Genomic DNA, 127,500 nt, shown 5'->3' on the forward strand with positions numbered 1-127,500 from the left:
ACGCAGACACACCCACACAAAGAACACTTCTCAACACAAAACAGTTGCGGGGAGTTGTCCTTTTTACTTTGAGGACATGAATACACACACCCACCCACACACACACAAGAGCAGAGCAGTATGTACAATGTGGCTGAGGAGATGAAGAGTTGTGTAATGTAATGTTAGTGATGCCCAGAGCGGTGAGGCGCCATGACTAATGTACAGAACAATATGAGAGGTTCAAACAAGGACAAATGATTACAGAGCAATATGGCGATTATATAGTACAGTACTAACATTTGTTTCACCATAATGCTTATGATTGTGTTGTTGTTATTGTTGTGGAGGGTTGGCATGGATTTTGATTCAAACAAACCAACGCAACTACGAAACTAGAGTAACAGTAACACCCCTCCCCCCCTTGGATGAATGGATCGGTCCAAAATATCCCCTCAAAAGCCTGAGTTGTTTGTTTTATGCTCTATCTATCTATATGATATGTAGCAGTGGGGCCTGGTGCCTAAGGCCTGATGCCATACAGTCGTAAAGACCCCTCTCTCCTTATCTGCATCACCACCACCACCAGCTTCCAGACCTCATCTTCATCATCCATCTCGTCCCATTACGCTTATCTGATAGGTGAGAGCATCATTCTATACCACAGATCCATCAGCAGATCCATTTTAAAGTCCCATCACTGTGTCCATCATGCTCTTCGTCTTTACTTACTGCTTTTCCCTTCCCCATCCTGGCATCAGTCAACACACACACACAGCCACACAAACGCACTTAAACAAAACACACACAATCTCTGTCTCCCTCTCCAGCTCAGCACAAGCAGTCCACTCCAGGTTGAAATCTCTCTGAACCATCATTATAGTCATTAGACAAGAATAAGCTCTGTATCACAGGAGTCCACCAGCATCCAGTTCAGCCCGGCACAATTAGCACACATCCGTTGGAGTAGAATTACCCTGTAAAATGAGAATGCGCTGGACAAAAGACACAGGAGAGTTGGAATTGAAAAAAAAAGGGGGCTAAGTGTGAGGGAAAAGGGGGAGAGAGGAGAAATAAGGGAGGACAGGGAGAGATTAAAATTGTTTGAATTGAGTCCACGCTCGGCCCATTCATTTGGTATTCTGCTCAAATCAGGGCTTTTGTTTGGCCTGGCGTAAAGTAGTGTCAATCATCTCGACCCGGTTTTGTAGAATGGGGAAATTTATTATGAATTTGCCCTTGCGAATAATGAGGACTACCCCCTGCCTGCTCTCCCTCTCCCTCCTCCCTCTCTACAAGCCACCTCTCCTCTCCACACACACCCATACACACACACCCGTTTGCCTCCACCCCCATATCAATGCTGCAGAATAGGCAATAGAGAGTGAAGTTAGCAATCTCAGGGCCACTCGCACTCTGGACCCACATCAAAGTGACAGAGACGTCCAATCAGATTTGTCTTACAGGCATTACATGATGAATATGGTGCGGCCGCAGCACAAAAGCGCCTTTGTGTCTCCTCCGAGCAGAGACTATTCACAGCCCGCCACAGCCAGCCAGAGTGGAAGTAAATGGCCAAAAGGGCCCGGGCCAGAAAAAAAAGCACCCAAACTTGTGCAGCACAATGGCCCATGCAAATCACTGCCCCTCTCTCCACCACCACCACCTCCTCCTCCTCCTCCTCCTCCCCTACCACACATCCCCACCTCTTCCATCCCTCCCTTCAGCCCCCCGAGCTTGGTTCCTCCTCTGCTTGGGTCGTCTGAAGTTTAGGTCCCATTCACGCAGAAACCGAGGTGTCAGTTAAAAGTGCTGAGCTGCACGCATTCAAACTCTTTCTTCTGCTCTTATGTGAAAAGAGAAAGACTTCTTTTTTCGAAAAACACGCGTCGAATGAGTGACTTTCTTGTCAGAAAGGAAGGGTGACTTGGCGGCTGTGGGCAAAAAGACGGCGACTTAGAAGAGGCAGAGGAGACGGAGGAGGAGGAGGAGGAGGAGAAGGAGGTTGCAGCATGTTGGAGAAGTCTCGTGTCAGTTTGTTGCAGTGACAGAAAAAGGTAGAATGAGATCTGATGGCCCAGAGAAAAGCGATCCAGATCTGTTTCTCTCTACACAAAACACCTCACTGCATTAATAAGTGGGCCACTGACTCAGTACTGCATCTTTAGCAGACGCAGGTGTGGAGAGCAAAAGGCTCAAAAATATAATGCCATAAAAAAACACACACACACACACCTTCTGGAAAAACTCCCACAGTGGGAATTGAAGAACTTAAGAGTAAAATCAGAATTTGAACCTCAAATAACTGACCTATGAATAATGAGTCCCCAGTGCTTCAGTCGATTAAACACACGTATTTAGTCGCTGTCCTCCTTTAATTTAGAGGAAGTTAGAAACACAGTCTGGTTTAAAAGTTGATGGCAATGCATCTTTGAGACTTAAAGGGTTTAATGAGGCTAAACGGAGGGTTTTGACCCAATAAATCTTATCTCCAACTTAATTTGGATCTACTGGAGAGTCACACTGGACACTTGGGTAAAATTCTGATTACCCACTAGTGAAAAAAGAAGATTTCTCTCTATACTGACATCCAACAGCTTCCACCACCCAGGATCTTAATCAATCACAGAGGGGAGAACAGGTTTGACTTTGGACGTACTTAGATATACACATACGTGTTTTGTCACTGACCTTCACAACAGACTTCACAGACTGTTCTTATAGCTCTGGGTTAGATGTAGACATTGATGAACTGTGTGTGTGCATGTGTGTCTGCGTGTGTGTGTGTGTGTGTGCGTACACTCCAATGGATGTGCAAATGAGTCTAGTCCCAAATCAGTTCAGCCTGCTCTCTGTCTGTGTGTAATAGAACCGTGTCTGTGCCTCTGATTAAACATTAACACCTCTGTAAGCACTGGTCAAGGTTGTGCAGCAGCGTAGCTTCATTTATCTCCATATATCCCTTTTACTTTTATCTCATCGCTCCTCTGGCAGAACCTGGAAACGCCATTTATCATTTCTGCATCTTCACAACTGGAATTTTGTCACTTGCAAGTTTATATATAATGAAATAATAAAAGTGCACCTGTTGCTCTGCAGGTGGATGTGGTTCTGACACTATGAGGACTTCCCTGTCTATGCACGTTCACAATTGACTTGAAATTCAGTTTTTCCATGTTGTCCAATATTCCAACGTGGTAATTATCTACGCCGACTATTTTTTCAGTCGTGTTAGTGTGTCTGTTTGTTCGTCTGTTTGACAGTTAGCAGGATATCTCAAAAGGTTCCAGGGAAGTTAAAATGTTCTGCACTGACACCGGTCGGCCTGATGGTGGCGCTGTTATAACCACTTTCACATTTTGTCATATAACTTTTGAACTATAAGTCACACCAACTAAATATTTGTTTCCTAGATTTCTTGGATCTATCCGGCCATACACATAACAAAATGTTCCACTTTTTCAAATTTTTTCCCCCCCAAAACATTCATCTTCACATTTTGATCTCATCACCTGTTTGATTTAACAAGCTGTCAAATTTAAATGGCAGCTGTTTATGTCTACTAAGAGGCACGACAGCGATCATTGTAACAGCCTGTCAAATTTCATCAGCGGGGGACAAACTTTGGAGAACTACTCGGCCTTGGCGGAGGTATGCGCGCGCGCTCTCTCTCTCTCTCTCTCTCTCTCTCCCTCTCTCTCAGTGATCGTGACCGTTATGGCTTCTTCTCTCATTACAAATATTCGGCGGTTAGACTATGAGCACGTAAATATTTTCTCCCCTCTGAAATGATTGATGCATGTTGGTATATAGACACAGACATAAACGTTTCAGCCTCGGGGGTCCAAACAGTAGGAGGCTTCAGTGTTGAACACAATGTTTCTGGCGCAGTTTCGTGCAAGATGACTTCAAACTCAACCGAGCACTTCTCTAGAGATAGATGAAACCCTGGCATGCAGTATCGATCCCCGCATGCATCTCTCTATATCTCAGCCCTTTATAATATATTCCGGGGGTCTCCATGGTTTGGGGAATACATTATGGGACGGGAGAAAAGGCGCACGCATGCATGAATGGGCTCCGTTTGATTGATTAGCCAGCGTTTGATTACACCAAAGTGAACATCGCCCCTGTGTATTGTCAGAGGGAAAAGGACCCAACGCCAAAATGACACGCATCTCCTTTCTCGCCCCGCTCCTCCCCTGGATCTTAATGGCCCGGAGGAAAATTGCATATCCATCTTATGAGGACAAGAGACAAGCACTTGTTTTCACTTGTGCCCTGGCCTCTGCCTGACACTGAAGGACATCACGAACCGCATTTCACGCATATAATAATGGGCCAGCGGGGTATTTTTCGCTTAACATTGGTTTGTCTTTTTGGAGTTTCAATGACGTAGGAGGTTGTATAAAGCAGCGGCATAATTAATGTCATTTATCACTTGTTCGATTTTGTCACGACCGACTGCGGGGCTCATATAGAAAACGCGAGCCAGGAGCCAATCAGAGTGCAGGGCTTTGTGACGGAGTACAGGCACGTGGCTTACACCTGCAGGTTGTTGTTGTTCTGTGTGTGTCTGTGTGTGTGTGTGTGTGTGTGTGTGTGTGTGTGTGTGTGTGTGTGTGTGTGTGTGTGTGCGCGCGCGTCATGGCACACTTTCAGATGCTCATACATCTTCCTGTTCATAACTTTAAAATGCACATACGTAAAGTTGTGTCTGATCACTTTAACCTGCAGACTCACACACACATACACATGTTGGAGCTGTTTTGATGCTATGTTATGACGTCTTTTATTATGTTATAAGCTTCAACCAAGCCTCTCTCGCGTCTCATTCCCCCTCCCCTCCCTCCCCCCTCTGGAGAGCACCAGGTGAAAGTGAGCTCTATCTCTCTCTATAGCACGCTGGATTCGGGCATCACTGTTTATTTACAATAGATTCTCCATAATTCGCATAATGAGGCGCAAAGGCCCGCACAATGGGGCTCACAATGGGGTGTGTGCTCCCCATTTTGCAGGAGATGGGCTTTTTGATTGGGCTGTGTGCGCCATGAAAAACACAGTTGGGGATACAACTAGTCTACAACCGCAGGTTTTATTTAGATTGATCTCAATCGGGCAATAAGAATTCTGACCCGTCTCATTGTCTAGCTGACTTTCCCCAGGCCGTATTTCAAAGTGTCTATACCCTTTTGAGAGGGTTTTGAATTGCACCCCTCCGCTCCCTCCCTTTACTCCCACTCCAGGCCTCTGGGCTATTGGATAAAGGCAGAGTATGCAAAAGAAACAATGCAGTGCATGAAACGTAATATTAATCTCTCCGTCCTGAATGTAGACAAAGCGCTGTTAGAAGCCGCGCGTCTGTAATGGTTAGAGAGCGACTGAGCTGCTCACCCAGCTGCGTCATTTCCCCCCGTGTGCACAAGCAAGTCGGGAAAAGGTCATTCAGGGGCTTTGAAAAGGAGAAGCTCCCTAGTTTGCTCAATTACCGCCGCCGACAGCCCCCACCTCTCCCCCCTCCCACACACACACACACTTGCCTCCTCATAAATACATCAGGGCAAGACTTCAGTGTGAAATATTACAAAACGGAACAACTCCCAAAGCATGTAATATAAATAGATTCATCTTTATTTATAAAAGTTGTTTTACACAAAATATATCTGTTAAAATCGAATATTTACATTTTTTAGGCTACGGGAAATTGAGAACAAGTGCATACATTAATAATAAAGGTCTCATTACCACCTAAAAAAAACATCTAGGATCAGTCACAGGTAGCCTCCATATTGCTGTGCAGTCTCACATACACACACACACACATGCCAAACTCGCTGCCTCACCGCCTGACTGACAGCTGTGTCTCTCACACTGTCAAGTCAACCGGCAGTGACTGTTCAGCAACATGTTGTTTGTTTGTTTGTTTGTTTGTTTAACTCGATGTACAAAAATATGTCTTCATGTCAAACCATTCATTCATAACACAATGTACTCAAATGGGGGAAACTGTACAAAGTCCCAAGTCTGTTTGACGCATCATCTTTGTTGTGTCTCCCCACAGACGAGGCAGCCGAGGAAGACAAACAGTCCTCAAACACGTCCGCGTGAATGACAGCACCGCCTAGACAGAGCCTGCTGTGTCGGATATTAATTGCACTTATTCAAACATAGCAACAACTGTTCTTTACTTCCATGCGTCAACTTGACAGCGAGTCTGATCCCCTTCTCCTTCTCCTTCTTCGGGGGAATCTATTCACGCAGTCCGCTCTACCACATACTATTGCTTTGCTCCAGGGAAGGAGGAGGCAACATATCACTTTAAGCACCCAGAGCCTGACTGGTCTGATGCTTTGTGTGTGTGTAAAGTCAATCTTTGTCAGCTTTTCTGGAAGAAGTCGTGCGCCTTTACGCACACGTGTCGCTGGGGTTTTTAAGCTCTGATGACGTCAGGCTCAGTACCTGTCGAACCAGGTTGTAAAGTCCAACAACTCCTGTTCCTCGGAGCTCAGTGGCTCGTATCCACCTTCATCTGAGGAGTAGGAGGAGTGAGGCGACTCCGGGTCTGCAGAGTAGCTGTTGGAAAGCGTTGGAGACGGAAGCCCGCACTGGAACGCAGCCGACACGGCGTCATGCTCGTCCAGGAGTTGCTGTAAGGCCCGGATGTACTCCACTGCTGACCTCAGGGTCTCCACTTTACTCATCTTCTTGTTAGCGGCGCCGTTGGGTACGTGCTGACGCAGCGTCTGGAAGCCCATGTTGACCTGTTTGACCCGGTTCCTCTCCCTCTCGTTCCGCCGGGCGACGGCAACGGGCTGCTGCTGCGGGATGGAGTACCCCAGGCCGTTGAAGCTCAGTCGCCGCTTGCAGCGCAGAAGCTCCGGTGAGCTGGAGCGCTGTCTCTTCAGCACCTTGCTCTTACTTTGGAAGCTGCCGGCGGGGGCGTTGGGGTGCAGGGCGGCGGGGACAGCGGCGCAGTCCTGGGCCGGGGCGTGCAGGCTGATTGGGGGGTGTCTCTCGGTAAGTCCAAACGCGTACGCGGTCTGCGTAGTGGTGATTGTTGTAGTTTCCATCTCGCCGACGCTTCTTCTCTTTCTGCTACAACTGCGGGAGGGATGGATGCAGAGGAGGAGCGAAGCCTCAAACGCGGGGGAGCAGAGGTAGGAGGAAGGAGAGCGAAAGTTGCTTGGCAGTGTACAGCTCTCGTGTCTTTCGCGTGGGGGACCGTGTGGCTCAACCGGGGTCCAAGTCTCTCTTGACTACGGCTGCTTTACTCCACGAGCCGATCTGACCCAAACTTTGGCAGCACTCCTCTTTTTCAACACGCGCCCCGGCACACACCCCACCCACCCTCCTTTCTGGAGACGCACGCTTCTCGCCGAGGCCCCGCCCCCGCTGTGTGATTCTTCTGCCCGCCGACTCCCCCGGGCCAGGCGCGTGGCTCCGGGAGCTCAATAAACAATCCCGAGCTTTCAGTGCGCCGGGAGCACGCGCTGGGCTCATTTACATTCCAATGTCTCTAACTTGAAGGCCCATTGGTCGATTCAAACGGCCTGCGACCATGCGAGAAGAAAGAAGGGGGAGAAAAAAAGACAAAGAGAGGAGAAGAAGAAAAGGGGAGAGAATGGAAAAGTGAATGGTTTGCTTCTTTGAAATGCCTTTTGAATTTGACAATGTACCCCTGGCAAGTCTTCAAATTATCAGTCTTTTCCCCCCTCGGCCATCTTTCTCTTCTAACTCTTTACAATCACAAATACCAAGGACGCTCTCTGCTGTATCCAGGCTACAGCTTTAGAGAGCCACATAAATGGCAAGCGTGTCTCTGAGCAGAATAATTGGCAATTATAAAGCACGCATAGAGCCTCAATGAATTCAAAGGTAAACATAATGTTTATGACACGCGGTATAAAGAACATTAGAGTGGTGCATAATGATCGTTCGAACGTCCTTCTGCAGGTTCCCTTACGTCGCCACCAAAGTCTTTACGCGCTTGCTGAAGTGAAGCTCTGTGCGTCATTCCAACACTTTAAATCCGTCGCGAGTGCAAAACTATTTCTATTCCTATGTTTATGGTCGTTACGGTAAAGGAGAGCGATGCTGTACAGAACCAGCCGCTCGTTTCAGCACCACGGCTGACTGGACAGCTGAGGGCAGGAGAGTAGCCACAGTCACGATCAACCTGTGGAGCTGGGTTTGATGACGTAAGCAGAACTATATTTGTTTTTGTTACGGCGTTTGTGTTATTTGGTGTTCAAAGCATCGCAAAAATAACTTCTATCGTCTCCTCTGCTCCGTTACCAGCAAACTGTGCACACTGAGACACTCTGCTTAGAAACGTAGCGGCCACAGAGTAAAGAACGGACACTTGTGACACCTGGTGGTCAAAACTAGTAATTACAGCTGGCAACTCAATCTTGCTCGTGTTTGTTCTGTAGAAGGGGATTCCCTGATAACTACGGGATTCCCTGATAACTACTGATAACTACTGATAACTACTACAAATATCACTCTCCCTGTTAAAACAACCATCTAGTTTTATATATTTACCACTTAATTACATATTTGTAATTGTATTGTATTCAATTCATGAGAAATAATTGTGTTTCAAGGGGTACAAATATCACATTGTTAGTATGAATAAATATTAAATTAATCATTCACTACAGAAATCAATTACAGATTGTATCTCACATAATAAATGAATTAATCTTTAGAAGAACAAACGTTAATGTTCTATGCAATCATGTCAAGTTAAATATGCAAACTGCTGACAACTCAGTCGTACAGACACTGTACACTTATAATGAGAAGACTTGGAAACTTTCTTGCCTGTGGCTTTACTGAATGACGACGCCCAGATGTGGCAACCCCCAGATTCTGAGATTTCCCCTGTGTTTCCCATCTCTGTCTGGCTCTCCTCCGTCACCAGCAGAGGGCGCCTTGTTTCATTGTTTTGCATAGGATACTTTCTTCTTGTAAAATACATTTTGCTTGTGGGACAAACCTAAATATACATACAGGACACACACACACACTTGCATGTCTTAAAATAGTGGGAAATTAAAGGCATTTCTAGTTCAGCACCAAGAAAGACGTTTTTCACTGACTTTTTATGACTATTACTATCAATGTGTAACTAAAACATTACAACACAGGTTAACCAGTCAATCAAATAATAAGTGTGTACGTGTAAAATACAGAGTGGCTTATTGTTCTCTGACACACAGAAATCTATGACAAAACTTAAACTTCATCACCAGTGAATCAGAGGGAGGTCGATAAGGTTTCTGATGTGAACTGGACACATCATCTCTACGCCTCCAACTATCTGAGCTACGCATCTACATCCTATTGGCTGATTTTCAAGGAGGGATCACACCCTCAAACAAACACACCCCACACACCCACACACACGCCAAAGTGCCAAAGTCTTATTTATAGGCATAGGTGTGTCTGGTGTTTTCAGGTAATCACGCCGACTTCTTTGAAACAGGCTGAATCTTCAACTTCTCCTTCAGTTCCACCAAACCTAATGTGCAGCATCTGGAGATGTGAGAGAGAAAATAGACCTGGTGTGTGTTTATATCTCTCTGTCTTGATCAAATTCATGCACAGTGGCATCAAAAAGGGTTTAAAAGCCAAATAATGAAACCAAAAATCCAAACCCTCACACACACACACACATCCACACATCACATCTATCCAAAGTGTGGAATTAGTTTGTATTCCTCTTTACTTTTTCGTGACTGTGACATTCGTGATATTGCTTCTATATTGTAAGTAAATATGGAAAAGAGAAGAAAGTGAAACGTTCAACATGATGAGGTTACATCTTTCCCCAGTGATAGTGAGGGGGCTTGCAGGGGCCACCTATGAAGACAAAGAGGTACTTCCAATGACCGGGAAAAAGGAAGTGAACTAGTCCCAAAGTGTATCGCTTCCTTCTTCCGCGGACATGTGCGGGGGGTTGTGGGTGGGTTATGAAGCAGTGGAAGTCTACTGCGTAAGCGTTATGAGCTCAGTCGCCATCAATCATGCATAAGGCGGTTGGATGAATAGAAGGCGGTCAGCGGACAGAAAGCAGCTTTACCCAAGAAACAAAGAGCACAAGCAGAGGAAAAGAGGAGTGGAGAGAAGAAGTGGATGCAAGATTGTGTACTTGGGGGGGGGGGAGAGTTAGATACCACACCAGACTGAGGAGACGAAGTCAATATATCATAAATTGTGCATTCCAGTGCAGTGAGGTCATGAAATGCAGATGGAGGAAAGAGGAAGTGAGGCCTTAGTTCAGACAGCACTGCGGTGGTGTTTTTGTGGTTACATACACTAGAATATGCAACAGAGACCAGAACATCCCCACTGCCACTGTTTGGTTATAAATATACTGTATAGAGACCACATGACAAAACCTTACACCTGCCGCATTCTCTGAAAATCCCCCTAAGATACTTGTGAATTTCACAACTCACGGCGACCTCTTTGATGGATTGATTTAGCAAATGTCACTGGGACTTTTCGGTTTCACAGGCGACTATTTTAGTGAACAAAAGCTCTCTGAAAGTCCATGAAGGTCTGAGCAGATGGAGCTGCTGCTGGTTTGTGTGGTATCAATAAAAGATGAATGATAACACACTGACTCAGCATCTACTCAAGGCCTACATCTATAGTAAATAGACCAATGTTGAATCACGCTCCTATCATTTTAGAAAGTAAATCTACACTATCGCCATATTTATTTTTCATCCCGAGGTTCTCTGCAAGTGTCAACAAGAGAATGTTGTGCAACATATCAAAATGCCCTCTTCAGCCCACACAACAGGAATGATGATTACTCACCGACCAGCATTGGTGAAGCAGAGAGTGTATATGAAGTCTGAGTCTGGTTCTCATATTGTTTTGCCTGTTGTGTGCCATTGTGTTGTTGTACTTAGGAATACTGTGTGTTATCCTTGTGTCATTGTTTCTGCCTTTAATATCTAAAGTAAAAAACATGTCTGCACTTTAAGGACATAATACACAAACAATTTACTGTGTGTTGTTGTTTGTTTAACATGTAAGATGATGCAATATGTGGTGATGCAATATACTAAACTAATCGATCTAACTACTTTCACTTTCTTTTTCCTCGACGAAGAATTTCCATGTTATTCAACCACTTTCTGAAAGAGTGCACCCGGTCAGTAAAAGGGTGCGTTTGATTTTTACACCAGAGCAGCTCGGTTGCTTGCTTCTGCACAGTGCAACGTAGGAAGCAATCGTGCTTGCTCACAAATCAAGCACACCCATTCTTGCTGTCGGAAACGCCATAATAACAGAAACTCTCCTCCCACTCCCCTAGAGAGAGGATGGTGATGTCACTGCTGCGCTGTCTATAAAAAAGGCGGAAGCATCAGCAGCAGTTGTGACAACACTGGATCACAGATCTAGAGAGCAATGCAAAGGTAGGCAGAGGCACATCTTCATCACCCTGGTCATCATTATCCTCATTATAAACCTGCATGTGTGTTTTTCCAATATGAGTATGTTACCTTGTTTACCATAACTTTAAACAGGTTTATAAGTTTGCTACTCTCTCTGGATCTAGTCTAGCAAGTCAAGGGTGTAGGTTTGAATAGTTTGGATTGCTTTCGTCTTTGTTTAAGGTTTTTAATCTTCCTCTCTGTGTCGATCCAGACCGCAGTTTGCCAGCTGGCTCATAGAGCAAGTGGAGACAGGCCAGTACACTGGACTGTGCTATACGAGCCAAAACAAGTTCAGAGTCCCCTGGAAGCACAATTCCCGAAAGGACTGTAATGATGAGGACAGCAGAATATTCAGGGTAAGTAATTTGATGTGTTTGATGATGTGTTACCGTGGTAAAGTCTTATATGGCACAGTTTGCTCAGTGTTATCGCCGCGGTGACAGCTTAAGTACGGTATAATAGTTAAAAGTGTTCATTAGAGGTTCCCGCATTCCATTCCTGCCTGTGGTTTTGTCAGCTGCTGAGAAAAGCTGGCACGTATTCATTCGGTATTTCATTAGTCAGACAAAAACGCTGACTGTACTTAAAGTGGCCACATGTTTATGGTTTGGTTATAAAATGTAGTTTATTGATCATCGGGAGCACACAGCAGCAATTGAAAACAATCGCAGGTAGAAATCTACATCCACATTGTTCAATAGTGCTCCTAACAGTAAAGGTAAACACAATCTGAGGCTGGACCGCAGCCACTGTGGCGTCGTCTCTCTCGCGTCCCCTGACAGTAGGGAAGTGCAACCACTCTCTTTAAGAACGCTTCGTTATGAATTGCAGTCACTTTCAAAAGCAGTGTTGTTAGTGTTGCAGCTGTTCCAGGTGGAGCCGAGTCTGACTACTTCATTACATCGTTTAAAGGGGTCTAAGCTATAGCCATGCATCATATTGTATGTGCTCATGTAATGGATTTATTTGCCATTGGATGCATGTAATGGAGTCAAATTTCCTCTATGGGATTAGAAGCTTTCACAAAATTGGAATAAAAGTACAACAAACTCAAATTTGCGCCATAATTTAGTAGATTAACTTCTTTTTTTAACCTCTGGGGACGTTTACTGTATCCAAGCATGTCTTTGTGTGGTTCACAGGCATGGGCAGAGGCAAGCGGGAAGATTCACGAGTTCCCCAACAACAAGGCCAGATGGAAGACCAACTTCCGCTGCGCCCTGAACAACCTGAAAGTGCGCTTCAAGATGATAAAGGACAATTCCAAGAACGACGATGACCCTCATAAAATCTACGAAATCATTAACACAGAGAGTAAGATGGAGCTGGGAACGCCTCTCTCTGTAGCAAAGCACCCCTTTGAGTTTAATAGATTAAACATTGTTCTATTCTCTCTCTTTCCCTTTAGATAATTGCGAAAATCTACAAACACAATATTCCCAGGACGACCATGACATGAGGATCGACTGTTCCCCTGTGGAATGCTTACCCTCAGGAAATGAGGTGCAGTACAGCCTGGAGCTCTCTTGACAGAATAACTGGTTTAACACTGAACTCTGCCTTTGAACTGCCTGCACTTTTTCCACACGTGTACAACTGTTTCATAACCACATGTTCATCCTTATGTCTGAAGCTTTCTTCAATAAGCTCTAAATGCCGCACTTTTTCTTCCAAACAGCACAATCTACCGGACCACTTCATGGCCTTGGATCTGGGCAACCAACCAGCAGGTATGATCAGAGATATAGAAGTGATAGAAGAAGAAAATCCATCCCGTCCAGTCATATGAAGTAATAGAGGGTTAACACACTCACCTCCATCTCTTTTAATTTCTTTAACAGAGGTACAACAGTGGGTGCCGAATTACGCTCAACCCTGTCTGGCTGCTCTTGACATCTACCCAGCTGCCCCAGGCCCTGAGAACCACACACACGCCATACCGCAGCAGCCAGCTTACGACGAAGGTATATACAGCTAAGTAACGCTAAGTCAGTGGATTTCATTTGTGGTGAATTGCTGAAACTGGAATCAGGAAGTAAAACAGCGTTTTGAAATTGCTGCACCATACTTGTTGATTTGAACGCACTGTAGATGAAGGGACGGGTCAACTGATGTCAACGTGTGTTTCCTCACAGCAAATCCCGAGCCGGTCCCCGCTGCGCCTCAACAGCTGTCTATCTACGACCTAGAGATCTCCATCCACTACAGGAAAATAGAAATGCTGAAGACCAGGATGCACACTCAACGTCTGCAGCTCCACTACCAGCAAGAGGCGCCCGAGCTCAATGCCCACAATCTCTGCTTCCCCGCCACAGAGGGGCTGCTGGACCACAAACAGGTGCCTGTGAATTTAGTTTCTAGCTGAGGAAAATAATAACACTGGGTAGGACACAATAGGACACTGAGGTGCGGTAATTTGAGCATTCAGGAGAGGAAGAGGACGAGAAAGGACTTCATAAAGCTTCTAAAACCCCAGGGAAGTGACAAAGACAGCTCAACATCAGGGAAACTTACAATGCTGAATTGCTTTTCTTTGGCTTTGCCGCGAATGCCGATAAAGGTCAACGTCCGCCCTGTCAACTGGTACGGAACTCCCCGACAGCAACAGCCAGCTACAACCGGGACAGCCATTGTTGTGCTACACCTGCTATGTTATCAAATTTCAGATGCTTGTGCTGATAGACTTCCTTTCTCCAAGTTCGCTTCCACCATCACCAGCTTCTTCTCCATTTCTGCCCAGAGCTCTTTGATGGTTCCGTTTGATGGCATCCTCTTCTTCTTTCTCTCTCCAATTTGTTTCTGAGCTCCACCTTGTCATGTCTTCATCTACCTCCACCTTTGACCACTTGGGTGGTTTGGATTTTCTGTAAGACCCAACCTGTGTAGATTTGTGTGAAACTGGATCCTTGCTGGTTCCATCCTCGTAGGAGCGGCTTCTCTCTGATGTTGCCCACTTCGTCCAAGCCTCCTGGCGTCCAAGTCCCACTGCTTTTACCCACCTTGTTCCTTCTTCCGTCTTTCTGATCCCCACCTGCATCACTTGTCTCTTGTAGTCTCTTGTAAGTAACCTTGTGATCCAAATTTCCTAAATGAATAAAAATGAATTACCTGCAGTTATAAAAGCTTATCCAAACACTCAAAGAGTTCAGTCAGGGTTGCCTACAGATTTGGATGAAACAGGTTTTAGTGTTAAAATTAAAGAATAAGCTTGACACACCTTCTTCAGTGTGTATCTGAGGGTGGATTGTTCCTGATACATGTATGTTGTGTCTCACCAGATCGATTACACCAAACGCCTCCTTGATAGCATCCAGAGAGGTCTGCTGCTGGAGGTACGAGAGAGTGGGATCTATGCCTGCAGGCAGGACAGGTGCCATGTGTATGCCAGTACCAGCGACCCCAGTGTGGCTCACCCAGAGCCCAGAAAGCTCCCACAGAACACCATGGTGGAGCTGCTTAGCTTTGATAAGTATGTGAATGGTAGGTGTGGATCCCTTGCTCGTTTACGCACTTCAACTGCTGAGACGCTTTTAAAATTTGCAGTAAATGCTTTGACTCGTGTCCGTTTCAGAACTTCGGCAGTTTAGAGAGAATAATGGCGGCTCTCCTGAGTACAGCATCAACATGTGCTTCGGGGAAAGGTTTCCAGATGGAAAACCTTTGGAGAAGAAACTTATCGTAGTCAAGGTACAAATTTAATCCTTCCGCTCTTTCACCTGTAAAAGTTTTGCATAGCTTTCATTTCCCTATCCTTCCTTACGTCTCCTCCTCTCTCCCTCTCTCCTCCAGGTCGTTCCACTGATCTGTCGACACTTTTACGAGATGGCCCAGTTGGAGGGGGCCTCGTCTCTTCACAGCGCCAGTGTCAGCCTGCAGATCTCACACAACAGCCTCTTTGATCTCATCTCCTCTGTTTTTGGTCCGCCCGCAGTTGAAGGTTCAGGTCAGGCTGTCGGAATCTTCTAGACCAGATTAGGGGCAAATTACATGATGGCAGGTGTTTGAGTCTCTCCTGCCAACTGAAATGAGAGGCCAAGGCTAGGAACATGCTGAGAATAAGTAGAAGGAGGAGCCTGTGCCTTGATAATTTGATTTATGTTTTTATATCTCAATATCTTCAGTTTTGCACTTATTTTTTTCCTATCACTTTAAGAAATGACTGACAATTTTCTTTATTGTCACTGCTATGTATGTTAATATGGATATGTTGACTGTTACACAATTTTAATCAGCAGAGGCCACCAGTCTGATTAGCTAAGAATCGTGTTTAGATGATTAAATGTTTGTGATATCTTTGTATATAACTATGTAATTTTATATTGTTGGCAACTGGACAAGTGTGGCCATTGCGAATCAAAAAGTTTGTTTTCCTCCTTGTACATTTGTCAGCTTCTAAACTGCAAATGGTTAAATGCATGATGAAATACGTGTCATAACCCTTGTGTCTTACAGCTACCGACTATAAAATATGTGGTTTCACTGCACTTTCCACTACTGAATATTATGCTGATTAGGTCAAATTGTTAACCATTAAAGTACTCCACTGCTTTTTGGTCGACTTGAAACACATTAGTTTTTAGGATTAGAAAATAAACACTTGAATCAATAGCAGTGATTGGCTGTGTGTGGTTCTTTAGCTACGTCATTACATATTGTCCAAAGTAGATCTGACATCAATTTGAGTTATAAGTGAAGGCGTTGTCATGGGGAATCCAGGAGATATACAGTATATTCAGTATATTATACCAGGTGTGGAAGAAATTGCAAAATGAATCCACACGGGTCCAGAAATCATGCAGACGTGAGTGAAGGCCAAATGACAAGGAAGCTACAACACAAAAAAACAAGATTGTTGATCTAGTTTGGGTGTAAATCTTTGCAGGTATCAATGGTTCAGTTTATTAGGATCCTGACCTGACCTGGCACCTGACCTGCCAGATAAGATAATGACAGCAGATCAGTCCACTTAACAGTATAAAGGTCCTGGAGCTGAGTCAATGTTAGAAACCTGCATGTAAACAAGCAAGTAGACACAGGCTTGACTATTAAACTCATACTGCTCTTCAAATGTAACCACTTCACATATATATTACGATCATTTGGCAGACGCTTTTATCCAAAGCGACCTACATTACATTACCACCTTTCGCAGAGGGGGGAACAATTGAGGGTTCGGTGCCTTGCTCAGGGGCTCCTCGGCAGGGGCTCGAACCGGCGACCCTCCGGTTCCCAAGCGGAAGCACTACCCACTGAGCCACTGCCTCCCCACATAATAGATAGAGAGACAGGAGTATCTATGAGTCTGAATATGACTTATGACTTATCAGGAGTATCAACAAGCCTATTTATGACTATTCAGGAGTATCTATGAGTCTGATTATGACTAGTCTGGAGTATCTATGATCCTGACTACAACTTCACAGAGGTTCAAACCTGGGAATCCCCACCAAACTGCCAGAAGTGAAGAAGCCTTTTGTATGAGAGGTGAAACATCTTCAAGTCTTACCAACAAGTCCAGTTGCACAAGATATACTGTCTTGACAAACGTGACAAAATGAGAAACCAGCAAATAAAATGGGACAAAACTGATTCATCATTAGCAATTTATTAGTTTGTGTTCCCTCCTAGAAACACCTCGCCTATTAGATCAAGTAAATGCAGAAAAGAACAGAACATAAAATACATTCTGACATACATGAGCACCTGTTTTTAAATCCAAAAAACGCACACAACAAAGTACAAGGCAAGTCCGTCCACAGCTACCAAGTCTCTACTGTAGACACGCAAATTAATATAGATGAAATGGAGAACAGGCAGAATGGAAGGTTTGGGTGATGAGCTGTTACACGATGACTATGCAGCCACATTCAGGTCATACTGTGATATTACAGACGCTAGCAGTCTGTGCTCCCGGCCATGTTATGATTCCTTTATTCCTTTATTAAACATGCACCATGGAAGTTTAAGGTAAGTGAAATGTATGTTAAGGACTATAAATTGATCTATCAAGTATCAAAATCTAGAAATGAAGCATGTTTTCAATCAACATGGGAATCAAGTCTCGCAGTCTCGTTCACTCCGTAATCACATCATCATCATCATCAAAAATGCCCCAGACAAAAATAAACGTCACTTTATCAAGAAAAGAGTGATTTAACTATTATTTATTTCTGCTTTTTTGGCACAAAAACAAAAGAAACCTCTTAGCTGTCTACATTGTAGCCATAAGCTAGGTGGGATTTTCCAAAAAATTTCTAGAAGCAAGATAAGAAAAAGTAGGTCCAAGGAGAAGCGTCTGTGGTTTACAGAGAAGAGTGATTACTCCTTTCAGATTTTAGAACTAAACACAACTGCAGTTGGCTGGAGAATAAATCAGTATGAACAAAAATTATAAATAAATAAAACTCGTATAGTCATCTGGATTCAGTAGTTTGATAAGGACGCGTGTTTATAGACTTTAATGTAATGCCGAGACCTCACCAATTAGACACAGATAGCAGAGTTGTGGAAGACAAACAGACAAACAGAGGCGTTTCCCAAAAGAAAACACAAACCAAACACTCTTTCATCCAACCGGAACAATACCTGTCAATCATGCACGCCGGACAACAGAGATGAAATGAACAAACAAGTCGATATATCAAATCTATATTTACAACCAAATCTAAAATTGTCGAATCTACCGATACATTTTTCTACAAAAAGAATTGCATAAGAGCTTATTTTCCTTTATGACAAACTCCCTCCGTACGCAAAAGGACCAGATCAAGCAGCGATCGCTCCACCGTTACAAAAACAACAAAGAGGCCGTAGAAAACTCAAAAAGCGTACATTGCATTCTCCCAGCCATTATCCCTGCGGAGAACGTTACCTGATTGATCACTCGATGGGATGGTCTACGAGATCTGCCTCTTTAAGGCACGACCTCTGGGTGTCCCATCGAGTTACTGAGCTAAATGCTACACGAAGGACCGGTTCTTGGCAGTGACAGTCCGGAAGCTCGACATCACCGGGGCGATCTTGTAGTGATAAAGGAGACGGCGGGGGTTTCCTCCCGCCTCAGAAATGACATTAGGGGTAGAAACTTGGATGTGATAGAAAATGTTCCACCTCAAAGCTAATAACTCCTCATAGTGGTGTTTGTGTGTGAGAGAATTGAAGAGATCGAGCCCCCAAACTGGGGAGAAGTGTAAAACAAAACCGAGTTGAGTGTTTTGTGACGGTGCGGCTCGCCCTTTGCCCCTGTGTCATTCACCTTCACGGGCTGTCCGATGCGTTTAAGGCCTCGTTCTGATCCTCCTGCTGCTCCCCCGGGTCCTCTGCTTTCTTGTGTTTCCTGGCGTGTTTGTACTTGTCCACGTACGCCTTGACCAGGTTGCCCACTTTCACCGGGTTGATCTCCCCGCTCTTACTGTGGCACACCTGACGACCACAAACTCAGGGTTAATGACACAGGAGATCTCATGGAAACTGGCCAACGACTAAACTTTCATGTATAACCCACCTTCTGGACGGCTTTGCGTACGATATCTTTGTATTCGTCCTTGTTGATGTCTCTCTTCTGGTAGAAAGGCTTTATAGCGATCTTCACCTCCTCGATGGCTCTCTCTTGCATGTGCAGCTTTTTCAAATACTACAGGAAGAAAAACATTGCACACGTTGACGGCGTTGGATCAAGATCAAGACATCTATTAGTTGGTTTCTGAGGTTTGAAAGCCACATTTACCATGTCCTTCCTCGACACGTCTCCTTCCTCTGCTTCAGTGCCCTGTGCTTGATCGGTGGTGGGCTTTCCCTCAGAGCTGGAGGAACCTGTGACGGCACCACCCTTCTTGCCGGGGTCTCCGGGGGCATCCTGTTCCAATTACAGCAGTTTGCATGCATCATATTTAAGAAATCATGTACAATAAATAACAAATAGGGGCAGCAGTTTTATTGAAATGATGTGAGGACTTGGGATAAGTGATTATAACAAGTCAGGAGAGCTGTTGTTATGTACACAGCATGGCCTCTACTTTCATTTCACGTGAAAGCCTTCCAGTATCAGTTCTACTTTCTATCACGTGTCTTTAACTTGGACCAGACGTCTCCCTGCTGTAGATGAACACTGCCACCTTCTGGTCCTCTTATGAACATGCCACACATGTAGACAGAGTCGCTCCGTCCTCACCTGACTGGACGCCTGGCTTGATAGAGAGATCCGGCGAGCTCCTTCCTGCTTCAGCTTGAGTTTATACAACGCCAGCTCTGCGTGAGGACGATTCAAACAAAGCATTAAGCTGAGAGACGAACGAGAACAAAAAGAGATCTTCACCCTTCAGCCCCGACAGAGCAGAGGTGCTTTAGCAGGGTGATAATCTGATCTCAGCAAGATGAAGGAAGGTTGTAGAATGTTTGAGGAGAAGAAGAACACTCACTGCTTGCAGATTTCTCGGGCTGCGGCCCCTCTGGCTCCTGTATGTTCCAGGTCACCCTCTTTACCAGAGGTTTGGTCTTGGTTCCTGCCGTGACCGCCGCCTGCTCGCCATCGTTCTTCACCTCCTCCGGTTCCTTCTCCTGTTTGACGGACACGCCGCTCCCCTCCGCCTCCGCCTGCTCCGACTTCACCAGGTCTAAGTTGTCCAGCATCACGTCGACGTTGAAGTCGTCGTCGGAATCCGGGGGCTGCTCGGCCTCCTGCTTCACGGGGACGAGCGGTGCCGCGGCGTCGGGCTGCTCTGCCAGGGTCTTTACGACTGCTGGCTGAGGCGGAGCGGGGGTCACCGGAAGGGTCTCTGCTGCCACCGGCGAGGATATGGAGGGAGCCGAAAACGAGGCGACATCAGGAGAGAAGTGATGGCACAGTGGTGGAGACATGGGCTCTGATTTAATTGTGATCTGGTGCGTCTCAGTTTTGATCGTTTCACAATCGTCTGATCTGATCGAGGTCAAGCGGTCTTTTTCTATTTCCTTTTTGACGATGGAACAGGGGGCTTCTTCCTCTTTCTTGATGGCTTTGACACTTGGAGAATCTTCAAACATATCAAAACAAGTTTTCTTCTCCTTCTTAATTTCTTTGAGCTCTGGCGGTTCTTTAACCCTTTCTGCTGTTAAGGTCTTGTTGTCTGCCGCCGTGTCTTTGCCTTCCTTTTTAACCTTAGAGACAGACGGGTAAGAAGGCTCTTCTTTTATTACGCGAGCAACAGTTTCCCCTTTGGAGCTTTTGGAGCTTTGACTGACATCTTTATCTTTCTTCTTCTCCTTTAACGGCTTTGGGTCTTTAGAGGACGAAACGCAAGCACCGGAAGCTTTCTGTGAACTCTTGGGTGCTCTTCCTTCTTTCCTCCTCTCTCTGGAGCTGGATCGAGATCTGTGTCTCTTTTTGTCTGCTGATCTAGAGTCCACCTTGTCTCTGGGGTGAGAGGAAGACGACTGTGGCTTTGCGTGTTCTTTCCTCCTCTCTCTGGATCGAGACCTAGAGCGAGATTTTGAGCGGGACCGACCACGTCTACGTTCCTTCGATACCGATCTGGATCTTGATGATGATTTTGAACGGGATTTGGAGCGAGATCGACCGTGACGCTTGTCCTTCGACGCGCGACCTCTATCAGAGTCTCTATCCCGTCCGTCGCTCCTCTCCTTGCTCCTCGGTTTAGGCTTCTTTCCCGGATGCTCTCTGCTTCCAGAGGCCGAGCCAGATCTGAAAAAAGACGAAAAGACAAAGCAAATCAAATCCTTGACTACAGGAAACACTTTGGACCGATATGCAGGTGTGACAGACATGATTACTGTTTACCTGGATCGCCTCCTGTCCTTCGATCGCGAGCGGGGCCGCCGCTTCTTCCTGCGTGATCTGTCAGAGGAGTCAGACCGGGAGCTGTCTGAGGTGGAGCTTCTCCTCCTTCTCCTCTCCCTCGACCGCTCAGACGTCCCATCTCTTTCCCTGTCTGCTCCTCTGCTGCTGCCCCCCTGGCCTGAGGCCTGCTGGTCCGCTTTCTTGCCTCTGCCCGTCTCTGAGCTGCTGGATTCAGAGAGAGGCTGCTTAGAGGGCCCGTCTCTTCTGGAGGCTGTTCTCCCGTGGCCTACGTCACGCGATGGGGACTTGGAGGGGGATTTTGATTCAACTTTGATAGCCATCTTGTGTTTGTGCTTTGTGGGACCTGAGGCAGACGTGGATGAATCAGTCTTACAGTTAGGAGGAGCACTGCTGGGAGTTACAGCACGGTGCCTGCTCTCCTCTTTTAGATCCTGTTTTTCAGTCTTTATCAGGCCAGGATGAGGAAGTCGTGTCAAAGAGTTTTCAACACAGTGATCGGGGATTTCCATTTCTTCTAACCCTGGCTCTTGCTTAATCTTAATGTCAGGTATTGTCTGTCTCCAGGCTTTAGTGTCGGCAAATCTTGAGTCTTTTTCACCCGAATCATTCTCTTCTGAGCATGTGGCCTCCTGTGATCCGTGCTGAGGACTGGCTCTGCTTCTGCCCTCATGTTTGACTTTAATCTCCTGTGTCTCATGCGCTGCCTGGTGGACTCTGCCCCGCTTGCTTTGCTCCTTCTTCCCTGGAGAAGAGATTTCAGGTGGGGCTCGTCTGACATCTGCATCTGGACTCTTGGTCTCTCGTTCTTCGTCTGAGCTGGTAGAGTCTGAAGCGGTGGGATCAAAGGGATCGTAAATCGTATTCCTTTCTTGTTCCTTACCGCCCGGCGTTCGCGCGGCCAGCAGCATCTGCTTGTCCTTGCGCATGCGCTTCTTCTTTGCTTCGTCTTCTTTTGCAGCGGGGTGCTCCTGCGTGCTGCTGCCAGTGGACGACGCGTTGCTCGGTCGCCTTGAATGCCACAAGTTCCCACTGGCGTTAATGCGAAAGCTCACAGCTGACGAAGAGGCCGAAGATACCGAGGGGAAACACGGCTGGCTGGCAGGGGAGCTAGTGGAAGAGGAAGAGGATGAGAATGAGTTGGCGAAGGTAGATGACGATGATGATGACGGACCCGCTCCGTCAGGCCGGGGCCTCTGCGTCTGACCGTTAGCTTTGCCTCGTTGCCGCTCCACGCTTCGCTGCCTGCTCCTGTCCCCGGCGAGACTGTTCATACCTGTCTCAGGTATACCGTAATTATTACTACTGTTAGCAGCACTGCTACTAATCCCCCTACTGCTTCTGCTACTCTGACCATTACTGCCATCTGGACTCGAACAGTCATTTGTGACATCGCCGGTCTCCCGTTTCTTTTTTGGTATCCTGGGAAGTGCCGACACGTCCACCCACATGGGCTTTGTGGGCACAGGTTTAGGCTGAGATAGTGATGAACTCTTTGAGTGCGAGTTATGGGTGGGGTGATGTCCAGGACCGGGCTTGGGCCTGTTTGGGAAAGGGGGCTGCAAATTCCGATGACCTCGAGTTGGTAAATCGGAACGGGGGACCGGCTGGGCGTGGCCGGTGGCGGAAGACCTGAAAGGAGACGAGCAAGGGGAACCCTGGCAGAGAGGTCTGCTCACTGAGCTACGAGATGGTCCTGGTAGGTCTTGGTCGAGGTGGAAAGGATCGGCTCCGGGGTTGGGCGACATCCCTGGGTTGACCTGGGCATCACCTGAGACGGAGCTGTGACTGCTACCAGGAATTAACGCAGGCTGCAAAGTCACTGTAAAAAAAGAGATGACAAGGGAGGTGTCAATCAAATCAAAACATACGACTTCTGCCATTTCATAGGGAAGAACAAGGCCGAGCTTTTAGAGAGCGGAAAACTTCACACACACTTACGTGGCTTTGTGGCCTTGAGGGTACCATCTCTGTTGATGACCACATCAGAACTGTCCATCATGAGCATGCTCTGCCCTGATAGGATGCTGCCCAGCAGGTCAGGCACAGGTGCCGTCTCCACAACGCCCCCTGTTGAAGGAATATCCAGACTCCTCCTGGTACAGCACAGACAAAGTGAACCAGTAAGTAAGCAATCCAGTTCTATAGCAAATATAGATACCATGTCAATCAAAAATGAGATGTTACCTAGAGATGCTTGCAGTGATTGGTCGAGCTACAGGTTGATGAGAGCGAAGGGCAGATCGAGAGATGCCTCTTCTCTTGGCCTCCAAAAGTGATGTAACCTGGACTTGCTGCTCCTCCGCCTCCTCCCTGCTCCAATAAAAGTCAACAACACTAAATAACAGTGTTCAGCAACAAACAAACTTTGATACACACATATGACCACCAGCTACACATTTCATAGATTTTCTTTTTTTTTAGATTTGACAGCTGGCAGCTCAAATGACAATAAATACAAAGAGGTCGTCATACCGATCCACAAATGGATCCAGGTCAAATGGATCTCCGTAGATAGAGAGGGACGCAGCACCTATGTCTGCGCGCATGTTGCTCAGTGTGTGTTCTGAGGGCCTGTACACTGTGGGGAGAGAGGAACCATTCTTGGGCTTCGCGATGCCAAGACTACTTGCAATGCGGCCTCGAGTGGTTGCTTGCTTTTTCGCCCCCTGGTGGAGAAATGCAGACATGATGCTTAGTTACTTGGAGGGGAAAAAGACTTATGCCTACGAGAAACATAAAAAGCTCAAGATTCACTCACAAATTTCTTTCTGGATTTCGTTTTCCTCCGTCTCCTCCTTTTGACTCCTGTACCCGCAGCTTTGCCTTTGCTACCTGCAGCAGATGTCCTTTTTCTGCGTCTCTCTGTTCAAATTAGAAGAGAGTTACCAGCTGCAGGCATCCAGCAAAAGAAAAGTAGAAGAAGAAGCTTGGGAGAACCCTGTTATGTGATTTCATTCCTCCTATGCTGGGGTTTGTTGTGTTTGCTTTGAGTACGTGTGTGCCTACTTACTGGTGTGTCGTCTGCGGGTCGATGGGGCACGAGGTGTAAGATCCCGAATATACACAGCCGTATTGAGCCCAGCCACCACGGCGTTAATAGTCTCATCCAGCCATGTTGACCGCATCAGGAAAGTAGGAGCCAGCTGGTAAGAGACAGTCTGCATCACTAAATACATTCAAAGACTTGGAGACCTCTTCAAAACAAATGCAGACATTCAAACGCCATTCAAACAAAGGAAATATATATTTAAAAAAAGAAAACACACCATCAACATGAATGCAATTAAAGAACACAAAGCTTGGTGCCCTTTCCTCCATCACTAACCCTCTTCACCTTTAATGAAAGCCTTCAGTCTTGCCGACCCCATTATAACATCTTCCACCTTCCAACATCTTTCAACCCCTTCACCACCCCCTGACCCCCCCCCCCACCCTCCTGCCCCACCCCTTAAAAGCACTATTCACTGTTTCTACCGTTTCCTGCTGACCCTCCCATAACGTGACATCATTCTTACTCTCAAGATAGTGTGATGTAGTGTCAATGATGTCATTAACTTTCCATCTCTGACTACTCCATACACCACTATAAATCACACACACACTGTCCACTTATAGTTGTAGGATAGGATTACCTTGTTAGAGAAAATGCACTTATGAGGAAGCCTATGTTGTTGTTTCAATAAACTTATGTGAGCTCATTGTTAGGTTTATATTACACTTACGCTTTGTTTTGTTTGTATAATAAGATTGCTGAAACTGTTGTACGGGGCTAAATCCCAAGATCCATTGGTTGGAGTCCAAGATCATTGAAAGACAGAAGAATTCTTAGTGTCATTCATACCAAGAGGTGTTCATAAAGAAAATGCCACCACAATCCACAACAAACCTGCCAATTCAATGTGTTATAGGTGTCAGTAGTAAAGCTAAAACGCACACAACAACGCACTCTGTGCTACATCAAAGCATTCCACTGCAGGATGAAGCTTGAGCTGGGTTAGTAAGTTAGAAAATGAGCCAATAAATAAGCGTCACGCTTCATGCCAAACCTGTGCAGTGCGTGCCTGCGTGATGCGGTGGCGGTTGACATTGGCGCGGACCCTCTCGCTCTGCTGGGTTCGGGCGATAGCGCGGGTGGGTCCTGCAGTGCGGGGCCGTGAGTGGCTGGCTACAGGACGGAAACTAGAGGAGTGGCTCTCTGACTCGCTGATGTCCTCAGCTGAACCCCCTACATTGGCAGATTGAAATGTATTAAAATTATGCTGCAAATTAATCTACAATGAAAACAAAATGTCACAGGCCTGCGCTGAGGCTACAGGTCTCCTCTACTGAGCTTTCTTCAAGCAGGAGTTTGTAGGGTTGAGCGCTCAGGGTCGTTAGGGAAAATACAATTCACCTTGTCAGATTGGCTGCTAAACTGAACAAGCTGGTGGCAGTTTCTTCCTCTCTGCCCTCACATCGTTTATCTGTCAGGTTGTCTGTCATCTCTACACAGTATTTGCTTTAGCTTCATGATTCTTTGTCATTTTAGTTTGATTAAAATCTACTTTCACTTACTTGACTGGCGGTTGTTGGCTTCACACTCGGGGCAGAACCATTCCTCTACAGGAACAGCATTCAGAGGCGGTGTGAGACACTCCATGTGATACCTATCAATCAGAAAGGGAATAGCAGCTATAGTAGTGACAAATACAAAACAGGTTTTGATAAGATCATAAACCAGAAAACAAATGGTCTTTTTTGGTGGTAAGTCAGCCTCACCCAGCATCACAGCCATCACAGAGCAGGAGTCGATCTTCGCGGTCGCTGCCCCCACACACCTCACAGTTGGTCTGCTCCAGGTCCAGATCTATAACTTCTTCCTGTACTTCCTTCACAGGCTTTTGCACTGTAATCTGAATGAAACAATCACCAGAAATCACTGCAACAAAACTACAGCTCCATACATACAAAGATACTGAATCAAAAATAATGTATATAACAAATTCTCCTTTACTTATAAAGGACAGAGCACACTTACCATTTTCTGCACTTTGCCTCCATAACATTTCCTAAGGTAAATGTTGTCGAAGGAAATACGATCTACGGGACACGAGTTTGCATTCTAAATAGTGAAGAAGAAAAAGTCTAGATCAGCCATGGTGAACGAGAACAGGGATGTTTATTCCTCGATTGTCTCTAGATCAATATATAAGGAGGTATCGGATCCTCCTTGGACTCTTACCAACTGAGTTACACCCACCTTGGACCAAGCCAGGATGCAGTCCAGACAGAAGTAGTGCTCGCAGCTTTCTGGTGTTGCCACGGGTTGGCTGCTGAAAGAGTTCAGACAGATGGGACACTTCTCTGCGTCTTCATCTGAGCTGAACCCTGCACCATCAGCGGAGGTTCCCCCTACGGCCCCCTCCTCAGCCTTATCTTCTTCTGATAAACAAGGGTAGGAATACACAATTTTAACATAAAATAAAAATTACAGTATGTAGAATAAAAAGGAGCTATATTTGAATACAAAGGTAAGATCATGTAGAAATCTAGGTTTATCAGCACATTGTGTAGTTTATATCACAACTTGTCCTCATACAGAGGTAGAGAGAATTAAGGTACAATTAAGGAAACTACAATATTTAAGTAAAGTAAGACGTAATTGTAATACAATAGAGTGTAAACGTTTGACCAAGGACAAAACTTAACTCAAAACATTCTCACCTTCCTCCTCCTGACTTCCTTCGTCGTCATCCTCCTCCTCTTCCTCATCGTCTTCATCTTCCTCTCCATTGAGACGATCCTCCTCGTCTTCCTCACCACTGTTGGAGTCCCCCTCCTCATTATCATCGGAGTCATCTACACAGAAATAACGTTGAAGTACATAGAAAATGTTGGTGCGTGTGTGTGTGTGTGTACAATATGTATATGTATAATATGATAAAGGTTTAAGGATGTTAAAGATGTTATTAGTCTACCTGAGATGGCCCAGGCTGCAGCCCTCTTCCCTTTGCTGAGAGATGTGTTTCGATTGATCAGCTCATCCTGGCTGTCATCTTCATCCATCGCTGACCATCAGAATATTGGAACTTTGCTCTACAATCAATTGAAGAAAATAGGAGAACGCGCTGTTTAGACTGCAAATGATAGAATAAGAAGGAAATATCTGACTTATTTCAATATATTGGGCAAAACTACTCACTGTTCAGATAGATAGGCGATGACAGAAAGGCTTTCCACTAACTTTATGGAACAATAACGTGAAGATCTGACAGCTTTCACTGCACAAATTAAGCCCAAATAAGAACAAATGAAAGGAGATATAAGACCTCAGTTTTTCAAAAAAGAACAATTTACAATATTTCCATTCCTCTCCTCACCCAAAGAAATTAGATAATATTGCCTAAAGCCACTAGCCAACTCACTCTCATTAGCTCAATGCTACAATTGTAAACAAAGAAGAAAGCCTGGCAACAGAGTCCTTCTTCTATTCCTCACATGACGCGTTTATACAACATAAAAGCAGATACATGAATACACTGACAAGTACGTAGGATTAGCATGTAATACTTTCAAATACTGCACAAATCTACGCTAGCAGGTTAGCATTAGCTCGTATCACTACCGTCGGTGGTAGCTCGACCGTTCGGAGCTAAATTTAGCTACGGTTAGCTTGCGTCAACTGCAAGACATGCACGCGATTTGTATTGATGTCATTCAAAGAGTGCATGACAAAAACCCAACTTAAAGCCTTTTAATGCGTACAACTGACTACAAAGTCCCGTTTCGGGCGGCTAATATAGCGTTTACACATACCCTATTGAGCTGTGTGAAGCATGTCTAGAGTAACACGAAGTCTCCACGATTGTTGAGTGACACCGCCGGCTGGTGGACGGAAAAGGCCGAAGGCTGCGCGGCCGCTGCCGAGTCCCTTAAAGAGACACGACAATTTAGGTGCATGGAAAAAAAGATATCACGTGTTCGTTCATTTCAAATATGATCGATACTAAATAGTCATTGTAAATTCATTATTAATCATTGATTATTTAATGAATATATTTTATCTTGATGCTGAGACATTTAAAATAGATTTTAATAATGCATATGCAGTATATTCTCTGACACTCCTCCCAAAAACTGAATCAAACTATTTTGAATAATACTAAAGCTTTTCATTTTGAGATATCCAATCTACTAGCTACTTTTTCACGATAGAATACAATATTTTTTCATATTGTTTTCTCAACTACACATGAAACTAATTAGCACCATATCTAAATGATGTAAGCGGTCGAGTATGGTCTCTGAAATACTGTATGATTAAGTTGGAATGCTATATTGCTCAACATTGAAGTCATCACCTAATGATGAATGGTGAACGCAGAGAAATATACAGTATATTAAAACAAAACTGCTTTTTAGACACGTATGTCACGGTGACTATCTCTGTCGCCCCCTGCTGGTAATTGTAAGTAGATCAAAACAACTCTTATGTAACACGTGGTAATCCTAAATCGCTGCTGCCCAATCTGATGCGTATCCTGTTTGCAGACTTTATCTATAAATAATACTTCAGGATTGTTAAGAAAAAAAAGAAGTCAAGTATGTGTCGAAGGAAATGCTTCAGTGTAAGCATTTTCGTGGAAAACAAAGAACGCGTTATCACATGAACCCTGACCATGTTAGGCACAGTTGAGAACATCATGTACCCTCGCAGACAGTGTCTATGGAAGTATCTGGGAGCAATGAGTGCAACGCAACTAATGACATTCATGTAGAAAGGAATGCTTGTGCTTCTGTACAGTCATTGACAATGATTGACTTCAAGATGTGCATACACTTCTAGTATACAATGAGATTATTTCAAAGGGAAATGTACAGTCAATCGGCAATTCGTTTTTCAATGCGTGTTAAAATTCCCAATTTTAAGAACAGTTTGTCATTTTAACGGACCACTTCGTAAATAAATAATTAAATAATTAAATGAAAAAATCATTAACAACGTAAAATTATAATAAATTGATGAACCAAAGGAAAGTACAAATAAAGCAAAAAAACAAAAACAAAATGTTATTCAAAAACAAAAAAAAAGCATTTCACATAAATGAAGAGGTTAAACTTCATAGCGAGATAATATAATTTCGGTCAAATGAAAAATTAGATCAAAAGATCTGCAATGTTCACATATTAAATGATAATAATTAATCATCATCGTCTTCCTCCTCTTCCTCCTCCTCCTCTTCCTCCACTTCATCATCAGATCAGGCTGTCATGCTGCATCCTTGGTACGTGCACAGCCACACTCCGCTCATGGCAACGCTGTACACAAGCGAGGCGAGTGCAACCATTTTCTACTGTAGGGGTAAGCACATCCTTTCTCCAAACGCTTAAAAACACGCCTAGTCCGTCCTTTTATGCCATTGTCACAGCATTCATAGTCTGTTTAATGTTAAATAAAACATGTGGAGTTGTTTTTTATGATAATTAATCACCCGGTAAAGGAAAATGAGAAAGCAAGAATGGTTCATTCCTAATGTACGACGTGCAAAACTGAACGCGCCGCACCCCAACTATAACTCTCAAACTCTACCAAGTCTGCTGGCGCCACAAGCCCCGCCTATGAAACGCCTTTATTGGCTTATGACCTATGATGGGCAGGTCCTTTAACCCCAAGCACGCTTTCTATTGGCTGCCTGCAATGCCAGTCTCGTCTATATTTGCATAAGCAGGTCGGGTTGCAGATGCAGGGGAGTGGGCAGGGTTGGGATAGTGCAAGTGAACTGAACTTCTGCGCTTCAGCTACGCTATATTCCCAAACTACACCTAACTCTCAGCACACATTGGGATTTATTCTAGAGAAAAAACAATGTTAGTGTTCGGATGTGTTGTGGACGGACTCCTCTCCACGTGACTGGACGTATTTTCTCTTAAAAAATTACCCAAAGAGAAAACTTGGAACTGGTAAGTAGCTCCCCTTTATCTGCCATAATTCCTTTATTCCGTCAGTGAGGTGTTGATGAATAAGCATCATCCCTACACGAATCTATTTTACCTAGAGGTGTTCTTATTATACTTTTCTGTCTCTTATCTTATCTGTGATTATTTATTATTTTGGAACTTCATGATCTGTGAGAAGGAACGAAATTCAAATAAACGGTAACTAATCGTAAATCGCAATATAGAACTGAATGTTCAATCAACTTATTTCTTGTTAAAGCTCCTCTACTTTTTAAAACATATCCTGTTGTTGCAAATCCTCATGAACATGCACTTGTCTGGTTGTATTACATTTGATTACACACACACACCTTTTGTCTGTATCATCCACAGATCTTGTGCATATCTGAGATCTAAAAGCAGGTAAGCCACTGACTAACGCACATTGCGCCAATTGACAGTTCCACTGTGCGTGTGACAGCGGCTAACCTGGTTTTGGGAGCACCTCTTACACTTTGGCCCGTCTGAGACCAGCCCCAGCCGGACCGGGCACCCATATGTGCCGTCCCATCATGTCCCTATCTATACTGTACATTGTTCGGCCTTCCCAGCATGCCTCTGGCCTCCCTGCGGTCTCCCTGTGTACTGTACTTCCTCCTATGTTCACATAGGGCCGGTAGCTTATACACTGACTCCCACTGTGCATACTCCTGTAATGGCACCAGCTGCCAAGGCCAATGGTGAGTGTGTTTGGTTCCGGTTTGACTGATGACTGATTCCGAAAGTGAGGTCAGGTTCGAGAAGGATCGTCTGGTAAAAATAGGAAATATGTCATTAAATTGATTGTTCAATTGATTATGTATTAAAGCAGTTTCGTATTTATTTATTTTTGATGTCATGATGTGTCTGGAAATGATGTAAGTGTTGGAGATGATATCAATATTTTAGTTTTGGATACTATGCAGTCATTCGTTATGCAACTCAGTAAGAGACTTCATGGTCTGATCGAGATTGTCCCACCCCCTTTCCTTCTCTCATATATGGTCATGTTTAAGAAATAATGTGACAGTCCGGACAAGAACAAAAGTGTCTTTATGCTGAGGTGTAGTTCCGGCTAAACACCATTGCGCCACATCCCACATTAGAGAGGAAGCATGGTTTATATCCTCTGATGCATGGTGACTCATTGTGACACAGAGGAGTAGGTAAGTGCTGCATGTCAGACTCATTAACCTGTGGTCAGTTTGTCATCATAACGTGGACGTGCAGGCTCTCACTCGCCCACAACAACAACAATAAGCTTCTATACCAGACACTTAGGTTCCTTTTTCGATCTGTATTGATATGTTTCGCCAAAAAGAGGTCACATGTGCAGCTCAATCTGAAACATCCAAAATAGATGTTTGTGGTGTTGATGTGGAGCAATAATTCCCTTAGCACAGTGTCCTGAAGCATCATTATAATCTGTTAATGTTGCCCTATTTATGAGATTATGGTCCTGAAGTGAAGCGTGTGATGTTTGCTGTAATGTGCATTTACAGATCTGAAATAAAACCTCTGATTTGATTGATCCACAATGATTCTTTGGAGTTTTTATTTCCTTCTCCCATGTTTTTCTTTCAGTTTTCATGTGACTTTGCATTAATTTGTGTAAATATATTAATCAGTGTAAAATCCAAAGAAAGACTTTGCAGTTTGTCTGTGTGTGTGTGTGTGTGTGTAAAGTGTATCCCAGTTTCACAGGCAGGTGTGAGTTGGGCAGTGAGGATTTGGAGCTTATCTAACAGCCAGACAGCTCAAAGTCTTCTCACTATAATCCAATTCTTCATAATTACTCATAATATTTAAACTGTCAGTCTCCCGGATTGCTTCTTCAATCTAAACCTGGCGGGAGCTGGAGGCGGCGTTAGGATATATAATCATTCAGATCTGGTGTTTTTGAAAGTTGGCGGCTCTACAAGTGGAAACAAAATATGTGCTCGGCTTGAGATTTTATCTGCCGCCTGTCAGCACACAAGAGTATTAATAGCAATCCAGAAGGTTTCGTGTCGTGGACACCAGTGGAGTCCACGTCACTTGCTGTGACAGATTGCCTGTACGTCTACAGTGCAGGACAAACATGCAGGGGTGTGGACGACAACTGTACAACGCAGACGCCAAGCAGCCATAACTGTGTAATTGTGTGTTTATGCTATCATGCTGGGCTGATTTATATCACTGAATATGAGGAATGGAGGAGCTACAGCATTCAAAAAGGCCACAATCATCTGGAATCAGCTGTTCTTGGGTCGTAAGAACTTCCACGATCCTATAATAAACATGAAAACTATCCATCTGTCTTTGGTGCGTGGCCTGTGTCTTTAAGGCAGTGAGGTCTTAGGTCACTCAGATATACTTGTGTTATATCACTCTTACGCAGCAGCTGCCAGGATGTTTGCTCCATTTCCTTGCAGTAGAGAGAGGCACTTCAAGAACTTTCTATCAGCCACCTGTGAAAAGCTCAGAAATGATCACGTTGCATCGTACCGTAGGATGCACTGAACCGCAAGCAATGAGAGCGTACAGTGCAGAATCTATAATGTATTCATAATTTAACACAAGAGCTCCATGGGAAAATGCACTAGTAAGTTATTTACTGCAGGATGTTATGGATGCACTTCGCCTTCATTCAAAGTTAATGAATATAGACATAAACATGGTATTCAGATATAAAAGACAAAGAAATCACTCTACAACAGGTTATCTAAAACACAATTCACATTTTTATTATATTTAAATACATACTCATAGTAATAATTGCTCTAAGTAAAAGTTTCCTAGATTATTTTACATTTCATACAGATACTTTGTTGTGTTTACAGTAGCAAAACATATTGAAATATATTTGTCTTAGATATTTCTATATATACATTATGTATATCATGACAGACTGGGTGAAGACACTTTTACAAAGAATGGGGTTAAATATGTGGTGACGGTGACAGAACAGTGAACATGTATCCCTCGGCCCTGCGGTCCATGTTTTATCTCCATGACGACTCTCGGGTTGTGAGGACTGCAAGACACAAAAATAAGCGTGGGTGATGACCCCGTTGTTTGGGGGGGGGAAAGACAAAGTTTGGAGAGGCCTGTGTCAATAAAGATACAGTCACTACACGTACGACACACACAAGGAGAACACTTAGGGGGGGATCGTTCATACACACACAGGATGGAGACTGTGATTCAGGTCTTGGGACAGAATCTGTTCCAAGTATTCTTTAATCACAAACACGGCAAGGACAAGTTGTATAATCCCACACCAAAAAAACGGGCCGTAAACTGAATGGCAAGAGAGAAAGAGAGAGAGAGAGAGACAGAGACAGACACACCTCAAATGACCTGCCAGCATGAAGTGAGATCAAATAAAAAGATAAGTGCCATGATCAATATTTGTTTGTTCGATTCGGCCAATTGTTGATCGAGGTAACAAAGGAAAACCAAAGCGCCGCCGCGTCAGCTTTCCTCGTCTTTCTTGATGTTTGTAATGAAAGATTTGGGTGCGTGGGACTATGGTTTGATCTACAGCACACACACCGGCACAATGACAGTCATGACAGGTCACATGTGAGGCGTAACGACAGGAAACAAACCAGGCAAATCAACCCCAGATAAAGGAGAGAATCATAAAGACATTAAAACCAAACCGTGGCCCATTTGCAATACTTTGAAATGTTTTTAAAATCCTTCATTACGATGTGTTAAGAAATAAAGTGTCATAAGTTATAAGCTCTGGAAAATAAGTGTTGTGGAACTATAGGAAACATTTCTCTGTAGGCAAATAAGGGCCAAGGCTTCACACAAGAAAAGAATGGGACAGTGCAATACATGATGCAGAGCCCTCTGAGAAAGGCTCTTGCTCTTTGGAAGGTCAAGCATCACCAAAGTACAAGGCATTATATAGATCAACCGCCTTACATATAAATAGAATCCATACATAAAAGGCCAACTGACATGACATTGGTCTGGTAATCTTTCCATGTCACAGTACAACACAGCGCCACAGTCAGAATGTGTGTTACAGCCATTCCCCAGAGTGAAGTGGTATGTGGTAACAGCTCATTCTTAGTATATAAAGCAGCTGCTGACTCGACGGTGGGAAGGCCACTCTGTATCACAGAGAGGAATTAGAAACAAGCTCCCAGCTGCATGAGAGAGAGAGAAAACCCCAGGCAGCTACTGTTAGTCCAGAAGCAAATAGTAACAGAGAGAGAGAGAGAGAGAAGAAGGGCTGAGAGCTGAGAAAACATAAAAGAAGATAAAGGGTAAAGACAAGGTTATGTAAAGGAAATCAAAGAAGCGGATCAAACTTTAATTCAGGGAAAAAAGGGAAGTGTTAGGCACAGGAGACACTTTAAGGGACAGGATGGCCTTCGAAGAAGAGTACAGGAAAGCTGCTGGAGGTGTATAACATGGACCTCCACCATGCAGACACCAGAAACAGGAGCTGCAGCCTTAATGTATGAACCCAATAAAGCCCAGTAGAAAGTAGCAGGGGGGGTTCTGGGACCGGGGCGGAGCGGGGCGGAGCGGGAGGAGAGCAGAGCAGGATGGACTTTGGAGAAGCAGCAGGGTCTCACACATACACACCCTCAGGGTTGAGACTGGACACCAGAGGGTTCTGCAGGTTGCGTGGGTGTCCCATGAACTGTTTGGCAGTGGGGCGAGGTGGTGATTCCTGTGTTATACTGCAGCCTGAGGGGAAAGAAAAAAAAAGGTCAACAGTCACGTATAAAATGTCGTATAAGAGCTTAGGTAAGTGTGTGTTTGTTCATACCTCCATTCGTGTATCCTTCCTGCAGCAGGTGTGCCAGCTCTAACTGATCCAGTTGCTCCTGGAGGTCTGTGCGTGAGTGGGAGTGTGCTGGAAGGACACCTGTCTGCTGTATAAACTGCTGCAGGTTACACTGCCTCAGCTCCTTATTCAAATCCTCCAGCTCTTCTTGCTTGGCCTGAAGTGGAAAGAATGGGACGACTTGTGAGCTCAAAGCAGTCGATGCTTATTCACTAGATACCTCACTTTACTGTAGGCCTGGGTGGAGTGTAGCAACAATGACATGTATCCTGTGTGTGTCAGATAAGCAATGACGGCACTAATAGTGGTTCCTGCTGAATGTGAAGTGCCCTCTTTTCACCATAAGGGGGCAGCAGAGTCTACAGCATTAGCCTGAGCAGCTGCACACATTACCTCCCATCATTAAACCATTCAAGCAGTCTTCAGTTATGTAAATCCAACACCACTATCAACAACCACAGCGTCCATCTCACTGCTGGACACCACAGTGGCTTTGACCTATCAGACACCAAATCCCTATCGGCTCTGATTATTGATACGGTGAAGAGATGCAGAGATGATGCATTCAGACACGGGGCGTCACCTTTTGCCGCCACAAATTAAAATCTGATGCACACAAACAGGCCGGTCACTCAGTCCTTATCGACTATCAATCCAGTCCAAGAGGTTTAATCAATGTGTCTGCAACAACTGAGGAAGAAGCAGCAACGGCATGTAGTAAACCACTCCCAAGGCCAGAGCCTGTGTGTGTGTGTGTGTGTGTGTGTGTGTGTGTGTGTGTGTGTGTGTGTGTGTGTGTGTGTGTGTGTGTGTGCGCTGAGGCAGTTCACACCTGCCAGTCTGTCTCTATTAGAGTTAATGACAGGAACACTGAACTCATCACCACAGACACTCCGGTGCTAGAAGTGTCATTACGTCATGATAATGTGTTCCATGTTTGCGTGTTTGGTAAAGTCAGTAAATGTCTAGACGCGTGACTTCTGTCAGGCTCTAACCAGCCAGACGAGAAAAACACTGTGAATGCTCCGTTGGTTACATATGATTGACAAACACTTACACTTTTGTAAATTCTACATAGTAACCGGAACATTCTGGTGATTCTCTGCTTAACATGCAGCTTGACCACGATACTCTCACTCTCTCACTCTCTCTCTCTATGTCCCATCAACCAGGCACTAAATCTGTCAGGTTCCCCCTCAGAGCCAGACACTCTCTCGTGAGGGTGATTGACTGCGGCGCAAATCACTTTATCATCGACTTTTAATCATTTTCGTAGCTGGCGTCATTACTTGGACATCAGAGGAGAGGGAATGGGGAAGCGACTGTTTTGTGCGGGAAGAGGCCTTTGTGATCACTGAGGCAGATAACTGTACATTTAGCCCACAAACTCTGGAGCAACACAATCTACCAAACCACAATAAAAGGGGAGAAACAACTTCCTTCTCCTTCTCTCCTCTGGGTGGATCTAGTCTGCAGTGGATAACAACAAGGCTCCGATTTCATTTTGGGATTACGGGGGGGAAACTTGAGTTTCACTCCAAACTGGGTTAGGCTTTATTCAAAGGATAGAGCACATAACAATATCCATATCTGTAACAATCACCAATAGTAAACAGAAAATGACACCAGAAACCATGACAAATTGAGGGCCGGCTGATGAGTTCAAAGGGGTTTTAGAGCGATGAAACGATCCTCTTTATTCTCTTTTTTGTTCATATACAGGGTACAAAGATATGTAGATACTGTCAGTGTAATATAAACACCATTAGTCATGTGTTCGGAGCTCTCTGAATACATTAAACCTGTCAAACCAGTTCAGATCGTCCCTCAGACAATCAAAAACATGCATACAAGGAGCTGCATGCACACAATTCAGTCACTGTGTATGGAATAAAAGCACAAATCTCAAAATATGACAGTAAAATTGTTCCTTTGTGCTAAAATTTCCCATGTTTGTTTTGTTTCCTGTCTCTTTTTCTGTGAGTGTCTCTGCACTGGTGTGTGTCTGTCTGCAGTGTGGAGGTAGGAGAGGGCTACAGTGTGCAGTGGGACGCCTTTCTAACGGCGCCACGCTGGCTCATGTGGACTTACAGGCCTTTTTCCACAACCCTGACCTCTCTCCTTACCTGCAGCAGAGACTCTGTCTTCCCCAGAGCCTTGTCAGTCTCAGATAGCTGCTCCACCAGCTCGGCCCCGTGCCTCTCCTTATTGTTGAGCTCTGCCTTCATTACGTCCAGGGACTCTTCGGGCCCGGCGCTTCTCCCGGCCTGGAGTCTATCCGACTGGCTCTCCTCCTGCTGGATCTCTTGCTCCAGCTGAGCGGAGCGGACCGAGTACTCGTGCAGCTGCCGCCCGCAGTCGTCCAGCTTGGCGTGGAGCTCCCCCAGCCCTCTCGTCATTCCCCGCTCCCTTTCTGCCTCCGCCTGTAGCTCCTCCTCCCAGTACTGCTCGTGGGCGAGCTCGGCCTGGTTCACCCTCAGCGCCTGTTCAAGAGTGTCCACCTCCTCTTTCAAGCGGCTTGGCGAGGGGCACGGAGACGGGGAGGGGCGCTCCCAGGTACGCGACTCCCTCTCTAGAACTTCTAGCTGGGCCTCAATGGCCCTCAGTCTCTCTTGTTGCTGAAGAACCTGCCGGAAGACCTCCTCTTTAGATGGGCCTACAGGCGGCGAGGGAGAGGGGGATGGCACGAGATGGGACACAGGGCTGTGAGAAGGGGAAGGGGAGGCTCTCTGCTCCGGGGAGTCCCGAGGTGACCTCCTGAACTGTTTGGCTCTGGATTTCGGGGAGGTGGATGGACCCAGGTTGAAGGTGAGGGCCTTCTTCGGCTGGTTGCGCTTGGAAGACTCCGGCTCAGGATGCTTGGGCAGCGGGCTCGGCCTGTCTTGGCCTGAGGCCGGTCCGTCACTGCTGCTGGGGCCGGTGCGGCGCAGGAAGAACTGAACTTCGTTGCCATGATGCCCTAGTTTGGCCAGAGACTCCAGAGGCCTCTCTGTGGCCAGCAGCTGCCTCTCTGAGTCTCTGAGACGCTGGATCAGAACATAACGGCCCGTCTGACCTGGAGACAGAGAGAGAGACGGTTAGGGCAAAGAACACACAAACAAATATCATGTTTAGCTGCTGAAAGAGCTGCACCATCTTTCCTCTATTGTTTTGTAGCAAATATGAGTGCAGTATGTCGTAAACAAACACGTAAAAATGTTCAAATCAGTTGCGAAATCAACTTTCCACAAGGAACCTGAAATTAGGACAAACCCTCCCTAATGGCTTGGCAGGCAGCTCAATAATGGAAGGAGGAGAGATCTTGAATTTAGATGTGTGATGCTGCATATTGCTCCAGTAAAGCCAGAACACACAGACTGGCAGCGGTTGTGTCATTACTGTAAGCTTGCCACTGTTCTGTTCAGGTATGTTACGCCTGCATGAAGCCCTCGCACACATTGCTGGGTTATCTGCCTCTCTTCAGGCATTTAGATAATCGAGTGTGAAGTGACGGCGCAGAATTGGGAGCAGCAGACTCTGGGAGCCGACGTGACGCTGGGGCGGTGCTCACCAATGGCCTGAGCCAGAGCGATGACGACATCTTGGCAGGACGTCTCCTCCGATAGGCCGCACACCACCCGCACCACTCCGTCCACCCACACTTTCAGCTCCATCTGGGGCCGGGGCGGCAGCAGAGCGTTAAAGACGGTTCTCGGGATGGAATGGGTTCAGCTCGGCTCGTTTCTCAGCTCAAATCTGCATGGCGGTGACTCTGTAACGACACGGGGAGATGAGAGATGAGAGGCGGCTTGAGGAAAAACATGGTGATAACACCAGTGAAGAAGCCACACATCTAGCAGCCAAGTTCTTCCACTGAACTTATGTGGATTAAAGCCGGAGCTCAGAGTATAAACAGTATAAACACGTGTATTCAGCCATTTTAGTGAATCATTTGTTTCTGTGCTGAGGAGGAGGCATCATTGAACTGTTGATTTCAGAAAGCCGAGCGGCCCAGGGGACGGAGCGGTGTAGCATTCTGTTATGTTTCCTAGAGGTTAGTTAAGCGCCCCGGCAGTATTTTGTGGACGGCAATCTGTAACCCAATTAAACGCTCGGCTGCCCATCTTCAAAGCTGTTATGATAGCTTACTGCCGAGGGGAACCGACAGCGAAAGTGGAGCAACTGAAGCGAGTCTGTGTTTGGGGAGAGAGGGTGTTTGTGTGGCTAAGAACACATAGAATGAGATGCAGGGGAAAAGGATGTGTGTGTGTGTGTGTGTGTGTGTGTGTGTGCCTGTGTGTGTGTGTGATCCTTCTCTGTTTGATCCCGCTCAGCAGGACTAGAACTGGGTACTCATCAGACTTCAGAGAGCAGATCAGCAGGTAGCCTAGCGCACGTCTGAGCTGCAGGTGTGACGCGCGTTCACCCAAAACTAAATGTCATTATGTTCCTCCCGTCTGAGCTTTCACAGCTTCGCTTCAGAACGCGGTAATACGACGCCAAACCCTGGGGCGGGATCATATATACGGGGACTTGGCAAAGTAAATGAAACTTTGTAGCCGAGGTGGGTAACCACACGACGTCGTCTCATCCGCAGTCAGACAGATGGTGTTCTCTTTCTGTCTCTCTCTCTCTCTGCTTCTCAATGGGGAGGTGTTCAAACTGAGCCCCCGCCATTATCTCTGCGCTCATTCAGTGCCTGGCTGTGCTCCACTGGCTGCCAATAGGGAGCTGCTTCAGAGGAATGCACTGACTTCATCTGCCAGCCGGAAGAATTCCTGCCTTTCCTTAACAAAGCTCTCTCTCGCCCGGCCCTCCCTCTCCCTCTCTCCCTCCCTCCCCCCTCCTCTGCCTCTGACCCTGCTGCCCCCCCCACCATCACCATTACTCAACCGCTGTTTAGACGCCAAACACGACCTGCGCTTGGGGAGCAACAGCCCGATCTGATGTGGCAACAACATCAGAACAGAACATTCGGAATGACGCGGAAGGGAGCGAAGGCGCCGCGTCGGGGATGGAGCCTAGCGGGACGGCGAGAAGTGGGCGACTTAAAGACGGATGATCTCATTAGCATCCAACAGAGGTGATGATATCAGTTAGAGGAAAAATGTGAAACGGAGACGGAGAACTGGTCCAATTTACAAATAGCAGAAGTGTGGACGTAGTGAAGTTATCAATATTTATTTTCCAGGGAGCACAGACTGAGCGGAGCCTCGACAAGATAATTAAGTCTGACTACAGAGGAGATAATGTGCAATGATTTACTTAAAAGGCCACGAGGCTTAATCTGTCACTCTCCCCCTCTCCCTTTAAAACACAAAGGTAAGGCGGAAGAGACGTCTTTAATAAAAGCACTTCTCCTGTTTCCTCTTCCCTTTTGTACCGCAGTGGAATGTTACCTTACGAGCCCGGGACAGAGAAAAGTCCCTCTGAAACCAAATATTAACATTGAGGTGTGTGTGTGAGTGTTTTCCTTGTCCACTCCACACAAACACACACACACACACACACCGTCAAAGCCACACCTTCCTCTGAATGTCTGACAATGACATCTAAGAAAGAGAAAACCTTAAGAGCCCCTGAATCTGGAAGCCTTTAAGCCTACAAACACACACACCTCACATGTGCACCAGCCAGCGCGGTTTAACTCTCCCATGATGCTCGGCGATGCCTATCCCGGGCTGAAACGTGATCATGTGCGCTAACAGGAAACAAACAGACCTGCGAGTCTCGGGTTTCTGTCTCTTCTCACTTGTCACATGCGCAAAAGGACTCAGAACCAGACATCCGCCCTGAACCCAGCTCCTGTTCCACACCGCCGCAGCTCTGGAGTCCTGTGCCAGCCCGAACAAAGGTGACGGAGAGGCATCGGCACGTCTCGGAATTTATCACGCTACCTCTCTCGCCGTCTGTACGAAAATAGGGCAAATCTACCGGGGCGAGTCTTTACGGCAACGCAGGCAAATACAGGCTGTAAAAACTGTAGTCTGAGAGTCTGCAGAGTGCCGGCTGCTTTGCACACAGTCAGTCAACCCAGCCCAGCACACACACACGCCCACTATAATTCAAACATCCAAACACATAATTGTATCCACACCATAATGCTCCACATCGACAAATCCCAACCCTTTAACCTTAAGTCACCCCCGAAGAAGAGGACAAAGACAAACGCATCCCGACTCCCTCCTCTTCCGTTACCGTGGCTCCATCTACCTAAACAACAAAAAGGCTGAAACTCTACACTCGGGGCCTTGCATGTTTCCACCGAGCAACAAATGAGAGAGAGAGCGAAATCAGAAACGGACGCGAAAGCAATCAAAATCAAAATCTGTCCGCTAATACGCTGGGATACAAGCACGTCCCCCTGAAAGCCACTTATCAGCTCAGGGTGGACAGGAGAGCGAAAGATAAGGTGGCGGGAGATTGAAGGGGTGAGAGATGGACACAGAGGGAGATAAAGCAATAAAAGAAATGGGAGAAGAAAGAGAATGGAGGAGAACGCTGACAGATAGAGATAGAGAGGGGGGGAAGGGGTGGAGCGGAAGAGGAGAGTAGTGATTAGAGACATGTGCCATTCCCTCGCTCCTCTCTCATCATCGCTCACCCGTCCCCGCTTTGTGTCTTTCATCAAGCCTGTCTCCACCCCTGCCTGCCTGCCTGCCTCTCCTCCTCCGTCTCCCATGAGCCGACGCGTCTGTGTGTCACCGCGTGGGAGCGGCGGTGTCAAAGAGACAGCGAGGCCGCGGATGAGCTGGACACGGAGGAGCTTTTCCTGCATGCCGTAGCCGCAGCTGCTCACTCTGACGGAAAGCAGAGCACCTGAGGCAGGACTGGAGGATTTACCAGCCTGTTACATTCACTTCACCTCCTTTCCCCTTCACACAAACACACATAAACAGATAAGAACGCGAGGAATCCAAAGACTTTAACTCTAAAACACAAATATGCACGTGCGTGTCGCTACTTGGGACACACCTCCGCTTCCTTTAGAATGACTCAGTGCTGTTAGTAATGTGCCTTATTGAGAAACTGATTGGAAAGTGAAATGTGAAATGTGACTTTCCAACACCTGAGGCTACAGGGAGAGGACACGTACTTGTGCAATGTGAAACGTAGGAGACTGACATGCTGGTGCAAGGGTCATGCTTGTCCGTGGATGCGTGTGCGAGCATGTGTGTAAAGCGCATGTGTGTGTGTGTGTAATAACACAGCAATCTGGGCCCATCTTTACGAGCGCTTGCCCCACCTCAGGGCTGTTGTTGCTCTATCTCCGTGCCAACAGGAGTCCAAGACACAATGGCGGGGAGTAAAGGCCAGTGTGTACATCGTACACACGCTTAAAGGTGTGAGGCAGAGATACACACAGGCACACACGAGGGCAAATAGAGCCGTTCTAACACAATTGTTCACGGAGAATCCCTGTCGCCACCCCTTGGCCCGTGATGGCCGAGGTACAGCGTGATAACACGGTCAGGCGTCGGCATCAGAGGCACAATGGACAGAGATCAGCCGTCCCTCTCTGTGCCACTGCGCTCCAGGTTGGCAGAGGCACGACGGACCACTCAGAGAGACAGTAACGCACTGGCACCGAGCAGCCGGGCCCCATCTGCAGTGCGGAGACACCATTGTTGTCGGCGCTGACGCACTCGACAGGCAGCATTGCCTCCTTTGTGGCCTCTGGCGCTGCCGGGCCGTCTGCTGCTGCTGCTGCTGCTCTGCCACTTTTACTGCCATTACCACATGATACCACTGATAACAATGATAAGACACAGCCACTTGTTGTCTCTCCTCTCCTCCTTTGCATCCTTCATTCCTCCCCCCTGCTTCGTCACGTTTCAGCCTAGACACTGAGCCGTTTACATGCTGGAAGATTCATAACACCGAAGATTATAATCAATAATAGAGTTTGCATTGAGTTTCACAGCGTTTGTCACGTGCACGATGAGGCTCTGGGCTACTTCCTGTTGTATTGTTTATACAGAAACAAAATGACTGAGCCAAATGTACTTTCAACTGTACCTTCTGATATACAGACAAAGATCTGCGTCGCTTCCAAGGTTTACAGCAGTATGAGACTGTGCAGCTACAGAAGTACACTAACAGTAATGATGTCGTCTAACAAACTCAGCAGTGATGTCATCTGAAGTAGCAAAAGCCACAACAATGATGTCACATTTACGCGATACTAAATTATACATTTCAGAATAATATGGAGCTCATGAATCCGTTGGCTCTGACACGCTGCTTGCACAGCGGTTACAAGAACGTTGCGACACACACACGCGACCAAACTGAGAACCAGGAAATTCTGCAGCTTCAGCTTCAGGCTCCAGTCGTGCCTCTGTGACAGGTTAGATTTGGACAGAACCGACCTGACAGCTGGAAGCAAACACCTACGTCTAGCTGTCTTGCATTCACTTCATATTCTTGCACAAACGTTGTGTGTGTTTATTATGCGTATTGCAGGATTTAAGATAAGTTGTCCTGCTATAGACGACGTGTCAACCAGTACCAACTCCTCCTCGGCCTTGCCTCGCATCTTCATCAGTATTGCACCAGTGATGAAGAACGACATGGCTCAGAGCGACTGGTGGCTCCCAAAAACTGTTAAGAATTCCGTGGCAGAGGCAATTATGAGCGGCGCTTCCCTGCCTGCGGTCAGAGAGCAGGAGAGGAGGGAGGGAGGGAGGGAGTGGCCGAGCGGGCACGACGTGAGGAAACTCAACCCTGAGATCTGAGGTGGCTCATATGGGACCGCGTTACAGACTTAATCAGTTAGCGGTCCGGACACGCCTGTCAGGCCGGGGATGGTACGGCTTTACAGTGTGAGACAAGGCGGGAAAATGTCCGACAAATAACAGTCACAGCTGGATGAGTTTAGTTTGGGAGGTGTTCAAAAAAACATCAAAGAGAAAAGAGTCTTCCCTTTTGTGGTACATGTAGTAAAGGATCACTTAAACTGTGTGTGTGTGCAAAACTGCAAAACAACTTGTTTTATTTTAAGCACTGATGGCTGTGTTTGCTTGTGCGATTGTGCCTAGGCCGTTTGTTGTTTACTACAGTGGAGGGCCAGGCTCTCTCTCACACACACACACACACACACACACACACACACACACACACACACACAAGATCGCTAATTAGACTGTACGGTTGCCTGGTTTCCCGGCAAGTGAAGCTTCAACACACCTGATGAATAATGCATTTGTTCACAGCACATTAATTTCGCAAATATTTCTCTGAACAAACTCCAAATGCATGTGGCCGACCATCTCTGTGAGTGTATCCCCCCCTCACCCTCCTCACCCATCCGTCTCCCCTCCATTGAGATGCTAATGATGCAAGAAAAGGAATAAAAAGAAAAACAGGAGCGGCGCTAATGAGCTTTAGCCATCATACTCGCACAGAGAGAGGTGAAGCTTCAGCAGCCTGGTTTGTTATGCGACCCGTAGTGTAAAATCTCAATAAGACGTGGATAAAGCAGAGGTAGCAAATCCCAGATCGGCTGAGCAAATTTGTCTATGTAAAGTAAATGATGTCAAAAAATGTGGCTTCTGTTGGGCTCAGCGCGCGCAAGCAGCTGCTCAACTAACTCAACCCAACCCTGTAATTGTTCAAACAGGTACAAGGTAATTGATGGTTGGCGTTGCGTTATGGTCGGGTCCTCTGGTTGACCGAGCGTCTGTTCATCACCTGTGGCTGTCAGTCGCAGCCCAGACACAGCACTTAGTGTGAAATTGAAGTCGTCGTGAATCACCAGCAGTGATCGGTCAGGGAGATGGCAACAAGGGCCTGGACCACGAGGAGAAGGAGGAGCAGGAGGGTTGGCGAGGGAGTTGGGTTTAAGAGCTTTCATTTCCATTAAGTCATATCTACAGAATGTGGGTTTTGTTGTGATTACTTCCACAACTGATTTAGTGGTGTAGAGACGCACAGCCATGGGCACACTAAACCACAACGACCTCATTGGGCAAAGTCAAGCTATTACTCACACCTGAGGTTGGTGCTTGCCCCACGTTTCCCCGGAATCCGAGACAAAGACATTGTTTGCGCTGACTAATGGATCCTCCTCCCACATAGCCGGGAGGTAAAGCTGAGAACGATAACACAGGAACACTCGCAGCCAGAGACAGTCTGGGAGGCAGCAGAGTCCACAGAGAGCCGGGCTCAGGGTGGGCGGTGCGGACGCGACTTTCCGATTTGTTGGACGAAAAGCTCTCACTCGCACCGCTGATGGGCACCCAGGTGTAATTATACACCCCGGGCCTGACTCAGCAAAATGCCTGGCGGGGAAGGAGCACATCGCCCTGTTCCCAGCACAGCTAACATACATACAGTGCACACACGCAAAAGATAACGCTCACGTGTCAAATGTGCACAAATACACACAGTATGCACACACGGACGTGCATAGAGAGAGAGTGGGAGATTGACGCTCAAAGTATGGGAATGTAATTGCCTGCAAGAGAATGAAGGAGCTAAATTTAGATTAAAAGCAAACCTGCTGTAAAGCTAAACCCACTTTCCAAGGAATTAATTCCCACAGACCTTAAGTGTAAATTAGAAGCCCTAAAATTACCAAGAGAAGCTATTTATAAGCTATTTTGTGTGTGTGTGTGTGTGTGTGTGTGTGGTTGTGTGTGTGTTTTTCATTCACACTGCACTGCGTGCGTCACACAGAGGAGCCACGACTGCCACGGGCCTCCAGTGCCACAGATTTAGCTCAACTCATTAGGAAGTTACAGCTCACTCCCATGTCTACTGTATATGAGCGACTGATCCGCCTCCGTCACTCTCTCCATTCTCAAGGCTTTCAATTACTGCAGCAAATGCAGCATTCATAAGGTCTCAATCCACAATCATTCTACCAAGACGGATTGATGCTTTTACACGTGTAGTGTGTAACGGAGCCATCAGTGATTCAAGTCGAGCAGGTGAATAATCTGACTAGCTGGAATAGTTTTGCGGTGTTCCTCTATTATATATATAATACCAAGCAATCCATGATGCAATCTTTATTTATCAATGGTACAGCCAAACTCCTGCAATATCTATACTCCGCTCAGCCTTTCGTCTCACATCCCACAGTGACATAGGGTTCAGTCTTAGGTGAGACATTTATCATGTTAGATAAAGCAGGTGTACATTCTTGAGCAGGGCTGCACCCATACGTTTCCAGCTAAAACAAATGACTTCAACGAAAACACCCTGAGCTTTCCGCTAAGCGAATGTTTTCGCAGATGAGAGAGTGAAGCATTCCAGCCAGTTTTACTCCCCAGCCGTCAGCTCAGTTCACGAACAATCTAGCTCACAAACACTGCTGCTAATGCGATCCACTCGCCGCTGGTTTCGATTAGGCGCTTTGAAACTGAAAGCCTGAGTTCCTTGCAGTGACGTTGTCTGAACAGCTGCCAGGGTGTTTGAGTAAATCCACAGGTTGTACAGATTAACTTGTTGCTCCACGACTAAGGTCAGTGTGCTATGCAAAAGCTCTCATCTCACACCCTCCTAATATTTACCCAGGGAGCTTCAACATACCTGGCACTTGGAGAGAGGGAGAGAGAGGCAACAACAACCCGGGAACAAGAGAGTGAGAGAGAGAACGGGGGAGTGAGAGAAAGAGTGTGAGAGAGCGATAACCTATTGCAAGACCATGTGAAATCCTGTGACAAGCAGCCAAACAGCTTTCCATTATGATAAAAGTTCCAATTTAACAAAAATGCTGTGTGTCTAGAGATAAGGTCTTTACTTCAATGTGCATGTGTGTGAGCGAGTGTGTGAGTGTGTGCGTTCAAAGAGAACAAACACCCTGGAATGTGCTTCATGAAGCAATGCATTGGTTCAACTCATAATAAAGCCTTTGTATTGTGAACACACATCCCCCCGGTTTAAATTACGTTGCTCATCTTATTATTGGCGTCTCATAAAAGACACTTTTTATACGTGAAACATAATATTAAACCTTGAAATGGAGAGAGTTCATAGCTGACAGGTTGGAGAATAAGGAGAGGAAAAGACCGTCTACCAATGGTGGTCTTGCTCAATGAGTCCAATGTTTCTAAAGGCCTTTTCTAACTTAGTTCTCTGCTTTCATTTCCAACACGGCCTTACAGGATCACACACCTGCTCCAATTCACACATGACCCCCAAGCAATTTTTGAGGGAAAGAATTCTTCAAAGTATTTCATTTCACAGGAAGACCCAGACTAGTTTTGGCGCGTGTGTGTGAGTGCTAGACTCAAATGAAAAAAGGTTAAATATGGTGTTTGTGCTGCATGTGGCTGTCAGGATTTGTGGCTGGCCACTTAATAGGCTTGATTTATAGTTTGATAAGGGGTTGTCACACAGGACTCTCCCTGCCTGTCATTACTCTGAGGAGGAGTAACGATCACACCAATCAAAGCAGAGGGGGGAGGTGTGGGCTGTCTAGTTGAGTAAGGAAAACGTAGGGGAGCCCAGAGGATTTATAGCTTATTCCCAGTATCCTAGAAGCACCTTTGGGACACGAGTTGTATATCTGCCTGAAGCGGCCCCCTCATCACCACGACGCTGCCTTTCGCCGCTCTGAGTCAAGATCACCATAGTGCTTTTAGCATGGATACGTGCATAGACAAGCATTTGGAAGAAAACACACACATAGACGAAATACTGACAAGGCTGTTGGTGCCGAGTTCACACAAGAAAGATAAGTCCAATTTCTCTAAGGAACGACGTAGAGGGAAGAGGGGGAGAGGCTAGATGAGGCCGAGACAAAGATGAGGATTTGTGAAGAAAGGAGTCGGGTAGGCAAACTTTCAAACATCAAGCAAGCCTGAGATACGTGCCAAGAGTTTGTGTAGTGAACAGAGACAAAGACAGAGCGGGACACAGGTCAGGACACAGGGGTCAGGACATGGCGGCGTTGTTGATGTGGGTGTGAACGGGTCCGAGTCAAACTTAAAACCTCTGAATCGCACTGAAGAGGGTAACATGACACTGGGAATGTGGCTTATCTGTTCATCTGTGCGAAGCGTAGTGTCACGCCAAAACCAAAGTCCAGCACAGACACTCATATCCGTGTGTGTAAAGCTCTGAGAGATGTTAGATGTTAATGACGGACCTAATTTAGCTTGTGTTCAATTCAGTTAAGGGCAATTGTATGAGCTCTGTATTCTCTTTTGAATGTGTCAGCAAGCTTTGACAAACACTTAATCCGCTCCTTATGTGCTGTATGTCGATATAACGCGTCTTCGTTCAGGTTCAGCTCTGCCTCCAGCTCTCAGCATGAAGGATGAGTCTGACAAAAACACCTGCCTCCCTTCCCTGGCTCTGTTGATTTGAGGCAGACATTTTCTCCCTCTTGTTGGAGTCTTGACCCCCCCTCTGTCCCGGGCCCTCGGCTGAGGCACCATGTTATTTACTGGCCAGAGAGCTCTGTGTCCACAGAGTCAACACGGCATGGCTGGTTGAACAAGGGAACGACCTGCTGAGCAAATCTGACACGCACATCCACGGTGGCACGTAAACACACACACGGTGAAATGATCATCAGGGGCTTGGCAGAGATGTTTGTCTCGCTCCATGCAGTGTACACAGTAGAGATGAGAGCCAGGGACTGACAGACAGACCGACGTCGGCATCTATAACCATGGTGACAGTGTGTGATGACAATAAATGCTACTGCAAGTTCAAGCCGATGTGACGAGGCAGCATTCATCACAGCAGAGTTTTGCAGTTAGCTGGACTGACTTGGACATATGTCCTCAGATGGACTAAGGTCTATAAATAAATTCTGAGAGCAGGAAGTTTAATCTTCCCTCTGACCTGGATGTGTTGGATAAATAAGGACAGGTTTACGGTGAAGACTTCTGTTGCTCAATCACCTAAACCAGACCCAACAATTTCACCATTTGCTAAATAGTTTGACTAAAGACAAAGCAGGTGGCACATGTCCCTTCGATCTATTTCTTAAAAGGTCATAAAACACCACACAGACGTGTTTCCTGGTGTTCTTGAAGGAACTCCAGACCTAAAAGCCGAACCACAGGGTAATACCTTCTCCAAATCTCCTCCTTCCTTTCACTAACTAAAGCCTTCCAGCTGGCAAACTACAGGTTTGTTTGTCTTTAGCTCATCTGATACAACAGGTGGAGTACAGCCTGTGTAGTCTCTTTCAGGTTCTGCTATCCAACTACAGATTACCCAGCCTGGTATAACAAGACACTTGTGGGACTGAGGGAAGAACTTTCTCAAGTCTAATACTGTCTAAAAATCGTACTGGCTACAAATTTCATATTATAATGTTATTGAACAACAGGCTGAGGATGACACAGGACAGCTTTATCTTCAGCTGTGGGTAATTTGCAATCGTAAACTCAGAGCTGACAGGAGCACAGATGATTTAATAGATGGAAAACTTTGGTTGGACTTTGATTGAAAACAGGAGTGGGGAGACAGATGAGGGAGCAGAGTGTGAGGGATGTGCATGTCATGCAAGAAGGACTGGATCAATCTTTTATCACCGCGGTGTGCTCGCTGCTCTAATGGATCCGACACGAGCTGAGCACAGCGATACCATTCGTCACATTGCACCGGGCTAGGACGGACACACACGGTAGAGAGACAGACAGACAGAGCAAGGGAGAGAGACAGAGACAGACACAGACAGAGTGAGAGAGAGAGACAGTAGTTCGAAACCACCTTGGTAAGAATTAAAGAGTGCAAACATATTTCCTTGTAGAAACATGCAATCATACTCAAAGCCTTCCCAATTACTTCTGGCCCAGAGTGCAGCGACGGAGTTGGGAACAAATGCAGAAGAAAGCCTGACAATTTGTGTCACACAAGGAAGAACAATTCAGAAAATTCACATCAAGAATCCTGTACGATATCTGGCTGAGCATGAAAGGAATGGCCTTCCTTTCTAATCTGAGCTGAAAAACGAGTGTGTTCATATGCAACACTCTTGATTTCTGTGAATACTGAATCAATAGAATTGTGTCGTCTGCATATACTTGCTGCATGGCTTCATCAGAGTCCGCCAGCTAAGGAAACGCACTGGGAGGAGGCTACCTCCAATTATAACACAATTGATCATTTACACGCCCGAGTAAATCCATTTAGAATCGCACGATGTAGGTCTTTTACTCAGAGTAAGTCAAGTTGATTTATGCCACTTTCAAAGTAATTATGCTGCTTTGGGTTTTTGTTGTCGTTGCCTTTTATCACAGTAGAATCTAAATTTTAATATGCATGCAAATAACTGGTGTGCAGACTGTGGCTTGCTAGAAGAGGAAGTGAGTCAATCTACCTAATCAAGCATTGAAGGAGCAGAAAACCATTTCACTTGGCGACTCTCAGGGCTGCTCCTCTGTCTCCATGACGGATAACCTCTATCATGGAGACAGACAATAAGAAAAAGAGACAGACAGGAAAGGGGCAACTAGTGGAGACGTTATGGATCACATCACTGTTCCTGACAGTTGATTTACTTTATTGCTGTGGTTGTCTACCCAAGAGCTGTCAGTGAGCAACGTCAGGAGGGAAACTAATGTGGTTGCGAGGGTCATTTGCCAGGCTGAAAGGGTTAAAAGTTGTTTTCTCAACACCACAACTCTTTCGTCGTATACACGCAAAGTCAGCTTGACCCCCTGATAAAGCCTAATGAGGGGAGGTAATTAGCTCTGACAAATGAGAACAGGGGTACAAAGTCATGGCACGTCTGGGTGAAAACAAGCGAGCGGGAGCTCAGGGGGAGTAAACAAGTCAGGTTAAAGCTACGACACGTATACTGGACTTAGTTGTCTACTTTGCTCTTCCCCTTACAAACATTCATTACGCTGACATTATCTCTCTGGAACCAAGTTCGCAGAGGGAAACACACAAACACACAGATAACACATGAGGTATTGCTGTCTAACTCCTACAGTCAACCGGGGGGAAAAAATAAAAAATAACCTCGGTGGGGGTGAGAGAGTGCGAGAGGGAGAGAGGCGTCCAATCGATAGCCTTGATTGGATAACAAATACTGCCTGCTAATGAGCCCTGCGTCTACCTTGACATATAGACGTATACCACGCTGAGCAATGTTCACTGGGATTCTCGCCACGCATAACGATGAGTCAGTGTTTAAATAGGCTTCCCGTGGTGTGAGTGTGTGTATGCATGTATGTATGTATGTATGTATGTATGTATGGTGCATTACTTGCACGTTGTTGGTATTTGAAATGTGTAGCACGTTAACGGTTAAATGCAGCAGGAGCAGGAGGCCGTCAGTGGACTCTAACTCACGCCCGTGCCCTCCATAAATTAATCTTTAATCCTACGATGGTAAAAGGAGCCGCCTGTGTGATAGAGGATCTGTTAGAGATAGTTCACACTGCTCTCAGACATGTACAGGTTTGCTCGCAAATACAAACACACACACGTAGAGGCCTCCCAATGAAAAAAAGTAAAACACACAAAGAAGTGTTTAAAAAAACACACGTGTATCACGAGGGAAGCCTGGCTAGAACAGGTTTGTGTGCTATTGTGTCACATAGGAAGACTGGGTGGCAGGGTCTAGTTACATGTTAAGCTGCCCCAAAACAACACACACACACACATTGCCTTTCTCACTGAGTGTCACGCTGGAGATACACACTTAAGCAGCAACAGTCTCAGCTCTCTGAACTTCCACACTGAGACACACACACACACACACACACACACACACACACACACACAGCAAAGCCGCAGCGTGAGCAGCCCGACTTTAGAGAAACTTCACAACAATGACATTCAAACCAGCAAGGACACGTTCAAACGTTCCCCCAGAAAAGGAATCGCCGTCACTCACCCGGTAAAAGGATCTGTGCTTTCTCTTCAACGCCTTCGCCTCCTCTGTCTCTCTGTTTTGACTCTGTGCCTCTGTGTCTATGCCTCGCCGCGTAATCCTTCCCCTCTGACAGGCAGCGGCGGAGCTGGTCGTGCGGCTTGTGTGAGCGAGAGTGTGAGGAGGAACGCCAGACCGGTGGAGGTCAGTGGCAGTCGGACGCGGCTCCCAGGAGATTGAGGAGATGCAGCGGCTTCTCCTCCGCACTCTCTTTTCACTTGCTGTTGCTGTCTCCTCTCTACTGGCTGCCTCAGGAATGCACCTCTCCTGGGTGTCCTCACCACAGCCAAGATCTGAGGCTGCCAGAGTTCTCTCTCTCTCTCTGTCTCTCTCTCTCTCTCAACCCCTCCTTCTGCTCTCTGTCTCTCTCTCACCCACGCAGAAACACACCCTCCCAGTCGCTTCCTCACTCTCTCTCCCCTCCCTCTCTCCCTCTCTCTCCCTTTATTTAACCCCGCCCTGACTCTGAGCTAGCAGAACAGGTACCTCCCCCTCTCCAGGTAGTTGACAGGCTGTTTTCAGGTTTGTCCTTCTCGATCAATCATTTTCTTTGTACAGCTTCCCCACTTTGGCCGTTATCCTGTATCCAACTAACTCCAATCCTATGACTATAACAAAAACCAAATGTGTGTGTGCGTACACCCAGATCTGTGTCTATGTATGATCTGTAACCTGAACCTTGAGTCATCCACACGCTGGCCTCCGGTCACATGAACAGCTGATTATACAAATGAGTCTGTCAGGTGATTTTCTCTTCCTTTTCTAAGAATGAGGTCATAGTCCGGCAGACCAGGTGCAATGAGAGTGTGTGTGTATATTGGTGTGTTAGACAAGTAAGACAACGCCCTGTGGGTAAATGAAATGAGAACAGAGCAACCTAAATCTGACCGCTCGGCTCCGGAGAGCAACGTGTATACATCACAAAAGCCTGACGCGTCACAGAAACAAGAGTAGAATGTAGAATGTACAGAAACTACCCAAGCTGTTTGGCATCCGTGACTCATACAATGCACAATCCCAGACTGCGTTCCTATCTCCAAAGCCCCCTCCCACACACACACACACACTTGGAGCCAAGACATGTGTGACCAGTGGGGTCGGGCAGACTGGGTGGGAGACCCTCAGCATGACTCGAATTCTGGTTTCTATTAGCCGCACCTCTTTTTACCTTGCAGCCCCTCCAAACCTGAAATTAAAGACTCCCCACTGAGAGTTGACCCGATACCGAGCAGACCTGCAGGGCTGTAAGGAATGAGTGGACGTCATCCTCATCCCGGAACACAACCCATTCCTATATTTAAATAGCGACTGTAAATTTGTTAGTCACCGTCTTATACAAATAAGTTTGACCTATTTCTGTTTGATGACCAATAACAAAACCATGAGTAGGGCAACATGACTGGGCAGTGTACAGATCTGAGAGAGTTTTGTCCCAAAATGAACCAAAGGGACACATTTATCCGAAGCTTTGACGATACAACTATAACATTTGCAATAACTGTAACCGTTTCCCCATCATGCTTTGATCTGTGGCTGTGTTCATTTCTCAATTTCAGACCATTGAGTTGTTCCTCTCACTTATTAACTGGTTTGTTTTGTGTGTGAGCCAGGGACATTGAGGATTAATGGCATACAAAGAAAACCTTGTAAGGAACATAATGAATCTTTTTCGTATTAATGTCATCCAGAAAGGGGATTTCAAAGGAGATTTCCTACCACAAAATGATCGTCCGAGTCCAAAGACAATAACGTTACCGAACGAAACAACTGTTACAATTTAATAGCGGAGGCAGACTATTGATCATGACTACAGGTCTTCAGACTACATTGCCTGAATGTGACTTGAGATTGCATTCGGAGCAGGCTAATGAGGAAGTACAGTCCCAGTGCCTAATAAACAGTGCATGTATTAGTATAAAGCAGATGTTCCAAAAATAGACGTCTTGAATTAATTGCATTAATGCGATGATAAATCATGCAAACAAAAGGCCACCATGAAGAATTCCAGCCCCATCGCCAGGCGAAGTCTGAGCGTCTCAGAGACAGACAGAGAGAGTGAGTTTGCGTGTATCGTAAAGCTTTTGGCACGTCTAAGTGCTGCGTTTTCCAGACAAATCCTTAAAATGAGTTGGAATTAAAGAGAAGCGGAGTGGACGGATGGTCCCTCGAGGTACGGCGGGTACCAAAGGCAACAGTGAGAAAAGGCTAACGTGCCAAGGAAAGGTGACAGTTTAAAAGCAAAGGGAAAGTAACTAAAGTAACACTTTATGGATTCTGACATGCTGTTAACTGGACCAGAGGGCTTAATCATGCCTGTCCATCATCAAACCATACCAAGTTCACTGAGGGGGATTTTCATTGGTTTGCCAGCACTGGAGACGTGACCAAACAAAGGTCAACAGTAGATGAGTCACTCGTATTAGTTTGAGTTTGGTCTCAAATCACAGTGATGGCAGAGTGCATTGTGATGTGATGTGGGGGATTATCAATCCAAACTGCTCCCCCTTTACTGATACCTTCCAGGCATTCCTCAGGGCACCTCCCACTGTTGTGCCTCCCTCATCCCACCCTCCCCTGTCCAACCCCACATATCATCCCTCTTTTCTGTGTGACTCAAACATTCTTGCAACCACCACCCCTTCCCCTTTCCCCCACCTTCCCCCCCACATTCAGCAAAAGAGCTAAAGAAAACAAAGATGAAGCCTAAAAGCTTTAAAGTCTGAGCTTTCAGCAGAAACCCCTTCCTTGCTTCCAACTTCTTTCTCGTCTGTGCCGTTGGACAAAGGCTGTAAGTGCTCTCAGCCCGCATAGCCTAGATAGGTATTTGGCTGTTTTTCAATCATAGCCTCGTAATAAGTTAATACGTCAACAAGAGAGAGGTGTAAATTTGTCCAGAGAGTGGTGAGCAAGTCATAACTCAGCCCGGAGCAGACAGGAAGATGGCTCTCAGACAGAGGAATAGACTGGTGGGTCTGGCAGCGGTTCAATAGGTTCTGTGGCGGGTAGCAGAGAGAGAGAGAGGAATACATGCTGATAGTGTCTTTGTTGGCTATTATGCTCCGAGCATGAATGGCATTAAGTTGGTGCTGAGGCGCACCCCTCCCCCCCTGCAACGTTGAAACTCCACACACCCCCTCCACCCATTCTCCTCTATTTATTCAGCCTTTCACTGAAAACAGCCTTCAACAGGTGGACGACCGGGCGGGCGACGCTTTACATATGGACACAGACTAGGGAATGAGAAAAGACAACAGCGGCTTTGGTCTCAGAATCCCAAAACAACTTTCAAAGTCTTGAACTTTTGATGACTTTGGGTTTTATAGTCATGCAAGTAATACAAGATAGTAATGCCTTGTTTGTGCCAAACACACCAAAGTATAGCGTTGTTCCCTCATTATGGTCAGGCCAGTGCCATTGCTCCAGCGCTGTAGCTCGCCTGGAGTATCATTATGACGGGCCAGATAGCTCTCCGTCGCAAAGGTAATTGCACTCTTCAGGCTTAAATATAGAACTTCCCACACCGGGAAAAGAGAAAGACCTTTGTTTTCTTCCCAGAACCCCTGGCTTAGACAATGATTCATGTTTTGGAAGCAAATGAATGTCGCTATATGATCTCTTTACAAACAACAATCACTGTATTGACTATACATTACTCTGTGCCGAGGTGACGCAGTGAGACAAAGGGGTGACAGTCGTACAAAACAAGAAAAAAAGAGGAGAGGGTCGACTTCATCAACATCAACGCTGCTGGTAAACAAACTTTGTATAGCTACAAAAAGATGGGGGGCAAAGAAACAACACAAACGTATGCACCCGAGCGCACACACACACACACACACACACACACAAACACACACACCGCATCTTCACTTCTCTCCCTTTTCAGACGGCACCGACAAGTCGCATTAAGAGAATGTGGGTTGGGGCTTTTAGAGGCTTCCAAGTTGTCAGGACTTTGGCAGCACTCCGGCACCCTCTTCTCCGTCGCCTTTTACTCCCCGTTTATTCAGAACCAGTCCAGACTGGCTTAGGACGCAGCCCCTGCCATGCCAAAGAGCTGTGTGTCATCACGAGACCTTGTGTTGTATTGTGTTCTATGAAAGGCTGGGGTTATAAGAAAGGGTATATTTATAGGTGAAATCAATTTGGACCTACATATTATGCTGTAGCGTTGGCGTGTCATTGTTGAGAGGCCCGAGTGGAATTGTTGTAGGTGTCTACTGCCTCATTTTGTCTCGTCTATTTCCAACATCCAGGCTAAATCTGTGTGGTTTCATCCTAATGTTAGGTTTAAACTCTCACTCTGTCTGTCTGTCTGTCTGTCTGTCTCTCTCTCTCTCTCTCTCTGTACCCTAAGTGTCACTTGGCTGCTCAGCATTTCCTGTCAGTTAGTGGTACGATGCGAAAGCCACTTCTCGAGCCAGAGTTCGGTACTGGAGGAAAGCTGCGTCGGATGCAAATGTGAAATGTAGACGGGAAGATAATGATGATCGAGAGAGAGAGAGAGAGAGAGAGAGAGAGAGAGAGAGAGAGAGAGAGAGAGAGAGAGAGAGAGAGAGAGAGAGAGAGAGAGAGAGAGAGAGAGAGAGAGAGAGAGAGAGAGAGAGAGAGAGAGAGAGAGAGAGAGAGAGAGAGAGAGAGAGAGAGAGAGAGAGAGAGAGAGAGAGAGAGAGAGGAGAGAGAGAGAGAGAGAGAGAGAGAGAGAGAGAGAGAGAGAGGAGAGGGAGAAGAGAGGGAGAAGCCGAGATGGATGATTTTGATCCCGGCAATAACAAAAGCAATAGGAGGCCGCACCGGATAGACAGGAAGTACGGGTTAGGTCACAGGAAGGGTGTCAGGTGGGTGCAGGTCTGAGGTCAGGGGTGGACAAAAAGCTTTGCTCGCCCCATAGAAACCAAAAGAGAGACTCCCGGGTGCTCACACTGGAATCCTCTCTCTCTCTGCATGCCACACACACTGCACTTTGCTTATCCCACAACATCTTGTTAAAACGGCTCCAGGAGTCTATATGATATGCTATTTGTTCAACATATAGACTAAACTGTCACTCTCAGCCTTCCCTCTGTTTATTTCACATTGTTTAGAACGCTGGTCCCTCTCTCTCCGAACGGGGAAGAGAAGGTATCCAAACACCTGCGGGAACGACGTTTGCGTTTGAAAGCTTTCACTGCACCGAGCCTGTCATCTCTCTGCTTCCGTGGCTTCCCCAGATCAAAGTATCGCTCGAGCTCTGGCCCAATACGCACACAAGACAGAGAACTATACGTACAAGAGGCATGATGACACCAATGCGTAATGAGCCTGGGTCCTTCTAATCATACCATCTATACAAAAAGGCTCCGTGAAGAGGTGGAAATGCAAAAAGGATTCACCCCAACGCCGCACTTGAAGACCTGTTGAATTTTAACAAGGCTAGTAAGACGCCCGTCACCATCTTAACAGGGCGGTGGAGGGTTTGAGTGCGTGCTAGAGTGGGTGTATGCATGAGGCTGAATTAATGACTTTGTGTGTGTGTGTGTGTGTGTGTGTGTGTGTGTGTGTGTGTGTGTGTGTGTGTGTGTGTGTGTGTGTGTGTGTGTGTGTGTGTGTGTGTGTGTGTGTGTGTGTGTGTGTGTGTGTGTGTGTGTGTGAATATGCTGGATTACTAATTAGCGCTTAGACAAAGGCCATATGTGTTTGGCAGCCTGTGCGTCTCTCCCACACTGCCTCATCCAAGTCAGTGTAACACCATCAGCAGGAATGCGCGGATTGCCGGGTCAGCAGCGGTGACATCATCGCGGCCTGTCAGGAGCGACAGCAAGATCCCGCTACGGCTTTTCTCTTCACTGCATCATGTCGTATGTAGCAAAAAAAAAAGGCAGTGGATCGATACCGTCCACTTAAGGTCTACTTCCTGTTCATCTCAAGAGTCTTCAGACCCACAAACAATTCATTCTTCCCCGGCGTTGGAGCCATTTTCTTAGACTGTGGTTTGTTAATTGAGTTTGTCAATATTGCGTAAAAGGAATTGCACCACCAACCCACAGGCTTTAAAACTAATCAAATCTGCCCGACAACAAATACCAACAGGCCTTTTTGAACTCAACCTGGTCCGTCATTTTAACGAGCTTTACTCAATGACAACACACAAGAGCTTCACCGTGACGAGACCCTTGGGTTTGTTTTGAACACTCCTAGGTCAACAGTCTTACGTAAATGGCTTGATTGTTTACAAGGATGCAAGAGTGTAGCCTTAGGGGAGGCAAACCTGGCGGAGCGACAGCAACCAGAGCAGGTAGAGTATAAGGAAAAACAGGGGTCAAGTGTGTCAGTGACAGATGCTAGAGAGAGAATGTCTTTGTTTGTTCGTGTGTGTGTTTGTGTGTGGCCCATGATCCTCCAGGTCATCAGGCAGAGTGCACCTGAAGGGAGCGCCCAAGCAAGTCCGCTTTTAGTGTTGCTACGGCAACGGGATACAGAAGGGACCACCTGGCTGAGGCAGAGGGCACCACTTCACGGTGGTTGCCATGTCAGGAGAAAAAAAAAAAGAAACGCAAAAAGTAAAGTGGCCTGATTCCCAAACACAGCCCGGTATTGTGTTTGTGTTTGTGCGGAGATGATCCGAGCAGAGAGCGGAGGGCGCACAGCTGTTGGAAGCTTTTATGAAACATAAAAAGGAGCACAGCGACTGAACTGCTCGACTTACAACACAGGGAGGGAGGGGGGGGGGGGACTTTTACTCTTACTGATAGCGTGTCCTGTGAGTCATAAAAACAAATTCTATGACGGAGTTCATCACCACCGTGGGATGAGTGCAGCACATTTGCCTCAGAGTGTTTTGAATGCTTAATACCACAAGATATGACAACATAGTGTCACCGCACTAAGCCAGCTTTTCCCCCAAGAAACAGATGTTACCATGGTGACAAAACCATCTGTAAGAGCGCTTGAGAAAACAACATGCATGACAAAAACTTATTTAAAGTTTACAATGATTAGCCACAGTTTAGTCGCTGTTGTTAACCACCTTCCCTGCTGACTTTAGGTCAATTTCACCACAACTAAAAAGCAATTTAGCCGCGTGATCAGCCATTAAAAACACACAAATAAAAGTGTAAACTCAGGAGAAAAGCCACGGCACTGAATCCTCAGCAAACAATGCCGTTTGTTTCACTCACCTCCCGCAGTCTAATGGTCTCTGGAACTGCCTGGCAGATGAAAAAGGAGAAGAGCGACAGGAGGAAGAGCGAGACAACCCTGTCACTGTCTGTGTCGTGCTTGAGCGCTACCTGATCCTCCACAGCCGGAGAGCGAGGGACGGAGGGAGGGAGGGAGAGAGAGAGGGAGTGAGCCATGTACAGCGTCAGAGCGGTGCAGGAGGGAGGGGGCAGCTGCAGAGAGAAGTGAAGTGGTGCCGCCATTCCCTGTCACCCTGGAAACCAACGCTCTTTTCAAAGAAAGCGGCCAATGGCAAACACCGGCAATTGTGTTCAGACAAAAAGTCACATGATTGCCAAAACACCACTCTCTATGAGGGGGTGAGGGGGTGGGGGGTGAGTGATCAAGAGAGAGAGAGAGAGCAAGAGAGAGAGACAAGGACAGACAGAGGGCAGTAGATAGATATCGACAGAGAAAGGAGAGGAAGAACAAGTAGATCATGGAGGGAACTTGGGTGTCGGACACGTCACCAAGTCTCACTCCGACCATGTCCCCTCCTTCCATGCTCAACTGGATGAATACTGGGCCAACAAGTTTCCATTCTACTCAAAACACACACGTGCACAGGCAGACTGGACACACACATCTCAGACAGGCTCAGTGCAACTTCATCTCAAGTAGTACATCTGGTCTGTTGATATGATTTAGGAGACCAGGCACAGGCGGTGCTCACGGGGCCAAACAAGGGCAACAGTTTTTCCACTTTCACCTTCTTAAAATAGACGTACCCAGGTCAAAGTCGGGCGAAATTCATTATGAAAGGCTAAATCAATTGTCTTTACAGCTGCCATTCAGAAAGAATACGCTCCAACTGTGTTTTAACTATTGATCCATGACTCGTTTCAGTTTATGGTTTTGTTTTATAAGCACCTGCATCTGCGTCACGGGTTTGGTTTACAACTGGAAAGGCAGACTTTGGAATATCGGACTCTATAAATGTGCGGTCTTGTCATTTGGCACCATGTCAGGATAGGGAACAAAACGACAGTGATGCTTCCCAGAGTAAATTCCGGACAGGGTGGTGAGATGGTGCCATCTACAGATGTTAGGCACCAGGTTATTACTCAGACTGAAATCATGCATCAGTCACTTTCCCGGCAGCGTGCACTCCAAACACAATCACCTGCCTTGTTATACATCACCTCAGAGCCTGTAAATTACCCTGCTTCAGCTACGAGACAGGGGTCTTTGTCAGAACAGAGTTTAATAGGAGAAAAGAGGCCAACTACGTCTCTGTGGTGAGGATGTGACAGGGAAGAAGATGAGCCATAACAAAGGCGGAGACAAAGGAGACAGTTTACAGGACATGGACAGAAAATGACACGTCTAAGCCTATAGTATTGATTTCTTTGCTACACAGCTAATGCAGAGGACTACTTGAGATGTAGAGATCCTGCATCAGCTTGTCAATTGTTAATGTGCAGATTCTGGCTCCGGGCTTAGGACAGATTCTTGGGATATTCTTCTGGATGGAACACGTATTGTGGAGATGAGGCCAAAACGTAAGTTTAGATGAAAGCAATTGGTTTGATGACGTGGAAGACTGAGTTATCAAAAATTATGAATCCAAGGCACGATCCAAGTGTCCTACCATGTTAGTTTGATGTAAACTAGACTCACCATCGGAATACCAGCAGGTTCTAGCTGTAAGATTAAGGCCGATATGCTGATCAGAGATTCACTTTGTAGATATTGAACAACAAACAAATAGAGTGAAAAGTTAATAGAATTAAAAAATATATTCAAAAGATCGGAGGAGCTGGTATAAGCAGAATAAGCAAAAGAAGGAAGAAAACGTAGTGTGGGAAAGTATGTTACTGTTTCATATCAACATACAAGGAAGTCAGAGTGAATAGGTACAAACAACAGACAAGGAAGTTGACACAATTGAGAAATAATAGAATACATAGAAGAGCAGTGAAGTATCGGTAACTATAAGATAAACAAAGTCACAAAATACACTTCCTGTATGTGTATATAGGGAACATAGGTACAGTACGTGTCATTGGAAGCCTGCTGTAGTTTGAGTGAAGTATTTCATCAGATTAGCTTTGTACCAATGTACTTGTAGTCATCAGTCATCAGGAAATAGATACAGGAAATCCAGATAATAGGATACAGAGAGAAAAACACAACCAAGACCAAAAATATAATGTTTTAAGACTTTGCATTAAACTAAGTTGATAAATTAAAATTAAAGTTGGTTTCATTTGATTCTGTCACATATAAGTGACAATGTGAAAAATAATTCCTTCCCAAGTGAGTTTTTATACTGCAATTTGTTTACAATGTCAAACTATTCCAAACATTCCGGCTAATATGCCACCTGAGTGAATGTCATAGCAGAGTCTGTACAAGAGTGGCATTTTATTTGCACTTGCATGACGATGATGCTGGTGGCTGATGACGTGCTTGCTACTGTTGACATTGACACACGATGGAATATTCAAGTATTCGATCACAAAATCATCTACGATTTATAAACAATTACTCACCCGCTGAGAGTTGTGTTAGCATAGCTGAAATGTTTAACGACACAATATTAATTACTTAACTATATTGCCCGATTCGATGTGGTGATATAAAAAGTAAGTTAGTTGTGAATTATGTTAAAGTCACTAAGAGTATATTGGGCCCATTAAAGCACATTCTATAACTTTTAAAAGCCAGTTAACGTTAGCCTGCTCTTAACCAAGGTTAGGGGTTATCTAGTTATCATGTTAACTGTGGGTGTGACTTGTTTTGTTTTTTTTTGAGACGGTAGATGTTGAAGACAGGAAGGTAATAGCTAATGTATTTAATTAACAGGCCAGTAGTAAAAGAAGACAGTAAAGCGATCTCATCTGCAGTTAATAAGTGAACCAGATGCTTTAAGGCTAAAGTCACCGCTAAGCGTGGTCACTCGTCACAACAGAACACCATGCAGGTGCAGCGGTTTGACCTGCACTTTTCTGATACTTGTTACTTAATGTACCGACGTGAGAGAAAAACACTTCGGTGTCACGTTACTCAGATAGAAACCATATAAACTCAAAAGTTGCAACTTACCACGTAGAGGTTGTTCTTGCAAGTCAGATCAGCCCAAGTCTTCATCACTGTTCATCTCCGTCCTTTGCCGTCAAACACTGACAAACAGGAAACAGAGAATGTTTAACTTCCGACCATTTCAAATTAAAATCCACGTAAAAAATAAGATCCGAAAAAGGAAATGCAAAATGCAAAAACAAATGTTTTTACTCTAAAATTAAAGTTTAGCTATCATATTCACATACCTTTGGCTTTATTCTTGTGAACTGACTTTATTATATTTTAGTTTGTTTTCCAGAGATAAAAACGTTATTTAAATTTCTTCAAGATACAAGATATCAACTCCAAAAAAAGAACAACCCAAATAGCTATTCCCCAACAATGACAAAATGACATCAGATGATTGAAAACACACAGACAATAAACTTTTTCCAGTTAGCAATTATTTACACATGCCTTCAGGAAGTCCCTGACGCACAGCATGTTGGCAATGAGCCCATTGTAATATTAATACCTTCAGCATTTGCTGCATAACTGAGATGGAAGATCTAATTTCTTTGACACAGGGACAGTCAATATAGTCAGAATCTTTTTGTTTGTTATGTAAAAACTGTTCTGTACCAATATGTATTATTTCAGACAATAGAGCATCTCAGCTATGTGATGAAGAACATATACAAGAAAAAGGTTGGAATAACATCAACAATAGTCCATTTTAAGGCTTGTCAGAGCTTGAACACACGTCTGAAAAATGTGATATATTGTGCAACAGTGATGAATGATCTATGACAATGTCTGAATTAAATAATGAGGGGAAAAAGTAGCATATTTTAAAATTACAGTTTATATAACAACCACTTTACTTCAATTGCTTAATCTAACAAAATTATCATCTAAAATAAATAATGGCATTTCCCAAACTAACAAACCATACTTATAGAATGACATGAGGTATTTCAGCATGGAGTGAAAGAAATGTGGCATTCCTCTGAGAGTTTAATTACATGGCTCCACCACAAAAACACATCTGAACAGGAGCGTGTTTACAGCAGCTGCTTGTACTTTGGTGTGTTGGAATAGATTATTAAGCATATAATTGAATCTCTTCGTGGAAGCGTTACAAGATATTGAAATATAAAATTGATGTAAGCAGTATTAGTAGGCTGGAGAAACAGGTTTCTTTCCTGGCCCTCAAGCATTTATTTTCCTCCTTCTCCTGTGCAGCAGGTAATCCTGGTGTCTCATGAGCACATAAATAGAATGAGCAAAAAAAGAAGTAACAGAATTATAAAATGTGGGCCAGAGAAGTGCTTTAAGGGTGTAAGCTTGTTTTTTTTATCTGGTTCTTTAGTACCTGTGAGTGTTGTATCTCAAAATAGCAAAAGTCTGCAAAAATCATTGATTATATGCAGGCTGTTTATCAATATGGTAGCAACAATTATCTGATAAATACTCTACAGGCTATATATACTGTATATACACTGATATGGGGGCTGCTGGTATTCACAGTAAGTAATTATGAAATGCATTTGCTTGTGTGCCAATCTTTAACAGCTCCAATAACTATTTTGTCATTGCATACAAATTCATTACCTAAGTATTATCAGATGACTTTGGATTCGTTCCAAAATATTGTAAGAATTGTAGAGGCGGATTTGTAATTAAATTTCTGTATTAGATAGATAGATAGACATTATTATGGACTATGTCTGCATTCAGTTGTAAAGGTGTCAAGATGAAAGTAAATTATACAGCCTGAAAACTTGCAGGGAATGGAATGTTCCTTCCGGCAGGATTCTGTGGTCTTCCTCACTGTACAAACAGCTTCTCCCGGGCTTGCCTCAACTTATACTGCAGGCATTTCCAGTTAGAGTGCCTGTCAGGAAAAGTGGCCTAAGTCAAGTCAAGTTTGCTCCTACAATAACACAAAAGTTATCTTTAATTTCCATGATGTAAGGTTGTTCTCTGTTTCAATAAATTTGGTGTTCATCAAGTTACAGCCGGGACATGCAGCCGTATTGCATGCTTTCTTGTTGCAGATCATTTTTGTGGAGAATGTAACCTGCACCCAATGTTATTCCAGGTCGACCTCAAATTTGAGAGAATTGTTTCCCAGGTAGTAGTAGACATTTCAGCCTTTGTCTGCTTGGTGCCTTTGAAGGCCACAGAGCTACTTGGTGAGGAAATGAACCATACTGTATGTTTCAGATCCAAAACCATGTATCTGACAGAAAGCATGGTTGACAGTTACAACTGGTAATATGAAAATGCAGTGTTGTGAAGCATTTGTATCGTTATCTCTGTTTACCAGATGCTCTTTGTGTTTAGGTCTACAAAACTATCACATTTCCCAGTCAACATAGCAGGTTTTTGTGTTTACAGTTATTAATTCAACCGGTATTGTTTCTGTGTTTTGCAACTGCCATGTTTGAACTTTCAACAGATTTTGATTCAACTTTTAATATGATTGATTTGGTTTTTGTCAGTCTTCCGTGATGAATGTTGACGTCTTAGTTCAGCAGTGCAACGCTGTGCTGTATTTGACAACAACAAATACAGCACATATACTGCCACCATACGGCCATGAGTCGTTATTGCATCTATGTCATCACACTCATGTCTGAACTCAGTGACACCTCTCAATACTCATGTTGAAGCTTTCAGCTAAATGCAAAAACTGCAACTTACTAAACTGCAACCGAAGAAAATGTATTCAAATATGAGATGTCACGGTTTTAATAGTTGATCAATCGTTTCAGTCATTTAATCTCAGTTACGAGGATGCACTCTACTTGTCTCAACTCTCTCTCTCTCTCTCTCTCTCTCTCTGAACTGCCATCCAAAAAGAAGCTGTACCGCTTCCTGACTAAGAGGTTGGCAGCCTGCAGGACTTGACAACCTGCAACTTCCATGACAGGTTGGCGGATTCTGTCTCTCTCCGTCTTTGTCTCTCTCTCTCAATGGTCATCCAAAAAGGATGTGGAAGTAGGCGGTTGAAACAAATCCTCCGACTGTTTCTGAGGCTGGATCAGGGACCCTGGACTGTCAATCACAACGGTCAATTACCAGCAGACAGCAGCTTCATAACCCGTGTTCACATCAGCTCAGTTTTATTGTCCATTCTAAATGCAGCATTCCCATTACAGTGTAAGATTTCAAGCCATGGTGTCTTGTGACTTGTTTTCATTCTATGGAAAGTAGAATTCAGTAGAAAAGCATCAGAGGCTGTGCATGGGACCAAAAACATGCACAAGGTTGAGCTGCAGTGCAAAATATGACCAGTGAATGTAAACAAATCTTCATCATGGCATAGGTAATTAACACAAATTAATATCATGACAATTTATCAGTCAGAAATTCTGCTGTAAACAATGCTGTGGTCAATCTGCCGGCACAAAACAAACTTTACAAACAGATAAAGAAAGAAATAACATAAAGAAATCCATATAATCTGAAATAGCGACATATGCCTGATTAATGCTTTGACTCTTCAACAACAAACAACACATAAAGAAGACAAATCCTACTGACTATTGCCTTCACTATCACACTAAACATGAACTATACTTTTAGAAGAAACCTGAGAGATAATTATGTGCTTTCATCACACTTGCTCCAGCAAAATAACAGAGAAGAGCAGAAGAATGCTTCACCTTGTCCAGATTAGGGCCTCCACCTCATTTTGACCACCTGTGAGAAGGATCCCTTACTGAGAAATGACAAGGCTATGCATGGAGAGTAGATGGGACTCTACTTACACACACTACTTTGCTCCATTTGCCTCCATCTGTGACTGGAGAGGAAAGAGCAACACTGACAAATGAACCAGCCATGTAAAAGAAGATGGCAAAACAGCCTATGATCAGAACAGGAACACCATGGAGGGATGTGCTGAAAGCTGATGATTAGAAATACGCACACACACACTCACACACTCACACACACACACGTCCCCGTGTCTGGCGCGTGCATCTCTTCACGTATCAGCTTCCCAAAGTTTAAATGACAGCCTGTACTTTGTTGCTTTGATTCCTTTATGTGTGTCCTGTTTTGTAGTACGGGGCTGAAACATCTATGACAGACTCAAAGGAAGCGTTGTCTGATGTGAGCGCTATGGTGTCTTCTGTTTGTCAGGTATCAACGCACAAGATCAGACAAGCTTGGAAACGCTAGCGAGGTGGCTGATCCTGTGTAATGGAATTCCAAGTGAAGATGAGCGTGACAACTTCACAAGAATCCGCTACTCTACTTCTTCATTTTACATCTTTGAGAAGAAAATTCATTATGCATGCAGGCGAGCTCTCTCTCTGATTTTTGGCTCCCCGTGTGTCCAGGGGGGGAAAGAAACAAGTCGCCTCGCAAACAATTGGATATTATAGCTAGAACATGATTAATTACTTGGCTTGTATTGGTATTTGTGTTGCCCTTCAGTCAATTCACCATGAAACCTTCTTCTTCTGTATTCTTCTTGGCTCATATTACTTTATGTATGTATAATGTAAACCACCTCTTACTTCTAATGCTAATGCCGCCTTTGATGTGCTTACACAGGCAGCTGAATTTCAAAGCGGCGGCTTCAAACATTGTGTTCTCATCAAGGAGATTGAGGCAATGGGTTGAAATGTTTTGATTGGAGGTTGAGAGATGGCACCCTCAAGTGGCAGAATGAGGTTCTTACACCTTTGTTGTACCTGCTCGTCACATTTTTGAGGATTTCGGTCAAACTGTCAGAGTTCTGTTCACGTCTCAGTCTGGATGGGAGCTCCCTGTGTGAGGTTGGACCTTTTGGTGCTGGTGATGTTTCTGTAGAGCTGCGCTGGCCGTACGAGGGCGAGTGATTGACGGTCTGTCCAGGAGTTTGGACGTTGGATGCTTGGTCCTGGGCTGTAAACTCGATACGTCTTCAACACTGAAAGACAATGCAAACATCCGGTTTACTTCAAACCCTTACACGGCGTCACTGCATTAAGAATATGAACTGAATGGTTTAGTAACAAAACCGGTGATCATAACATACCATTGATCCGTGAGCTTTGTACTGAAGGTTCTGGCTGTAGGTTGGTGTGATGCATCTGTTGAACGAGGCGTCATGGGGTCTGCAGGCCACTTGGTCACCTGCTGGACCCTTTGTAGTTCGTCTGTGTCTGCTCTGGCTGTAGCTGCCACAAGGGGGCGCTCTATGGAGATGGCCCCACCTGAGGGCTCTGCATTGACCTGCCTGAGTCGAAGCCTGCGTGCACGGATCCCTGGCGGCCTGCAGTTACCTGTAGCAGGAGCGTTCAGTGGAGGGAGAGGGGACGGCGTAGTGTCTGGGGACAGGGACAGTCGAGCCAATTCGGGGGCTAAGATGTCTCTATGAGGCGGGTCTGGACACAAACAAACAAAAACCATCAATCACAAGTGAGATCAGTCACAGCTAAGCAAAGTTATTTATGTTCATTCTCCAATTATTCACCTGGGGAAAGAGACTGGGAAGAAGAACCTGGCCAGGCAGCGTCAACCTGCTTTGCATCTCCATGTTCTTCACCACTGCTGTCGCTCTTCATAACACCAAGGCCTGTTTCATCTTCATCTTCATCAACCCCGCCTTCGTCGTCCTCATCCTCTTCCTCCTTGCTGTGCTGAATAACAAGGACCTGTGGCAATTTTTCTCTCTCTATGGCCTGGAGACGCCTGAAGAACAACGTGAACAATGTACTTATTTCTTTCCAAATAACAGGATTGAGATGGAGATTTGACAACACACTGAAAGCCTTTAAAGATCTTGAGTTACTGCACTAAGAGTCTATGTTGCATGGTCTAGTCTCGTGGGATCGGTTGTCATCGCAAGATTAAGATTTATCATCCTTGATACTACAGCGTGTTATAGTTTGATGGTGGAAAACCAGCATCAGTAACGCAGCAGCGGTGCTTCGGCATCATCGCCTTAATGACGACGCACATCGCTGCAATTTCCAGCAGTTACTGCCTGGGATAGACAACTCACAACTCACATCTCACAAATAAACCTTGTGCCTTTTATGTGGAAAAAATCTGGATATGGAGCAGAGACTGGAGTCAGACTGAGCCGGGAAAATAAAGTGCAATAAAAACCAGGAGGGAACGCTGGATGACAGAAATGATCTCTATAAGATTTCACTGCACTGCACTTTTGGGGGCAGCTGTCTGTCTGTCTGCACTTCCTAATTATCTGATGCAGTGCTAAATCAAATGTATTCTCACTCTAGTTCTTCAAGGGTTGGCGGCAAAAATGTAGATAGATAGTGTAGATCTAGACTCTACACACCCACAGTGTCCTGGATACACACCTGATGGTTCACCTGATGGCTCATACACATACAACCCACGCAGCTCATTCTTCTTGAGTTAACCCCACTTTCAATGCTTGTTACCATCTGTTGCTATGGTGATACGGCGAAGTGAAGTGTGCTCTCACATAATATTGAGTCTCCGATCGGCGGTAGTGTGTTTCCGTGACTGTAATGACGGCGGTGTGTTTCCAGCTCAAACAGGGGAAAGTGGGGGGCGAGAGAGAGAGAGGGGGAGAGAGAGAGAGAGAGAGAGAGAGAGAGAGAGAGAGAGAGAGAGAGAGAGAGAGAGAGAGAGGTTAGTACCTGCTGTTTTGCTCCCTCCAAGCTTTAAGCTCAGCAAACACATCACCGCGCTCTCTGGTGTCAGGCTCCTCGATGTCATAGGAGTGTTCCGGGACATGGATGGGCAGGTAACAAGGGGTGAATGTTGATGTGGTGGGTGCCGTCTATAAAAAGAGAAAGGAAGCTACATGAAAGATATGCAGTGTTTTGGGGAAGCTTTTGCGAGGCTACACCGCTACTTGCTACAGGAAGTGAGGAAGCTGAGCTGAACTGTCAAACTGCTCAAGAAAGTAGTAAAGTTAATAGTTAATAGCTAATCCTCAACATTACCCCATATGGATATGGGGTACAGAATGTGTGTGTCAGAGGAAGAGGTATAGACTGAAGAGGAGGGGAGAGTCAGAAGACATTGAGTGACACCAGCTGTGTGTACAGGCAGACATGACAGATCACATTATGTTAGCAGTGAAAGCTCCATCTGTCAGCTCCTCTCTGACACAGCTGCACTAAACTTCCCAACTCTCCGTTCCCTCGTGTCCCCCCGTGTCCTCCCGTGTCCTCCCGTGTCCTCCCGACACCCTGCCTGTCCTCAAAAACCTCCTGTCCTCCCACTAAATAATTTGTAATCTGTAATCTGTTTAGACGGACACGACATTAAAGAGATGAGCTGCTTGTGCCAGGCGTAATTTCATAACAGCCTGTCACAACTCATCAAATCCTCCGGGCCTTTCAGACAGCACTAAATACTCGACATACACCAAAGTAATGAAGAACAAATGATAGATTAGTGTGGGAAGTGATTCGTGAAGATACATTTTAAATGGAAAACGTTCTGTACATGAATTTAAGGACTTCTTCTTAAGGACTTTCTTTTCTGACACGCACCACATACCTTCAACTTTTCTCTCCTGGCTCTGATAGCCTTGACTGGGTTTCCACAGAATAGGTTATTTCCAGCTCCTTCAAAAAAGAACACAAGTGTTTTCTGATATATAAAATCCTACTGGTGGCACTGTTGAGCAACGATTATGGGTGAGAATGTGTTCAAGACCAGGGTGAGGCTGATAGGCTATAAAGAAACTGTTATGAGGTCAACTAAACAGAAGATAAAGCAAAAAGAGCAAGGGGTTAATGATGTGATTAAAGTGAGATGAGGAGGAGCTCGCTGGAGAGACATCAGGGTGAAGAGCAGCCTCTAAAGTGCCTAACCGTGAGTCAGAATGCTGGTTTCCGCTGCTGCTGGATCAGAGTCTGTAAAACCAGGTCCTGATCCAGGAGGGGAGAATATTCCGGGTCTGGCTGACCTAGGTCTGGACCCGCTGAGAGGTCTAAAGCCTGTAGAGGAGAAGGCTGAGCTCAGGGAGGGGCTGGAGGTCAGGCGCCTAGCAGAGCTGGGTCTGTTGTAAGGCCTCGCGTCGTCTGCTGTCTCCTCTACAGAGACACACATCAAGGAAAAGCTTGGATTTGGAGTTAACATACAGCAGAACAACACTGGTGCACACACACACGTTATTCATTACCAGTCTGAGTGTAGTTGTTGTCTCTTATGGAGTCTAGGACCACAGCCCATTCCTCTCCCATGGTGCTACTGCAGCTCGGCCTGTCTTCCTCCACCCTCACATTGTCTAGGTAACGCAGCTGAGGGATCAGCTCCCTCACTGCAGCCCGATAGCTGTACAGCCCCGTCTGGGTGCGGCGGAAAGGAGAAGGAGTGCAGGTAAGGGGACAGAAACAGAGAGAGGGAGAGAGAGAGAGGGAGCAGAGAAAAGAGACAAATGTTGGGAAGATTGGAGAGATGGAGAGCAAAATGGAGAGAGGGAGAGGATGCGTTATTAGATAGAAGCAACATGACACCGGTTAAAGAAGGCTGTGGTGTAGTGCAGCGGCGCAGGAACAGTAACCTCTTAAAAATAAACTGACAATTATAGCTATGATGTATTTCCTGAGTCTTGCACAAATACGTCTTTTTGAGGAGTAAACTAAATTATGGCTAATGGTTGAACGCTGCTTAATGCTTGGTTTTGGGGCTTGGTCTCAACTCTAGTGACCCTTTTTGTGAATCTACAGAACTTCTGAACGAGGAGACAAAATAACATTGAGGCTACGCAGGTTAATAACTGATTGTTAGTAAAGGCTATGGCGTGCACTTTGCACCGATGCGTAGGCTTTTATCAGCGCACACACAGAGAGCGGAGAGAGTCCAGTAATTCAGAGTGCTACTGAGAGAGATCAAATTATTGCTGGACACTCCTGCCCTTCACCAAACCACACAGATGGAGTGAATGAGAAAGAGTGAAAGATGCTGGCAGGGAGGAAAGGAAGGAGAAAGAAGAGAGAGGAGAATGAGGGCTGGCTAAGGGGAAGTGAGCGGATGTGTGTGTGTGTGTGTGTGTGTGTGTCTGTGTGTGTGTGTGTGTGTGTGTGTGCGCGTGTGTGTGTGAGAGATGGAAAGAGAGAAAGCAGGAGGAGTGAATGTTTGGCAGGAGAGCAAACCCAGAACCCCTCAGTCACTACAAAGAGCAATCCTAATGCATATTCAGCTCAGCATCTCCCCTCATTGGCCTAGTTTCCTAATTAATGCTCTGCTGGTGGGTGTAAATAAACACATTCACAGTGCCCCCCCCCCCCCCCCCCCCCCCCCAAAAAAAAAAAAAACTCCCAGTACACTGTGTCTCAAATCAGCTGAAGGCAGAGAGGCAGCCGCCATTGTACGTATCAGTATCAATGACCTCATGTACATTATATTAGCATGTGATTCAATTTCCCCTGAGTTTTAAATATCAACTGTGCGATAAAACGCTGCAGTTGTGCCATTGTATCTGTACAGAAGTGTGTGTGTGTGTGTGTGTGTGTGTGTGTGTGTGTGTGTGTGTGTGTGTGTTGAAGATCCAGATAGAGTGGTGAGATCACAAATGTATGTTCCTGTCTCAGAATCCAGTAATTACATTTTTTGTCATTGTCTGGAGACTCCTAACAGCAGACTAGAAGAGAAGAGACACCTAACAATTTGCATGTGCGAGTTGGCATCTGCAGCGTCGTCTGAATCCAGTGTTTCCTTCTCAGGACCTCTGCCCGGCTCATTGCTCGCCCCAAAAAGTCCCAAAGAACAGCAGAATGTCCAGGACACTTGGGTCTGTTTTGTTTTCCAATCCCACCCAGGTTTTCTGTGTTTCCTCGCTCTCCTGTTCCAGCATATGTCTGTTTAACTGAGCTACTTCTCTGTAAGCCTAAGGCCAAGCCCCAAACGCCACAATCTATGCTCTGCTGCTGTAAACCAAGCTGCCTGTAGAGATGTAGAACCACATTTCTACATCTCTACACTCTTATTTCTGTCAGTGTACCATCACAAAACATCTATAAGAACTTATTTCCTTATTTCTTTGCTACTTCTCAGTGATAAACAGGATATTTAGTGAAACTATTGCAAGGTCGCAGTGGCTCTGATCATCCACAAACACACACACACACAAATTCCCCTTATATCCCCCTGTCCAAGTCCAAAGGGATACGTGACATTTGTAGCTAATTTTGGCTGTCACTGATGTCTCCAATTCCACTACATTTCAATTGGAACAAAGCTTAAAATGTCTGTGTCTGCAGAAAAACAAAGTATAGACGAGGTCCCAGACAAAGACAAAGGACAGACAAATGGATCTGGTATCTCCAGATCTGATAACCTTAAGATTTGGAGTTAAAACCTGATCTGCGGAGGATGCTAAAGGATTATTAAGCACAAACATAGATGTCTGCTCTTAAAATGAAGCAGAATATTACCTGGCCGGCTGCAGGGTTTGGGCACACACACACCGGGTTTCCCTCCAGGTTGAGTGTCTGGAGTTTGCCACACAACCCCAGATATTTCACCTGGACCAGGTCGTCCACATCATTCCCCTCCAGATCCAGGACCTGCAGATTCTCCAGCATGCCAACGTGACTCAGGTCTGAGACACTGTTATAGGCCACATACAACTCCTGGAAAAAGAAACAGGATGCAATTACAGGAAGGGAAACAGTAAGAGATGGGGAGAAGAAGAAGAAAACTGCTATGACAAATACAGTTATAGGCTGGCAGAAAAAGAACTCAAATAAAGGCAGTTGAAGGAAAAACAGACAGCTAGATCATAGTAACAGCTTTCAATGTGTCGTGAGTGGATAACCATGTGTGACAGAGGGAAATCAAATTGTACAGTTGTGCTTATATGAGTGAAAGTACATTGACTTTGCCCCCCTCTCTCTTGAAACTACATTTGGGTTGTGGAATCCTTTCTCCACACATCCATCTGCAACCAATTAGGTTTACCTTGAGAGAAGAAAAACTCAAAATGCCATCTAGCTCTTGCAGGCGGCAGTGAGACATCCAGAGCACCTGCAGGTGGGAGAGGGCGTTTCCCACGTCTCTGTGGAGACACAACAACACCGGCTTAATTTAGAGGTGGAGGAGGAAGTTGCAAAGCGCCATGAATCAGAAAAAAGGCTATTAAGTCCCTGCTGCTAGTCGCTCCTTTCTCTTCCTGAATAAACAGGTTTCTCTTTCGCCTCCCACATGACTCCAAAAGCTCCCATGCACACATCACCCTCACCCCTACAGCCTCACCACAGCCACCAGAGCAGGAAACGCTATCAGAGGCAGAGCACATCCGGCTGATCCTTCTCCGCTCCTGGTCGGGGAGGAGAAGCACCCTCTCTTTCTCTTTGAGCTCTCTTATCCTTTCAGCAGCCTCTCAACAAAAATCCTCTCCTGATGTAGCACGCTATAGGAATGATTGAGTATGTATGTGTGTTTAAGTGTGTGACCCATAATGGAAGTTTATAGCTTTCCTTTTATCCAATACTGATGACAGCTCCAGCATTCAGTGGATCTCTAACCCAAGGTAGTACTTCTGTGGCTTTCTGCTTTACAAGCACTGACATGCAACTTCTATACCGGAAGATTCTATTGGTCCCAGTTGGCCAGCTTTGTTAGAGGAAGATCAGAGCCCTACACCTGTACTGGAAGCATATCAGGAACAGATCCCATGACCTCTGACACCCCCCTTCTCTGCTTCAAAGTACTGGCATTTAAAGGCTTTCCTGGTCTCTTGTTAAAGGGAAGAGTGAAGCACATGAGGTCATCATTGCCTGGGACTGTTGCTTTGTTTTTTAAAAGCTGTTAATTCCATCACAAAATTCAGTTTTGTTTCACACATAATTTCACATTTGGTTTCTGTATTTGTAGCCGGACAGGTTTCGGTATTATTCCACACAATGAGAGAGAGTGTGTGTGTGTGGGCTTGTAGGAGGCGGCTGCTTGCCAAGAGATTACAACAAGAGACAAAGATAGCAGATGTGTTACACATTACACTCACCTGACTGACAACAACACGCTGTTGTTCAACTTGAGCTGTACCAGGTTGGGCAAGTAGACACCTACAAGATGATCAGATAAAGACAAGGCATAATTTAATCCTCATCCAAGTTTCAAAGTGTAATTGTTAAAAGAACGGGAATTTATACAGGTGAGCCAGGCATGATTCACCCGTGCACAGACAATGTTCCATCATGCCCGCACTTGTTATGCAATCTAGGATTTTTGTGAGAACAAACATGAGCGCAATGGAGATGTTCCTCCATCATTATCAGTCATCTTACTCTGTGAAAGGCACATCTAGTACAGATCATTTGTGTCATACAGCATATGGACTCTCGTGTAATAGTTCTGGTTTATAACTGTCTGTGTAGTGTGGATAGAAATGACAAATCAATACACAAAAGCTATCAGTGAGCTCAAACGAATATGCACAGGAATAAAGTACATGTGTCAATGACGGTAAAGATACTGACTCATGATGAATCACTTTTTTTTTTCAAACCTGAATTTTCCTCTTACCAAAGTTGCCCAGTGTGTCTTCTCGTGTGTCCACACAGAGCTCCAATGAGGTCACCTGAGAAAGGTCCTGAGTTCCACACAGCGATTCCTTAAAGCAACAGGAAAGATCTCGGTCACACTACTTTATTCTGCCTGTATTCAAAATACCAGTTACCGCACATCATTTCATTTTATTCATCCTAACATATCCCTGTGTATTCTGTTGTAACGTGAAGCCTGTGAAATGAATCGTTCTGCCCACCTCACCTTGAAAAAGCAATGTTCCCTGCATGTGCTCACTGAACAAGAGAGCGGAGAATTTATTGGACAGATTTTGTGGTGTATTGTCTTTGAAAACCACAGCCTGCCTGATACTAACACCACAGATGATTATGGATGGGAAGTGTTTGTGCTGCAAGCCTTTTGGCGCACTCTAATCAGAACAAAGCACATGCACCACAGATAAATCACACCATTCCCCAATAGCTTAATGGCCGTGTCTCCTACCTCTCCTGGCTGAGATCAACACCATTGCAAAGCCGGGTAATATCTGCAAAAGCTACGGAAAAAGCTTGTGATTTATTCTAACTCGATGAAAAATACTCTTTCTTCTCATTTAATGTGGCTTTCATTGCCACCTAAAAACCCGATGTTGGAGTCCTTTCTATGAAAACCTAGTATGGAAGCATTTGTGTCATTCTGCTTTCCATAGCCTTTTTTTCATTAGACGGACATCATTTTCTAATAATAAACTAGACATTTCCATCACTAATACACAGAAATGTTGGCAAAGTGAATTCACATGTGACAATTCTAGATTTCTACCGCAACAATCTTAAATTTAATCTTTTTAAGACAGAAAATGTTACACACAGAATATTTAATTTTCCTAAAAGAAGAAATGTAATACTATCACCTCTATTCAATAGCTGGAATTTCAGTGGTGAAGATAAATGTGCACTTCACCTATAGTAATACATTCATAATAATAAAAACATTCCATAACATGCACACTGTACATTTTACTCTCCGGATCCTCTGCAAATGCTGTTTACATACACAAAAATACAACCAAGTAGCAATCCTAGACTTTAAATCAGAGAGCCTTTGAAAATAGCCTGATACACAAGAGTCAAATACAGAGAATGCAGAATGGTGTTGTTGTTGGGTGGAAGAACTTACCAGTGTCTTTGGACTGAGACAAAGCTTCGCAGATCGTTGTATGGTTGGAGTTGGATTAATGGGTCCTGATCCCGACAGCTCGGTCACCAGAACCCGGGCGGTAACAGGCCGGACCTGCCTGGGCTCGGAGCCACAACAACTCATCTCTCACTGCTACCTGAAATCGATGATTACAAAAGAAGCATACGAAAAAATAAGTTGGATTTCTAAGTAGGTGGTTATCGTTTCGCATTAACAGCATATTCTTTGACATATTGATTTTTAACTACAGAATGTAGTCAGTTCGTATTTCGCCCGAAGCTAATTACAACTTTTTCCCGGAACGAAATGTAACGTAGTAGTTTTACCTTGATAATATTATGTCTAGCGCAGCTGCCTGCAGTCTAAAGAATAACACATACGAGTTGCTCATGCTAACAAAAGTTTGCTTGACAACCATTGCTAACTTCCTGGATACGGAGCTGAGAGACGCTTTGCACCCTGGGATATGAAGTGTACTTATGTATAGAAACCAGTTGTTTTCGTGTAAATTCACATCAAAAAGGCCTGCTACGTCTTGAATCATTAAAACATATACATGGATTCGAAGAACAATATTAATATTCATGGTTGTGACTTTGTTGTCTACATGGATAAAAGTTTACATAACATTTACATAAAAAGAAACTTGTTGTTACTCCTAAATTCAAGGGATAGTCAGCATAACAATTAGCCTAATGTTATTCATTCGTATTGTTTCGAGTGTAACCAACGCCTACGTTCTACTCTCTCCTTTATGACACGCCTGCTACCAAATGTTTGCAATAAATTATAATAATTCAAAATTTAACTCTGTAACAACAATTATCGGTGGTCCATTAACGTTTAAAAAACACTTTTATAATATAGTTAGCACTTTCTGTCGCCTAAATCCCGGTGTTTTTCCTCTGCATTCCTGGCGGGATACTTTTTAGGGACGACACCTCCGAATAAATCCGACAGTACATGAATGCAACAGTAACGTTCAGGGTAACTGGGCGTTTCTGTGTTTGATAGCGCTGGGCGTGGGCTCCACACTCCTCATCCTCGCTCTCTCTCCCTCTCTCTCTCTCTCTCTCTCTCTGTGGAAGCACATTGTTCAACGCGGGTTCATTTTAGCCAGAGTCAATGAATGCCTCTGTGTATTTTACTGAAAACCCAACAGTTTCTGGGAGAGAATAAGGCCTAAATATCTGAGGACGGCGGGAACGAGACCAAGAATTATTGTTTTTATCTGACTGGAGCTGCGAGGCTTTAGAGTTGGAACATTTTTTTCCCTCCCTGGTTGAAGAAAACGTCCCTGTTGTCGCTAATTAGACCTCTGCTTGTTGTAAGTATGCAGTGCACATTGTTGTGTGAGGAATATGTCGGCTCCCTTTTACGCTTTTTGTGTTTCTTGAGACCATGAGATTACGGTTCGTAGTTAAAACCTTATGCTAGCTATCACAACATTTAAATACACACCCGGCAAACTCTCTGCCTTTCTCTGCGCCTCCCGCTGGAGCTCATGTCTGCCGTTCGCCCCGGCGACGTGTTACCAATGTTTATGGAGCTCTGTTTGCGTCATTTTGAACCAATTTGGGTAAACATTCGCCCTTTGAGTTTGGGTGTTTAAACTTGGGTCAGAGAAAAAAAGACTGCACCTCGTTTTTAAACGGAACGCGACAGAATGTAAATAAGCATATAGTGCGAATTTTGTTGTGTCTGTGATCCGCAATGTTTCCTGGGTAAACACAGAATTCAGTGGAACGATACTGACGATAGTGGCACACAGACGAGCAGGGTGACGCCCCGTCACACTGAGTAAAAACTGTAGCACTGCGGAAGTTAGATTCCATTACAACGCATCAGGAAAGGCTGATCTGACATCACGTTTACTCTACAGGCGCTTTGGACCGTTTGTTTAGTAAGTTGGATGAAGGGAGAATGACGTGTCGATCGTATGTGGATCGAAATCTTAATCGGAATTCCCAGTATTCACCGTGCAAAGTGACATCAAAGTGTGTTATTGTGAAACTAAACTGAAAACGAAGAGGAATTGTGTTAGTTGGTGTGTGTGTTTGTTTACCTTTCTATTTCCACGCCACTGCCTATGACAACAACATGTAACACCAGGACTTCAACTTGTTACTGCTCTCATCTGATTAATCAATACAGCTTCTTTAATAATTGATATCAAATAGAGAAGGGGAATCTTCACATTTGAGAAGCTGGAACCAGAAAAATTTAATATTCGCCTGATAAACGATTGAAATCAGTCAAAACAGTTTTTGCGATAAAGTAATTGTTTCACCATTTATGGTTTTTCCTAAAGACCAGAATATATTAGTCTAGATGTCATTATAGAGGTCTCAGTTCTAGTCTATAGAGGTGTCGGTTGCATGAAATTGACATCAGTGGCAGCAGGGTTTAGTCTGTCTTAAGGCAAGAATTTGGGCAGCTGGAAAAACAGCTGGAGCTAGTCCGTCCATCATCTAGGTGCTACCCAGCAGAGTGTCTTGTGGATCCCCAAATTACACTCCATGCTGATGCTCTCATTGGTGAAGCTTTCAGTTGTGATCCAGCAGTGTGTGTGTGTGAGGTTGAAAGAGGGCCCTGGTAACGCTCACGGGCATATTGGCTTGCACCATTTAAGGACAGCTTCTCAGATACTAAGTGCTCTCATAGTCCTGACTTGACACAGCCTTTGTTCACTGCCCTACGTCTTGTTCTGTTCCATGTTGCATTGTTGAATGAGTGATGATAAAGGCAGAGGTTGGAGTGTGTCATTTTTCATTGGAGAGCTGACTGAATGGTTGGAAGGGCCTTCTGCCAGTTCACTGGCTGCGTTGTTTATTCAACTGGCATGTATTTGTACTGAATGCTTTTATATGTGCGCATACACTCACACAAACACACTCAAACAAGGAAACATTCACACATTTCTCGGCTTGCGAAAAGGCAGCTAATGATTTTGGAGGTGTTTAGTGTCTGAGGAGCCTTGTGGTTTCTCTAACTGGCAGCCCTTTGTGTGGAGGTCAGCTGTCCTTTTCATCTCTGCTGCTGCCTCCACCATCTCCCCTGCCCAACAAGCTGAGAGAATGACCCAGTAGGGAAAAGGTCACCCAGACTCCAGAGCCTTGAGGAGTGGCTGGTGTAAGCATGTACAAACTAGCTGTCTAAATGTTTACAATGAGCTCCTCCAAATATTCCCCTGAACATAATTTTCCCAGTGTTGCGCAACACAGTGTTGACATTTTCTCTGCCTGTCTGTCACATATACCATTGTTCACGGTGAATAAAGGGTTATCTCTTAAAGCTGTATCGTCAGATGTGCATTGATTTCTGGATTTAATGATTCTGAATAGTTTCTGCCCTCGTGTACTTGTGTTTCATTGGCTTTAAAGAGCACAACAGTGCTGGTCATGGTTATGTTTGGGTGTCGTTCAGGAGGATGATGTCATTGGAAAGCAGTGGGGGGAGGTGGAGGGCTGTCGAGGCTCCAGGATGGGTCTTGGACTCTGAGTATTGGACTGTGATACCTCCCTGGAGAGGGTCTCCTTACCATCATCGCTCCATTAAAAATCTATTATCTCTGTAGTGGGCTTGTGGCTCTGCAAGTATGGATTCTTTAACCAATTAAGCATTTTAATGGAGAGCAGAATGCACATGGAGAAAGATGTTGATTCTTGTGCCTCACGTCTTCTACTGTGTGTGTGTTCCTTGAAGTACTGGGATATTGTTTTGGTGATTAATATTCAAATGAACTCATAGATCTTTAAGAATGAAGAAATGTACTGGAGCCATTTCATGGATACTGGGCATACTGGGTTTGACACGAGGAGGCGGGGCAGTTTAAGTAATTTATTTATTTTTATTCATTTATTTCAGGTTGACCACCTCCTCTTGTGCTTTGCTGTGCCCTTGGCATATAAGAGTAGCTCCCTCCCTCCCTCACCCAGAGCCACTCTTCTCCCTTCACCTCTCGCTGCTCCGTGCTCGCACCCTCAGTAAGCTGTCATGTAAGATTATCCTCCGGGTCCAGGCTGAGCTCTAGGGTTTCAAAATGAACTGTTAATTTCCCAGGCTGGAGGTGGCGAGCTATAAATACCCCACCCCAAACACAGAAATATTGCTCCTTGATCAAAAAGGGAGCAGCCATGCAGACATGAGTGGGCAGTAGGTCCGGGATTTGGAGACGACTAGGTCTACTCGTGTGTTAGTAGGTGTCCAAATGGGGACAACTGTTGCGCAATAACGATCTGTGGAGGTTGTACTGACAATAATTGTAATGTAATTGTAAATAATAACGTACAATATGAAAATTTAAGACCACAGAAGGAGGCAGAGGGGTTAATGTGCTGTAGGGAGTAAACAGAAATGTAGATAATGAGTTCTTGGTGTGTAGAAGGATGAGTGTGCCATGAAGATTCATGATCCCGTGTGGCTGCGTCCTCGTCCTCATCGCTCCTTCCCTCTCTCTCTCTCTCTCTCTCTCTCTCTGTACAAAGACCGGTACAGTTTAAGCCCCTCAGTGACAAGAAGTGGCTCACAGAACGCAGAACAGCAACTCTATCAATGATTCATTTAGCTATTCATCTCCATATGTACGTGTGGATTATTAATCATCTGCTGCCATGGCCTAGATGGGAGAGGAGAAGACACAGCTGTCTGTTTCCTTAGGTGTGTGCAATTTGCATATTCAACGATACATTTTAATGATTTGGCAAATGCAAGCTTAGAATTTGAATTGGAGGCACCTCAAAGGCCAACCGGGTCAAATCCAGGGCCATGTGTGGGTTTGTGTCGGTGTCAAGGAGTTAAACTAAAGGATTAAGGCTTCAATTTAAAGTTTGAATCCCGGGATTGATATTGTTGAAGGCTGCGTATAGTGGCGAGTTTTGTTACCCCTCTTACAGGAAGTACGACACCTCATTAAGCCGGGAACGAACGAGTGTGGAGAGGTGAAGGTCGAGGTGATGAGGAGTCAGGATTATGAAGTGTTCTGGTCCAGGTGGGGTCGGTCACACCAGAGCAGAATGGGTTGAGTGTTCATATCCCTCAAGCCTAAAACTGCTGATGAGTCCATTTGGTTAATAGCAAACGTCGCCTTCGTCCCCGCCGACCGTCATCAATCTCCCGTCAGTGCCGAGACGTGGCCCGTCTGTCACAGCTGAATGGATTGAGACGGTGCAGCAGAATGAGGCTGGATCAGTTATGGCACTGAAACAAAGCCACACGCTTCAATAAGCTGTTGGTTTTTAAAGACCTTTTATCCTGTAGACATCACAAACACCCCCAGCTTCTTAAAGGTGAGGATTCATTTAGTAGTTGTTGTTCAGGCAACGTCGTCACGACACACAACAACGTCATCAAAACATTAAACCATAGGTTCCAGCCCTAAATCCAACAAAACCCACTTTCTCTCTCCAATTATCACACCATCCGCTTTTTTCCACGCTGCCTCCAGACCGAACTGAAGCAGACGCCGGTGAGCCCTGTGGTGAATCCTTGGCCCTCGTGTGAGCTCATAGCTTACAAGGTCTCCTCCTGTGCCAGTGTGTGTGTGTGTGTGCCCGCCAGTGTGTGTCTGTGTGTCTGCCCAGTGCAAGTCTCTCCTCTGCACACAGCTGCTGTTTTATTTGGTACAGGAGGCGGTGTGAGGAGTAAGGAACGGCTCCTCGGCTCCTCCACGGCCTCTGTGCTCCTGCCAGGGCCGAGCTGCTCCCTGTACCAGGTTGATTTATTTACACGGAGGGAAAAAGGAAGCTAAATGTTTGGCCGCTAGATTGAGGGTTCGGGGTAATTCCCTTCCTGTTGTGCTTGAGAATTATAGCAGAGGGGGGTGGGGGGCCTCAGGAAGGTGGGGAGCACTGTTGATATTGGTGATGGAGCGCCGAGCTACCTGTTCCATTAAAGCAGCTAGTGGCTCACTGGTGTGTGTGTGTGTCTGTGTGAATGAATAAAACCAACAAAGCGTCTTTAGTCAGCAAGTCTACTTTTCTGACAATCATTAACAGCGGTGAGCCAATCTTAGACCGAGCTAATGTTAACCCTCTCCCACATCGACACAGTCACTCAGTCCGACTCTCACGCTCAACCAAAAACACAAACGGAGGAGAAAGTTGCTCCTGCTGATGCACTCACACTCACACACCCTCACATACGGGTACAGTTCCGTTGAGTTGCCGGTTGCTTTTGTTTCCACGTTAAAGCAATGGGTTTCTCTGGATGCTCTGTGTTTTGCCTTCTGGTTGAACTTTCCAGAGGCCGCCGTGGTGACGTCACCTATCAGTGAAAGAGCCACTGCAGCTCTCTCTGTGTGTGTGTGTGTGTGTCTGTGTGTGTCTGTGTGTGTGTGTGTGTGTGTGTGTGTCTGCATGTGTGTTTCCCTTTGAGAGAGAAAGCACAAGAGACAGGGCGTGCGTGTTGTGTTCAGCCCAGACGAGCGAGTCGATGTTTAGAGCCGTTCGACGCGAGAGTCTGCGTTTTAGTGGCCCGGAGAAGGCGAAAGAGCAAACGCGACCTCTGGTACACGAGGAATAGTGACAGATTGATTACACGCTGCAGAAGGTGAATCGCGTTACTGATTTCCTCCTGAAGCAGGTCGAGACGTTTAACCCCGCATGACCTTGCTCCATGTGAACAAAGATGCCTGAACGACGCGGCACGAGCAGCCTCTTTTTCTGTGTGTGTGTGGGGGGGGATGTCAGGGTGGGGCTGATGTAGACAGGGCCCCAGGGGATGAACATCATACAAGTCTGTTGTTGTGACTGCATATCGGCTACACGGTTCTGGTTTGTGTCCAAAGTAGCGACGGCATGCGGTACCGATCACCGACGTTCAGATGTCAACGCAGCGACTCGCCTACATGCAACCAGAGAAAGTGTAGTTTCCCCTCTGCCGTCACACAAACGCCTCCATTCTCCTCTCCGCTGTGACGTCAGACTAAAGCAGTGACGGCTCCTCCAGCTGCCCCAGCAGGATTTCCTCCTCCCGTCTTTTACAGATTGCGTTCAGGCGAATCGCTTCCATCTGATTTGATCTTACAGAAATCAGCCCAGTACGTATTCTGACTCATTACGCACATAGCCGTCTGCCAGATGTCTGTTATCAGGTCATGTTTGCGGTGTGGATTTTGGTAATTGGTAATAAGCTGAGTCACGCGTTTCATTCCCGATCATCTGTTCTGTGGCGACACCCATATGACCACATTCCCTCATTCCTGACTCACCTAGCCTGGAATTTTACTGCCCAGCAGTGTGGGAGTGGTGATGTCAGGGCTTGCTTGTGTGTGTGTGTGTGTGTGTGTGTGTGTGCGTGTGTGTGTGTGTGTGTGTGCGTGTGCGTGTGCGTGTGCGTGTGCGTGTGTGTGTGTGTGTGTGTGCGTGTGCGTGTGCGTGTGCGTGCGTGCGTGTGTGTGTGTGTGTGTGTGTGTGTGTGTGTGTGTGTGTGTGTGTGTGTGTGTGTGTGTGCGTGTGTGCGCCTTTGTATTGGCTCGGGTATGCGCGCTCCCAGCTGACTCGATAGTCGCATGCATCCATCTATTTAGCTGCCAGTTGTTGCAGTATGCCGTTGTGTTTTAGGCGTCACTTTGTTTCTCAAGCTGAGTGGTACAAAATATCCCTGACTGATTAAACGTTAAATCTCTGTTTACCTTTGCGTGTTCCGCCCTGTTGGAAATGTTCTTGGAATTTGTTAGCTGTCAGTAATCCAGAATTGTTTGACATTTCCTGTTGTTTTCAGATGGCTATCAGGCTCCTGATATCAAGTAAAGCCAGTGCTAACCTACATTGCGTAAGATCCTGACATCACCAAACATGTTTCTCTCCAAACATGACTTGATTCATGTGCAGAGTGGTCCGCCCTTATTGACCAGACCTGTTTAGTGGGCTCACTGGCTCCACAGGGGCATGTAGAGGCACACCTGGAATCATAAAACCCTCTGCCTGCTCTGCTCTGCTCTGCTCTGCTCTGCTCTGTTGCTGGGCACTGATGCCTCTGAAAAAGCTAATGGCTCTCAAGAATCCTTGTAGGAAAGGAACAATCGGTGACATCGCCTTCAAGATGATTTTAAATGTCGATTCTTTTAAAGAACGCATTTTCTGCACTCGACTAAGTGCGGCGTGTCCTCGGCGTGGCTCTGCGTGTCACGTAGCTGCTCTCTGACGCGCTCTCCAGCTCGTCCCCTCTAAGCTCCTCAGGTAGGCATCACTAATGTGCAGCTGAGTGATGCGGATCAGTCTGCCAGTGTCGCGCCCCTCCTCTCCCTCCCTCCCCCTCTCACACATACTCTCTCGCCGCTCGCGTTAGAGCGGGAGAGGATTGGAACATTGAGTACCTTCAGCACATTTTTCGCATTCCCCTCTGAGGGTCTCAACCTCAACCCCCACTACACGCACACACACGCACGCACCGCTAATGTGTCTCACTACTGGGGATTCATGCAAATATATGTGTTGTCTGCAACATTGGTCACAGCCCTATGTGCTTTGAATGTTCTTTTCAAACTTAACTGTGTGTGTGTGTGTGTGTGTTTTTTTGGTTAACGCACTAACCTGCACCTCTCTCTCTCTCTCCTCCCTCCCCGCCCTCTCTCTCTCTTCCAGGTGTGGCGTTGTGCGTGTGGTAAGCAGCCGCGGCAAAGATGACGGAGTATAAGCTGGTGGTGGTCGGAGCTGGAGGCGTGGGCAAGAGCGCTCTCACCATACAGCTCATCCAGAACCACTTTGTGGACGAGTACGACCCAACCATCGAGGTACCGCATCCATCTGTTAAAAGGCTCCCCGGTCGGGAGTGTGGTTGTTCATGGCGACGGCCGTATAGGTTTAGTCTTAATGCATCCGCCCATGCATACACACCAGCCATGAAGAAGTACCATCACACACACTCATTAATAAACAAACTCCTGTGGGCCCTGCTGAGACAAACGTTCGCTCCCAACCATCTTATTTAATGTACAATCGAAAAACAAGGTCCTGGCCGTCATTTGGAAGAAATTACTTATTTTGTTTATTTGTAATTATTGATTTTTACTGATGGGAAAAAGGACTTTGGAAAAAGGGGGAACAAACCAGAGAGAATGTCTGCTTTTCCCCTCTCTCTCTCTCTCTCTATCTCTCTCTCTCTCTCTCTCTCTCTCTCTCTCTCTCTCTCTCTCGCTCTCTCTCTGGCTCTCTGTCTCCGCTCATTCTCTCTTTCTCACCACGCCTGCCTTGGGCCGGACAATGTCCTTTTTGTATATTTGCATTCCTGGCCCCTATGCTCTCACAAACAAAGGGACAGCACTTCATGTTTTTGTGACTGCGTGATGGAAGGCTAAGCATTCGCTCCAGCGATTCCAGCTCCTCTGATATCTGGCCGTTCATCTGGCCCCTGCAACTGTACAGTGAATTAATGGCGGCCGTGGGACGTTCCGGGCTCAAGCCACAGAGTGTCTGTCTGTGTCCATAAATTCATCATCAAATTCACAAAGCTCTCATTTGCACCGTGTTTTCGCAGGACTCGTACAGGAAACAGGTAGTCATCGACGGAGAGACCTGTCTGCTGGACATCCTGGACACTGCAGGTCAGGAGGAGTACAGCGCCATGAGGGACCAGTACATGAGGACGGGGGAGGGGTTCCTCTGCGTCTTCGCCATCAATAACACAAAGTCTTTTGAGGACATTCATCAGTACAGGTGTGTGTCACAGCAACAGGAAAAAGCAGAGCACTGAGCATTTAGGCGTCTACCGCTTGTGGGATTTTGGTGTGTGTGTGTGTGTGTGTGTGTGTGTGTGTGGAGATGTGTGTTTCCTGGCAAGGTCACCGAGCTGGTCAGGTGTGTGTGTGTGTGTGTGTGTGTGTGTGTGCCAGCTCTCTGCAGTAGCGAGGTGATGTCATGCTGTAGCGTTTAACACGGCTAAAGAAAGCTTAGCCCCCAACTGGAGGATTACAGCACGATGCCAATGAAATCGATCCTAACTCAATTAGAGGAGAGGGGAGAGGGAGCACTCCCAAGGGCAGGGAAGGAGAGGGAGAGAGTGAGAGAGTGAGAGAGTGAGAGAGGGGGAGGGGGGAGAGTTTCAGGTGGAGATGGCGGCGTTCTCTCTCTCTCTCTCTCTCCCTCTCTCTCTCTTTGGCTCATTTTGTGTTTCTCAGGGCATTAGACCCAATTGCCAGTCTTGCGTGCCGCCCGTAAAGAGAGCAGATATTGACTACCACTCTTCCTCTTTCTTGCAGTGTTTTTGAGTTTATCGCAAGTGGATTGTTTTGGATTGCTGCCACTGCAACCCGGGCCTTGATTGTGGCTCATTAAACAGAAGTGCTGAAGTCACTGTAAAGCCATTGTGCAACTCCCTGAAAGCGCGCATAGATCCTGTGCTGGGTGCTGGAATGGGTGGTGGGGGTCCATTTAGAGTCAAATGATTCTCTTTGACGGGCTAACAGATGCAGAAGCTTTTTGATTTTGTTGCTTAAATGCTTCTCATATTGCAATTCCAATTTTAATACAATTTATGGTGCAGCCTATTTAGCTTGTAATGGTGTAGCCGCTGTATGTAGCATGTTTTGTGGTGACTGCGGCCTCCAGTGTGCGGCCGCGTGTCGCCGGGCAGGGCCGAGTGAAGCCGACGTGCTGCTGCTGCTGCTGTAATGTGGCTGAGGGAGATGAAGAGAGGCAGCAGCCACAGGGCTGAACTGATGGATTGATCTGACCCTCTCCTCTCTGTCAGTTCCCCTCTGGCCGTCTGGCATTTGGCGCTGGCTGCTGTAGTGATGATGTAATGCTGTTTGCTGACTGCCTGCTGTCCACCCCAACCCCCCTCGCCCCCACCCCTCCCCTCCTCTCCACCTCCTCCTTCGGCAGTGCAGCACAGCCCAGCGCCGGCAGGTCTCTGCTCTTCCTCAGGGTCCTAAAGCACCCCGGGTGGCTTGGTCTCCAGCGGTGGAGCTGATGTTTATTAAGCAGGGAGGATCCCAGACAGTTGTCACTATGAATGAGACTTTATGCCTAGACGTGTGAAGGGACTAGTCTTAATGTGGAAACTAAACGGCGAGCACTAATTCACCGAGACTGAGACCTCAATGTTTTTCTGTTTCGCTATTCAGGGAACAGATCAAACGTGTGAAAGACTCCGATGACGTTCCCATGGTGCTCGTGGGGAACAAATGTGACCTGCCAGCCCGCACCGTCGACACCAGGCAAGCCCAGGAACTGGCCCGCTCCTACGGCATCCCTTACATCGAGACATCTGCCAAAACACGACAGGTAGTAACACACCTCACACAGCCAACACCCCTACATGTAGTCCAAGGCTCCTTTTCCCTCTCTCATTCTGTTTTCGGGTGTTTGGAATATCTGTTGATCCCCGACAAATAGCAGTGTGCTCTCACAAAGGCTGAAAACTGTATCTATAACTTTGTGCTTGTGTGAACGGCCTGCAGTGTGGTGTGATTTGTGTTTGTGGGAACATTTTATTATGCTGCAGGCAATGAGTCATAGCCAGGTTACCTTGGCTAGAGAATAGAGCTGTCTGAACGGCCCCATAAGGAGAGGCCAGCGCGCCGCTCAGCTCCCGCCGTGACTCGCTGTCACACGTTACGCAGTTACATACAGACTCGCACTCAGTGGAGCAGTGGTGCTGCTGCTGCTGTCAGTGTCAGCCGTTCAAATACAGACCTATCAAATACTTGAGGTACAACTTCTCTCGGTCATTGTGATTTCTTCATTTGCAGTGTCTGAAATGATCACTGTTGCCATGGTAATGGTGCCCGGCTTCTGAATGGCGAGTCAGCGAGGGCTTGCTGTCAGTAATGAGTGGTGTCCAGTCAAGTGTTCTTAGTACTAACCTCTGTAACCGCACAGATTCTTCTTTATAACCTTTGTGTGTGTGTCTTCATGTATGTGTGTGTGTAGGGAGTGGAGGATGCCTTCTACACACTGGTTCGGGAGATCAGACAGCATAAGCTGAGGAAGCTGAACCCCCCTGATGAGAGTGGTCAGGACTGTATGAGCTGTCGCTGTGTGGTATCGTGATGCAGGTCAGATGTTTCCCATCTAAACACAGTTGTAATATGTACATTGGTTACTTCTATTCTCGAAACCTCATATTTCACAATTAAATATCGCTCATGTGTCATTTCTTTCCCAGAGCAATAAAACGGCCCTTAACATTTTCCTCTCCTGCCTTTCTTCTGTTCTCCAGCTCACTGTTGCAAGTTGCAGAGGCGCCACAGCACATAGCAGCCGCATGGACTTGAAGATAGGAGGAGGAAACTCAATGATGAATGATAAAAAACACTTTTCAGAAAGAGAGTGATCGAAAAACCTCTCAAGGAAACCACCGGAACTGACTGAACCCATAGACATCTATGGGAAGGAGGAGAATTGAGACTGTTGTCTAAGCTGAACCAGCCTAGTTGAGTCCCTGTTTTGGTCCATGCCTGCCTGTGAGCAACACCACTAATGACTCTTGTCAACTCCAGTGAAGTCTCACTGGGCAGCTCCACAAGTTCCTGCTAACTTATTGTTTTCAGTCTCAACACTGGTTTTGAAAGGGGGCACCACTGACGCCCTCCCACCTTGAAAGCCTGATTCCACTCCCCCCCCCCTGCCTGCCTGCCTGCCCACTGGAAGGACTGAGGGACTGAAATGGAACGGACATTTATAGATACCAACACCCTTACTTAAACACACACACCATCTCGCTCTACCTGCCTTTGGTTTGCTGATCTGGCTGTGTAGTCCCCTCACTTAACTGGATACAGCCTGACATGAGATGCCACATGGGAATTACTATCATTTGTTGTTGTTTAACGGTTAGTCTAGCTGTACAAGACATTGCATTTTGTTTTCATGGATCTTTTTTGTGATGATGGGAATCTTAAAGTGAGCACTGGGAGTGAGCAGGAGTGTTTGTTTGACACTTAGTTTGACATTTTTCTTGACCTGTCCAACGTAGTTGGAATTCCTTGGGAGATGGACGGATGTTTCATGGTGAGAAGAAAGATAGATGTACTTTTCCAGAATGCAGCTGCCTTCTCTCATTACAGCCCCAGATGTTTGTAAGGGTTGTCTTTGTTGAATAATAATAATAGTAATAGCTAGTGTAGATTCTGGTGCAATAGGATTGTTTACTGTCCAATTTATGCAAGATTATTGGAAATAAACCATATCCCATGACTACTTATTTTCTTGCTACCTTGGGTTAGGAAGGTGAGGTACAGTGCATTCTGTCAGCAGCAGCTGCTGAGACCAAGTGGTTGCCTGTAGAACATCACACCTGTACAGTTATGCAGTGGCTATGATGGTGATGGATAAGATAACAAAACCAACCAGTTGATTTTTTTCTTGAATTTCATGTTTAGTGTGTATGTATGTTGTACATCTGTTATTAACTATATGGGAAGTAATTGCGGCTGTGTTTAGATTGCAAGTATCATTCCTCTTTGATAAGGCTCAGGAATCAGGGTCCAGGAAGGTCTCATCATATCATAGTCCCACACACCAGGAGGGGAGAGGGAGTCACCACAGGTCCTGCCTCAGTCAGTTTCTCAGACAGTAACTTCAGTTTTACCACAAACACACAAACTATCCTCAAACTACTCTTTTTCTTTTCTTCTTCACAGTTGCCACCTCAGCTCTCTTAAAGGAACAATAACATGTCAGGTGCTAATCTTGTCAGAAACAATATTCTATATTTGCAACCATTAAGTTCTGGTGATAGGTGATTGATGTCGGGTTTGGGAGTTGTGATGCTTTGTTTATTACTGACTAGCTTGTGCTGTCCATAATGTAACTGCATTCATTTAATGCCTAAAAGAAAAGACTGCTCTTTGTGGAGCTTGCCTTATCTGTTAGCGAGTTTGTACCTCATGTATGCAGTGAAGTCTACCTGAGACAAACACTTTCTGTTCTATAATCGTTTTTCATGTTTGTCTGCACACTAAAGAAGTCGAGATGCATGTCGAGTTAAACATGCACTGTACAGAATTTGATGTTTCAATTTACCCAGAAAGGACGAACCAAGTCCTCCAAAACAATGAGAAAAAAAGTTTTTTTTGTTTTAATTAATGGCATGTGTGTCTAAATGTCTTTAACAGGGCTGAAATATAATTCTTAAAGTCCAGTGGTTCTCAAACTTTTTGTACCAACATCTAATTCTGAGAAAGAAAATAATTCAACTTAATCTTAATTGAAACATTTTATTTGCTAATTGTTTGCTGTAATAAACTTCATTTTCATACATTTCAATTGTTTTTATTCTCTTGCTGAAATTTCCAGAATTCCCTGGTGTATCACCAGGCGGTTCTTCAAATTCAACCTTTTGGTACATGTGCCACAGTTTGAAAACCACTGCTTTAGAAGAAAAAAAAGCCTGCTATAAGCCGATGTGTCTTGCGCTCATAGTTGATTCAGATGGTCTAGTTGTGAAAATGAAAATCCATTAAAAGAATATAAAGGTCAGCCCCTTAAAATGTTTTTCTCAATTCGCTCCTGTTTCCTTGTTTTCACTCCTCCAGACTTCGCACGTTGGGTTTACGGTGACACAATCACGCATGACGGCGGACGCAGATTCTGACGCCGCATGCAGGTTTTGTCAACATGCTTAACATAAAAACCTCAATGAGACATTTCAGACCTCTTGTGTGAAAGGTTATCATAAGATACCTGAATGACGTGAGATTATATTTTGACATCTCTTTAAAAGGGAAGTGACAATTTCTTTACTCCTGACCCATTTGATTTTGTACAGATAAAAGACTTTTCCCTCACATAACATGGCTTAAAAAAACCTGATTAATGTAGTAATTGTGTGGATGATGGTGTACAAATTGTTTTTTTCATTCAGTTAACTGTTGGTTTCTCGGCTTGGAGGACAAATATGAACTGTGAATGTGTTTGTCATTCGATGTTGTCTGATATCTTTTCCAACTGTTTGCTCCGAAAGAAGCCTTGTGTTTTATTCAAACACACTATTGAAATAATGTCCACACACATTTAACATTAATTTCTCATCCACTGTACTAAACATTCACATGAGAAAAAGGATCTGGACTTTGTAACTCAATTATAGCTCTGATAGTTTGCTCATTCTCGCCCCCGTCTACACAATACATCTATTACGGAACCATTAATCTATGCATTCAATCCCCATTGCATTAGAGTATGACCGTCATGTTGCAACAGGGATACTAAGCCAGCAAACAGCAATTATACATGTCTGAAATGCTGGCAGGCATGACAAAGACGATATGGACCATTGGGATTTTTGCACAAGGATACAGTGGATCAAGGGCTTGTTTCTCCCTTGCAAACTGTGGAATGGGGTGTGAAAGGAATTTGTGAAAATGTCAACTGTTTAGCTATTTAAGATGTATTTACTCTTTGACATGTGACAAATGTATTGCAGGACAGGAATAAAGTTGTCAAGATGAAAGCATGACGCCTCACTGTGTTCACAATTTAGTCCTTAAGATTGAGATTTGCTGCCATCTACAGGCCGTCTTGTGTAACATGCCGGACACTGACACGTGAGCAACCCATGCAGATTATTTATATTCAGCTCACATCTCATGTAGGACACCTCAGGTAAAACACGTCCACTAACTGTGCCGGAAGAGGGACTGAGCTGAGTCACTGGCTTAAGCAAATCATGAAGGTTTAAAGGTCGATCGTAAACCCAAACGTTAATAACACGCAGAGATTTACTGGCAACAGAGCCAGATCATGAGAATTATTAGATTTTGCAGGTGAACCATGTAAATATAATTCACTTTCATAACCTGAGTGAAGCGAGTGACTCTACAATGCTCTTCACTAAAAGCCTAAATTACTAATGCTCATAAATACAATTCTTGATCATTTGTATAGTTAATTGCTTTGAACAGCTGTAGATAACAATATTGGTCAAAGGTGCTTCCCGTCACTAAAAGGGAAGAGGGAAGTTGCTTGTGTGTGAAGGAAATACTGTGTGTATATCAAAGAAAACTGGGTCAAATCACTGCTAATGTGCATTAAAAGAATATTACTAAATTGTGACAAGCTGAAATTGAATAACAGATGCTGGGAATGTTAGGGATATATTTTTATTTCATAAGCAATGATTATAGATTATTCAATATTTCCTAGATGGGGGGTTAGATTGTGTTTTTGCTGATATTCAACTTCATCAATTTCCCATGTACCAACACAAATGTACCAACACAAAAAAAACAACATGCAAAAACACATTTGTTATCATGTTTGTTCAAGCTGTGCAACCTGGTCACTGTTTTTTTTGGGCAGCAGGTATTGCTGTGACGCATGAGGGCCATAAAAGATGTGTACTTATAAACCCGGGAGAGGAGGAAGTGATGAGAAATACTGATCAAGGAGCAAACGCGTCTTTCACCCACTGGAGGTAAACAACAGCCATGCCTTACTCTGAGGAAACCATTAGGAAAATGTTGCCTAAGGTAAGGATATGTATCATACATTTAAAGCACATTTGTATTCATTGATGATGTCATATATATTGTATTAATATTGATTGTTCCGTTTCCCTATGAAGACGTATCTTCGGAAACACGTGGCTGAAGAAATATATATCGCTCTGACTCACTTTAAACACCTTGAGCCCCTGATGGATAAATATGGTAAGGAACAAAACAAACCAGCTCTTATTGATCCATCAAGATTTCATCAACCGTCGGTGTATTCGGTGGAATATGGAAATCAATGATTGCCTTTGTATTTCAGTTTTCAATGATGGCACCACAAAGGACTTGATGAGTCTATCAGGCACCATTTCGACAACCTATATGGGTAACTGTGCCTCTCTTCTCCTCCTGCATGGCCCTTATTACAGATAGATCAGACAGGCACATAAACAATATGGTAGAAGAGTCTAAATTTAGATATGCTGCATACTTTAAACCCGAGCCAAGTAATGTACATATGAATGCATGTGTTTATGAAAAATATGTTTATCGATCCATAATCTTAAACAGTTCATACTGACTGAAAGCAACTGCTGATGAATTCGTCAACTAAATCACAGGATAAAGCTTATCTGAACACAGATTTCCATCATGTCTAACTTACATAATTAAAAGAAAGTAAATAAACCAAGTATCTTTCTATTAAATTGTACATTTTCCTGTTTTTATCCAAGACAAGTCGTACAACATCCCGGTGTGTCTGTGGCTTGAGGAAAGCTACCCACAAACCGCTCCCATCTGTTACGTCAGACCCACGCGAGACATGATGGTCGTCAGAGGCAAACACGTCACCTATAATGGCGAAGTCTTGCTGCCTTACGTGCAGGAGTGGAAGCATGTGAGGAAGTTACAACTTTATCTTGTATTTCTTTAGAAGTGGGTGTATGAAGTATTTCCATCATACATGACTCATCTAAATCTATTTGTTCCTCCTCCTGTCAGGGCGAGTGTGACCTTGTGAGCCTGCTGCAGGTGATGGTTGCTGAGTTTGGAGAATCCCCCCCAGTGTGCATGCAACCAAACCCAGAGCCCGAACAAGCCTCATGTAAGTAACACAAGCAAACATCCAACACCCAAGATAAGTCGTGCTGATGAGGTGGATCTATGATTCCTATCTAGGCCACATGTGCTTCAATCTGAGACTGGGTGCAGCACTCAGACCTTTATGGCAGAAGATATAGAAGGTTTATCTTTCCGCTCTGATCCTGTTTATGGCTCTGCTGTGAGCTGAACTGACCCTTGATGGATGAATTGCTTATTTTTTTAGGTTGGCTGCAGTTCCACAGACAGCCAGAGGTGAATTCAGCAGCAGATGGGAATGTGTGCCTGCTGTTGCCCAGAGATGATGGTCCTCATTTCTACCAAAACAATGAAACTAACTGTTAGCTGTTTGTTTGGATTTGACATTTTGTATAAAGTATTTTTGTTGTTGTTGTTGCATGTGAAGTGTTTTTTCTCTCTCTCTCTCTCTCTCCTCTCTCTCTCTCTCTCTCTCTCTCTCTCTCTCTCCCTGTATAATTATGGGTCATAACAGATAACGTACAACAAATATCTGAATATGCACTTTCTTTTCCAACTTCATTTGACTCTTGCATTGTAAATCATTTATGAAGTTTGACTGTAAAGTGTTTGAATGAATTGCTGCATTTATGTTTAGAGTTTTGAAATGTTTCTCATATAAAGGTTATAAAACTCACACTGCTTGTGACAGAGTGGAATTACTTTACAAGCAGCTCATAAAACCATAGAACTGGACTTAACCAAGATACACACTGACCTTTGAATAGAATAGAATAGAATAGAATCTATAAAAGCAGAATTTTTATTCATCCAAAATATTTTTGACTTATTTTGAGCAAAGCTTCAGGACATCCAGAGGATCAAACAGCATATGATCTCATCTATAAAAACAATAGGCAAAAGTTGACGAAAAAAGAAAGAATAAAAGCATCTTGAACCATTTTAAATGTAGAATTATCAAAACATTCCTTTTAAGATGCTCAAATAATTTTAATGTGTTTAATTAATTTAATGACAGTAGCAATGTAGATGTTGGGTGAGGAAAGTAAATAATAAAATTGAAACAAAATCTGGTACCAATTAGGTAGAAAACAAATAACGACAAACATAAACAGCTGAACTGACAAATTAACCAACTGATGCGTGATTTTTAAAATTATTTGGAAACAAAAACGTTTCTTTCTTTCTGTCTTTCTCACTTGTTTGTTGTGATTGGTCGTGATTAGTTGCTTGGTGGTTTGCGTCACCTCGATACCGGAAACAGTCAGGTGAAACACCGGAAGTTGCCTCTGTTGACGCTGGTAGCAGAAACATTTCTCTGCTTCGTCCTCTTGTTTATTTTAATCTTGCGTCTATTGTCTATTAATCAAATCAATCTTCGTGTAGAGCGAGAGCTTAGCCCCGTTTCCTTGAAGGGTTTCCCGGTGAAACGGAAGCCGTGGTTGACTTCTGGTTAGGCCCTAACCCGGGCTAACGGCAGCATAGCATCAACTGAAGTCGTGCTAGGCTAGCGTTAACCATAGCTTGCGTGCGTCGACTGCCGCTGAACTGGCTCTGAAAGTCAGCTGTTCGCCCCCGTTTCGTCACGATTAAGCCTCGCGATCGATCTGATCAATATCTGAAATCATGGCAGTTGTCAACGAAGGAGCCCTGAAGAAAATGCTGAAGGTATGTCTGCCAATATGCTAACACCGAGGCAAACATGACACCCCAGCTAGCGGGCTGACGTTTCCTGGAACAGACAACAACACACGAATACGAGATTCATTCATCATTTCACTGTTGTCAATGGATCTACATTAGTTTTTATTATAACCACAATGACATTATAAAACTGTAAACCGTAGTCGTTTGTTTTTATTTTTGTATAACTGCTCGGTTAACACTGTTAAACTGTTAATAATTGATAATATAAATGATAAAGAATTATGAAATTAATAATTACTTTCATGCTTTCCATCAGTAGTAACAATTAACGTAATGCAACATAATAAATAGTCGTGTATATTCAATAGTTAAAACATGTTGAACACCATTGCTGAAATTGAGGAGTTTGTTTATGTGTTTACTCATATGTACATGATATTAAAGTGTCATAATCATGTCAATATGTCTACATATATGAGCATTTCTCTGCTTTGTCTTCTTCTTTGTGCAGCAATATAAATACAGAGACCTGACCGTACGAGAGATAACCAACGTCATCTCCCAGTATAAGGATCTGAAGCCTGTTATGGACGGCTACGGTAACTTTGATCAGCTTTATCTACAGGATTCTGACAGCGTTCTTATACTGTTAACCTCTTAATGCTGGTCTATAGTGCCGGTTGTCATGGTTGCCTTGTGTTACAGTGTTCAACGACGGCTCCACCAGGGACCTGATGAGTCTGACAGGAACAGTCCCAGTGAGCTACAGAGGTAAAGAGTGTAACTACACAGTGACGTGTTCACTGTTGGTCTTAGTCTATTGTCTGTACACACACACACATGACACGCCTGTTATTATTATTCATATTATTAATAGTAGTAGTAGGAGTAGGTTATTTGTTTTAAAGTAATGAATGAAATCATAATATTAGGTCTTTTTATAGATAGTCATATCTAATTTTACCTCTTACATTTAGTCAGAAATTGTACACAAATGCTGTTAATTCATTGTAACCGCTCTTCAACAGTTCCCTTGGAGATTCAGTGAGCTGTGGGTCTGTGTTATCTGATTTTTGAGAGCTTTTTGCTGCCAAAAAAAGGCATAAAATTACAGTATATAGACATATCTTTCTTTTTTTGTTGTATATTTTTATTGAAGAAAGCATTTGACATGACAATTATGGGTCTTTTCGAGATTGTTTTTAATTCAGAAAGAGGGAGAGAAGAGAGAGAGACAGAGAAAAGAAAGATTGGGGTTATTTGACTTTTTTCTTTTATAAACATACAGAAGGGAAGTGAGGCAGAGAGAGAGAAAGGAAGGAGTCTGACTTATCTGATCTAATGTGTACGCTGTGTCCTTGTAGGCAATGTCTACAACATCCCCGTGTGCCTGTGGTTGCTGGACACGTACCCCTACAACCCTCCCATATGTTTTGTCAAACCCACCAGCGCCATGATGATTAAAACCGGAAAACACATCGACGCCAACGGCAAGATCTACCTGCCGTATCTACACGAGTGGAAGCACGTGAGTGTGACGATACTCGGCTTGTTTAACCTCCATGTTATTGTTAACATGGAGACGATGAAGGTTGAAGAGTTTTTCCTTTTTGTGATGCAAAGCCAGAAATCAAGACAAATTTAACTGCCTTAATACTTGTTGGGAGAGTTTGTTGAACATGTCTCATTGAAGTGTGGCCTTTTTATTCCACCCTTTCTTACAAAAATGCTCCGTCTTTATCACAGTGTGTGTCTTTCTTGTGCAACACACCTACGTAGGTCACTTATGTCCTTAACGTGACTGAGATCTGGGATTGACACGGCCGTACACTCGCACGGGCCTCTCAAATATTATGTCTGCCTGCTGTTTTCCCCGCTTTTTCACACACTCGTCCGCCCCGTGTCACAGCCCCAGTCGGACCTGTACGGGCTGATCCAGGTGATGATCGTGGTGTTCGGAGAGGAGCCTCCAGTTTTCTCTCGCCCCACCACTCAGGCGCCCTACCAGGCCTTCCAAGCTGCCGGCCCCCCGAACCGTGAGTCATGTAGCCGTTAACCTCGTCGTCATGGTTTCAAGCTGTGGCTATTTCTTTTTCTGAACACTCAAAAATGTACAGAACTAAATTTGATCTAAATGGCAACATGGTGAATTTCTGAAATAAACTTAACTTTCCCATTAGTGTGAGATAAAGCATCTTAATATATTTAGTAAATGTATTGTGTATTAGTTGACAATTTGATCTGTGCTGTAAAGTGACGCTTTAAACGATGCAATACTGTCCTTCAGCACCAGGGGGCGCCGACTCACCACTATTGCATTTGATGGCAAAGTGAAACTAAACCTCAGGCAGTGTGTGGGTGGCGCTGTGTATCTGCTTGTGCCTGTGACAGAAAGATAAATGATAACCTGCTATGTGTGTGTTCTCCGATTTCTCTGTCTGTCTGTCTGTGTGTGTGTGTGTGTGTGTCTCAGCTTCGTACATGCCCGGGATGCCCGCCGTCTCGCCCTTCGGCCCCAATCCCACCCCTGGGTAAGAAGTTTACCAGCCGCAGCCTAAATCTCATTACCCTCTGACACACACACACACACACACACACACACACGCGCCAAACAAACCTGTCCTGTTTGTCTAAATGGCTATATTGTTGTCAAACTGTAATACTGGTTTCCTTTCTATCAATGCGTAATGTGTAAGATTGAAACCATGGAAGGAGTAGAATTCTGACAATTCTCCTATTACAGGGGTTACCCAGGATACCAGTACCCGACTGGAAACTCGTACCCAGCTACACCCGGCACTGGACACTATCCCACCCAGACCCCCGTGTCCACAGTGGGTATGTACGGCAACACATGTAGCATAGTGGACAGACATTTACACCTTCTAACTGCTAAAGGTTCTAAAGGTTTGAGCATCACGCCACATTTACAAAATAAATCCCTCACTCATGCACAATTAACATTCCGCCCCAGAACAATTCCTGGCGCTTATGACTTTATTTTGCAACCGGCTGTGTCAATAGCAGGCCCGTGGTCCATTCCATCCTTACAAAACAATACGTTTCCTCTTTTCTCTGGCCTTTAGCTGACCCGGGCATTGGAACACGCAACCTTCTGACTCCAAACTTTTTCACCCTCTGCGCGACTTCAGTGGAACGCTGAACTGGCAGCGAAAGGTCGTTGGTGTAACAAGAGTGGGGACATTAAAGGGCAAAGGGTGAATTGACCTGCGGGGGTGGGGGGGGGGGGAGAAAAGGGAACAGCCCCCATCTTCCCGAGTTCACGGCGCTATATTTAGGACGGGAACAGTAACGCCACACAAAGGCAGACGCTGGGACCGGTGGGGCCATCTGTCTGTCTCCAGATCAGGGGGCAGCAGGTTTGTTTGATCCGACGTCTATACTTAGTAACGCCGACCAGATGAGTTTAACCACACGCTACTCGGATCACAAGACTGAATCAACTCTGACATTCATATCGCTGACTGCAGTCTGCATTTAACTCCGAAAGGCATCCGCGCTTCGTCTCCCTCCACCACGACTCCGTTACGCTGTTATATAACATGTCTGTATGACGATTACAACACGCCGATATAAGATTAAAATCCATTAAAGTATTGCTGCACGCTCCTGTCTCAACATTTGTTTCACCCGGTGCATTAAAAGATGGCGATGCAGCTCAGAGTGCAGACTGCTTGACCACATTCCCACACAGCCTCAGTGACTTAGATGGGAGAGACTGTGGGGCGCGGGGGTTCTAAGGCAGAGCCAACGCTTGCTCCTGTGATTCTAGGCCTGTTGACATTGCCGCAGGTAAATACATAACCCACCTGTTTGAACCACTGTGTAATGGAGGGAGATTTTGCGGAAACCAGCAAGATGCCAGCTGGTGTCACCGCCCAGTCTGGTGTTTGCCCGCTCAGCCGTGTCGCAAACATGCCGGCACTCCCGCTGTTTGCCGGCCGGTGCCAAGAGCTCAACCTTCTTGTTTGCCTTGTTTGTTATCTGGCATTGATGCTGGTTGTGTTTGTGATGTTTTATTCTGCTGGTTGTAGAGTTTATGCTCCTGTCTGCCGTCACCCTTTTGTTGGGAGTTACGAGGTCATGGCACAATAATCTGACAGATATCGCCAGTTATTCTGTCCCGTCCCCACCGGCTCATGTCAACCTGACGTCCTCCCTCGCAGGCCCGAGCAGAGACGGCACCATCGGGGAGGACACCATCCGCGCGTCTCTCATTTCCGCTGTGAGCGACAAGCTGCGCTGGAGGATGAAGGAGGAGATGGACAGAGCTCAGGCCGAGCTGGACGCCCTGAAGCGGACAGAGGAGGACTTGAAGAAGGGACACCAGAAACTGGAGGAGATGGTCTCCAGGCTGGACCAGGAAGTGGTGAGAGATTGTCCTCTTTTTCTGCTGTCTCTTCTTTCCACCCGTCCTCTGTCTTTGTCTTTTTGTTTAATCCTGCATTCATTTGTAATCGTGACGTCGTGTGCCAGACTGAGGTGGACAGGAACATGGATCTGCTAAAAAGAAAGGACGAAGAGCTCAGCGAGGCTTTGGAGAAAATGGAGAACCAGTCGGAAAACAACGACATCGACGACGTCATCGTGCCGACAGCGCCCCTCTACAAACAGATCCTGAACTTGTACGCCGAAGAGAACGCAATCGAAGACACTATATTCTACCTGGGAGAGGCTCTGAGGAGGGGCGTCATAGACCTGGAGGTCTTTCTCAAGGTGATCATCACAATACGCTTACATTACACACAGGGAATTAGGGTTGTTGCTCCACTCTTGTTGACTCTTCCTCTCTTCCTTTTGCAGCACGTACGTCTCCTCTCCAGGAAGCAGTTCCAGCTTCGCGCCCTGATGCAGAAAGCCCGAAAGACGGCCGGCCTCAGCGACCTCTACTGACCCCGTGATCAGCCGGGAACCTCGCATATCTCTGTTCTGCCTCTCTATTGTCTCTCTGTTCTCTCTCCCTCTTTTTCACCTTTCCCCCCCCTCGTACTTCAGCCAGTGCTCCCCTTTTTCAAACCAATGAAACAATGAGCTGGTGTGTCTCGCACAGTGGAACTTGAGGCCGGGCCACGGTTGTAAAACGTTGCCGTTTGAAGACGAGAGACAATAGCTGTCCCTTTACTTCTGGCCTCACCCAGGTACTGTGGTTGACAAGAGAAACCATACTCAACACAAAAACTGCCACACAAAGAAAAAGTCCATAAGCATAAGTGCTAAGTTTCTAGAACGCTCTTCAGGTCTTACAGCCCATCATGATAAAAAGGTTAGGCTCCGATATAAATACCCAGGGCAACCTTTCAGGCTGAGGAGCTGAGCCTCGGGATGGAAAGGAAAAGGTCTCAGTAGCCACGGAATGAGGATCGCATTTCACTTAGCCGGGGCGAGGATGAGCTGGGGCGGGGGAACCGGAGCGCCGCATCAGTGTGCTGGAGCTAAATGTCGGCTCTCCCCTCGCCACACGTCCGCTCCTCCCTCATGTGTTTCACTCCTTCCTGGGTTTGTCTCTGAACACTGGTATGCGCCGGGCTTTTCATTGTAAGACGGCCGCCTTGAACTCTGGGCCGGTGACAAGTTTTGACACTTAATCCTTAAGTAGGAGGATATTCTGCTCTATTTTCCTCAATCTTAACTTCTTCCCGCTTTCCTGTCATTTTACAGTTTCTCTGGGTTTTCAGGTTATGAATGAAGAAGCAGTGTCTTAGGGTACAGCAAATAAAAACCTATTGTACTAATCGACAGTTAACTTTGTTTCCAAACAGGTCTCATTTAAATTAGCTTTTTACTAAATGCACTTTGAATTGTATGATAGTAATATCTACTGTTTATGTTGTTTCCAGTTCAACTATAGACCACCTGTTCTTTTATATCTGTAGATTAAAAATGTAAATCATTACAAGGAAAATAAATCAGATTTGATGCAAGTTTATTTGCTCTGATTTCTTATTGATCAATCATTAAGACGTAGTGGCGGATGTAGTCTTGTAGCACACAGCTGAAGGATCCACGATAATAGAGAACGTGTTGTAAAATCACCTGTGAGCCGGCTTTGTGATGAAATAAATCAGGTTTTGTAAATTCTTGTACTTTGAAACTCTTATTATAATGCCAACGTTTACCTGCATAAAAACCTTTCACCTGTATTGAGTCGTCGTTGTGAAATCTGAGTGCAATGAGTTCACTCCAATGTAAACACACAAACTGCCTGGGCTGGAATAAAAAGACACACAGCAAAGGACAAAGGGCAGATATCTTTTCCTGGCAATTTATTTGGTGTTGCAGCAAAATAAGAGCCTACATCCAGCTGCTGTGACAAGTGCAGTCAGTGCCTTTAGTAATTCAGGTGACCAATAGATATCTAATGTTAATAAATACACTTACAATTATAAACATTACCACAAAGATTGGCATCTATATTTCAGTGTCAGGTGGAGAAAAATAAATATAAAACTTTTTTTGTTATAATATTTGGGGTGCACACTTGTGTAACCTCAGTGTGGATTGTTACCTTCTGCTGCTTCAGGTTCATAACCTCTCCCTGGGTTATGCTATCTAATGAGTCAAAAGTCTCTTAGCTGTAACTCTTGTTGCTCCTTTCAAATTCTTAAAAAATTCAGTCTGTCACTCACTTCAGTGCACTTACGGTTAATTTTGTAAACTAAGGCTTCAATGCCGTTGTTGTCTGGTGTCACCGGGTGTAGACCCAGTGATCTGCAGCAGTGTTAGGATGACATGGGGCACAAGTGAGGCCCACATATAGAGAGCATTGGAATGTCTCCATTATACTGTGATTCAAAAAGGAAACAGAACACCGAGCGGAAAGACATCAACTGGTACCAATCACAGAATACTCAATAAATACAGACGAGGAGTGTCGAGAGTAGGAGGAGCAACAATACGCAGTAACGTCAAACAGTAACATGATGCACATTATATGCAAAGGCGTTAAGATTTGTATTTGGACGACAGATAAAAAGATCTCCACTCCGACTGACTTCTAAGGCTGCAGGGTCTAAGGTGCATTTTGGAGAATTCGGTCATGGAGGGAGGAGGGAGACACAACACGCGTGCAGGAACCTCCACTGATGACGGGGTAAATATCTGCCGTCCGCTGGTTTGGTTACAAACACATGGCCTTTTAGCTATTCAGAGGTCTCATTTGCTCATGGACAACATGGAACACAGAGGGGTAATGGAGAAGGGAGTCAACCACATTTAGTTTCCTACGGTCTCTGAGTGAATTCAGAGACGCGCCGCTCACAGGGCGAGCTCCTTCTGTACTCCCCACAGGGTCTCAGCGCTGTTCACCAGCTGCTTCTCCTCATCGGGCTTCAAGGTCATGCAGACGACATCTGTCAGGCCGCTGTTACCCAGCACACAGGGTACGCTGAGGAAGACCTCATCCTTCACGCCGTGCATGCCCTAGGAGATAAGAGAAGGAGAGAGGAAGAATCAGCAAGTTGTCACATAACGTTGTAAAAATGTGCTGCACGTTCATGAACAGTGAGCGGGAAAGAGGCGAGTTCCTCACCTGGACCAGCGTGGACACAGGGTGAACCTTGTGCATGTTCTTCACAATGCTCTCCACCAGGTCGGCCACAGACATGCCGATGGCCCAGGAAGTGTAGCCCTTCAGTTTGATGACCTCATAGGCACTGAGACACACAAGCAATCAAGAGATAAAGTTAAAACCGAGCACATCACCTGAGGCTGGAGAAGAGTTAAGCTTCAGTAAATCTGTTTTATACACAAGATAAGCCATTTTCTACTTGGCCTACAGGTGGAGACAGATGCTGCCTTTGCTGTCGTCAGTTTTATCCAATTTCTCCAAATGTGGTCCTGTTACTTATCTCCTTCACCCTAAGCGAGCTCCGTTACAGTTTATGGCTGAGCTGGCATAAAGAGACGAGCCGCTGTAAATGAGCCAGACTGGCAGCTGGATGACTTGATGGCATGAAATAAAGGTTAAAGGTTGTAGAAAGAGCATCATGGTCACTTCTCTTATCACATGAAGGATTTCAATCCAAATCCAAATTTCACTTGAGTTTAAAATGAATTGGACAATAATGTTTGGAATTTTTTTGATTGACAGTTAAACTCTTGTCTGTCAGGGTCATGAGCTCAACATTACAGAGAGAATGAGTGCCCGAGCTTCTGTTTGTTAGTGATTGAGGAACAGGAGGAGGGAGGTTAATGTTTGATGCAGCTCTGACTTGATCTGCCCGTGCTTGCCTTTTGGCTCAAAGCTCCAGTGAAATTCCTCACCAGGTTAGGGTAGCACTTATAGATGTGATTGTGCCTTTGGGGTGTGTTGTCTTTAACATCCAATTGCCAACTGTGAAACTATAAAGATCTGTTTCATCAAAACGTCTTTTTTATGGCTTCCCACATATCAAAGAGAGAAGAGTGTGCAACAATCTGAACTCACCCGGCGACAACCTGCTTGTGAACATCCTTCCAGTTCTCGCTGTCGCCCTCGCCTCCCATCTTTGGGTTGAGCCCCTGGAGGGAAACGCCGGCGACGTTCACGCCGCTCCACACAGGCACTACAAATGAGGAAGAGAGCGGCGGCCGTGAGTCAATAAGCTGCAGGCAGTTGCCGACAAGCAGACGAGCAAACAAGGAGACGAGCGCAGATGTTATTTTTAGTGTCAGGACGCATACCGCTGGAGTCTCCGTGCTCGCCTACGATCCAGCCGTGGCAGCTGGAGGGGTGGATGTTGAGCTTCTCTCCCATCAGGTGGCGGAAACGCGCGGAGTCCAGGTTGGTGCCGGAGCCGATGACGCGGTGACGGGGGAAACCGCTCAGCTTCCAGGCCACGTAGGTCAGGATGTCCACTGGGAAGGAAGAAGAAGAAGAAGAGATGGTGTTGAGGGGTGGTGGGGTGGTCATTAGTAACCATGGCTACAAGAGGCAGCATCATATTGTTCTCACCTGGGTTGGAGACCACCAGCAGGATGCAGTTGGGGCTGTACTTGACGATGTTGGGGATGATGAACTTGAAGATGTTGACGTTGCGCTGCACCAGGTTGAGGCGGCTCTCGCCCTCCTCCTGGCGAGCGCCTGCAGTCACCACCACCACTTTGGAGTTGGCTGTCACACTGTAGTCTGGCAAAGAGAAAGTGAGAGAGAGAGAGAGAGAGAGAGAGAGAGAGAGAGAGAGGGGTTCCCATGAGGCAACACACTGGCTCATCCAACAGGTCTGAGCGTGCGTGTGCGTGTGCGTGCGTGTGTGTGTGTGTGTGTGTGTGTGTGTGTGTGTGTGCGTGCTGTGTTTCTCTGTGCGATTCTCACCTTTGTCAGCCACGATCTTGTGCGTCTTCAGGAAGAGGGATCCGTGTTGCAGGTCCATGACCTCACCTTTCAGCTTGTCCTCCATCACATCAACGAGGGCCAGCTCATCACACAGCTCCTGATGAACATTTACACACACACACACACCGTCAGCCATCTTAACCACTCACAGCACATTTGAATATCAGAGTTCAATCCAGTTGTTAGATTAATTAGACAATTTATGCTAGGAATCTGCAGTGGTGTCATGTCATTCTTCCTCTTGGGCTGAGACAAACTGAAGGAACAATACACTCGTCCTTGGCTTTATGCAGTAATTGCTACCCTGCATTGTTAGGTCGAAAACATGTGACCTAGTTTCACACTGAGCTTGTTGTTTGCTCTGTTGGCACAGATACAGCTAACCTGACACGCCGGGACATTTCACTAGGAATACTAATTTCCACTGCTCAGTCCTACACAATATGGCAGCCTGAGTTTGGCAGGAGGAACCTTGATATCACTAGTTCTCACTGAGGTTTGGTTCCTCAATCAAGTGTTTCCCTGCTGAGCGAGATCACGTGACTCTGCTGCCATCACTCAACCCTTCACACCTGTCCTTCTGTCTCACCTTGAGCAGGACGCTCATGGCGGAGGCCATGCCCACCATGCCGACGCCCACCACCGTAACCTTGTTTCGGGAGCCAATGGGCTCCTCCTTCATCACATGGCTGATCAGCTTCTCCTTGGTGGTCATCTGTGGAAGGGAAGGGAGAGAGTGGGGGAGGAGAGAGGAGTTACTTAGCATCCTTTCCACCTGGATGACTGAAATGAACATTCATAGGCAAATTGGAAAGAGGTCAAATAACACAAAGAGGGTGAGAGCGGAAAGACTGGCAGCAAGTTTGTGTTGCATAATGTATGTGACAGTGTGGCAGTGTGTGTGGCGTATTAACAGGCCCACGGTGGTGTACGTGCCTGCTGCCTCGCACATGCTAACTGGATTGACTCTGCTTGGTTTCCCCTGTATGACTCAACACTTCCCTCCCCACCACAGAGTCATAACGTTCCCTTCCTCATGACCGCAGCACAGGAACCAGACAGCGACCACAGATTTGACACCCTTACATATTTGGAACGCAAACACTCACATCTATACTTCCTTAAATGGTTTACACACACTCAGTTTGCCCCCGTGACATCACACTTCCTCTTGTGTTTCCATAGAAACTACTGTCTAGGCAAGTACGGCAGCCTGTCAGCGTGCAGCGCAGAGAGCCCATCCCCCTCTGACGTCACGTTCTACTATTTCTGCTTCCCGGCTCAGCAGAGGAACGGGGGAGGCCGGGTTCTCATGCAGGCAGCGGATTACGTCACCAGGCCTCCTCTGGATGTGAACATGAGCACGTAGCAGGACGCCTGGCAGGATTAATACACTGTAATTCCTGCTTCCAGGGCTTATTTAAGACTTTACTGTGGTCGCTTTGCACACAATATGGGACGCTCATACTGTACTGAAAATCCCATTATCCCATTATCTCTCCCTCGGTGGAGATCTGAAGCTTTACTGCATACCAGGACCCTGACCTGAGGTGAGCTGGTTTGGCTCGTTACAAGAGAACATTTGTTTGTTTACAGCAGTGATACTTGGCACTGTAAAGTAGTTACTTCCTTGTTGCTAGTTACAGTCTTTGCATGTGGTTTCCTAGGAATTTGCAAAACTACTACAAAGAACCGGATGAGTAAAGTTGTCAGGTATATAACATCACAGTGACTCGTCGCTTCTCCCTTTTTGGTATAAATGTGTCACTTCCTGTAAGCAGCGTGTCACACACATAACCAGACTAGGTCGCTTACCTTTGGATCGTTTGTTCAGAAAAGTCAAAATTACAAAGTTCCAACAGTAATTGACTTATTAATACATAATAATGATGCCATCAAACTAACAATGACATCATCCATATTACAAAAGTGATGTAATCCAAACTAGTGTTACAACATCCTTTTATATTTTAAATCTAGTTCCTTTTCTATATTAAAACACATATAGTTCCTAGTTGTGTACTCTATACTGTACAATATTATGACATTTACTCAGGATCAGCTGGTCTATAAGGACTCAGTATCACTGCTGATCTAACAAGGGAACAGACAAATATTTGTACACTTCAGATTTAGACTTAAACAACACTGCACCAGGTCTGATTTGCTTTTAGGATTCAAAGGGAAACAGTGGCTCTGTTAGGAAGAAGCGAGGCGACTGCGGCACCGGCCATGGCGACGATGAACTACAGCTACCAACATGCCCGCTGTTTCCTGCTTCAGGGGTGAGATGGAGACCAGCGTGACGGTGAGCATGGAGGCTGAATGTGACCATATCAGGATTGTGTAACATTGCGTCCATCGCGCAATAAAACGCCATCTGCTGCGATACAGGAAATGAAGGTTTGAGGATTTACGATGGGCTCATTTTCACAGGATGTTGAAAGTAATAAAGGGGATACTTGCTCTTCATCAACGCATCCATCAACCCGGCGATCACGTTAAGTCTGGCCGCAACAAGTCGCGTTTCGTAACCGTCGATTTAACGCTAAAACCCTTTTTAATACAGTATCAAACTCCGATACCGAATAAAAGTGAGAATTACAGCCGGTAAATATCGATTAGAAGCACCCCGCCTCCTCATCCTCTCACCGGTAGACGGGAACTTAAAATTACGCACCAATTGTTGCGTTGAAAGACGTAGTAGTCGGTGGTAAATAACAAACATTACCGGAAATGTGATATTGTCGTTATTGTATTCAAGCATCATCTTACCTTTAGGCTGAGGTTGGTTGAAGTTAGGACAAGAAAAGGCGAGAGTGTGTGGAATGTCTGGAGCTCCGACTGAGTGCAGCTTCTCCGCAGCAGTGGTGCGGCGGTGGGGGCGTCTCCCGGTATTTAAGCGCAGCCTCCGTAGACGTTACGTGCGTCCATTAGAAATGAGCTCGGGTGGGTCTCCGTGATGTGTGTCACGTTCATACTACAGGGCAGGATGCAGCGGTGACTCTGCGCATCCACCACGTTAACGTCATAAAACAAAATGTCATCATATTAAAGCAAATGAAAGGCATTTTAATCATAATAGAGCAGCACATCCGTTTGCCTCGGTATTTAATTTAATTTTTTTTAAATCAATAATATTATTTCTATTATTTATTTTTGGTTTATGTTGTGTCTGGTTGTGTTTCCACGTGTTTCACATTTATTTATTAATATTTCCGTTTACGTAAAATCACGTTTTAAAGCCCCTGCTGTGCCTCTAAGCGGTTCTGAGCCCAGATAAAACCTTACAATTGTAATAATAATAGTAATATTGTCTGTGTGCCTCATTATAATATTATCTGACGTGAAATGAGCCCTGATACTGGGAGGGAGCGGACACCCGTGGAGTGTGGGAGGCTTCGCACTTGGTGGGTTTTCCATTTCCTTAGTCAGACCTGAATAGAATCATTAGCATCTCATTGCCCCCTGCTGGCGGACTTGTGTATTGTAACACAAAACCAGCAGGACAACTTTCACCCCATCTGACGGCTTTCACAGGTCTGATAGAGACAAAAGGTCAGGGAAGGTCACGCTCTAGTGTCATTCCCTGAAAGAGACGGTGCCCTTTTGACTGATCGTGGGGGAGGAGCAGAGGGCCTAAAGCTGCAACACAATCCCTTTGGCCTCACTGTGGCTGAGGTATATGAAATAAGTTCTACTGATGTAATCGTAGACATACAGATATCATGCCCAGCCAAGTTAGGTCTATATCTTCACTTTTGTTTATCTCTCTTTCCTGACTGTGTCTTATCCTCTGAGAAAAAGCATGCAGGAGGGGCGTGTCTTATCTTCCTCTGTGTATACTCTGTCTATTCTAGTTCTATCAGTGGTCCTGCTTACACATTAAACATTACATAAAGGGAACAAATACTAGACAGAATTCAAATTCATGTGACTGATAAAGTAGATTCTTGTGAAATTCTGAGCATTTTGTCCCCTCAGTTTTATTTGTATAAGGATAATGTTTGACAATGAGTTAAGCAGATAAACTTAATCAGTGCAATAACACACTTACAGTAATGTATTTAAGTGTACTGGACTGGACTGTTACACAATTCAATGTATTTACCTCAGACTGAAAACTATTAAATGGAGAGAACATTTAAACCACTTTAGGTTTAAACAATAAGTTTATAATTGTGGACTAAACACATTTGTTTAGTACAAGTTCTACAACATACAAGTATGAGGAAAAAAAAAAAAAGGGGGGATGGAGGGAATACCTGGATGTTATAGTAAGTAATAAGCACCTGGAGAAGTCCGTTTGCTTGGTTACTGTGCTCAGCTGGAGGATGTGGGTCTTTCCAAGATGCGCTTGTAGATTTCAATGTTTTCCGTGCTGTAGTACCAAACAAATAAAAATAAAGAAACGTTGTCAAAACAGTCAACTGTGTGAGTGGAGCGCCATCTAGTGTCTGAACATGAGGCCTCTTGAGTGCTGCCAGCAGCAGTGCAGGTGGAGTAAGCAGGCTATTCCTGGCCCACTCCGACAAATCCCATTATGTTTCTGTCACTTACCTTACTTTACACAAATATTTTCATTAGTAAACAAAATAAATTACACACAACAATATGTTGTGTGTTTCCACCAGGAAAAATGTAATAACCTATACATTTTCAACGCATTCTATTTTTCTCCCAGGTTTCACCTTTGCCACTTTGTGCAGCTCTTCAATATAAAAAGGACTTAAGAGTTACATTTGAAACAAGTTTTACAAGTTTATAAACGTTTTCTCATTTCTTCTAACCTTCTTGTTTCATTTCTTTGAACTGCTCCTTTAATATTTCTATCCATTGGTTCAATGCACCCAGTTGACCAGCAGGGGGTGGTATTATCAAGGAAGTAAACCCATCTTCAGGCTTGATGACGTTCGCGTAATAGTTGAATGGTAGTACAGGATAGTTGTCTGTCTGTTTTCTCATCTTTATCAGCATTCTGATGTCTGGATCACCAATCTAACATTACATAATAAAATCACAGGCTTAAATTGAGTATTGGTAACAGCACTGCTAGAATAAATTAATGTTTTGATGTTTTCCAATTTTGTCACATAACATATTCATACAATTTTATTTTTATATTATCTTATTTGATATAATACTTTTTTATTATTTGAAAGACAAAAAAGCAATTTAATCACAATTCAGGCATTCAGTTTCTGTAAGAGAGTTTAAGAGTTCATACAGTTTTTAAAATTCAATAAACAGAACAACACTGAGCCAAATCAAATGTGTTGAAACATTCCCATGACATCCTATATCTTCATTTTCACCAGCATTTATTTTGATCCTTGTCTTATGAAACAATAGAAACTTCATTAAAATATGTTTAGGTGTGTGTACGTGTGTGTGTGTGTGACTACATGACATCATCAGACCCGACTGGGGGCAGATGAAGCTGCATGAGACGTGTCTGATCATCATAGATCATCTCCAGTCCTGAGTTTGCCTACAGCGACGCACTCGTGTCCGAACTCCCTCGACTAGCAGCAAGTTCTTGCCCTCGTCGCCGAATCACTCTTCTTTGTCTCCATCTTCCTCTCTGGATGCTCTCTGGTGCATGTGCCGATTCAATCATAACCAGAACCCCAGTGGAGTAAAGAAACACTGGTTTGTCGTGTTAGCTTCCCCTCTCACACCACAGGGTCAGTTGCCAGCGCAGTGTTATTGCACAGGGCATTGGGACCACAGTGTGTGTGTGTGTGTGTGTGCTGTGGATGATATCCTACCTGTCTCAGCCTGCCGCGTAATGGAGAAGGAATCTAATCACCTCGCCTCAGCTTCCTCCTCCAGCCCCTGTTTAGAAACAGAACTGAGGCCATGGAACAAGACCACATCAATCATAAGAGGATTCTCCGGGGATCTGGATCACTCTCACAACTCCTTCAGAACAACACCCAGACCACCGCTGTTGCCTTACTCTACCTCAGACGGAACCACACCCACTGAGCCACAAAGCCTCTAATCCTTCCATTTTCGAGTTGGGCTTTTGCTGTCTTATATCTTTCCTCCCCTTCTGTCTCACTTTCTCCCCAACCATCACTTCCTTCCTTCCTTCCTGCACCTTTCTCTCCTTCCTATCCCCCCTACCCCTCCTTCCTTCCTTCCGTTGGTTGCCAGATTCGCCCCATGCACACCTTCTGCCCACAAACGATAACATTCCTGATGGAGTTCCTTTATTAGCCACCTACAGGCAGATTAAGCCGAGCAATAATACACCAATCAGAAGCAATTACACAGTGATCAGCCCAGGGAGAGCTCTGCTGGGTGCAGGAGAGGAGAGAGGAGATGTTGTGCTTGTGTTTTTGCAAATGATTAAAGGTTGTGTGTCTATGCATACATTTATGTGTTATGCACGTATATTAAATTGAGTCTACTCGTCTTCCCCCCCCCCCCCCTTAATCCCTTCATCAGGCTTTTATTCATTACGATGAGACAGGAAATCAGCTCTGGTCCCTTGGTCCTTATCAGGTGGTAATTGAAAAGCAGGGGCATCCTCTCTGTGCACCCCAGCCATGATCAGACAGGTCGTCTCCCTCATCTGGGAAATCTCCCAAGTTATTATCCAGATTATTCCGGGTAAAGCCGAGCAGCTGGACAAACTGGAGCCTTTTGAATTAGTGTGTTAAATCATCACGCAGCCAGTGTGCTGTTATGATTGACGACATCCCCTTTTTCATCATTATGGCATATTAAAACACTTCAGTTACAACGTTGGCTCTTGTTAGTTTGGGACTTTACTGCCAAAAACAACCGCCTGGCATTGTTAGAGAGCAGCTAAATGATGATGAAAACGAGTGGAGGGGTGGATATGACTTTTCGGCCCTGCAGGCGTTCAAACAACAGCCAAGTCTGACTCGGAGAACAGCTGTGTGGATTCAACAGACACACGCAAACATGCAATCATACACATGCGAGTCCACACACACACAGAGGCTCTTTGTCCGGGAGAGCGAAGACCCTGGAAGTTGTTTACTGCCGAGCTACTGGGAAGCCCGGCAATCTTCCATCATATCCAGATTTGATTTGTATAGAAAGCGACATCCCAGTGTTTATGTGTGAGTGCATGAATCAGTCTGGTCGCCCACAAACGGCTGCAGAAAGAATAAACCAGCTCTCATCTAAGCTGGACATCCAATTACGCTTATCGTGTTTCATCGAGCTCTCTCCAGATTCAAACGCAAAGCAGCATTTTCCCATTAATTTTGTTATTGTTCCCGTCGAAAGGATTTAACCGAATCCTTCAGATTCTGTTTTACCCCTCGGTATCTTGGTGGAAATTCAGACCACGCATGACGGAACGTTTCTCCAACCTTGTGCTGTCTGTGTCCACTCATGACTTCCAGCCAGAATTCAACCCCGGAGCAGAGAACGAAGCAGACATTTACCATTTCTTCGTGCATGAAATTAAATACATTTCCTCCGGCTATCCGAGCTCCTAATTATTCTGCAGGATTTATGACGGCGTTGTTGTTATTTGTTTTTAGGACGGTGAAACATGCTGAGCCGTCGCTTGCTGCAGGTAGAAGCCTCAACATTCCTTTACACGCCACTTCAGAAGCTTTTCCTCCCCACCCCACTGTGATGACCTTCCCAACTTGATATGGGAGTTGAGTTATGCATGTGCAAGCATAGATTGGAGTGTGTGTGTGTGTGCATGAAGGGGTAAGGTTAATTGAAGTAGTTAGAGTGAAAATGATTCCCTCAGGGGGGTTTGTGGGAGGTATGGGTGGGGGCGGACGTATCAGCAGTGGGTGCCGGAGAGAGACCAGGGGAGCGGGGGTGAGATGGAGATGTTAGAGGGGGAGGGGAGGTCAGAGGGATGCCTCCTCACCCCCGGTGCTCGGAGGCAGTGATACACGAGGAGAGAGAGATGAAACAATTCATCTAAAGGTCAGCTGTGTCTGGCCTTGCGCTGGTCCAACCTCTCACCTTTTGCGGTTTTCCCTCTTTGATCCCTTTTGCTTTTTCTGTAGCTTTTTGCTGGACGGATGAAATTTTCTTTCTGCGCATTCATTTTAACCTTAACCTCTACCAAACACGTCTGTTCGCTCCCCTCTCTCTCTCTCTCTGTATATCTCCATCTCTCCATCCCTCCTGTGGCCTTTCCCCTCTCCTCCCACACTAGCCTTCATTTCACAGATGACAGGTTGGCTGACTGTAATCCAACAGATGCTGGGGCGGGGAGGCCTGACCAACTGTTTTAACTCCAATCAGCTTTTATGGCTCTCCAGAGGAGCGCCGCACAGCCCCCTGCCACAGCCCCCTGCCAGCCTGACATTTCACAAAGCAGGAGAGTGAAGGAGCGAGCGGGAGAGAGAATGCAATACATATGCATGTATACGTATCTGAATATGTGTATGTGTGAGTGTGTATGGGTGTATGCGTGCGTGTGAGAGAGAGTGCAGGAATGGAAGCGAAGGGGAGGCGGGGGTTGATTATGGCACGAGGGTGGGGGGAAAAGGCCGACAGTCATTACCCCCCTGTGCCTGGTGATGGGTCAAACCGCCTGGCTTCAATCAGTGTAGGCTTGTGTGTGAGTGTGTGCGCGTGTGCGAGTGTGTGTATCGGTCCGATGTCAGCAGGGATGGAGATGTCGCTGGTAATGCATCTGCCACTGTCTCTTGTCCCCGACAGCCTGAGCCTCCCCTGCATCGCCCGCGTCTGTCGCCTCCTTCATCTCCTCCATCCATCTTGTCTGCGGCTCCTTGGCTCCCCACCTTGATTCCCCAGACCCCCTCCTCCCCCTCCTCCCCCTCCTCCCACTCCCCTCATCTCTGAGACAAAGCCCAAACCTCCAAGAAACACACTCAGATGCTACAGGCGTGCCACAATTTTATCGATCAAATCACACTGTTATTGATATACCGTCACTATCAGGTCCACTGATTTTTCAAATGTGATACAAATCTTGCAGGAAATTGTTGCAAAACCCAAACAAATATTAAAAAAACAAAAAACTTTCATCCGACTCGGAGCCAACATTCTACATGCACACTCCTACCTAACTGTGGTAGGAGATGTGTGGGAATTATGTTGGCAATTAGATCCCAATTAGATCCCAATCCCATGACAACCAGAGTGTAATGGAGTTACTATGACGACGGGGTGATTGGTGATGGTGGAATTGTATGAAGAAATTCAAAGTAAGTTTTTTAAGCATTTAGTTAGAAATAAGTGCTTAGTGGAAAGTACAGACCTGAAATAGCGAAGAGTTAAATAAAACGCAAACCTGGTTTCCACCTTCCCGCTATTCTCCGACCCTTTCTTCCAACGTGGATCCAGTGGCGTCCAGCCAGGCGCCGTGCAGCAGCGGGCGTCCAGAGCAGCAATCAGTCATTTGATAACAGGGTCCCTGTGTTTATCAGATGATTAATGAGGTTTTAGTGCACTCTGTAGAGCCATAGGCCACTTGAACTCTGCAGCCTGACCTGGGGGCCATTAAAGCTCAGGACCATTGAAACATTTATGGCAGCGCGTGAATCTTCTCTCCTCTAATCACTTTTACCACTGCCAGGGGTGACGTGACCTTGACTGTGTCAAAGCTGACATACAAGCACACTTTCAATATGTAGGCGCATGCAAACGCAGGTACACGTTTGCTCAAACATGCCCAATACGTTGCCTTACTTACACACACCTACACACTCACTCTTACACCCACCCACACATAGACACACACACAATGCTTAGCCTTGTTACAGTGAGGGAACAATGACATTGCCTGAAGCGGCTCTCCAGTTGGCCAGAGAGGAACGCTACCTTTTCTGTGTGTGAGTCATTTTCAAGGGTAACTGCTTTGGAGAATTAGGTGGGAAGGTCACCGATGCAGCCGGCGAGCTCACGAGCCCCAACGCTTACAGGAAAACAGTTATTCTATAATGTTAGTGCTTCCACTTATTTGATCAGGCGTCTGCAGATGTACTGTAACAGGGTTATACTAGCAATTTGAGCGGTTAAGGGTTTATTAAGGATCATCCCTTTAGAGAGCTGGAGGGAGAAGGGGCTTAAAGTGATGACAAATAATTAATGTACCTTCCTTTAATAACTACAATAACAATAACGACAAATCTCCTGGACCTTTACGCTGGAAAAGGCCACGGACGTCCAATGATTGATGCTGTTGTAGCACCAAACAGTCCTCTGCCCTCTGCTGTGTGGATTTAAAAGCGTAGCAGACGCGGCTGTGAGTGTTTCTTTATGGACTTAACACAATGGAGGTTGTTATGTTGTCACGGGCCAGATGTGTTGTGTTTTACAGACTCAAAACTAATAATGAGAGATAGACATCAGCGAGTGAACGAGCAATGTGTGATTCTTTAAGCGTAGCTGTTTGGCTGTCACACCATGCCTGCACATCTAAAGCCTCTGTTATTAGAGAGCCAGACCAATTACCCAACACCACAGCTAGACTCACTCAGTGATTACTAACAATTTGATTCTTATACGGCAATTATACTCTTCACAAAACAAAAAGGCTTGCATTGTTTCAGTACGTTGTGTCCTTGCGTCCGTGCGTTTTAAAAACATGTTTTTGCTTCCCAGGCCAATTATTTGCTGCTTCAAACCCTTGTCCACCCCCTTCTGCGTTAAGAGTTATTTGTCACAAACAAGTCATTTTTCTCTTTTTCTTCTTCTTGGAGTGGCTTGTTTCTGCTGTGCGTTCAAGCGATGGCGTTTTACATCTCAAGACCCATAATCGGATTGAGAAATGAACCCCCTGTGTTGATCTGCTTTATTTCCAATCCTCGTATTTGTCATTGTTAACAGAACTCATGCTGTTAAGGACTTAAAGACTGATGCACACGTGAGGCAAAGTGGGTCAGCTGACTGAGTGGCTGTGTTAAAAGAGGTGAGATGTGAGGCAGAGAGAAAGCAAGAACATAAGGCATCGACAGGTGAGGATCTTGAAGGTCTTAGTTTGAAGAAATCAGAGATGATGCAGAGGAACAGAAGTAATATTTTCGGGGCTAGAAAATGGAATGAATGGAGATGGAGGTGGAAGAAACAAGTAAACAGCAGGGGGCAGTGGAGCTGCAGCTGAGGGGGAGAGAGAGAAAGAGAGAGAGAGAGAGAGAGAGAGACCATCCCCTCCACAGGCACCTCACCTAAGTGTATGTCTATGTTCAAGTCAATGTATGCTGGTCAATGCCATGTTTGACATTTGAAATCAACACCATCTGAACATGCAGAGTGGAAGAACAGGTGTGTGTATGTGTGTGTGTGTGTTTGCCCACTGTTTTGCATACAGAAGTGGCAAAGGCTCAAGCATCCTCAGCATAATGCCAAGCCGAAGACATGCACAAGTGTCCTCCTAATGATGAGACTTTATCTTCAGGTCCGTGTCTCCTCCCTCACTCATCCTTCCTTGCACATGTGTCCTCTGCTCTTGTGGATTTCCCTCGACATTGTTAAAGTCCCTGGCTTTGGTTACTCTTATATTCATGCTGCACCTTTTACATCTTTCATGTACACAAACCTGCACGTGAAGGGCGGAAACGAGAGCCGGCTGGAGCCTTGGCTGGTCTGCACCGAGCCTCCAGTAAAGATCTTTATGTGAGCCGCTTGCTGTTATAGGCTGGAGACAGAAGAAACCTCATCCTATTGTTTCCCTTAGGTGTGGCCTTCGTGCCCTCGTTCAATCTTTTATGTGTACAACAGGAGAGAAAACTATTGTTCGGTTAGAAACAGCATCACCTGAGCATAGGATAAGGAGAGAAACATAGAGAATGAATACTTTTGTTTATCGGTTTGAGTGGTGCATTCAAGCTCCGAGCGCCGACAGCTGAAAAGTGAGTTTTCCCAGGCAGAGGTCTGCTCAGCCCTTCATCCAGCTTTGTTGTCTTTCCCCCCTCATCCCTCTCTTTTTGGGTTTATTAAATGTTTGCAGATGGACCCTAATAGTCTCCTCTGTATGTGGATGACACACTAATTAATCAAGCGCACCACGCTGGCACGTCTACTAACAGCCAACAGCTTCCAGCACGCGGCTAGTTGGCGGTAATCACTTTGTACGCCGCTGACGGTGCTGTGAGTTCACCTGTTTGTGTGAGTGGAGAAATTGTTCCTGGATGAATGGATATTTTGTTTGCCACAAGTGTGTGATTGTGCGTGTGTGTTGTGTGGTTGTATGCATACACAATTTTAGTTTCATGTACCATATTTATGCCCCCCTGTTGGTTTGCTCTGACTCCACTCTGAAGCTATTCATTATGTTGCAGTGCAGCGCTGATGTTATGATGTCTGGGTCCTCTCACATCCAGAGGTTATGGGACTCTTGCCACACATCAAGCATGTTCCACCTTTTTGATTAAGCTCTCCCTCTATCTGTGTCGCCATGTGTCTTTTTGTTTATGCCTCTATTTTCTATTGTTCAACAGCTTCCCTTTGCAAACTGATGTAATAAAAGCGTGCATTATTTTCTTGTGAATAAAATTTTGCGTTGTTTTCCGTCGGCCTGATTGAGTCACAGTGTTTTGATTACAGCATTGTTTAGCTTGATCAGTTGTTTGGGGAGACATTATTTGTATGGGCATCCTGTGGCGTGCCAGAGCTGGCGGTTGCAGATGATTGCTCTCCTATTTAGGGGAAAGCAATTTATACGTGTGTTATTTAACAGAGGTTTTTGACGGCTGTGCACTGCCTGACTGAATATGCTGCCGACAAACAGGAGAAGGAAATAACGTTGATTGACTTTTGCCGCCTGGTGGATCTAAGGGTAAACACATGTAAACACATACTTTCACATGTATACGCAAACACAAGTTCGGCAGCAGTGGCGAGGAAGGAAGGAGGAAAAAGAGAAGCAGAATGTGAGGAAAGGAAGAGGGATTAGGATGAAGCAGGGAGGAAGAGGGAGAGTGATTAAAAACTCAAGCTACAGATGTTTGTGGCACACTTCAAAGCGGCGCAGCAGCCAGTGCCAGAGCTGAGCGTGATGCATTATTGAGATGATGCCCACCTGGCACCTGGCACCTGACATCATCACATGCTCGGCCCACCTGGCACCATTCAGTCACGTGGGTGACACACCGGGTCACGTCTCCTCACAGAGTCCAGCTCCTGGAGGGATGAAGGGCATCGGGGGAAAGAACACACATGCTCCACACACACCTCAGAACAGCGAAACTGGGACACGCCGACACACGCAACATTAGAACACTGAGCTTTGCTAATATCCAGCGAAGAGTCAGGGATGATTTCACCCTCGTTCAGCTAAATAAGATACTGGTAGAGTGGATAGTTTCTCTCTTACATATGTCATTTCATTAGTACTGGAAACTCTGAGGAGAAATTGTCTGCCAATCATATAATAGATTGTTTACCTGTCTAAGGTGCGGCTGGATGATGGATGGATTTTTGCACAGACATATTCACCCAACATTATGTTTGGTTTAAGGTAATGGGGGAGGAGATGAATACAAATTAGTCGGATTACAACAATTTAATCCCTAAATTGTTGATACACCCAGTTGGCAAACATACTGATTGTGGTTCTGCCTGTAGTGGGTGTGTCAAACCAGGCAGGGTCGGCTTTATCCCACTGTGGGTGTGTGTCTCTCTCATGTGGGCGTGTCTCCCATGGGGTTGATGTGTCTCTCTGAAGTGGGTGTGTCTCTCTAATGTGGGCGTGTCTCTGTGTGGGCGTGTAATGTATTGTACACACAAACCTTTGTATTAATAACATTTAATAATGCTTTGGTACTGATGCAATTATTTCTTCTCCATATTTTAGTGGTGCTCTCAAACTTTTACTCCATTTAAAAATATTTAGAGGTCACAGAGTGTGTTTGTGTGTACACGCTCGCCTGTGTGTGCCTGCGAGTGTGTGTCCCTTGACACCTGTACTCTCACAGGGTGTGAGGAACAGACAGAGGCCAGAGCCACAGTCACAGGTCTTAGACCAGTGGGGTGTGAAATGAATCAGAGGGCCAACACACTCGCCCTGCTGCACACACACACAAGCACTTCTGTGTGTGTGTGAGGGCTGAGAGGAAAGGAGAGACAGGGGAAGGGGAAGAAAGAAAGGAGAGGGGGCAGAGGAAAGGAAATCTTAACTCCACACTGTGTACATGTTAACCCCAATAGATTCTGATGAATGAGGGTCTTACCTTGAATGAGGTAAGACCACATTTTCACACTGATTGACCTTACCAACATTCACACATTTGTATTCATTATTTGTGTATGTATTCATAATTTTTAAAGGCTTGAGTCCTTTATTTTTTTAATCTTATATCTCTCTTCCCTTCTTCTGTTCGCTGATTTTACTCTGGTGAAGCGACCTTGAATCTAAGAAAGGCACAACATAAAATAAACATATTATTATAATTACACAACATAAAACACACGTCTAAATACTTCTGTATACACACCTACATAAATATACATGCATATCTATACAGAGTTCCATGTCCATAACTCCAAACATAACTGCATTTACATCACACTTTACATCCAGGAACTCATATAACAATATTAAAAAAACTTCAATTAATGTTCTGTACTGTAGAATAATGAAACAACGGCAAACAGCAAACTGTCCTCTGTGACGTCATTCCCCCCGACACACACATCTTTAATTTGACAAAAGTTGATCTACAGTTATTTATTTGTTTTCTATTGATTATTGTTGTTTATTGTTTATTATTGTTCATGTGTTGTTCTTTCAGACCACCAGAGTGAAGCAGATGAGTGAAAGCAGCGTTTCCACCTCCACCTGAAACTTCCTCGGGAACAAGCGGGGCCCCCCTCTGTGGGAGGAGTCAAAGGAGACGTCCGGCCCTCTGATTGGTTTATCCTCCCATCAATCATCCCCCGAAGGCTTCCCGGGCCCCTCCCACAGACGCACAGCGGCAGCTCGGCTTCTTTTTTCTTTTTTTTTGCCTACAATGATATTCAGACTTGCAGCTCGTCTGCAGCGTTAGGAGACCAGAGGAGCGCCGGAGAGAAGCTCACCTCCTCAAAGAGCGGAGTGAGGCAGGGAGAGAGAGACGTCGACACACACACACACAGCGAGAGAGAGAGAGAGAGAGAGAGAGAGAGAGAGAGAGAGAGAGAGAGGGGTTGTGGAGTAAAGAGACAGCAAAGCGCGACTTGGATCTCCACCGAGGAGTGTTTTTAATTGCAAAGTCTCCTCCTGCGCACAGATTCGACCATGTCATCGTCCGGCAAAGACAACAGCGGTGCCCAACATGCCAATTACGTGGGACCGTACCGCTTGGAGAAGACACTCGGGAAAGGACAGACAGGTTGGTGGGACAGTTTCTGATGCTCTCTGCATCTTCTTTAAATGCACTATTTTATTTTCCTCCGTGCGCTCCGCAGCGAGTTGATATGTTGGCCGACTGACGGATAAGTAACCGCGGACTGACAAAAACACCTGCCCCGTGCGGAGGCTTTAAGGGGGGGTTGCTCCGGGTATGAGAGAGGTGGTGGATTTGTTGGTGTTGCTGGCTGTGCGTTGGCGTGGGACTGGGTGTGTGTGTTTAACCGGCAAAGATGACAGTGTGATGACCAACAAATTAACTTTTTGTGTCGCTACCGCCCTGTTTTGTGTCTGTGTTAATGTTAGTGTGTGTGAGCTGTGATTTGAGCCCAGCGTCGTTAATCCCGATTTGCCTGATACCTTGATCTATTCTTAGTCTGCAGGCAGGCGAGCAGGCGGTTTCTTCTCCTATAGGCTCAGAGTGGAATGCGTGGGTTCCCTCCGACATTCTGGAGAAGGTCCCCACCTTGACAGATTACACCATGAGCAGGGGAAGAAGAAGCTGCACTCATCTACATCCATACACACACAAACACACACATCAATGGGTCGTAACCGGGCTTTCTGCTGTTTCTCAGTGTAGGCAGCAGTGACAGTGCAGTTTGTTTTGAAGTTGCATGGCACACATAACAGCAATCCATGTTTATTTATGGGGTATTTGCTGCTCAGGGGTGATGGTTGTGTGTTGGTTTGGCTGCTGTGTGTGTGTGTATGTGTGTGTGTGTTAATACTACATTGAGTCCTGTTTGTAAGTGAGAATCTCTCTGTGGTCAAGTGCACACAGCTCCTGTACAGGCAGAGAGGGAAGGAGTGATGCAGCATGAGGACCAGTTCACCACCCTCACAGACAGAGTGGGAGACCTCCTCTTCTCTCCCTCTCTCTCCTCCCCTCTCCTCTCCTCTCCTCTCCTCTGTGAGCGTTTCCTCCCATCTGTTGTCTATATCGGCCACAATAGGCGTTACTTCCCTGACCCAGTCCAGCTGGTCACGCTGAGCTGCTGTGCATGCATGTGTGTGTGTGTGTGTGTGTGTGTGTGTGTGTGTGTGTGTGAGATGATTGTCTGTTCTCTCCAAACTGTATTGCTTTTGTGAATTATTACCATTCATCCCACCTGAACCCGCTCAGTTAAGAGGGTGGGCCAGGTGAATCATTAGTGCCTTCCCATGATACCGGTGTGTGTGTGTGTGCGTGCGTGTTCATAAATAATGCTCCTTCTTGACTGGAGGGCTATACGGGGCTTTTTAATTACAAATGTTTCCCAGCAGAGCTCCCTCATCAGATTTTTATGCCTTAAAACATTCCTTGTCCACTGGCAGTTTGGCTCTGCTTGCAGCCGAGGCTACATCACACAACACTTCTTACACAATGGAAACAATGTCCTTGTCTTATTCCATAACAGATTGATAACAAATGCAGCATTAAAACACACTGGCCAGCCTCCATTCCTCCTGCGAGTCATGTTTAAATCTTCCCTTGTTTATCGGAGGATCTCTCACTCAGCCAGACTCTGCGTTCTCCCAGTTAGCTCCAAAGTGTCTGATGGTTGTTTATGGTGGCGTATAGAGCTGGAAATATGGTCTGCTTGGTACAGACATGTAATGATATGGTGTCGGTGAGGTCATCGGTGGCTCAGCGTGTGTTTACTTCAGTGTGGAGGCTGATTGAAATGCATTATTCCTGCTTGTCAGCGTGAATCACAACTTGTGCCGCGCTTCTGTGCGATGTGATTTGGAGCTTTTCACTTTCTATGCGTAACTCAAGTCAGTTTAAAAAAGTCTGTTTGGATATTTCATGGCCTTTTATTCCCTTTGGGGTTAAATGTGTCGTAAAGAAATATGTATAAACAGAGCACAATGTGTGTTTGTGTCTTTCTGTGTGAGAGGAATCGGGCGCCCACTGGCACCCACGCGTCCCCTCCACGCCAAACCTATTCATATTGATGACAGTGTATAATATCCCGCTCGCCCATTAACAATTCGTTAATCTGTCAGAGCTGTTTCCCAGGCCCTTGGCGAGGGTTGGCCTGGCAACTGCGAGCAGCCAATGGGAAGGTCCCAGTGTTGAGTGGCAGCTGGGACCGTCCAGTGGGCTTAATCCCCCCCCAGTTTGCTCTCCCCTGGCTGCAGGCTGGTGGTATTATTAGAGGGAGAAAGCGGAAGGCCTGTGGTTGATCTGGCCGTCCTGCTCAGAGGAGTGTGTTGCTGTTCCGTGTTCATTAAGTGATTAGGACTTGACCTGACACACGCAGACATACACACATACACACAGACATGCACATGGCCACTACGGTGGTTCTGGTTTGGCTTTCTGCTCGTTATAATCCTCTACACAGCCAAAGTCGCCTCAGCTTTCACTCACGCACTCACGTGGGCCATAGAAATATAGGCTGACTGAGCCTGAAGCTTAGCCCCGCTGAAGCCCCACGACCACCCTCCATTTTACTACACAAGCTCAGCGTAAACACAACTCTTGGGCTTGTTGGCGTCTCCGTATAGTTTCTGCACCATCCTGTCTTGGTCAGGTGCGTTCACTGGAGCCGTAGGTAGGGGGGCCTCGCAGATATGGATTGTCTGCTCGGCTGCCTGCTGATTGGGAGTGAAGCCACAGAAGCATGGAGTCCATTTTAAAGCCACTGATCGAGTTGTTGTGCTTGAGAGGTTGAACCTGGCCCGGGCATCGTCTGTCTATGAGATGGGTCAGACTGCGTGTAGCTCAATGTTCAGAGTCTATCGTGGAGTATCGTCTTCAGAACTCTTAAACAGCTTCAGTGTGAAATTGTCAATCAGTGTCTTTTCTTCGTCTTCTTCTTCATCTATCAGACAGTATAATAGCTCTATTCTCTCTGTTTATAATTAGCTCCAGCAGCCTTTGCAATAGCTCTTATTAAGGTTGCTTTTCTAACATTTTGCGATCAGGTAATTTGGTACAATTCAGAACTGGCGCCGCGTTTCATAATTCCAGCAAAAGCTTAAGATTTGTGTTTTTCGCCTTAAGACATTCTGAATCACTGCTCTGTTCACTAATGCTTTGCTTTTCTACTTGTTGATTAGTAGCAAAGAGGCGCATTGTCTGGAAAATTCCGCTTGTTAATCCATTGTAAATCGTCTTGCTTTGGAGCGCGGTGGACATATTGACAGGCTAGGAGTTGTGGGGCCGGCGTGTAGCGCTCCACCAGTTTTTGATTGACAGTTAAAGAGCAAAATCATCTGTGCTTCGGGGGGCTTTCGTATTGACTGTGCGTCTCACAACAAGCTCTGTCTTTCTCCCCGTCTGTGTCTCGCTCGTTGTGTCTCTGTCTATGTGCTGGATAAGCTTGGCTACAAGGCTTTTAAGACATAATCCAGCTGTTTAGTCGTTATCCGTGTTTGCAAAATGCCGGTCAAGATTACTGTTAGAAAAATTCCACCGACAAATTCCAAATTCCTGTCTTATGAATGGTTCTCGGCTGTGTGTGTTACCCTGTAGACCCAATGTCCTCATACGTGGACATTACATGTTTCCTTCCCTACACATCATACATCATTGTGCTTAACTTAAACCTGTTGACATTTTTTGCTGCCCCCTAGTGGTATAAATACAATTTTGCGTCCCTAGAAAACATAACAGACATGAAGAAATGTGTTATACTATTTGTGTTCATATGTTCATTTATACTTATTAGGTCCCACTAATCCTAAATAGCGAAGAAAAAAAGCAAAATAAATGCTCCTGGTCTCAATAGTCATGTAAAACTGTTAATTTGACAGTGATTGATAAGTGGTGAGCTGGTGATGGGTCATATAGATCGCTTGCAAAGATTTCCTGTCTTGTGGAAGCGATCCATACTGCTCCCCGGCACATGATATTCCTGATGATGACAAGTGAGCAGGGAACGCCACGTCAATGGTGTCAATGGAAAACCACTCTCAGAAACTGACCAGGTATGTGTGTGTGTGCGCGTGTTTGTGTGTGCGTCGCAGGTGCTGAAACTCTGGTTGACCTGTATGTTCCACTAAAGTGATCTTGATATCCAGTGGCGCACACAAGCACAGGTGTCTATCTCCCCCTGCGCTCACAAGATTACCCCTCCACAGTCATCAGCTTTGACCTAGAATTGGTGAACGAGGGGGAGAAATAAATGCGAGGCTGTGATGTTTAGTGGTCGTCGTTTGGGCCGGGGAGGAATCCTGACCCGCTGGCTCTGCACCGTGTTCCTCCCAGCTGGGCAGCAGTCGTCTCTAAGCTCGCTGGATCAGAGCTGCGGAACATTAAGCCGAGCCTGTGTCTGTCCCCAGCTGTTTGGCTAAAGTCAAAGCCCCGCCACCTCGGCCCTGAAATGGATCCTAAGTGGTGTGTGTGTGTGTGTGTGTGTGTGTGTGTGTGTCCACGTGTATGCCTTTGCTGTATGTTAAATGGAACCTGGGCTAAGCCTGTAGTCTATTCACTCTCTTGAAAGGTTCTGTAATGTCGATGGCGTCTGTCATTTAGCGCGCTTCTCCTCTGATCTCCCTCACCCCATCTCTCTCTCCCTCTCTCTCTCTCTCTCTGCCCCTCTTCCCCCGGCCAGTCAAGATTCATACAGGGATTCAGCCATGTGGTAAATCAGACAAGACCTCGGTGGAATTGCATCGATTGGGAGGAATGTGTGTAGCCAACGATTTTCAGAGATTAATGATGGGGAAAGAGGTGGAGAACAGGAGGAGGAGGGGCGAAAGGAGGAGGAGGAGGACGAAGAACAGAAGGTGGAGTAGAAGAAGAGAGAGGGGGGAAATCCTTGGGTGGAGTAAAGCGTGACGCGGTCTTGAATGTCCTGACTGGACTGGAGGTTATTACTTAAGGCGCTGTATTGATCACTCGCTTCATTATTCCCCCTCCGCCCCTTCTCCAGTTTCATCTTTCAATTGCCTGCACAGGAGTTACGGGCTTAATCTGTAGATTGGAGGTCGGTGAATAAGAAGAAGGGGAAGGATTGTCGAGTGTTGCAGTTGAGCCTCCTGGAGCGTGTGTGTGTGTGTGTGTGTGTGTGTGTGTGTGTGTGTGTTGTTTTGTTCAGCACAGGCAGTATCTCATCCTATTAGGACTCCAACCTAACTCAGCGCATCCACTGTCAGTGTTTCTCTGCCATGTAAAGTGAGGAGAATCAGGTTAGGACAACATGGTGCCATGGTCCATTTTCCCTCTTTTTTTCCTGCAACACACACACACACACACACACACACACACACACACACACACACACACACACACACACACACACACACACACATACACACTCTCTCTCTCACTCTGCCCATTTCTCTCTATCGCTTAGGTCCCCAGCCCCTCAGCTGTAATGTGTTTTCTGTCCGTGGCGTGCTATTTAGAATTTCACGGTGCTACTTCTCGGTGGCGGCAGAGAGAATGCGATGCCATTTCCCCCCCGACAAATTGTTACATTTATATAGGCCTTCACCCTGTTGCTTCACTGAAACACGCCTTACGCTTCGCCACCCGACGCCTGTGTTGCGGCTCCAGCCTGGGAGCGCGCTTTGATGCTGCCAGTCAGTCAGTAAGTCAGCCAGTCAGCCTGCTCTTTGTCAACATGGGGCGTTTAAAACATACCATATTAAACACAGCAGTGAGCTTAAACACCACCCCCCAACCTCTCTCTCTCTCTCTCTCTCTTTCTCTCTCCCTCTGCCACCCTGCTCAGATTAACTCTTGCTGAGCTGCATGTCTGGCTCTGACTGTGAGAACACCGGATTGGTTGCCAAGGTTGGTTGTCTGGTTGTCATGGTTTCCTTGTTTCTTGCTGGTTCCCAGTCTACCCTCTTGAAGAAAGAAAGGGAATGTTCACTCTCTCTCTATCTCGCTCTCTCCTACTCCCTTGCTCGCCCATGCTTTCTCTCTCTCTTTCTCACTCACTCCCTCACCCTTGCTTTCCCTTTCACTCACTCCCTCGCCCATGCTTTCTCGCTCTCTCTCTCTTGCTCTCTCGCTCTCTCGCTCTCTCTCTCTGTCTCTCTCTCTCTCACTCGCTCCGTCGCCCATGCTTTTTCTCTCTCTCTTTCTCTCTCTCTCTCTCTCTCTCTCTCTCTCTCTCTCTCTCTCTCTCTCTCTCTCTCTCTCTCTCTCTCTCACTCCCTCGGTCGCCCATGCTTTCTCTCTCTTTCTCCCTCTCTTGGTCTCTGCCTCGCTCGCCCATGCTTTCTCTCTCTCTCTCCCTCTCTTGGTCTCTGCCTCTCTAAGTGGCTGAAGTTAGCTGCATAACAACCAGTTTTTTTTCTTCATCCACCTTGTTGTTTGTGTGTATTAGACGTGAGCGTGGGCAGGAGCAATGGAGGGAATAGTGCTGTGTGTGTGCGTGTGTGTGCGTGCTCAGACATACGGTGCTGGAGCAGACAGGCTTGCCCTGCTCTCTGCTCGGCGTGGTGCGCTGTGTTCCCATTTAAATGCTGGAGCTTATCACATGTGGGGCGCCCGGGCGTTGGCTGCTGTCGGCTCAGCCAGCGTTGGCAGGGCCGTCCTCAGATCGGGGGGTTACTCTAAGCTCATCCTGCCCCCCAGCGCTGTCTGTCCTGCTCTACCTTATCCATTTACAAATAGATGGCTGGACCAGTGACCTTGACTTTGGCGCAGCTTTCCAACCACGGCAACAGGCTCATGAGGATGTTCACACATATGCCTCAGAGTTTACAGGCGCTTGTTAATTTAACTGTAACATTTGCAATATAAAGGTGAAGGACCCTTTGGGATTACAGGGATTTCTCTCTTTTTCCTTCTGACAAAATGAAATTTTACACAATTAAAAAGAGATTATCACATTTTGGGGAAAGTGGCACGAAACTAATGAACCTAATAAAGCATGTGTTCATAATGCATCAAGTGAGACATCAAGAAAATCTGCTGTATTATCTCAAGATTCACTAACAGAAAGAACCATTGTTACCTTGGACGCTTCGCCTTTGTTTACCACCACAAGCCAAACATAGCAGGAACCCACACACACGCACAGCTCTAATGTACTTTAATTATGTTGTGTTGTCATGACAAACGTATAGAGACGATTGATTGTAAACCTACACGGCAGCGACATCGTCTTCCCTCTGGAGTCGTGTTTCTAACAAGATTCACTCTCCTTTCTGCTCGGTGACTTTAGTCTGGAGGAATGTTCTTGTTTGGTTTCTCAAATGTTCAACTTCCTGATGTTGTGTTAAGTCTTGTCAGAGCTTTTTCGCCCCTGCCTATAGTTTTAGTTTTGGGGGGCGATGGTGAGAACTCATAAGAGGCAACAATGCAAGAAATTCTGGCAGAAACTCAAAGCAACGAGCCAGAAGAGACTAACACATCTCAGAGGAGCCGCAGCATTGGGTAATAATTCTCTGTTGTTGTCACTGGAGAGACCTTTTCATGGCACACGCAGACATTTGATTCAGTGTTATTATGAAGAATCTCAGCTATTGCAAAGTTAAAAGAAAAAGCTGGAAGTGTTATTGCTTTGCCAATATGAATACAACCAATGAATGATTTGCAGAATTTGATCAAACTGTTGGTTTTTTACCTTGGCCCACCTGCTGTAAAAGGGGAAAAAAGCGCAGGAACGGAGAAACGTGCGCTCGTTTACTGTGCTGAGCGAGTCCCAGATGGAGCGGAGGGGGAGGGGGGTAATTATAATGCATTCACAGTTTCCTGCCGCCTCTCGCCGCGTTGTCGGCTCTTTAGTGCTCGGGGAGCTCCGGCAGGTGCCAGAAAAACACCTGAGATGCGGCTTGGCACATCTGAAGCCGGGCAGACGAGCCCTCGGCCCAGATTAGTGCTCGATGTGCTCGGCTGGTCACAATCCAACAACCTGCAGCCCGTCGCCGTCGCCGCCGTGGCACTGACATCACACCCTTGGCCAGACTAGAGAGAATGAACGCTTGCTTGACTCGCGAATTCTGGCCACCTAATCTGCAAATGTCACTTATTCTGGACAAACCCCGTCCGTCCGTGATTCTATAGGAACATAAAATCAAGTCACGCTGTGTTTTTGCCCCTTTGGCCTGAATTGAGTGTGTGTGGCCTGGAAACGCTGCACTGGGTTTTGAACGTATCGGGGCATAAATCTTTTAA

At 45.5% G+C, this 127,500-nt stretch overlaps 10 protein-coding genes and 1 long non-coding RNA gene across 15 annotated transcripts in view; 6 read left to right on the forward strand and 5 right to left on the reverse strand.

The window, feature by feature from the left end:
- Positions 1–5,650: 5,650 nt before the first annotated feature.
- On the reverse strand, positions 5,651–7,298 carry ascl1b (achaete-scute family bHLH transcription factor 1b). Its single transcript, XM_076139106.1, has one exon. The coding sequence runs from the start codon at positions 7,047–7,049 to the stop codon at positions 6,432–6,434; it is 618 nt and encodes a 205-aa protein (XP_075995221.1). The 5' UTR covers positions 7,050–7,298; the 3' UTR covers positions 5,651–6,431.
- A 4,048-nt stretch (positions 7,299–11,346) lies between these two features.
- irf7 (interferon regulatory factor 7) lies at positions 11,347–16,047 on the forward strand. The gene is made up of 10 exons (XM_076140625.1): positions 11,347–11,417; positions 11,650–11,794; positions 12,581–12,752; positions 12,847–12,941; positions 13,117–13,168; positions 13,280–13,402; positions 13,574–13,776; positions 14,717–14,918; positions 15,010–15,125; positions 15,228–16,047. The coding sequence occupies exons 1-10, from the start codon at positions 11,410–11,412 to the stop codon at positions 15,402–15,404; spliced, it is 1,293 nt and encodes a 430-aa protein (XP_075996740.1). The 5' UTR covers positions 11,347–11,409; the 3' UTR covers positions 15,405–16,047.
- Positions 16,048–17,158: 1,111 nt separating this feature from the next.
- Positions 17,159–28,118, reverse strand: phrf1 (PHD and ring finger domains 1). 3 transcript variants are annotated; one of them, XM_076137098.1, is made up of 20 exons: positions 28,030–28,118; positions 27,416–27,494; positions 27,192–27,309; positions 26,938–27,072; positions 26,474–26,655; positions 26,252–26,335; positions 25,993–26,126; positions 25,789–25,880; positions 25,281–25,459; positions 24,245–24,377; positions 23,993–24,096; positions 23,707–23,900; positions 23,419–23,544; positions 23,173–23,327; positions 21,214–23,053; positions 19,856–21,117; positions 19,609–19,685; positions 19,165–19,293; positions 18,943–19,071; positions 17,159–18,860 (listed from the first exon to the last, which is right to left on the reverse strand). In XM_076137098.1, the coding sequence occupies exons 3-20, from the start codon at positions 27,277–27,279 to the stop codon at positions 18,696–18,698; spliced, it is 5,208 nt and encodes a 1,735-aa protein (XP_075993213.1). In that variant the 5' UTR covers positions 27,280–27,309; positions 27,416–27,494; positions 28,030–28,118; the 3' UTR covers positions 17,159–18,695. The 3 variants fall into 3 exon arrangements, with proteins under 3 accessions (XP_075993213.1, XP_075993198.1, XP_075993205.1); XM_076137083.1 differs by having other exon boundaries at positions 23,419–23,547; XM_076137090.1 differs by lacking the exon at positions 27,416–27,494 and having other exon boundaries at positions 23,419–23,547; positions 28,030–28,091.
- Positions 28,119–29,972: 1,854 nt separating this feature from the next.
- Positions 29,973–31,495, forward strand: LOC142988901 (uncharacterized). The gene is made up of 2 exons (XR_012960632.1): positions 29,973–30,174; positions 30,544–31,495. It is a non-coding gene; the product is annotated as an uncharacterized LOC142988901 (long non-coding RNA).
- Positions 31,496–32,889: 1,394 nt separating this feature from the next.
- rassf7a (Ras association domain family member 7a) lies at positions 32,890–62,139 on the reverse strand. Of its 3 annotated transcripts, none has more exons than XM_076138496.1 (6): positions 62,061–62,139; positions 38,535–38,735; positions 37,111–38,039; positions 34,967–35,141; positions 34,780–34,884; positions 32,890–33,205 (listed from the first exon to the last, which is right to left on the reverse strand). In XM_076138496.1, the coding sequence occupies exons 2-6, from the start codon at positions 38,635–38,637 to the stop codon at positions 33,174–33,176; spliced, it is 1,344 nt and encodes a 447-aa protein (XP_075994611.1). In that variant the 5' UTR covers positions 38,638–38,735; positions 62,061–62,139; the 3' UTR covers positions 32,890–33,173. The 3 variants fall into 3 exon arrangements, with proteins under 3 accessions (XP_075994611.1, XP_075994604.1, XP_075994595.1); XM_076138489.1 differs by lacking the exon at positions 62,061–62,139 and adding an exon at positions 58,973–59,113; XM_076138480.1 differs by lacking the exon at positions 62,061–62,139 and adding an exon at positions 51,780–52,237.
- Positions 62,140–66,692: 4,553 nt separating this feature from the next.
- lrrc56 (leucine rich repeat containing 56) lies at positions 66,693–76,054 on the reverse strand. Its single transcript, XM_076138688.1, has 13 exons — positions 76,007–76,054; positions 75,660–75,816; positions 74,499–74,586; positions 73,978–74,038; positions 72,933–73,029; positions 72,407–72,604; positions 70,153–70,318; positions 69,842–70,063; positions 69,525–69,592; positions 68,654–68,796; positions 67,495–67,712; positions 67,057–67,405; positions 66,693–66,948 (listed from the first exon to the last, which is right to left on the reverse strand). Exons 2-13 carry the CDS (start codon positions 75,801–75,803, stop codon positions 66,786–66,788), a joined length of 1,917 nt encoding a protein of 638 aa, XP_075994803.1. The 5' UTR covers positions 75,804–75,816; positions 76,007–76,054; the 3' UTR covers positions 66,693–66,785.
- Positions 76,055–76,732: 678 nt separating this feature from the next.
- Positions 76,733–91,079, forward strand: hrasa (HRas proto-oncogene, GTPase a). Its single transcript, XM_076137048.1, has 6 exons — positions 76,733–77,007; positions 84,266–84,414; positions 85,158–85,336; positions 86,746–86,905; positions 87,554–87,678; positions 87,843–91,079. The coding sequence occupies exons 2-5, from the start codon at positions 84,304–84,306 to the stop codon at positions 87,671–87,673; spliced, it is 570 nt and encodes a 189-aa protein (XP_075993163.1). The 5' UTR covers positions 76,733–77,007; positions 84,266–84,303; the 3' UTR covers positions 87,674–87,678; positions 87,843–91,079.
- Positions 91,080–91,781: 702 nt separating this feature from the next.
- Positions 91,782–93,504, forward strand: LOC142988350 (tumor susceptibility gene 101 protein). The gene is made up of 5 exons (XM_076137488.1): positions 91,782–92,274; positions 92,378–92,443; positions 92,793–92,956; positions 93,061–93,163; positions 93,386–93,504. Exons 1-5 carry the CDS (start codon positions 92,184–92,186, stop codon positions 93,502–93,504), a joined length of 543 nt encoding a protein of 180 aa, XP_075993603.1. The 5' UTR covers positions 91,782–92,183.
- An 884-nt stretch (positions 93,505–94,388) lies between these two features.
- tsg101a (tumor susceptibility 101a) lies at positions 94,389–101,228 on the forward strand. The gene is made up of 10 exons (XM_076137026.1): positions 94,389–94,806; positions 95,297–95,384; positions 95,491–95,556; positions 96,150–96,313; positions 96,695–96,821; positions 97,259–97,316; positions 97,529–97,623; positions 98,973–99,175; positions 99,283–99,522; positions 99,610–101,228. The coding sequence occupies exons 1-10, from the start codon at positions 94,765–94,767 to the stop codon at positions 99,697–99,699; spliced, it is 1,173 nt and encodes a 390-aa protein (XP_075993141.1). The 5' UTR covers positions 94,389–94,764; the 3' UTR covers positions 99,700–101,228.
- Positions 101,053–107,023, reverse strand: ldha (lactate dehydrogenase A4). The gene is made up of 8 exons (XM_076137038.1): positions 106,895–107,023; positions 104,709–104,834; positions 104,099–104,216; positions 103,739–103,912; positions 103,468–103,641; positions 103,232–103,349; positions 102,335–102,458; positions 101,053–102,225 (listed from the first exon to the last, which is right to left on the reverse strand). The coding sequence occupies exons 2-8, from the start codon at positions 104,832–104,834 to the stop codon at positions 102,061–102,063; spliced, it is 999 nt and encodes a 332-aa protein (XP_075993153.1). The 5' UTR covers positions 106,895–107,023; the 3' UTR covers positions 101,053–102,060.
- Positions 107,024–119,318: 12,295 nt separating this feature from the next.
- brsk2a (BR serine/threonine kinase 2a) overlaps positions 119,319–127,500 on the forward strand; it is a 122,379-nt gene continuing 114,197 nt past the window's right edge. The window contains exon 1 of the mRNA XM_076138805.1: positions 119,319–119,412. Within this exon, the coding sequence (XP_075994920.1) occupies positions 119,319–119,412 (94 nt within the window). The remainder of the gene's footprint in view (positions 119,413–127,500) is intronic.

Source organism: Genypterus blacodes, unplaced genomic scaffold (assembly GCF_046128005.1).
Source record: "Genypterus blacodes isolate CSIRO-AG114 ecotype Tasmania unplaced genomic scaffold, CSIRO-AGI_Gbla_v1 ptg000015l_1, whole genome shotgun sequence".
Classification (NCBI taxonomy): Eukaryota; Metazoa; Chordata; class Actinopteri; order Ophidiiformes; family Ophidiidae; genus Genypterus; species Genypterus blacodes.

Bases quoted from the DNA above. Each gene is read 5' to 3' on its own strand.
- ascl1b (XM_076139106.1), bottom strand. From the start codon at position 7,049: ATGGAAACTACAACAATCACCACTACGCAGACCGCGTACGCGTTTGGA.
- irf7 (XM_076140625.1), top strand. The intron at 13,403-13,573 runs GTATATACAGCT...GTTTCCTCACAG, and splicing joins GCAGCCAGCTTACGACGAAG to CAAATCCCGAGCCGGTCCCC. The intron at 14,919-15,009 runs GTAGGTGTGGAT...TGTCCGTTTCAG, and splicing joins CTTTGATAAGTATGTGAATG to AACTTCGGCAGTTTAGAGAG.
- phrf1 (XM_076137083.1), bottom strand. From the start codon at position 27,279: ATGGATGAAGATGACAGCCAGGATGAGCTGATCAATCGAAACACATCT. The intron at 26,656-26,937 runs GTGAGAATGTTT...CTTGTTTATCAG, and splicing joins AGGAAGTCAGGAGGAGGAAG to AAGAAGATAAGGCTGAGGAG. The intron at 18,861-18,942 runs GTGGGTTATACA...TGTGGTCGTCAG, and splicing joins TACGCAAAGCCGTCCAGAAG to GTGTGCCACAGTAAGAGCGG.
- rassf7a (XM_076138496.1), bottom strand. From the start codon at position 38,637: ATGGAGCTGAAAGTGTGGGTGGACGGAGTGGTGCGGGTGGTGTGCGGC. The intron at 35,142-37,110 runs GTAAGGAGAGAG...TTTCCACTTCAG, and splicing joins AGACAGAGTCTCTGCTGCAG to GCCAAGCAAGAAGAGCTGGA. The intron at 33,206-34,779 runs GTGTGTATGTGT...TGTGTCTTGCAG, and splicing joins GTCCAGTCTCAACCCTGAGG to TCCTCACAACCCGAGAGTCG.
- lrrc56 (XM_076138688.1), bottom strand. From the start codon at position 75,803: ATGAGTTGTTGTGGCTCCGAGCCCAGGCAGGTCCGGCCTGTTACCGCC. The intron at 70,319-72,406 runs GTAATATTCTGC...CGCCGCACCCAG, and splicing joins CAAACCCTGCAGCCGGCCAG to ACGGGGCTGTACAGCTATCG. The intron at 70,064-70,152 runs GTAATGAATAAC...GTGTCTCTGTAG, and splicing joins CAACAACTACACTCAGACTG to AGGAGACAGCAGACGACGCG.
- hrasa (XM_076137048.1), top strand. From the start codon at position 84,304: ATGACGGAGTATAAGCTGGTGGTGGTCGGAGCTGGAGGCGTGGGCAAG. The intron at 85,337-86,745 runs GTGTGTGTCACA...TTCGCTATTCAG, and splicing joins GAGGACATTCATCAGTACAG to GGAACAGATCAAACGTGTGA. The intron at 86,906-87,553 runs GTAGTAACACAC...GTGTGTGTGTAG, and splicing joins CATCTGCCAAAACACGACAG to GGAGTGGAGGATGCCTTCTA.
- LOC142988350 (XM_076137488.1), top strand. From the start codon at position 92,184: ATGAAGACGTATCTTCGGAAACACGTGGCTGAAGAAATATATATCGCT. The intron at 92,275-92,377 runs GTAAGGAACAAA...TTTGTATTTCAG, and splicing joins GCCCCTGATGGATAAATATG to TTTTCAATGATGGCACCACA. The intron at 93,164-93,385 runs GTAAGTAACACA...TTATTTTTTTAG, and splicing joins AGAGCCCGAACAAGCCTCAT to GTTGGCTGCAGTTCCACAGA.
- tsg101a (XM_076137026.1), top strand. From the start codon at position 94,765: ATGGCAGTTGTCAACGAAGGAGCCCTGAAGAAAATGCTGAAG. The intron at 96,822-97,258 runs GTGAGTCATGTA...TGTGTGTCTCAG, and splicing joins AGCTGCCGGCCCCCCGAACC to CTTCGTACATGCCCGGGATG. The intron at 97,317-97,528 runs GTAAGAAGTTTA...CTCCTATTACAG, and splicing joins GGCCCCAATCCCACCCCTGG to GGGTTACCCAGGATACCAGT.
- ldha (XM_076137038.1), bottom strand. From the start codon at position 104,834: ATGACCACCAAGGAGAAGCTGATCAGCCATGTGATGAAGGAGGAGCCC. The intron at 102,459-103,231 runs GTGAGTTCAGAT...TGTGTGTCTCAG, and splicing joins CACAAGCAGGTTGTCGCCGG to TGCCTATGAGGTCATCAAAC. The intron at 102,226-102,334 runs GTGAGGAACTCG...CTTATCTCCTAG, and splicing joins CTGTGTCCACGCTGGTCCAG to GGCATGCACGGCGTGAAGGA.